Raw genomic sequence first — 144179 nt, 5'->3', positions numbered from 1 at the left:
CAGACACCATATTAATAAGTTCATAATTTATGTATTGGCATCACAAACATCATTCATTCATTTATTCAATTCAAAGCGTCACACACCAAAGCCATGGTGTCATTATAATCACTCTGCCTGTTTTACATTTATTGTCCACTTGATGGCACAGTAGAGCAAATGAAGCGCCATGAAGCTTCGGCCCATGAGTGAACCCATTGGATGGAAAGCTTCAATGCTTCATGAAGCTTCATCTCACCATCACTAGTGTTTACATCAAGCCAGTGTTACGAATTCACTAGGAGCTGGACCTTACTGCAACACACCAGAACACAGGAGCAGGTTTTTAGGGTCTTTTTGCCAAAAAGGCAGTTAAGGTCGTGAGGGAGGTGGAAGGTTCAGAGGAGAGATGAGCAGAGAGAACAGGCAGGTTTAAATACAATGCACAAGAAAGGCAAGGTATTAACATTTCAACAAAACCCACCAGAGCAAACTGTAAACTTGAATCCAGAATTCAAGTGGCCGACTCCAACTACCACAGTGATCCACAAAGGTTGTGCAGCGAGTGGATGAAAAGGTCTGTGTTTATATTCACTGCAGGGTTGATTGTAGATGGGAAGCAGGTGAGCGGTGAGGAGGAGGAGGAGGAGAGGCCTGGTAACGAGGAGGCAGGACTGGAGAATGACGAGCCACGCCTGCCACACACACACATACACAACACAAAGAGACACACAAGAGGTGTGTCTCAAATCGGGGGCCACATCCCCCGGAGGCTGCATTTGAAGACCGACGTCACAGCGGCAAGACTAGACTGTCCCAATTTGAAGGCCCCCCCCCCTAATGCGGCCAACAACCTTTCACCCCCGAGCAATGGAGGCTCTACCAGGTGGATCCTTCCTGGCCCATAATGTCCCATGATTCATTGCACCTCTGTGACAAACTGTTTTACAAAGAGGTAATGGCGGCAAAAGGCGAAGCGATAACGTCAGAGGAATGATTTTTTTTTAATGCAAGTACTCAACCGAACAGATAACAGCACACATGTTAAAACAATATCGTTTCAACTTTTTAAATCAACCAACGAACTTTTTTGTCCGTAGCTCGGTTGCTAGGTGACGGCTGAAAGGGCGGGGCAAGCTGGTGATGCAATAAGAAGACCAGACTGTCTCATTTCAGTTACGGTCAAGCTGCTGGTGCAACACACTGTGGCCTCAACCATCTGAATTCAGACTGTGAAACTAAATATTTCTGTATGAAATCATAACCAGTAAAATGTTAAAAGTCCCACATTGAGCTTTTTTATCAGTATGTGCAATATATAAAAACAAACAAATAATTAAGAAATAAGGAAATAGAACAGAATAAAATAAAATAAAATAATATATGTAATGATATTTCCGAGCATAATATTGAACACTTAAATTTCCAGGGTTCTACAGCAGCACCACAACACCATGGCCTGATTGACTTGACACAGCTACAGTATAAAGAAAACTTAATAATGCTCACAGACACAGAGATTATCCTGCAGGGATGGATTGAACACTTAGATTGGTTTGAGTGTATGTGTGTATCTAATAAATGTGTATAACTGAAGCTTTTTGTTATAAAAACACATGTTCATCAATAGAAGTGTTGACAAAACTTTTTTGCTGCTCCTGCTCCTAACTGTAGCTCAATAAGCAAGAGGACGCTATTAACTAATAACTTACCTTTGCCCAGCTGACTGATGTGTGGGCTCTTTGCAGATCTGCACATTTTGCACCCAGCGTGCCATAACATCTGATTATCTATTCCAAATCAGGCCCAGGGAAACAGTATCAGCAGTCGTATCGGTATCCGGGTGTTTCAAGAGAGCTAACGTTGGCAAACTATAGCTGAGAGGAGGAGGTCTAATACCATCCGCAGATCCCTAAGGAGGTCACTGATTATTAGTGAGAGCAGTGTTGTTTAAGTATATCTATCCTTCATCTATTAAAATGAACAGCGAGTGTTACAAACTGCCAAAGCACAGCCATAAGGCTAAAACACCCCAGAGACAACCGAGCTGTTAAAATCAGCCTCTCCTTGCTCTGGTCATTGGTCTGATTACCTACAAGACGCCGTACAGCAAACTACCTGATCTCAACAGAAACACAATGTACTGGAACTCTTAAATGCTGCTTTGAGACATATTATTTTAGCAGCACACTGGCCACAGTATTATTTATTATGCTGCTGCAGAAATCCACTCTTGTTTCACACAAGCCCCATATGTGCCTATACCTTCAAATGATGTCCACAGATTGAATCCCGAACATCTGCAGCTTCCTCCTGATTGAGTTAGGTTGTTTTATTGCCTCTTATGAGTTTTCCCCCTGGTCTCCACAGCCTCTGACAGTGTCCAGCAGGTGTAGTGCTGCCACTGTGTGTATGGAGGGGACAGTTACTGGTGTGTGGGTGTGTGTGTCTGTGTGTGTGTGATGTGGGCTCTGTGTTCAAAACCTTACGCCCTCTGTGTGGTGGTGATAATAGTGTTAATTGTGCCAATGGCTCCAAACTGTTATCGTTCACTGGTTGTCAAATACTGACACTTTGTCAAACTTGCATTTCATCGATTTGTGCAAGATTCTCAGTGACACGCAGTTTTCATTTGACTCCAGGGTTAACCCATTCATGTCAACACGTTTGTTCCTTCACTTCTTGTCTCCATGCTGTGTTGAGTGTAAAATGGCAGCGTGATTTAGTCAATAGCTGCCGACGGGAATCTTTATGTGATAACATACTTGATGCTCGATTGCATGGCAACCATGACATATTGTAGTGTTAGCCTTCTACGATTCAAAAATAAAGAGAAAAGACAGAAACTTAGTTGAAATGATTAAAACTGACATTTTAAAAACTATCTGCATCATGTCTCCAATGTGTCTATATCCTGCTGCCTAGATTGATTATGTGATGACAAAGGGATGTAATTTCACATTGGAGTCAATAGACAGCCAGAGATGAGTATCTTCTCACAAGTTGGTAAACATCAGAGTCAACTGAAGTTAATGTGCGTTATTGCACAGATACCAATTCGTAGCTTACAAGTATAGTTCAGTTCCTAACAAATTATACAGCACATTTTAACCAAAGTTTATAAAAATAGGTTCAATATTGATGTGCATGCCTATCCACTACTTTTATGCAACTATTAGGAGAAAGTTTATGGAGATAAGTAGTAAGTAGAACTTATTCTCCAGTCAAGTGCTATAATATACCATTGCTGTTGCAAGCTGCAGCAAGCCCTGCTAGAAAAACCATGATAGAACAGCATCATGCTGGTCATAGCAGCAATACCTATATATGTTGTGTTCTGGTGCTGGTATACTGGTCACCAGCATTTGATACTAGTGTTTGGGTGATGGTGACTAGCATGGTCTTGCTGGGGAAACCTCCTCACCAGTAAGACCAGCACAGCTATGCTGATCCACCTGCCATACCAGCACCAAACCAGTAAGAATCCACATAGACCAGTATTGTCTCCATGTAGGTCGGTGGTGTTTTTTTCCAGCAGGGAGCTAATGATGTCATATAACACCTACTGTAACACATATTGTTAAATGAGCTGGTTTCTCCTGCTGTGTATATGCTGCATGCTTCATCCTTGAAACAAGGATTCTCTTGTTTATGTGCATTAGCAGGGAGGTTAATCATGTTTATACGGAACAAATTAAGACAACATGCACAAATGCAAGGGTTACCATATCAACAGAGGGAAGGAGTGGTGGTGTTTAGACATTTGAAAGTCATATCTGTTACTATATTGCTTCTTACAAACTGTAAGAGTGACTGTGGTTGTGTAGCATATCATGCACTGAATATATGAGCACAGTCTGTGGTATAGGAGCATGAAAAGCAGGCGTATCAGAAAATAAAGTGGAATGACTTTGTAGAAGGACAAGGAAACTGCATCTGTTCAGTAATAATCGAACTACCTTTAAGCTTATCCAAGAGTCCTGCAGGACAAGCAGCGCTTAGTACTTACGAGTACTAATTGCTTTAAAATGTGCATTATATTTCCACCTCTTCTCTCTTTTCTTTGTAACATGGAATTGTTTTAAGTTAAACTAGCTAGCATTGGCTAAGGATGGCAATGTCGGTTGGTCACCTGCTTAGAAATGTACATAATATTATAGGTTTGGCCGGTATAATGGTATTAAGGTACAGTGGTGCTTTAAATCCTAAATGGTATTGACAAGTGGTCAGCCATGGTTCAAGCTGCTGGAGCAGTCACAGAAAGAGAGAGAGGGCGGATTTGGTGAAGGTAAGTAACCATTATTGTCCAAGTTTGGCCCACAGTCCCTCAGAGTTTGTACTTTAAGTGCAGCATCTGAACAAATTGCATTGCAGGGATCTTAGTCCCCAGAGGATACACCCACAGCCGCATTAAAATAAATCTGTAGTTTTCTCTGCAAGAATCTAGACGATTACATCTGCAGGAGCTGTATGAACTAAAGCAAAGAGGATTAATCACCTATGGCTGCTTTAAAGCTGTAGGCTAAGGATTTAAATAGGCCAAATTATCACATTGGCCAAACTACAAGACCAACATTAGATGGTGTTTTTGAAAATGTACCGGTATAACACAGTCTTCAGAACAAAGAGTTAGAATGATGCTAGACTAGTATAGTGTGTCTTTTATTCTGCCCTTTCATTAGTCCCGTTTAACCTGCCACAGATTCTGAAGGCTGCTGCAACATGTTATACCGTGAGAGAGGAAATAAATGAATGACGACTACTCACAAGCTCATGGTGTCTCCTAACGTATTAACTGCAGAAATGAGCAACGGAGGAAATCTGTCAAACAGCCAAGAATTACAGCTGTCATGGATGATGTGCTCAAAAACGCTCTGAAAAACACAAACTGTCAGAGGAAATGATTTTGACTGCTTCAAGAGTCTGACAGTAGAGAGTGTGAGTCTGTCACTGATAGACACACAAATGTGGGTTTTACACATTACCATATTTCCTGTGTTTCATGTGGGCTTCAGTGACGTGGACTCTCGTCTCCTTAGATCAAATTTGGAAATATCACAACAGCAGATAATTCATCTTAAAAGACGCTGTTCCTTTATATTCGATGAGTTATGTGTAGATCATTTTAGTTGAACACTTCCACTTAAAAACTAGAGTATGTTAGGGGTGGGAAATAGAAAAAGCCATAGATGCAAAATGTTTGATGTTAATTAACAGGAAATACCAGATCTCAGTTCCTGGTATATTGTGTAGGTGTTAATCAGATCAGATTATTGTTAAAGGAGACATATGCTCATATTCACGTGCATGATTCTTACTTGGGTTACATGCTCTGGTGTTCAGGAAACATCCCTTTCCACGTAAGGTCCATTGCTGCAGCTTCTCTTCAGCCTGTCTGGACACTTCTAAGGCCAGTCTGCTATATATGCTTTATAAAGTATGCTTAAAACCATCTTTGTATTCTCTTGTTCAGAGCCATTTTCTGCTTTGATGTTGTTTTACAGTATACATAAAACTTTTTAAATGTTCAGTGTCCTAAGATAATGTCAATATTTGACTGTGCACAGTTCACTCGGTCAAAGCTGCACAAATCTGTTGTTTTTGAAGCAGAAGTTTGTGCCTGCAACAGCGATGTGTTTCCCTCATGGCTCAGCCCAAAGGCATGTAACCTGTGAGCGGAATGCAAACACAGACTACAGTGATGGACTGTGGCCGGGCCACAGCAGCAGGACTGTGCTAAACCACACAGCGCTGGAATCCCTGACCAGACGTCCGTCTCTTCACTCTGACATGTGGCTCAGTGTGATACATCTCACATGTCAGTACTCAGTTTGTCTGCAGTAAAAAAGGTTGAGTACTGTTGTAATGGCCAGCCCATGAAAATAGCACACACAAAATGTGTTTGAATATGTCTGTGATAGTTTGATGAAATATGGTGCTTTCACGCTCACAGTTCTGACCTGTTTAGGTACAACAGACAGTCAGAGGACAGTCCATCCTCTGCATCATCGCTACATGACCCATTTTCTAAATGGGTCCTCATGCACCACAGCTCAAGCGGCCATTTAGCAAAGTCCCAGTGAGGCTGCTCAGGTTAAATAAATACAGATGATAATGAGGCCAACAATGGAAGTCTAAAACCACGGCTAGGGAACATCCCCAGACGGCCGGCACTGGATGAATAAATGCTTTAAAAACTGACTCGAGAAAATATCAAAATGTCCAGTTTTATGCCAAACATGAAAAGGATCCTGGTGAGCTGCTTATTTCCAGGTCAAGATGAAGGAGCTTTGGCCCCAAACATCCCACTGGCTTTCCCAGTACCACTGTTCAACTGGGGAGATGTTTTGTGGACAGACATAAACACAAACACACAAAATGTGGGATGAATACATTTAAGTATGGTGTGTGTTACATCTGCACTCTGCCGTATTCTCTCAATAGTTTTCTCAGCAATTTTTGTATCATGATAATAGGTAATAATAATAATGTGCATAACACTGCATCTCCTCTAACCTTACAAAGCCTCTTTTGTAGACATAAACGTGTACGAGAGAGAAATCGTTAATTGTATCCCTGTTGGTTTGCTGTTTTCTCTCCTCTGTGCAGTGCATTTACAAGTCTCACCAAGTCCAAACTGTGTCAGGCCTTCCAGTGAACAACTCCACCGCTTCATCAATGGAACAGCTTGATGTGAGGGGATGAAGGAGGAAGAGTTTCCCTTTGACCAAATAAATGAATCCTCATTTAATTATTTGTTACGTATTAGAAAGGGAGGAGAAACACTTGTCCACCTTGTGGTTTGTTTTATTGGAACAAATGATTCATTGCTAGCAAGACATTCTCAGAGAAAGAGCGATTATACTGCTGTTTGGGGGAATCTAAATGTTACGCAAGCCACACTTTAACATCCTACATGAAGTGCTCACTGTAGGCAGAGCATGCAATGATTGAGATCCCTCATTGTTTGATGGTTTTTCATATACGGGTTTCCATACGGGTGGCTGTGGCTGAGAGAGCAGAGTGGCGGTTCGATCCTCAGTCTTCCCAAAATGCATGCCGAAGTGTCCTTGGGCAAGATACTGAACCCCCAAATGGCCCCTCATAGATGTTGAATGCACTAAATGTAAGTCGACTTGATTTTACTTTGGTCACTTTGAAACCATCAGAACAAGCTGTTAACGCAACTATGAAATCAAACCTTGTGAAATGGATGGGGCTAGAACGACTCAACACTAGAATTATGTTTACCTTGATTCATTCTGCTTTCAAAATATTCACTTTGTTTTCCATCAAAAAGAAGAATATCTGGCCCTTTAGCTGCTAAATGTTCAACAACCATGGGAAGTGTGTGAAGAATTTAAAATGAATAAAACGTCTTGTATTATTGACTCGTTTTTCTAACTCCCTGTACCAATCGAGTTCATTTAAACTTTATTATCCCACACAGAGACATTTATGTGGTTATAGCAGCTTCATTGTTGTTTCCAGTCTGTACTGTGAATATTTGAATGGTATTTTCAAAACAGACAAGAAATATGAAGGGATTTTAGTGTCGTTAGTAAAAGTAGATAGTTTGTGTTCACAGAAACTTAGGTGAAGACATGTGTACAAACATGCAGGTCATTTCTCACCACAGTAGTAAATCTTACCTCAATTAAGTAAATCTAGCAACAAAGGCTCTAAGTTAGAACAACTGCCAGCAAACTCCACCCCGATGATGTTGTGGAAACTCAGACGGCCGACCAATCAAATGACTCTGCAGTACACAGGTTAAAGGTTCTGGCTCTTATCGGGAATGATGGAAACATGACACCTGAGTGAACGTGCCAATTTTGCAAGACAGAGACGGGAGAGAGTGCATCATTTTTGTGTGCATTTGCGATGTTGAACAGGTTGCATCTGGGGGGGGGAAAAAGCAGAAAGAAAAACTCCCCTTCTGGAATTGGGAAGGAGTCCATCACCTTTTTTTGCAGCCGTTTAAAAAACCTGTGCATACCAGCTTATTTTGGTGTAAAAGAGGATGCATTTGGCCAGCCAGTGTTGACTTGATCACTGAGCCATTAAACGACTTTCACAATTATAGGGTTGGCACAGTCCAGCCAAAAATGTAGTACTACAGCTTTAACCAAAAGGATGCCCCACTATTGGATGGTCAATGAGCTTGTGAGATATGTTGATTTGTCAAGAGATGAAGACACATACCACATGCTACCTGTTTTTTTTGACCGTGCAGGACCAGAAAGGGAACATGTAACTGAATTCAGCGTTCGTCTCACATCACTTGAAGTTTCCCTCAAGAGGAGACCCACAATTCTCAGGGCTAAGTGCTCAGCAGCAGCAGCAGCGGCAGCGGCAGTCGCCTGTCTACACTGAAAATATGTTTTAAAATAGGGCTGCATGGAATGCCTCTAATGATGTAATGTGGGTTTCCAAACAGTAACTACATCTGGCAGTGCAACACATTCACGATTCTCAAGGGACAACAGACCATAGTGGAAGAATTGCAGAGCAAACACATCGAACTTAAACACGAGACATAAAACAGCCAACATGCAGCCTTTATCTACCAGGCGTGTTTCATCGCCTGTAGCTTTCATGAAAACCTAACAAAACACATCAGCCTAAATTATTCAAATAAACAGACTGCATGCTTAGTATGAGATAGGAAACTGTACACAGGCACACAGTCATGATTCTGTATTTTATGCATGATGAATCTCAAAGAACCAGGCCTCAGAAACATGTAGAACCACTTAATCTTGTGTAAAGAAACACACAACCACTCGCATGCAACACACGACGCATTTGTCCACATAACACACTCGGTGGCTGTTATTCTCTGCTGTAATTTCACACTCATCTAAAATCAAATCATCATGAATTATGATAAGCATGACATATTTCCATTCTGTGAAGTGTTGCGATGTGAATGTGTGGTGTCGATGATCAAACTCAACCCTCTGTAAAGATTATAGGTTTAGCAGCAGCTTATTAAAATAAACAGGCCAAAAAAGAAACATTGGGGAGGAGAGGAAAAAAAAGATATCCATTTGACATTCCTTTATAATATGCTGGATCCTCCGGTGGAGGCGAGAAAAGCTGCGGCTTGGTACAAAGCCTAGCTATTATATTGTTCTTAGGCGCTCTCCTATAATAGCAGGTTTAATGCAAGTGGAAATTATGCCGATTATGTTACCCGTTAGAATGGGAGACACTGGCGCTCGCTGTCAAAGTCATTGTGCGAGGAGGTCACCTTGTCAATTACATAAGGTTTTGAGCAGTGCATCATGCTCTGCCACCTCCCGTCATCCCTTCACACCATACACTCATCCTCCTATTCTCTCCATCTCTAGCTCGCCCATCTCTCCTTCCATCCACAAAGTGATCAAGCTCTCACCGCCTCTGCCTGCTCCGTCTCTTTCCCCCCTGTGGATGTGCAATGATGAGTGAGTGTCTGACAGAGGCAGGTTTAGGGGAGGTTGCGGTACAGTAATTGCATATCATAGTGTGCTGCAGGTGCAGGTGCACTGACAGTGAGAAGATGTGCAGTAGCAGCAGACACTGCAGGAGAGGTGGCTTTTCTTTGTATATGCTTTCTTTTAGAAAAGGGGGAGTTCAACATGTTGGCAAGTAGGGAACAAAGCTGGGAGCTCATCGAGGTCTAAGTTAGTGATTCCATCTACTTTGCAACAGTTCTCAGTGGAGCTGCTTCCTTGACGGAAAAATCCCAACCAACACCTCTGATAGGGAGATTTTACTGGGAGCCATCAATCAGTCATCAGTTATGGCCCCTTACTAATGGAGCTTGGAGCATGCCTTTGCAGCTAGTAAACAAAACCTAGTGTACAACCTGAAACCAGATGATTGGAGGTTGATATAGATTCAAATCACTGCCCACAGTTTTGGAACGAGACACGTCCACATACTTTTGGCCATTTGGTATATTGCTGCTTAGCTACTTTGCAGTATCAGCCTGGATCCGAGGCTCACTACACTTTAATTTAGAGATTACATTTTCAACGAAATTGTATTATCCAACACTGTCCTAATTCTTAGATTTTAGCTGAGCTTCTTCCTGGCAGTAATTAATATAATCCCACTGTAATCCCTCACTTTCCAATCCTGTACAGTTATTGCACGACAAGCAATATGAGATTATGATATTAAAGGTTAACTATGAGAGATGTTATACAATAATATAGCAGCCAACCAAAAAAATTCTATTTACAGATAAAGTGGAGAAAAGAGCAGAAAAAGAAGTGGTCATATTGTGTGTGTGTGTGTGTTCGTAATGTAGTAACTCTGCTGCAGAGATCACGTGTTCTTGTTTACAGCACATCAACAGCAGCATTGGCTCTTATCACCAATATCTCTCTTGAAATCTTCGTCTGTGTCTGACACATGTACGGCACCACTTTTTCATCCTGAAATATTTGTTTTGCTGTTCACTCACCTCCCTGTGAAATGGTTTGCCCTCCCTTGTGTTTATAAAGCGAGATGGCTACAGCTCCAATTGAGATGTGACCATGACACCCAGGTGGACATGCGAATCTCCACAGTGCCGCTAAACCAGAAACACTGCAGCTGCAAGTTCATTTCATACAGCTTTTAAAAACACACGTACCAACCAAAGCAGCTCACATGGAGGCTCAGACACCGACAGCAGCACAACACATTGATGAGAAGCCAAGGGTCATTTCCCCAGTCTGCACTGCAGCAAGTCAATTCGAAAAATGTCTAATAATGCCTAAAACGGTGTAATTTCTGAGTGTGGTATTTGCTTTTCTTCTCGGCTCTTATGTACACAGAACTTGCTGAGACCATACAGAGAGCGGGGGGTGTGGCCAACACAGCATTTGTTCTGATCTGTGATGTGATGTGTGACATCCAGTGGGAATGAATATTCTTAATATGACCTTTAATGGTTTGAATTTGCAGATAAAGAACAGCACTTGTACTTTGCTTGAGGAAAACATGTGATGATGTCTGTCTGTCACTTACAATATTTACTGTTTGAGTGCTGGACGTTGTGTGCAGAGCCTTTTATATACAGTCTATGCTGCATAGTTAAACTTTGTGTTCATCCTCCCTGGGTTATCGTCAATGAAGCTGTTGTGCTTTCACGATGAACCCGATTCTCTTTTTTGTACAAATATTACTTAACCGTGTTTGGTCAGTGTTGCTGACTCTAGTGTGACATTGAGTGGCAATGAATATTATGTCAGTCTTGAATTTGCAGATAAAGAGCAGCGCCTTTAGTTCGCTTGTGGAAAATACTTTGATGATACGCAGCTTTTCTGCTCATTAAAAACATCGTTACAGGTTTTTCTTCTTTTTTTGTACTTTTACTGCAGTTTAAGAGTTTCATGGTCCAGCATGGGTTGAAATCACATCAATATCTTTTGGCTTTAAACTTGAAATACATGGAGGTAAAGCCAAAGTTTCAGGAAAGGCTAATATTTCATGCAAGATTTCTAGCTTAAAACGTCGATATGTTGCTCATAAAGAAGAACAGTATATTTCAGTGAAATCTATTGATTACATTGCAGCTTTAAGAAATCAGACAAGAAACAAGTTCACTCTAAAAAATGTTGTTGAATAAAAGTTTGTTATCTGAATCTCTTAAGGTCAGAGCCCAGGCCGTGGTCTTCTTCATGGTTTTCTGGCGCTAGGCACGGCAGAGCAGCTGGTCGTCCTTGAGGCTGGCGAGGCTCTTGTTTTGGAGCTCTGGAGGGCTCAAGCATTTCAGGGCAGTCCGAGGAGACAGGGTGGCCTTGGTCTGTCCCATCCACTGCACCAAGGAGCTGAGGTTACAGTCACACCGCCACGGATTGTCATGGACGTGCAGCTTCTTCAGGTCTGAAGAGTCGGACAAGAAAGATTGTTACTACAATGAATGAATTATGCTGCATCAGTAAATGATGCAGTCATTAATCATCTGTTCCTGTGAAAATGGGACAGTGAGAAGACCCCCTGCTGGCATTAGTCTTACTGGGCATATGGGTGAACATGTTTCCATCCACTGTCTTCAGGCGGTTTCCACTGAGAGCCAGCTGAGAAAGCTTGGGCATGCTCCTGAACACATCAGGTGGCAGGTGCTCCAGATTGTTCTTCCTCAGGTAGAGCTCCTGGTTCAATAGTCAGCACATTTACTTATGTTTAGAGGACGAATGTACACTGAGAAAGTTTTGTGCAATGCAATGTTAATGAGAACATAACTAGCTATAAAGGTAGCTGAATCCAGTGATTGTCCGCATAATTACTAGGAAGGTCGCCTAATTGTTCTGTTCTATAAAAAGTGGATTGTTTTACATTGCATATCATTAAGCTTGAAATGAGAATTAATCTATCTGACTTCCTCATCTGTTTGTGTGTAAAAAAGAACCTGTTTCAACCATAAGAAGACAGTATATTACCTGTAGGTTGTCCAGGCCATCCAAAGATGACGGCCTCAGTGAGAACAGAAGGTTGTTGTCCAGGACCAACATCTCCAGAGATTGCAGCGGTTTGAAGGCTCCAGGAGGAACGGTCTTCAGACTGGATATGGAGAGACATTCAGAGTATCCTTATCAACCAATATGGTGAGACATGGTCCTGTAAGTGCTCCCTCAATTCAAAATCAAGTTTTTAACCCTGTTAACATGTCCCAGACTTTTTCTTTTAATCATATCTCATGACCTATGAGCATTTCCATTTTGAAACTGAAGTGTACCTGTGACCTTGCAAAAAAAGATTCAGGCAGCCAGGGTTTCTTTCGTCACATGTAATGAACCAATCCTGTAATCTTACAAGATAGGGCTGCTCCCCCGATGCTCGTTTCTCTGTAGCGTTACGAGCAGTATAAAGAGATTTTACAAGCTATGGTACTTATCTAACTTTAGCAACACATTACTGTTTAATGGGGTAAGCAATTTAAAGGCTTATGTTATCTCTTACTTTTACATTTCTAATTTAAGGAGCTATACATACAGTACATTAATATTCTGACACATTGACATATGGAAGATTCAGTATAATCAGCACTTATTCTTCATCATCGTTTTCTGGTTCAAACATGCCTGAATGACTTTCAAATTTGCCATTGTGACAAATCTGCTAATTCCTATATTTCAGTATAAGTCATTCATTAAACTACTCATTAATCACAAATAGGCAAACTTAGAGTAAAGAGTTTTTTCCCTAATATATTTTATAACTGCTGTAAATAAATAAAAAAGGATGTAGATTCAAAAGTAGTAAATCAATTGTCTAGGACTGGCTACCACAACAATAATGAAGTGCACATTTCCAGATTCAAACCTTTACAGACTAACTGTGCAGTTTAATAGTCCCTGTTTGGGTGAGGGGATTCAAAATGGTCAGTTGGTGAAGTGACCCATCAAGTGATATGTAAATGACTGAGATCTTTTTTTTCTTTTTCTTCTTAGTTCTTGGTTTTAAAATGAAGAGAAGCACTGTTACACTTTCTGACTTTCTTGTTCTCAATCAGGTAACACATCATTGATTCTGAACTAACAATGCACGGTGGAGAAATTGAATTCTTATTCAAAATACCTGCAAAGTCAGTGTGCTTTTGTAATCGCTAGATATGCATGTACATCAATGTGTTGTGACCTGTTATTATCCAAGTTGAGGAACATGAGCTGCCTGAGGCCATTGAAGGCCTTGGGAGACATCCTCTGAATGAGGTTCATAGAAAGGTCCAGAACTTTGAGGGCGGTGAGAGGCTTGAAGGCATTTGATGGGAGAGAGGTGAGCGCATTGAGAGGAAGATCAAGATCTGACAGGTTCTTTAAACCAGCAAACATCTCAGCTTTGAGGACGCCTATCTGGTTCTGTCCCAACATGAGGAAGCGGAGGTTCAGGAGGTCCTACAGATAGGGAGAAAGAATAGTTTCTGTGGTCAGATGATTGTGTCCGCGTATTGAAACCCATCCCCCTCCACACCCTTTACCTGGAATCCCCTCGGTGGAAGGCTGGTGATGTGGTTGCTGTAAAGATTGAGCAGCATAAGTTGTTTTGCACCGGAGAAGGCCTGAGGGTGGATGGAATCGATGACGTTTCGGTCCAGGTTGACACTCTCAATCTTTGGAGTTGATCTCAGAACGTCAGCCTTCAGGTCCGTGATACCATTCTCACCTGTACACACCCGTGGGAAAGTTGGTTACTCATGGAATCATGTCCTACAACTATCATATCTGAAACATCACAAAAATCTTGGGGTTCATTTTTATTACAGCGATGTACCCACCAAGTTTGAGGATCCAAGCGTCAGCAGGCAGATCGGAGGGGAAATCCAGAAGACCCGTCCTGTAACAGTTGACCTCTGACTTTTCTGGACCAGACTTCCTGGAGCATTTACAGAGGTCAGGACAGCTCTCCACAGTCGGTGCCACCCATAGGATCACCAGCATCCAGCACACGGAGAACTGCATCGCCCCTGCAGAATGGAGAGGGTGGAGAGAAGGGGGAAGAGATCATCTCGGGATCGCTTTAACATTGAGAAAACAATTGTATTTATTTTGAGTTGAGCAGTTGAGTTTTATATTTTCTTTCATTTCAATATGTTTTATATACAGTATATTACAGTTGTGATCCTTGTGTCTCACAGAAACAAATGTACTCCCTTTCCTGAGAGAAATCTGTGCAGGAATAGCAATATTTATTTAGTAGCTGGAATTTTTAGATATGAGAAATTTGGTTTCAAAACTCAAAAAGAATTTGAAACCAAGAAACTGACTTCAGAAGCAAAAGTTACAACATAATTAAAATTGATTTAAAATACTCCACTAATCACTCCCTCACTCATCTATTTTTACTTCCCCCTTCCTTAGCAGCTTTTCAGCTATCGATGCTGAAGTTGTCTCACGTCTGCCATGTTGACAGTCACAGGGTTCCATCCCATTGGTTTGCAGCTTTTCAAGTGCTAGTCACCAGTGAACTCACTCCACTAGTCTGCCATCTGAGGCATCGGACACTAATATCAGGAATGGCTTAAATAATTTATGTGACTCTAAACATACAGATGGACAGTGAGTATACAGAGTGAATGTGTTTAGAAGTTGTGGTACTTTTACACAACCATATGTTGGCAGGAGTGACTTCCTTTGGTTTCACTATAATGGGAACAGAAGTCATCACTGTATCACACTAATGATACCTTCATGTTGTATATAGAGGCAATGGTAATAACTCGTCTGCCAGGAGGCACCCATTGACAAATGACGTTTCATTTTTCATTTTAACTTGTTATCTAAAGTAACTTGGACCAACATGATTATTTCATATATTAATCACTGTCCATATCTGAAAAATTTACATTTTACAAGCACAGTAGCAGGAAAAACATTTACACTTATTAGACCTGATAAATGCAATATGTGACAGTTATTAATTGGGGCAGGACATGTTTTTCCATTGCAAAGCTTTTCTATTGGCGACATTTCAAGAGACAACACGTAAAATAAAGGACTGCCACATACTCACATGATCCTTCATTAAATGAGTGTCAAGCATTAATAAAAAATCTCCGTCATATTTTTGTACAGCATGAGGGTGATGAAATTAGCATTATTCCTCTCGGTTCCAAGATATATAGTTAGTGAGTAGTCCGTCATAACAGATGCCATTTTGTTGCAGGTGAGTGATGATGGTAGGATTTAAAAGTCTAACGAAACAAAGAACAATAATCTCCAAACCCCACACAGCAGTGTCGAGGGAAAATGCTGCTCATTTAGCTCAGCTTATGAAAGAACAGAGTATAATGCATGTGTCTGCAGGATGCTCTGTCACCATTACCAAGGAGGACCCAACTGCAGAAGCAAGGCAAAGTTTAATTTAATAGAATAAGAGGCTGACAGTCTCAAACAACTCTGAGTAAGGTTATTCAACACTGAAACAGTCAAGCAGCAAATCATAGGTTAAACTGGGAAACAGGGCAGGAATAAACAGGACTGAAACGAATCAAACTGACCACATGACCTTACAAAGACAAAATGAAACACAGACGATAAGGGAGGCAGGGATAACTGACCACAGGTGAAACACATCGGAACAGGTGCAGAAGATCATGAGGGTGGGACACAGGACAAGGACTGGAGGCAAAGGGAAAACACACAAGGAATGAAGTTTCAAAATAAAACATATATATAATGTAAAAACTAGAGGGCAAACAATGTCAAATCCAAAAATCCAAGAGGCCAGACACAACAGTACATATCATAAATCAAAAGTCCCAATATGAAGTCTCTCATTGGTTCAAAGCCAGTGCAGAATCATAACATCGTCAACTATTTCTTCATTATTCCTCTTTAAAGTTGTCTTGGTGCTGAATTAACTGTAAAAACTCATGCAGCTCATGAAAGCTTTTTTTCTCTAATGATAATATTTGCAGGTGTTCAATCCAGTTTCAGGCTTTACCAGGCAAAGTAGTAAATACAAACCAACACATCCAATATGGTTACTTGATTAGAAAGATCTGATTCATGAAAAACTCCACTTTCACTTTTTTTAATATCAAAAACACTTTTTAATTTGATCAGAGCACTAAGACCTTATTTGAATGTGAATTAAGCTTTTTCAGGTTTTCTCTTTCCTCTTGTGTGCTGTTTAGGTTTTTTATGAATGTAAAAGATCTCAAAAGTTTAAAAGTCCACAGTAAAAGGAGCTCCTCTCCCACACAGAAAACATGGCATCTGAAGCATCACCTCAGTAGTAGTCTAGCAGATACTTCCGCGTCATGCTGTTAGTTTGAGTTATAGATTAAGAGGAATACACCAGTAATTGCAGCTTGTCTGTTCCTAGGATTTACTTGTAAAATAGTTACATATACAACTCATGAAAGCTACGTCAGTTTACTGTGCTTTCTCTGTAGCAGCCAGGTGGACCGCAGAGACGACAGAGCTGCAGCAGATCAGTGACAGGCTGAGGAAAGAAATCTCTCAGAGTTTATTCCCATGAGCAAAAAGACTGAATTCTGGGAACTCCAAGAGCTCAATGGTCGAAGTGGAAAGAGGTGATGATGGACAATTATATATTATATTTACAGTTTTGGGTTATCTAGTTGGATGCTAGTCAACAGGTACCTCAGTTAAATTAGCATTTTCAAATCTAACCACGTGTCTGTTCACATGAGTGGCAGAGTTCTTAATTACAGGCCAATCAGCATCAGATCAGACACAGAGAATTTAATGAGCGACAGGATGAAACTGTGACGACCTTGGGGAAATTAGATCACTTCAGTGGCCGGAGTTATCAGCCTGGTAAAATACACAGCGTGGTTTCACGATACTAGAAGAGAATAAGTAGAATATTTTAAAGTAAGCACAGTATGGTAAAAAGCGATGGAATCATTTGATAGAACATTTGATTTGGTTGTTATTTTCAACTTATCAAGCCAACTAGAATGAGTATTAATAAATTGTTGACTATTATGTGATTTTTGTCTCAGATTTACTATTGAATACTGCTAGTAAAAATTATTATGACTACTACATATATAAGACATATTAAGAATGCAATTCAAGAGACTGAATGCCTTCTCCGCTACTTAATCGAGTAAAGTGCTGAGTAAATGAATGGGAAAGGGAACGTATCTATTGGGAGCAAGTTAACAGAGTGTATGTTTGAGTCCTGTTTGACTGTTATTCTAATGATCTGACTGGTGAGCAGGCAGGCTGATAACTCATACATATCCCAGTATGGACAACAACCACAATATGACCTCTGGCCTTTGAAACACCTCAGGGTGACTTCCAATGTGGATTCACTTTAAAAGGACCAGCACCTGAGGAACAATTGCTCTTTCAAATCAACACCTCATCCATTGAGTCACATTTGGCTCCATTCCCCAAAACTGATTCGAGAAGCCCGCACAAAGACCCGACCAGTTCCTCCATAGAGACAAAGAAACCCACCTCCCCCTCCCTCATCCCAGAAGAGACACAACCAATCCTCCTGCAACCTCACAGCTATAAGTGCCAATACAAGGGCTTTACAGCAGCAAACAAATAAGTATCAATGAAAGAAAAGTGTTTAACATTGTTATTAACTGTAGCAACCTTGTATAGTTTTATTGTAAACTTTAAGGTTAGTTTGTTTGGTTTCAAATCATTTTTATTCCTAATGATTAAACGTTTGCCTTATTCCGATGGTTATAATAAAACCATATTAATCCCCTATTGTGATATTAAATAAAATGTAAAATAAATATAAATTATCATCATAAACTGAAAAAACAAAGGGTCAAATGTCTCTGTAAGGACGGCAGTGTACGAAAAAGGCGAAATGTTTTGACTCTTCAGTTATGGTGAGAAGTTTTTCCCACTGTTCTAAACAAAAAAGCGTTTAAAAAAAAGGAAATAAGTCATTCTAAAAATTAGGTAGGTAGGTTTGCAGCACAAAGTTATTAGGCATAATATCTAATAGCATTTTTAAGCCAAATTTGTGAAAGGAAGGCTGGCAAAGAAAAATAGGAGATGAGAAAGTTGACCTCAACAAATAACTAAAGCTACAAATGTAAAGCACTATTAAACATGTTTTATTTGCTGACATACTGAAATGTGGGAAGCCCACCCCCATGTCCACACTCTGCTGTGATGCACAAAGAGCAGCTTTTCATCAATAAAAACATGAACATGTCATTAATGTTGCATTCAAATTAGTTCAAGTGCGTTGATTTCTCCCAATCAACAGGGAAGTCCATCAGAGAAATGTAATAGTAAGACACGGGGCTTGTTTGAAAGCAGTCACATGTGTTTCTCCTTCTGTTGGTGCCACTTACCTGAACAGGCTCCTTCAAAACAACACTTCAGGTGTCCTCTCAATCAGATACAATTCAATTTTCCCCTTAGAAGTGTCCGTTACTGCTGCCTGTGGCCTCACCTTCACCAAGCATTTAAAAACTCTACTTTTAATTATTTTTCAATATGAGGAAGCGCTGCAGAAGTCTCAGTCCCTCCTGACGGGTAGATGAAACTATGCATCATATGAAGCTGCAGTCAGACTAGACACGAAGGCAGCTACACAACACTAGCCAGTGTGGTGGTGTGGGAACACGGCCTCAGCAGACGGTCAACGCAGCGTGTGAAACTCTCTGAGGCACAAGTTCTGCAATGTCACAGAACCCAGAGAAATGTGGCATCCACAGATTATGGCTCTGGTCCATGTTACACTGCCAAGTCTACTGTGTGTGTGTGTGTGTGTGTGTGTGTGTGTGTGTGTGTGTGTGTGTGTGTGTGTGTGTGTGTGTGTGTGTGTGTGTGTATGTGTGGTCCAGGTATTTCTTATTACATTACATTTTATTTAGCTGACACTTTTTGTTAAAGGAAGGCTGAGTGGTAGAGCGTTCGTCCTCCAACCAGGAGGTCAGCAGTTCGATCCCCATTCTTGCCCATCTGCATGCTGAAGTGCCCTTGGGCAAGATGCTGAATCCTGAATTGCCCCTCATAGAACAAAACAAGTGCTGCTAATAGATGCACTTTATGAATGGGTGTGTGAATGGGTGAATGGCAAACTGAACTGTAAAGCGCTTTGAGTGGTCATCAAGACTAGAAAAGCTCTACATGAATACAAAACCATTTACCATTTACTTTTATCCAAAGCGACTTACAATAAGTGCATTCAACCATGAGGGCACAGACCCAGAACAACAAGAATCAAGTAAGTACATTTTGCTTCAAAAAAGCCAAACTACAAAGTGCTACATGTAAGTGCAACAAAATTATTATTATTTATATTTTTTTTATGTTTTATTGTATTTTTATCTACGGTGTAGTCGGAAGAGATGTGTTCTCGTTCCACCATTTAGGATCCAGGACAGCAAACAGTCGGGATTTTGTTGAGTGGTTATCTCGCAGTGAGGGAGCAACAAGCCGATTGGCAGATGCAGAGATGCAAGGTTGAAAACTGTTTTATTCACAAATGCATTTAACTAAGCTATTTTATATTGTCATACCATCATTGTATTTCAGTTCATTCGAAAGTTCTAGCTATTTCATTTATATTCATTATAATAAATAAATAATAAATATAATATCAATTATTTTGAAATTTTGAGATTCAGATTCTTATTATTTTCTTGTATCTGTTTTTACTATTAAACTGTGCTTTCAGACTTGATATTGTTTTAATTTAATTTGCTGTCCCTGTGCAGCACCTTGAATCGACCTCAATGGTGCTTTATAAATAAAATTGCCTCTCCCATTAAAATATTATTTCCCGACTGTGAATAATTAGATTTTTATCTACTTCGCTTTTTAAAGACAAGTGGTCAATTGTTGACGAAGGGATCGGTAATTTCATTTTCTCAATCATTATCAGTGATTTATAATCTTTAAAGTCCTGATGTAGCTCCAGAAGATGGTGATTGTTTCTAAATCAGGGGGTCTGAAGGGGCCACGGTCTACACAGAGGGGCCATCTGTATCTCCAACGTCCATTCACAACTCCTGATTCACTAATCGATTCCTTTTTTAGCTCGCTAGCTTTGAGCAAAGCCACAAGTTAATGAATGTGTTTTTGAAATTGTTCAAACACATTGTGTAGTTCTAAAAATCGTAGGAAATAAAATATCTTAACAAATTGTCATTTGTATTGTCAGTGTTGTCCCTACGTTTGCTCTGGGGGACACCAATACTGCAGCATAGAGCTCGAGGACTTTGTTACTTCAATGTTTTGTCAAAGGTTTTTTATCATAGATGCACCACCAAGGTAAAAAAAGAATGGCTCCAACAAAAGTTTTACACGTCTGAACAAAGCAGTCACTTAATCAAATTCTAAATATTTTTCAGAAAGTGGGTGCAGGTAGTTAACATCTTTCTGTGGCCGTTTGTGACACACATTATTCCACAGGCTCGTCGATGTGGCAGCAGCTGCATGTGGAACTGGGTCAGGACCGTAATTCCTTATGAGAAGAGAGAGCAGAGCAACTGGCAAACATGTCACTGTCTGTTACACAGCAACGAGGGAAGGAGAACGGAGGGGAGAGGGAGAAGGAACTGGGAGAAAACAATGATGGAGCAGAAGGGTGGAGATTAAGAAGCGAGAGAGCAGGCGAGGAGGAGTGGGAGGAGAAGGAAAGGGATCAGAGTGAACGTGGAAACAGAGGGAGGATGAGAATGTGTAAGAGAACAGAGGGAGAGAAACAGTGGAAAAGACTGATAGATTAAGAAAGCAAGAATAAATGGAGCAGGGGAGGAGAGCATGGGCCAAAACTGTGCCGCACGACGCTGGGATTAATCGAGACGTGCTGGGGAAGAGAGGCAGCAGATAGACAGCTGTGCTGACTGGACCGATTCTATTGTCAGAGGAAGACCAAAGATCCTTTTCGAACAGAGGCAGCGATATACACACACACACACACACACACACACACACACACACACACACACACACACACACACACACACACACACACAGTAGGCAAACCATCTGGAAGTGTCATTATCCAACCTTCACAGAGATAGGGAGAGAGACACGGATCAGATAGGAAGAGAGACTGGAGAGTGTGTGTGTGTGTGTGTGTGTGTGTGTGTGTGTGTGTGTGTGTGTGTGTGTGTGTGTGTGTGTGTGTGTGTGTGCTTAAATAAGGCTCGTAGTACAGCACCAAACAGCACACTTTAGAACTGCGAAAGAAGTGAATTGGGTTTCTTTTTTTTCTAAGGCCAAATAAATGAAAATAAAAATTATAATAATAATAACAATAACAATCAACCTAATTGAAAAAAATGTTGGTCTGTATTTTGAAAGCGTATGTTGTGAACGCTTCACACTGTGGCATGTCTATAGTTAATTGCTGGAGAAAGTGCAGTGCCAGGTTTAGTGCGATTTGGACACTTGTTACATTCAATGTAAATACAAATGTAATAAACAGACGACCAGTGCTTTGCAGCAGTCAGTGGGGGCGGGGCAGTGGGCGGGGCAGTGGGCGGGGCAGTGGGCCTTCAGTCTGCGCACTGAGCTGAGCATGCCGCCTGACGTTCCTCAGTGAAACTACAGCAGTGAGGGTCAACTGGATCCAACTTCCAAGATCACTTTGAGAATTTGATTATCTTCTTTAACCGAATCTCCATCATGGCAACAACATTCATAAAATCACTTGTTGTTTGGCAATTTGTCCTCAAAGTTAAATCATAGTGTCCGTTATGTTGGTACACTGCTGAGTTACAGAGCCTTTATTTTGAAAGGTTGTGAGCGTGTGTCTGAGGATCGTGTCGATTGCTTGACAGACCTCTGAAAAACATGCAATGTCTGAAAGTAACATCAGTTCATTCAGACTTATGGATAAACCACAAGCATGAACAGTATTAACTGGGGGACGAGGCGGCCCCTGGTGTGGGGCGAGGCTTCAAAGAGCATATGATAGACCTTTTTCACAGGCGCCATTTTGACATTGATATTTTGACTTGAAATAGCAGGTATAAAAAAATATGTTACTAAAGAGTAATGACAATTCTGTGCTATTTAGGCAGAGCCTTAACGAAATGTGATGAGCAATGTGTGTTTACATATGTTTCATGTCAAAACGGCACCTGTGAAAAAGGTCTGTTACAACCGAGCTGGAGCTGTGTGAAACCCAAACAGTGAGCTAAAAGACCGGAGAGGAACCGCCAAATCAGGTAATATGTATTGGTTAGTTCATTTTTCACCTCTTCATATTATCTTTTGATTGATTATCAACATATAAAATGTTGCTTTTATTTCAGGAGGTCGTGAGTGAGTTTTAAACCAAAAACCTTTTTCGTTGCAAAGTGAGGACATGGAGATTTGGCTTCTCACCTAAAGCAGAGAGGAATATCAGGTCTTACAAGTGCTGCCACAACTTGAAGCCTTCGGAGTTTCAGAGCCTGCTGTTCAAAGTGTCTCTGTGATGAGAAGCTAACAACAGGCCTTGTGGGCAGGTTTCCCTCAGGCAGATGTTGACTGTAATGATGCCCCAGCTCAACCAGCCGAGCCAAATCAACCATTGCCTATTTAGAGGAAGGTCTTTGATTGCTCCCCGCAGGCTAATGGCTCGTCCCACGTTAGGGCCCCCACGCTCCGTCTCCTCCCAGGTTAACTGTGGGAGTCCTGAGATTGCAGGGACACTGCCAGACCATAATGAACACACATAATCACCATGGTAATGATGTGAGAGTGAGCGTGGTGGCACTCGGCTGCAGCAGAGAGAAACAGGTGTGAAGATGGCTCATAGGATTATTAGTATAGCTGTAGCTTCTTCATGTTTTCACATAGAAATTAAATAATACTTCCTGAATATGGATGAAAGATCTTCTTTACAAAATCTTGTAAGAATCTAAAATTGAATGGAGAGATGTCACCTATCTTCATTCACAGTGTAGGTTTCCCCATGAACAGCATTGTCCTTTCAAAAGTTGCAGCAGTGCAGTATCCTTCCAGGGCAGGAAAGTGATATAACTCCATGCTAATGTGCATGACACAGACTTCCTTACATCTCTGGCTGATCTCTGATCTCTGTGAAACTGGAGAAAATCCAAAAGAGAATGTTCTATTGTTATTGTCATCATTATCTCCTCGATCTCCGTCCTACGACACTAGAGAGTTTCCACGTGTCCGTTTCTTGCTTACTCAGCTGTTAGCTGAGATCCCGGCATCAAAATCAGGTCACAATGAAGGTGCCTCTACTTCTTATGTAAAAAACATGTCCATCAAACACCTCATTACAGCATGAATCACAGCGGGAAAATTATTCTGCGCAATCCACAGTGCTGACACCTCCGATATCGAGCCGTCAAAGACACTAGTGATGAGCAGGCTGGTTGTGCCGGGCTGAGTCTGCTGCGCAGGCACGTGTACAGTAAGGACGAAAGGGGAGCCTGTGTGTATACTGGTGTGTATGCGCGGTGTGTAGTTGTACACTTTGCACTATAGCTGCATGTGCGATTAAAAGCAGGGAAAGCCTTTTTGCATCCTGTCTTAGCTGTTTGCCTGCAGCACCTGCCACTGTGTCGTCTCTGGCAGCAGAACACACACGTCTCTGAGCCGGGTGCTGAGCTGGCCTCCTTCTGCCTCCTGACTCATCTCTCTGACAAACAAATGGAAGAGATCAGGTTTTTTATTATTATTTGGTGCACAGATTCTATTAAATGTGCTTCTACTAAAATTAGGAGAAAACACAAAAGCACTGTAAAAAAGCTAAAGTGTAACTACAGGATACTTTTGCTGATGGTATTTTGCATCACTTTTATTATTATTAAGTTTTTGCCTGAGTTAGTAAAGTGCAGAGAAAAAGAAGAGAGAGATGATGGCATGCAACAAAGGCTGCGAAGCCATATCTGCAAGGGACGTATCAGGAGGACATCACATGGCAATGAATGGTAAATGGTCTGTTTTTATACAGCAGCTTGATGACCTCTCAACGTGCTTCACAGTGCAGTTTTGATATTCACAATAATGCAATGCATCTATGTGCAGCCCGCTCTCTGAGCCATCTGAGGCAATGTGGGGTTCAGTATCATGACTGACGACGTAGGCATGCAGAATGGGGGAGTTAGTGGACAGATTATTATTATTAAATTTTTTTGCACAAGTGTGTAAAGTGCAGAGGGAAGGAAGCACGGCATGCGACAAAGGGTGCCATAGCAACCCCCTTTTTTCATTTCATTTTCGAGTGAAATTGGCTGGATTACAGGATTTGGTTGATGAGGACCCTGAGGTTAAATGAAAGTCTGGTTAAGTAAGAGAGAATCTTAGAATGCGGAAAAAATACAAAAATAGATGGATTTGATACAATAATGATATATAAACATTTTTTTTATATATATTTGGCATTAACCTCTTCAGTTGTAAGAGACTATAAATACCACAGTAGCACTGTCCTGGGACAGAGGCAACCACAAATCTTAGGTGGAGCTTTTTTATCATTTTAATTAAACCGAGGAAGATGTGGGCTTGTTTAATACACAGCAGCATATAACATCTTTAGCCCGTTTTAAATACGTTTGGAAATGCATGTGAGCATACGAATTATATGATATCATGGAGAAAAAGAAGAAAGATGTTTTGAGCAGCGGTTTATGTGTGTGAGGATAGAACGGGATTTATAACAGACTGGATTGACAGACTGAAATAAAGCACCAAAAGCCCAGTATGAGTACGAAAGTGTGTGTGAGAACAAAAAATTTAACCACCGGGCTATTTTATGCTTCACGCTCTCCTGACTTCAAAGAGATTTTAAAATCAATTAGTTTTGTCAAACCATCTCTCTCTCTCTCTCTCTCTCTCTCTCTCTCTCTCTCTCTCTCTCTCTCTCAGTGTAGCCACAGACCTTAACCTGAATGTTTTGATGAAGCACACACGCAGTCAGATGTAGACGCAGGAGCAGCGGTGGTAGCACAGCTTCTCTTTGATGTCTCACTTAAGTGACTATTGTGCTGCATAATGAGACTCACGCTGACCTTTGTGGAATAAACTGGCCTTATTATTCATTCAATAACAAAATTAACACAGCGTTTTCACTACAAGGACTAGTTTATCTCTCTTTTCTTCTCTCTCTCTCCCTCTCTCTCTCTGTTGCTGTGTGTGAGAGCAAGTACTTGTAGTTCTATCTTTCTGAGGACCCTACACTACATTAGACTCCACAATGAAAATGGAAAGTGTCAGTGAGATAGAGTGCAGGCTTATGGCTGCTTCCTGGAGGCTGGAACTACCAGTGTAAACTCAGTTTGTATCAAAAATCTGCAAAAATACCAGTAGAAAACATGTGGTTGTTCAGTTTTGTCCAGCGCTACGACTCAGTGCAACACTGACAGTGACTCTAGTTCCACAGCTGAGTCACATTAAGAGTCACACTGTTCCTCTTTAAGGTTTCTGTAGCTGAAAACTCATCTTGATGGAAATTTCCCCTCATTAACTAATATATCAACACCACCACAGCTGTGATGCTAAACATGATGAGGTATGAATATCACATTTCAAGTTTCATATCCCCGGGTCCTCAATTTCCCATTAAAATAAACAGAAAAATAAGCTTGCTCTGAATCTGCTGTGGTTGGATTGATCACATTGATCCAAAGAGTCCTCGGATCAAAACCAGGGGAATCACAACAACATGTTGGCTATAGCAAACAAGGATAGAAAGATAGTTGTACTTATTTTAGTTGTACTAATTTTTTTTATTCTGAGCCACGTTGCCAAGAAAAAGTGAACCTGCATTTATGTGTAAATTTGTCTTAAAAATTAGCAAATCTTCATATAGATCTATCTAGTTCTATCTTTCTGAGGACCCTACACCTTATTTATTAAGATATTTTAAAAATGCGTGGATTTTTTGGACCGTCCTCACTTTCCAATGCATCTTTAATTTGAGGGGACTTGGTTTTATGGTCATGGTTAGAATTAGGTTTCAGTTGGGATAATGAGATAAGGTTGTTTTAATGTTTTAGTTAAGCAGCCTTCACCTCATTCCCCCTCTGTGTCTTTTCTGTATCCACTCCCTGCAGTTTCTCTTTCTCCCTGTCCATAGCAGAAGGCCGCCACCTTCGTGGACCACGTAGACCACGAAGGCCGAACCAACATGGGTCTGTTCTACAGAGGATTTCCGTGATCAGCATCATTAGGTCGTCCCACCCTTGGTTGAGTTCAAACTTGATACTCAAACATTGGACGTCTCGTTGCTTGCCAGCGCCATTACCTCTTCTAAAAACTATTAATCACAGAAGCGCAATGAATCCTGTGATAGGTCGGGCCGGGAAGGATCCACCTGTTGAAGCATTCATTTAACGGGGATATAGGGACGCATTAGTTCACAGCATTTGAAGGAGCCTTGGAAATGGGACAGTCGAGTCCAGCCAGTGGGACACAATTGGTCTTCAAATGCAGCCCTTGAATTGAGACACAGGTTGTGTGTGTTTGTCCTATATGCCACGGTCACCTGGTTGCAAAGTCACCTGCACCCCTGTGTGTCATCACTTAGTAGCTGCATGTATTAAAAGCAGCTTCAGGTCAACAGTCCGGTCATCTCAGTCGTCTGCCACCTCCGGCTCTGTTCCTCTTATCGTTCCTGTTTGGATCGTTGTACGTCCAACCTGCCCAGTCGTCTCCAGTCTGCCTGACATGTGTCTTACCACCTTTTACAACCACCACACCAAACCAACCCGCTCACCTTGAACAACCTTTGTGTCACACCTCACGCTTTCAACTTGTTGCCTTTAGTAGTTTCATGTTTTCAAGTCCTTTCCTGCTTTATTTTGCAGTAATGCTGTACTCCTTTATTTCACTCTTTGTCTGACTCCGCCCAAATGTGATTCACCTGTGTCCAATTGTCTTTCCCTCTATTGTGTATTTAGTCCGTGTCCCTCACCTTGTCGCAGGTCGTCTCGTTCCTCTCTGTCGTCCGCTCCAGATCCTACAGTGCTTTTCTGTGTATTTATTATTGGACTTTGTTTTTTGATGCTTTTACCTCATGGTTTTGCGTTGACTGTGAGTCGAGCCTTTGAGTCCTGAATTTTCCCCTCAAGTTGTAATAAAAGAACTTTAACTGCTTATTGTGTCCTTGCCTGTGTTCTGCTCCTTGGGTCCAACATTGAAGTGGACTCTACATCTAGAGAATAAATGATGTCAATGTGTCCCCACAAAGACGGTGGTAAAAGTGTGTGTCTGTGTGCAGGCTGGCAGCGAATGGCACAGAAGATGTGCATTGCCATGGCAACAAATGGACAGTTCACCCCGGGCAGCTCCCCTGTCCTCAGAGGTTTATGTGATTGGATTCAACTCTATTGGCAGAGCCACCTCCAAACGTCCCATTTACTTGGCACATCCAGGACACGTGTGATGTACGACTGAGGTCAGCTCACACTGTTACAGTATGTTCCAAAAAATGGAGTGAGTGTTTCCTGTCTTGCAGTCTTTGATGAAGTGTGTGCATGTTGTCAAAGGTGAACTATTCAATATTTTCACAATAGATGTAATAACTTTGTATAATGTGAAAGGTGTCACAGGTGGCGGTAGAGAGACTTACGCTTATTGTTTTTGCTTTGTTTGCTCATGACCTCATTTCCTGCAACAAAAACAAAACTGTGATCGAAACCCCAAACTAAACTGAACTCTTCAGAACTGTTTGTCTATAAGTGTTTTCTGATCCGATGCTCTTCTGGAAGATTTTCTAAGAAAACATTTCCTGCAACTTTTAGTACAGAAAACAAAAACTAATGGTATGAATTGGTTTAATGAGTTTTAACAAAGTACCTGCCTAAAAGAATGGATCCATTTACACTTACAAAGCTATTTAATCTTTTGTTTGGTAATATTCATGCATTATTCATTTTTTGTAGGACATTTTGTGAAAACTAGTTTTCCTTTCTACTAATGATTGTGGTTGCTCTTTGATTTGAACCATGTAGTATGGAGGGGTGTTGTTTTGACAGATTTCATCATTGCATTATTATTAATTGCCTTATTGCTTATTAGTACATTAACTCATTTGATTGAATTACCTTCAATTCCCTTCAATTGCCTTTAGCTAGCCTGAGAAACTGTGGGAAATAGATAAAAGAATCTGTTCACTTCCTGTGAGACTTGAACAAAGCTGTCTTTGAACATCAGAACACCGATATCTGCAGGTTATTATAATGTATTCTCTTTGCACGCTCAGGGTCAGACCTCGTGATACACTCTAGGTGTGGGAGCTCTGTCCCTCTCCAGCTGGGAAAAGATTTTTCTCTGAAACTTTAATATATGAATTTCCGCCTCAGGTGGTTTTCTTCCAAAGAACATGAACCCTGCACCAAAGATCAGGATTTGCATCGTGCGTCATGCAAGTGGTTAAGCTTCGACAAAAAAAGGTTAAAGTAATTTAAGTGGCATTAGACATGAAAATGGAAAGTGTCAGTGAGATAGAGCAGCTTATGGCTGCTTCCTGGAGGCTGGAACTACCAGTGTAAACTCAGTTTGTATCTAAAACCTGCAAAAAATACCAGTAGAAAACATGTGGTTGTTCAGTTTTGTCCAGCGCTACGACTCAGTGCAACACTGACAGTGACTCTAGTTCCACAGCTGAGTCACATTAAGATTCACACTGTTCCTCTTTAAGGTTTCTGTATCTGAAAACTCATCTTGATGGAAATTTCACCTCATTAACTAATATTTTTCTGAATATGTCATCGACAGCACCACAGCTGTGATGCTAAACATGATGAGGTATGAATATCACATTTCAAGTTTCATATCCCCGGGTCCTCAATTAACCACAAAAATAAACAGAAAAATAAGCTTGCTCTGAATCTGCTGTGGTTGGATTGATCACATTGATCCAAAGAGTCCTCGGATCAAAACCAGGGGAATCACAACAACATGTCGGCTATAGCAAACAAGGATAGAAAGATAGTTGTACTTTGAGTATTTTTTTATTCTGAGCCATGCTGGCAAGAAAACGTAAGTGAACCTGCATTTATGTGTAAATTTGTCTTAAAAATAAGCAAATCTTTATATAAATTGAAATTATGACCAAACACACAAGTAATTGTATCGTTATTGTCAACCAACATTTTATCAAGCTATATTCAGTGTAGGTTTGAATAGTATATGTCTGGTTCAGCTTTGACAGTGACACACAGATTTACCAGCAATTTAAAGCACAATGACACGTTTGATGCATTGAATTTGCATTGCAGCAAATTAAATGAATTTAAAGTTAAAATGCTAACTCCTCATAAAACAGAAACATGTGGTCAATATATAAACTCAGTTCATTTAGTCATTTATCTATTTTACGATGAACCAAACACATCAGCTCTACAGTAGCTACAGTATGTGGGTGTGAACACTGGTAGATTTCTCTGCAGCAGACAGGCAGTGGGAGTTATATCGTGGAAAAGAGCTCCATCTTGTGGCAGCAGGACCTCATATCTAAAGGATGGGATGGAATCTTGGATCAAATGAGAGAATTTAACGTGGATCCAGTCACAGCTGCTCAGTCGTGGATTTGCAATAAGATTTAATTCAGCACCAGCATTAAGATTGAAAATAAAAAGAGAGATACTGAAATGTGACCACACATTGATCTCCACATCCAGTTTGAGTCTATATATAATATTGTGACGACCCAGTCCTGACTGAGCTCTCACTTCCTGTTTTATTTTGTTTTTCACTCTCTCTGTTCACAGACTCCAGCTTCACTTCCTCCCATTTTCCCCAAAAGGCCCACATTTGTTTTGGGGCCACATTTGCTATTTCACAACTGGGACACTTAAGGCTCACATCCATTTTACTCGGTCTACAAGAAGGCCAGAGGAGCTGCATCAATGTCTGAAGTGGCACACATCCGTATGCTATGTGGTTTTCTGCATTCATGTGTGCGTGAGGGAAGGGTGAGGTTAGGAAGGTGGTTGCGGGGAGGCCAGGTTTGTCTGCTTCAGGCGAAGGTGGAGTTTATAGTTGCTACCCAAACTAAGCTTTGCCATTATTTAGCCATGGTTGGTAACTATAGAGGCTTCTGTAAAACATTCTCAGCTGTGGCCTCACATCTAACTGACCTGCTATGTCTGAAAGTGACCGTTAAATGGGCTCAGGCTGTTCTTCCAGAGGAAGCTTCTGATGGAACAGATCATCCAATCTCTTATTTTCTAAAGAAACTTGATTGTCATCAGAGTGGAACCAGAGGTGACTTTGTTAACCTACAAATTAACTAAAGCCACAGACAGAAAGAGGGAAAAAAAGGAAATACTGTAAATCTTTATTTTATGCTGCAACATTTGTACAGATGGGCGTTTAGATTAATCTTCACTGAGCTTCACTTCTCATTCACTGGTGTCATATATTACAATACATCCTGGTCTCTACTCAGACCAAACCAGAGCGAGTAGCTTTACCTCCGTAACATGAAGAAGACAATCACCATAATGTGTCCTGGGCTCTGCAGGGTGGTGGCATCTGAAGTATTCAACTCCTTTTACTCAGGCCAGGAAGGTATTGACAATTATACAACTTTTTTTTTTTTGTAAATGCATTTTGAAGAAATGCCCAGAAACGTGGCAAATCTATGTGTAAACATAACTACAGTGGTCAAATTGATAATTAACTTTTAAAAAAGCAACATTAAATATCTACTGAGAAACATCACTACTTTCAATTCTTTGACTCAAAATAACAAGATTAAAAAATGTATATTTACAGGGTATTCAGTCAGCACAGCATTAAAAAATACTACCTAGGTATAGTTCATGAATTGCTACTTGTGTATCTACAGCTGCACGGGCGTAAAAATACTTGTTTTGGGTTTGCACATGCACAGGTTATAATGTTAACAGTTCACAGCACTGCATATGGTCACAGTCTAAATATGGCCTAGCTAGTTGGAGCCGAAACGGATAAAAACCAAATTCACATGGCAGTGGTTGGAAGTCAACCGGTTCATGAAGCTCCGGAAACTAGCAGGACAGAAATACAGATGTTTCATCAATGCTACACAAATGCAGGAAGTAATGGAGACAAAAATAAAAGCAGTTTGGAATTTCATAATAAAAGCGTGACACATCTGGGATGTGGATGTAGTTGCTGCTGTGTCACATCAGATGGCAACATTATTGGAGGATAAAAATCATCAAACTATTTTTCCTCTCTTCAGCAGATATGTCACACTCTTAATTACACACACTGCCCCCCAGAGGACAGATGAGGGAGAGCTGGACACTGAGGGAACCTGAGGTAGCAAAGCCCAAATCAAATATACTTTGGAAGCACTGATAAAAAAAACAAAAATGCCTTCAAGCATTAGTGCATTTTTTTCTTGAGACCTCACCATTAAAACATTTTACACTCTGGAGTCAAAGCTACTCGATAAAACTATACACAACAAAATGATCATAACAAAACTTTCCTAGTTCAACTTTCTTAAACAAGTTCCGGGTCCTGAGAAACATGATCATAGATCCAACCAGTGACTGTATACAAAGATGGCCGACATGACAGCTCCTCAAAAAGTGAAACCGTATACACCTGGGGCGCCCTCTGGTGGCTGGCTACATTACATGTCATAAACCTCCACATTGGCAAATGTAAAATGGACTAAACTAAAAAGAAAGAACACGTCAAATAAAGTTTTCTCAAAGATGTTTTTGTCACACTGGTGTTTCTGATCAGTTTTGTTGTGATTGGTCATTTGATGCTACCTGATCACTGCTCATGGTTGCTATAATATTTTGGCTTCATTTTTACAGTGTGGGAGGAAGTGGAGACAAGTCGTCCATCTTTATATAGTCACTGGATCCAATTTACAGATAATTAAAAGAGGTTGCATTTTCAATACCACCCATGACAATATACACAAGCTGTAAAATTATAGGAGGGTATACTTACAACATTATTCATAAAAACAAAGATGATGCTGTCATTTTGAATATCAGAACAAAGCGTAAAACGTACCGGTATAAGTATGCAGGTGGTGTGTTATTCTCCCAAGTATTAAAACAACAGTGTATATACAAATATATACATCCTAACAATACATTCCTAGCAGAGGCGTTTGTTTTTCCCACCATTTTTGCGAGATTTTAAAGTAATATATTTTTTTTTAGGTATTTTCTATTTAGAAAGGAAATTCTTCAAACAGTTCATAAAACCAATGAGTCTTTTTCTTCCACATAAAACTTCAATGTACTGTGGCCTTCTCAGTCCAGAAAGATTTAGAAAAATTCTTTGTTTTTTTTTTAAAAAAAAATCTAAAAAGTCAATTAGTTCATTCATATTTGGATATTTTTTTTGGCGAGCCTTCAGATATTGGTTTAAAGAAAGGCCTCGGCTCGAGTGTCCAGCTTCAGGCTCCTCAGTAGACGCGGGGAATGATCCGGTAGCGAACAGTCCGGCAGTACTCGTCCCACGCTGAGCCGTATTTCCTCCTGCAGTCGCTCATGTCACGGGAGTCTCGGTGCACGAGCAGTATGATGAAGTAGATCATGTAGTACCACGGCAGGAGGTGGCTGAAGCCTGAGACAGAGGACAGAAAAGACAAATTAACTGTGTGTTAATTTTTCTCTCATCTGTCCACGGCAATAAGTTCAAGTTCTCCAAAAGGAATCAATCTCTACACTAATCGTTCATGGGTTCTAGTCTGTTTAACTTTGTTTATACATTTTAGACCAGTGAACATCAGGAAGTGAAAGTGAAGAAGATCTGACTCTTGGATCCTGAACAGTTTTGTTATTAACATACCAGTTGTGGTTAAAAGCTGCCCTTTACAACGTTTCAGTTTCAGTATTTTGTCTCATAGCTTCGACTCACCACAGGGCAGGGACCAGGCCAGAGCCATCATCAGGTCTCCCAGGTAGTTCGGGTGACGCACCACACCCCACCATCCAGAGACCAGGAGACTCTTCCCTGTCGCTGTGGGGATCGTTTTCAGATCTGGAGACAGGAGAAAGACGAGAAGTTACAGTCGGAAAAAAGACGAAGACTCGGATTGTTATTCACAGTATTTGTTGTGGAATTTTATATGATATTTAGTGTTGATAATGTCTTTTCAGGATTTTGTAAAGAGTGTTTCATGCTGAATGTAATTATAATTACTTAATTTCACCTCAGCTATCTGACAGATTCTGAATTTAAATATTATTCAGGCTTAAAAGGTTCTTGTCCATTAAAAACACACTGTAGCTCGAATGACTGTTTCACCAGATTCATTTGGAAGGAAATAAAGAAAAATAGAGGAGAAAAAAAAACATCTCATCACAGGACCAAGACATAGCCCTACACCTGCAGGACAACTTACGGGACAGTTTGGGGTCTGATGGGTCTCTCCTGAAGGCGTTCTTCTCAGAGTTGGATTTCCTGAAGATGTAGAAGCCAAGGACTGAGAGAGTGAGAGACCAAGAGAAAAACGTTAGCAAAACCACACAACCGAGGGGAATCATATACGTCCTCTCTACTTCTGAAATGAGAAAAATGTAGGGCCTGACCACAGAATTATTCATATCTTAATTATCTTTAGCTTACATTTCTATGAGATCATTAAATGACAATATCTGTGCAAAATATAAAGATAAAGCAACAACAATGACAAGTAAACAGCGCTTTGTGACGCCAATAATGTAAATCCTGAAGTCAGACAAACAGTAAACTCAGTTCGATGCTCTGCTCCTACTCACGTTTGAGTGTGACGATGGCTCCAACGACTGGGAGGCTCAGTGAGTTGGGGTGGCTGACCAGGTAATAAGCCTGCAGGGTGTAAGTAAAGGGAACCCACACCAGATCCCCAAAAGCCAACATGAAGCCAAAGCCATCATGCATCAAGTCCATGGTGGTCAGGATGGCCTCCTGGGAAAGGCAGACACAATCAGCCATTATTCATTAGGTCTGAATACATGTGGTTTTATGCAGTAAGGTCCTTTATAGGATGTTTACCTGACTGCTCGTGTCATTTTTTATGTTTTACTAAATAAACATCACATTTTGTTGGGCTTACCTCATTCCAGAGGCCGTCCACCACATAGAGCAGCTGGAAGACATTGACGAGGATCATGCTGTATGATGGAGCATCCAGACGGTGCACCTTCATCTCAGCCAGAGCCAGCGCAAAGTTGATCAAACACTGGAAACAATCAGAGACACAAGAAATACATCATTGTCAACACTTCCTGATCATCCTGAGTGATCTGTGTCAATTTGTGGAGATACAGATGAACAGAAAAACAACCAGTGCATTAAACAGAACAGAAACTTCCTCAAATGTTTATGTTAAGGGTGATCAGTGCGGCCAATGCTACGTGTCTGGGGTTACAAAGTAATGTGTGTTGAATATGACCGGCCCTCTTAAAACGCACAAGGTCGCATTATCATCAACTCTACTATTAACATGTTACAGGTACATTTTGGCTGATTGTATTTTTTGAAAACAGTGTGTTATAGTGTTGGGGGATGTCATTTTGATTTGCTGTCTCATCTAGAATTCATTCAACTCTATATATAATTACCCTAGGAACTGGCACTTAAAAAGATCTCCCTTCTCTCTTCTTCTCTATCTCTCACTGACACACACACACATAGACTGAGTAAAAACAACATAATTTGGTCTTCATAAAAACAAATGTGTATATTTGCACACAGAGCGAGGGGAGTGAGATGCGATCACAAGTGGTCATAGCTTTTCCATTATAGCATTTGCTGATACTGGCGTTCAGCACACATATGCAAATATATCATAAATCTGCGGTTGTTGGGGTGACGGTGGCCAAACATTTTAGCATATCGCCCAACCCAAGTGTCCCATAAGAACTCACCCAGCCGATCAGTCCAGGACGCATCTCACAGAAGAATTTCAGATCAAAGTTTTTAATGCGAGGGTTGAGCTCATGTCCTTTGAAAAAGTCATAAACTACATTGCCTGGGGACAAACACATGGACAGGGGGAAAAAATCTGAGTGTGCAAATTTAAAGCAGACAACATTTCAAAAATAGTAATAAAACAACAGAATGATTCTGATTTATGAGTCGTTTACCCTGGATGCTTCTGCTTACCAGAGTTTCCCCCCTGTGCCAGCTGCTCGGGGGCAGCATAGCGTGAGCGGGCATACAGATAGACGCTGAGCAGGACGGAGATCAGGAATGAAGCCACGGCGAGCTGCAGGAAGTGGCTGTGGATGTAGGTGAGGTCAACACCCTGGTGCACAGCTACTGCCGCGGCTACGGCACTCACCATGATGGCGAAGAAACCTGTTAGCAAGCAGAGCAGGTTAGACACAAACATGGAGAACTGTAGGGAATAAAGTTTGGAAGTTAAACTCAAACAGCTTTAAATTAAATTAACACAACAAAGAGACAAAATATATACTCAGATGGCAGTTTATTAGGTAAACGTATCTTAAGCCAATGTGGTCTAATAGTGTCATAAATACTACCTACATGGAGGTTAAAATGTTCGGATTATATTGGCTGTGGTTGGAATACACTCATTGATATGAATGGGTAAGAGACACCTGTAAATACAGCTCCTTATATAAAACTGCAGCCTAAAAGAATAACCATATATTTCAATCAACACCTCTTTAAATCAGTTTTCAAAAAGCAGAGCATTATATGATTTTATGGTTCTAAGGTGTTATTACAGGACGGTTATATTTGACTGTAACTGAAACTGCCAACTAAGTGTATATTTAACATGTCAAAATGAATTTGAATCACCACAAATGTATGCTTCAGTCTGTAGTAATCATTTACAATAACACATGAGCCAGGGTTCCACCCTGAAACTTAAGTGTGAAAGATACAGACAGTGAGCATTGCTTCACACAGCCTCACCATTGGTTCTGTACTTCAGCCTCTCCCCAGACCTCAGTGGCATTCCCTCGCTCAGCTAGAGACAGACAGGAAGAAAATAATGACATTAACAGATGACAACATGTATTCTCATCATGTGAGGGTCACTCACTTACAGGAGAACACAAGCGCGATCACATCCACTGGATATGGACCCACTCCATTATGACATTTTAGCTCCCAGAAGGTGTAAATGCCAGAGCTCCACAGGATCCATTCACAGTGGGACGCAGTCATGCTGCTTTCATACATGAACTGCAACCCTGAACTTTTCTACACGTTACCAGGTGGAGCCGTATGTGTGAGCACAAATGTCTACATCAGTTCAACTGGATATTAAACTGTTTACTCTGCCAGCTTCATAGAAGTCTGTGAAATGTCTGACTGAGCCTGTGTGAACAGAGATGGTCATTTTCTGTAGAATTCAAAGCGAGCGAGTGGGCATGTAGATGATGTTACCCGTTCCTCAATTGAAACCATATCAGAGTATTTCTATGTCTGAACTCAAACAATATCTAGTTGTCTGCAGTGTGAAAGAGCAACTCAGGATTTCATCTGGACTTCATATGTAAGCAGTCAGTTCACAAGCTTCACTGAAACTCTTCAATTCATCTAAGTTTTTTTATGGAATGCATCCAACCATAGTCCTAACTCCAGCCCTACCACTTCAGCGACTAAAGGTGAAAGACACACATCAACTTTTGATCTAAGAAAGTAAAACTTTAACTGAAGCTCACAACAGAAAATGGGTGTATGGGATTTATAATTTAGATTAGCACAGAGTAATCTCATTTAGAGGAAGACATGACAGAACACAAAGACCTTGCTTTTTCCTGATCAATAATCAAATCGGGGCCTCATGCCAGAGTGACTTAATTGAAGAAGTCATGCGCCAGTTCATGTGTGTTTCCTGTATGGTCACACAAAGTGGTACATAGTGACTACATAGAGCTGCTCAGCTACCACCTTGCTTAAGACCAGTTCATAGTTTCTGCTTGACTATAACAAATGTGGACCACAAGCTTCTATTCATTCTACAAACAAGGTGATGCATATGTGAACACGTAGTGTGTGCAACTGCTTCATAAGAATAGGACCAACGGGAATTGAACACTGCAAACATACACATACTGGTAGGTCTGTCCCGACAGATGATAAAGAAAAGTTCATTTCTGACCTGTAAGGACCAGTTCAAATTTAAAATATACTGTCTAAAAGCACATCAGACCGTCTGAAGTAGTTTGTCTCATGATCCAGCAGAGGACGATCACTATCAGCTTGACCTATTGCATGTCCTCTGGAGCTATCACTAAAATAGGTCAGTGATGTTACGTTGTGTTGTTATGTAAAGGATCATGTCACCAGAGCATCTGGAAATGTTTTGGGTTTGACACCGTAGATTGCAAAGTAACAATCACAGGTGACGCTGTTGTCTTTGTACCATGCAAGCTGAAATAGAATATATATTCAAACAAATTGAGTGTCATGTCAAATTTAGTGTGTGCATTATAGAAATGTTGGGTTTAATGTGGAAACAGGCAAAGGGTCCATGCAGACCACCACTCCTTATGGACAAAAGGGAAATGGAAAATTTGAATGTGCAAAAAAAACCTGCACTGTTAATGTTACACACTTGTGTGTAGTGATGACAGCTCTTCTCACACACCTTTCCAACAGGTAGGACGTAGAGCAGGGCCTGGAACAGGATCCAGAGGATTACAAAGCCAAGGGCCTGGACATCCCAGAAGGCTTCAAGAGGTGGCAGAGGTGGGGGGAAGTTGAGCAGGCTGGGGTCCTCCAGGTTAACTTGGAACACCAGGAAGAGAACCCAGGACGGCAGAAAGAGCAGCCACAAATATGCTCCTGGAGGAATAAAAAAAACTCACTTTATCATTGGATTTCTGATTGTCCAGCTAAACCACCATCCTATGGACAAACACACATACAGAAATAATTCCCCAGTGATTATACACCGATAACTGTTATCACCAACATACATGGCAGTGTTTAATTGGTTTTATAAATCAAAAAGATGTGCATAGTTTATTACAAATTTAATACAGCTGTATAACATCTTATGTTTGTCCAATTCTCCCAGTGATAAGATAAAAAATTATTTAATTGGTGGTCTTTAACAGCACTACACTTGCACTTCCTGTGCATTCTATACCCTACCTATCTTCCCTCCAAAGTCCAGTGGGGTGGAGAGGGTGGCAGCAGGAGGTGCAGCCTCCTTGACGACCTCCTTCTCCTGCTGCTCTGCTACGACTGAGGCTGGTTTAGCTCCTCCGTCGTCTTTCCTGCGGCGCAGATTGTAACGGCCCTGGTTCTTCTCAGACTCAGCCTCCACCTCTGCCTCGGCCTTCTGAAGAAACATTTAGGTTTATTCAGGATTTTAGATTGTTGGAAACAATATTTGAAAGAAGGTTTTGCACAGCTTTCCCATGCCAGGGCTCGAGAGTGCGAGCAAAAATGTGTAAAGTGCGACTTCCTCTCCTCTGAGTCTGGGAGTGAGGGAAAGTTTACACTCGCACACACACAGGTCCAAGGCCAGCAGCGCCCACTCACTCAAACACAGACAGACAAACAGACAGTGAAGAAGAGATAAGAGAGGGGAGCTTGTCAATGTGAATGAGGCGGTATGTCGAATAAATATAAAAGGAGTGGCAGCAAAAAATGAATTTACGAGGGGTACAGGGTATTCCCAACGGACTGCCAAAGCAAAACCATTAGCACTACTGCTTCAGGTTCAGAACAGAAGCACCGGGTGGTTTGCACCGTGTCAGAGTCTCCTGTCTGGGTGTGCTCCCTCCACACTGCTGACCTGCGCTGACTTTAAATAAAAACAGCAACACTAATCAAAGTTATTATCTAAGTATATGACCTGAGCCGCAGAGAAGTTTGCGTCGTGTTGTTTGATTTGCTGGAGAGTTTGTGAGGCTCGCATTTAAACATACTGGAAAAAGAGTCCAAGAGTGCACTCAGTTCACCTGCTACACACACAAGAGTGTGTTTCAGTGACCGGAATGATCCGGATTCATGATCCAACAGCATTGAATAATAACTGAATAAATGTGACTGTCAGTTTGTGTGTGAAGAGCAACAGAGATGAGCAGACACACACGCACACACAATCCTTGAGGAAACACTGGAATACTAAGATAATACAATACAAACCTAAAAGCTCATCTAAATCATAACCATCCCATCCTGTTTACCAAGCTAGTTACATGTATTCTGTGCCAAATGTTAAATATTTATTCAGGAGCAAATTTTGTTGACAGAGCCAGAGAGTCCATTTATGTATTGTTTTGGTTGTGTGTGGTTTTATTTTATTCATGTTTTATTTATTTAGGATATTTTAATACTTTTAGTTCTAATTCAAATGTCGGATTGAATAGTCTTGAGAATTAAAAGTTCATTGCTCTTTGAAAGGATGTACTGTATATATTATTATGCCAATATATTATCATTATATCAGTGGTATAAAATGGTTTGAAAATGATGACAATAATATAATTTATCGCAACAATATATCATCCAACCAAATCGTTGTCGTGACAGGCCTACCTCGATATTTTTAATAATGCACCAAGTGGTCTCCTTGCAGTTTCCAGCTTTGGTCCTTTATTTCATATCCAAGCAAAATTTGTATTAGATACAATGAAATATCCTTAACTGAATCGATATTGAATTTAAATATTTTATCTAAATGAACTTAACCTGTTAAAGGTCTGAGGACCAAGTACAAGATTGGTGATGTAAAATGTAAAATAAACAGATTTTAGGTATGCTATTGTCAGGATGCACCGAGCGCAGGTACATGGTGAATTTACTGTGTTTAGTCCTCAATGATATGAAATATAGATTTAAGTTAAGCCAATTGTTCTTCGAAATCATACTGAAATTAGAAAATATATTTACTATATAATTATAAAGCAGAGTCTGTTTGTGTTGGCAGATCTTTGATATTTGAAACATATGTAGATGACCCTGGTCTTGAGCAATAGCGTGCACTGTTTCCCATTAATTGTCTAGACTGTGCTGGCCCTCCATATTCCAATTTGTCCCGCCACAGTTTTATAAAGAGGCAATTTTTTTGGGTTCTCATAATAATAAAATAGATCTCTAACTTGGTGTGTGCAGTGCTATATTTTTACTGTCCACGTAGACAGTCAGGCCTCATAGTATTGGCTGCGGTTGTGGCACGCAATGCAGTGCTTTCTCCCACAGGAGAAATTATCACTCTTGAGTCTGCATACCTCAGAATCTGTTGTGCATGAGAGTGACCTAAGTGCGCATGAGGTTGAATTAATTCTGTGGAAAACGCTGATAGTATGTCATTAAACAACATGTTTTTATATACTGAATAAAACACCTTTTAAAGGCTTTCCAGTAAAAGATGTGATCTTGTGTCAAATCATGAGCAATGATTAGAAATCAAATCCAACAGTAAAATTCCCTCCCTTACACATTCTCAGCTCTGTGGGATCTGAGTTAGTTAAACTTTTCCGTCAGTCGCCCCCTGCTCCCTAGTTGGCTAGAAAATTCCAAAAGCAGGGAGAGTAAAGAGGCTGCACATGTTTGAGCGGCATGTGACTGACCAACTAAAGCACGATCTTGGGAGGTGAACCTCTCAGTTGGAAACACACACACACACACACACACACACACGACATTCCAGCGTCTCTAACCTGCCTCAAAGCCCATTCAATACAGGAAGGCCTGCATTGCCTGGAATGCATGTTATTTTGTTATTTCTCTGTCAACTTATTTAGTAAAACGTATTTCAGCTCAAGAGAAGTGCAAACGAGAAAAAGCTTGAGAATTAAAAACTGGCATAAATAAATATGTCCAGGCATTTTCATACTTTCTACTTAATTTTTCTTTCACTTGAATGTATTTGTGTTCGAATGTGTATTGACACATTATCAATTAAAAATGTAACCATTCATCTGACAGTTAAGGAGTTGAAACTATCAGGAGCTCCAAATACATGAAGAGATTTCTAAATACAAAACAGAACTCACCTCATTTACTTTGTTAGCCATGTTATTCTCCTCATGTTTATTGTTGCTATTGTTCTCAGCGGCCATTGTCTGCTGCTGCCCATCAATGAGGGGAGAGTGATGGAGATGGAGACAAAGAGGGAAGGGGGGAAAAAAGCACAACGTGAGGACCAGATACAGGGAATGTGACTATGTTATGCTCAAAATCAGAAACAGAACTTGACACGTTTCCCCACAATGAAAATGCGCTGATGCGATAGGACAACTGACGATTCTCAGGATCATGCCAGACAATTCTAAGTAGGGCTGGACGATATGGCCAAAACTTATAATCAAGATAAAAGCTAAATGTCATTATTTCTTTTAAGTTTGAAGACCCAAAGCTGATGATTTAAAACTCTTTGTAGACAGGTAAGGACAAACACTTGCCAAACAGCAAAACAATTATCGTACATACTCACTTAAGCATTATATTATATGTTATATTGCTATCGACCAAAATTATATTGCAAAAATTTCAGATGTTGATTTATTGCCCAGCTCTCATTAGTGCACCTTCTTGAAATATATATATATATATATATATATATATATACTGCACTACACAACTTCAACTTTTAACATGGAATCATATGATATATCTCATCTACACTGACATTTCTATTTTTACTTTCAATCTGAAATGAAAATAATCTTTGCTGTCTTTGAGATCAAGAACCTATTTCTATATGTCATATAGTCCATGTTGCAGTGGACACTGCACAGGACCTTATATAGCCACAACAAACCAAGATCAAGCCATATTGTATAACACTATCACACTACCTGTACCTGTATGTCGTGTTTTTAAAGTGGGATTTATACTCTTTGACTTGTATGTCTGACGGTTGAAGAGTGTTAGTGTTTTCCCTAGGTCCCTAAAAATACACACTCTTTCTGATGACATGAGCTTCTCTATCAGTATCAGTGCTGTAATAAGAGAATGAGAAGTGGGAATTACCAGCGGGCTCAGCCTGACTTCCAACTTTGTATCCTTATTGGAGGACAGCGAACTCTCTGTTGCCGCTGCAGCAGCGACAGCTGCTGTGCGAGAGGACGAGCGCCGTGTTGTCCTTCCTGGGGAGCGGGACCGGCTGCGGCGACGGCCTGGCGATCGAGAGCGGGAGCGGGAGCGGGTCTGGAAGCCAGTAAAATTCTGAAAGAAAACAAGTGATTGAAATATGAGGAGATGTTAGTAAACATTGGTAAAGCTTAAATATATTATAAATATGTCTTACTAAATAGTGCATAGAAAACAAGTATACATAAAGAGACTATTACACAGTGGGGTCAAGAAAGTTCATCAATATTACTTGGAGACATCAATAATGTCTCCAAGTAATTTTATCCATATTTCTTAATGGTCAAGAACTGAATTTTGACTGTTGATTTATTTTAAAAGTAATATTTAATGGTTTTAGCATTGTTCATAAACAGTATCACTGCCATGTGGCCTTTGCGATGACAGGAAAACAATTTCCATTTTATTATTTTGAAAAGAGAGACTGAAAGAAACCCAATATACATAGCATATGCCATATAGTTCTATAGACTTAAAAGGTAATATCACATTCTGTGAGTCTCTACAGTCTGAACTACTGATCAAAAAACTGAGCAACTTCCACTAATATCACTTAAATCACTTACCTTCCATATTATCATCTTTAAGCTAACTTATTTAAAAGGATTAAAATTAATCTGGTTCAAGTCTACACTACATTTTAACCAATGAGAACCTAGAGAGTTAACCCCAACACACAAAAAAAGATTTAAACCAAGACACTGCACAACAAATTGTTTAAAGCAAGACTTTGAAAAGAGCAAGTGACGCCAATGTTGTAAACATGTCTGTGTCACTGATTCTACCTTGATGTCGTGCTCCTTGAGCTCCAGCTCTGTGCCGTCCTTGTAGATGACAGTGTAGAGCTGACTTGGGATGTCAAACCCTAGGACCTTCACCTCATAGTACAGGCTGCTGCCAGGCCAGCGGCCCATCACCTTGTCCCCTTTCTGATACTTCACACTAGGCATCCTCATTGACCTGGGAAGGATGAAACCCAAACAGATAATGAGTGAGAGAAAGTTTTAAGACGGTGATAGAGAGGGCAGGAAATACAGAAACACGAAGACACCAGAGTAGACAGACAGTAGACAGACAGGAGACATGAGGGACGAAAACAGGCAGGAAGAGAAACCCAGAATAAAAGGAGATAAAAGAAAATATATTTTGTTAAAAAGTCTTTCAAAAAGAAGTAGAGACCTCTGAAGATAATCCAGCTCCTGACACAAAGATGAACAATGAACAAGGAAGGAATTCTACCTGCTGAAAGTGAAACAGCAACGAAGACAAGCTCTGTCAGCGAGCACATACAGAACACAGTTTGAGCTGCAAAGATGCTCTTGAGCTAAAAAAGATATGATAACACCAAATTCCTATTTTGATTACAACAAGACCAGAAATGTGTGAACCATTCTGACCACAACATAACAAACAGCTACAACCAGTCAAGATCAAAACCCAGGAGGGGATTTCTGAACTACACAGAATAAATAAAAGTCGTGTGAACCTGCTTAGCTGATACTGCTACTGTTTATATCGGGCTTAAGGATACATGAGCTATATCGAATTTTGTAAGATTATATCTATTGTCATTGTTCTATGCACACAGGCTGTTGTGAAGCTTTTAATATGATGTGATTTGTTTTGCTCTTAAAGCGCTGAAGGCACATTAGTGCTTAAATGTCATCTTATTGAATATATTCTGTATTGCATCACCATCAAAGTGTTCCTGCTTCAGCACACGTGTTTACACTCCTTACAGTTGAGAGCATTAGCTATACAAAAGAGTCTTTACTTTCACTTCATCTGCTTTGGATTCATTCAAGTACAGGAATATGAATTAAACTAGAAATATAAACTCTAAATTGAAATCACTGCGTCATCACACACCTCCGTCTGTTCTGTTTATCGACAGGTTTAAAAACGGTGTCTGTGTTTATACACCTGATTAACGAGCGGCCTCTTGGTTTACTACTTCAATACCAGGCAAACATTTTGAGAGACCGGGCAACCTCACACTTTAGAATGACTAAATCCTCATACTATGCACCGCTGGAAACAATGAGGTGGGCCAGGCAAGGTCAGCATTGTGGAACATGAGGGACTAGGGAGGCTCAGTGTCTAGAAAACCAGCACACTACTGCAGAACTGCTGACAGGTCTGTCCCTGCTTGGTTTACCCAAAGCTGTCTGCCTGAAAGAGCCATTCAAGTCACAGCCGACAAGCAAGGGTTTTAGTGCAGCAGCTACTGTAAAAGTTTTGTTACACTTGACTGTGGCTGTTTGCCAACTCAGGCAGCCACTTTGAAGAGGGCTATGAAATTTAGCTGGGCAAACAGTGGTGGTATCAGAAGATCAGCTTTATGACTGAACAGCAGTTAAGTTCTGTGGATCAACATGATATACTTCAAAGCTGCAGAAAACAGTTTCTAAATGACTGGCAGCGGAAAAGTCATAGATTGTAAAGTTAACCAATGCAGATATACTTGTGTGTTAAATGCAGCTCATTCATAAAAACATATTCACTAAGATAAAAATTAGGCATGTGCATGTTTCTGTTAATGTAAATCACTCTTCAGTCTCATCTTGCCACTGACCACATGTGAATATAGAGAAAGTAAAACATAGTAGGATTAGTAGAGCATTAAACAACAAATTCAGTTACTAGATGGATTAAAACACAGACTTCAACATATTCAAGAAAACTAACTTTGGTTATAGCAAAACACATCTTAGCCACATACTAAATTTACAGCCTCTCATCAGCAGCTTTAATTAAAAGTCCAGTGGTTAAGACAGCCACATGCTTCAGTAAAGACCAGGTAGTGTGGGTTATAATTAGAGGTTGTTCGGGATGTGCTTTTAAACCCTTTATTTAACAAGAAATTAAGATTTAAAAAATGCCATTAAAGATAAACTTGAGGACCTGTGCTAAAATACAAAACAACTCCGGTGCACAATTAAATCTGACGTCTACATCACTCTCTTATAAACACTAAATAACAGCAGTGAATTGTAAATCGGCTCACCAGGTTCACTACAAACAGGCAGTAGGAATCACACACATGCAGTCAACCCTTAGTCCCCTGGTAACTGATCCTAATCCTGAAAAACACAAAAATCCAACACATCTGCGTGAAAACCACCTCAGTAAGACACACCCAACGTCAGTCCCTGCGCTGCTCTCCTGCCTCGTCTGCCCAGTTCCATATGGGATGTGGAAGTCAGGGCCGGGTCGTGACTGATGAGAGTTTCCCATCAGATCCCAGGCTGATGACAGGGTCCGGCTCTACCGTGGGTGGAGTTTTTAACTCAAGTCAGGCAGACGACCCCCACACCCCCTCTAAAACCAACGACTGAGTCCATCTGGTATGCAGCCACTTCAGAATGTCAACAACATGTGGATCTAATTTTTAACTCCCACCAAAGAGGAGCCAACCTGTTAAGTTCACATGGCATGTACAATATTATTGAACAATTGCAGGGGATGAATGGTGGCTGGCGTGGTTCACTTTGGTGAGCAAATAACACAAACTTTAAATCATATATTAATGCGGATTAAATGCCAGATCCATGTAGACTAGACCATATTCAAATATTCTGTCAGTGAGTGTACTGTGCATCAGTCCAGGTCTGTGGACCACACAGTGGATGAGACAATCTAGGTGTTGTTATGACTCCTGTTTCCCAGTCCACATGTGTTTCCCGACTGGAAGCATCCATAGAAACTCGCCGGGATGCGACGTTCTTGAGATGGGGAACTTAACCAAAACGTTCATTTACAAAACCAACCATTAAATTGTCATTGTGGAAGTCTTTTCTCTAGTAAAACCGAAAAACTGTGCTGGAAAATACTTGGGATAAAACCTAGATCTCACTTTAGTGTCGCTTGGCCATGTTAGTTTTTCTAACAGCCCGTCTTCTTTGCGTCAGAAAGGAGCTCTGGAGCCGTGCTGGGCTCAGTACTGCCCCCTGAGGCCGGAGGCCCGCAGCTACTGGACGGTTAGAGGGAGCGTCGCTTTACGTGGGCGTTTTTACCACAACTGCCACAAGGGGCAACACTGAGTCGGTTGGACGGAAACCAAACGCCGACAATGACAGCGATTAAAATGAAGCTTTATTTTGACAGTATTCTCGATTCGAGACAAACAAGGACGAGGACTAAATGTCTCCACTCTGCAGATGCACGTCTGCTTGATTTTCCTGCCCCCGGAAAAGAGCAGTGCACGGCCGCTTCACAGCGTTAACCTTTAACACCCATCAAGTATATATATATATATCTTACACCAGTGTATGTTTGGGTTGTGAGTAGCAGCTCACTCCCACTGACACAACTCCATTCTGGTGTGTAAGAGCTGGTTCTTTAACGAAATGCGGCTGAAGTTTGCGTTGTTGACGCCGAGGAGGGAAAACGTCATGCGTTCAAACAGCGCTGGTGAGGAAACCAAACACTCAACACAGTGGGCACGTCTCAGTGAGTTTGTCAGGAGCGAGTTCAGAGAGGATTCACTGGCCAACCTATTTAAGACATGAAGCGCAGACCGTGCTAATGTTAGCACCACGGTCTAATATAGACTTTAAGTAGGCGCCGTCCAATGTCTTCACTACGTACGGTTGCGTGTCGTTAATCTGGATGTTGAAGAATAGCACGACCAACAGCGTAGTTAACGTCGCGGCACTATCAAGAACTTCTACTAAAAACAAGATGTTGTTAGGAAACGTTGGCAGCACACAAGTTATGATTCCAGGAACTAGCCGGAGCCTGCAGCACCGTTACACAGGCAGCCTGAGTTAGCTTCGGCTGAACACCACCTTCCTAACAAAGAGGCGCATAAAGCGATTTACCGCTGCGCATTATTCACACAGGTGCCGCACGGCTGCACTCACCTTGGTGTTAGGCGGCTAATTCCAGTGCGAGGACGTGATGAGGTATTCCTTCAAACACGCGGGATTAATAAATCTTCTTTATTAATTTTAAAAACGGTCCCTGCTCACGTTGACGTAGGTCTCCTTCTCCCTCCCTTTCTGGGCTAAACCCACCAGTCAGCAGGAAGGCGCGAAGCCCCCCGATTGGCTGGCTCAGCGTTCATTTCAAACGGTGCTGCAATCTCATTGGCTGTCGGTGGATTTGAGCTCATCCGGGATTGGTTTTAGGGGGGGTCCCGATTACTTTGTCTACTGATGTTAAATTTCCGTCTGACAAAATGGAAGAGGTGAAGAAATATAAATATATAAATATATCACACCAAATAATCACTTTATTTATAAATATATTACACAAAAGACACTTTATTTATTAATATACAAAATACACTTTGTTTATAAATATATTTTTATATGTATGGATATATTATCTATAAATATATTACACAAAATAAACACTTTATTTATAAATATATTAAAAAATCATCAGAGACAACAACTGCTTCATAATTTCATAATATATCTCAAATAATAAAATAATACACATTGAGATGAACATTTGGCAAATATTAGTCCAAGGTTAAATTTAAAATAACATTTAATAATAATGTATAATTTCAACATTATTTCATTATTTAGTATGCTATAAAATTGGATTAAAAAACAAGAATTATGTTGAAATTGAATAAAAATGTGCACCATTTAGTTAATTTCCAGTCTCATAATTTATTGTCAATGCAAAAGGGTTTCATTTTTATAAAGTGTACAAAAAAAGAAATCAGCGAGCAGAAAGGGGGAAATTACATGTGTTGCATACGTTACTGTGAGCAAGCTGTCACAATGGTGACACTCCCCGACGCTGCGGACACAGACGATCCCCATTAAAATAACTTGGTGGCGTCAGTATTGTCGTGGGCTGAGCTTTTCATGCAAAGTGGTAATTGTGATGCAGCACATACAATAGTGAATCCATGAAATCCTTTAATGAATATTTAAAGACACTTGAAACTGTCTGCATAATAAACTGTGGTCTGTCCTCAGAGAGACCATGATAGAGTGGAACCTGAACTGTGAAAGTCATATGTGCACTGTTATGAGAGAGTGGAGCCAATACAACAGCACAGGTTGCATGGTTCAATGCTTCTATAAAATAAGTGCTAATAGTCGTAACCTTATTGCAAATACCACAAAAACTAAAACGTGTTTAGCAGACTGTACAGGGTTATTGTCAAGGGGGTACTGGATTTTTGTTGGATCTCCCTTTGTGACCTGCAGAAAAAGTCTTAAGTGGGTGCCGTCCAATTTCTCACTACATACGGTTGCGTGTCATTAATCTGGATGTTGAAGAATAGCACGGCCAACACCGTGGTTAACGTCGCTGTATTATCTTTAAATCATTCCGTTACACTGAAGTATCTTTATAGCATAAAATCCCTTCAGTGTTTGCATCACACTGCCTTCAGCATTTGAATCAAGTCACTCAGACATGAAGTCTGCAAAGAAGAGTCAATAACAGCTGCATGCACACATGCGTGAGAGACGGTTGTGACACACATAAATTCAAACTCTCCAATTACAGCATCAGTGCTTTCTCAGCTTCCTCGTCTCTCTCTCTCTGCAGCTCAGGGTTTTTTCTTGTCTTGGCGCAGTTTTGGCCGCAGCACAGGCCCTCTCTGGTTGCACGTCCTCAAATGAACTGCAGATGCACTGCATGGCCGCGGTACGCTCAGCTCACAGGAAGTGACAGTTTGTGTGTTGTAAAGTGAAGCTACACAGAAAGTTTTACAAGGTTCCTTTTATCTTAAAATGCAGTTTCTCTCCTCCCCTGCACACTAGAAGTATGGGAATGTTTCCTTGTCTCTGGAGTTTTTGCTGCTAAACTAATAAGTTGTATTCTAATGATTTTAAAATTACATATTATGTTGTGTTTATAGAATCTGCTTTTTTGCAATAACTTTAATGTCATCAAAAAGAATGATAATTTGACTTTTTATGTTTTACAAAATACCACATCCACAAATTTAAATTCACAAAGTTAAAGCCTTTATTCTTATTATTTACCAAAATTCATTGTAGTGATTTACTGTATTCAAATGGTAAAAAAGGAAATTATGAAAATGTGCATGGTCTATACTTAGCCTGGGCTTTCTACATTTCCTCCATTTTTTCCATTTGCACAACCCCTGTCTCTCTTATGTCATAAAAACCTAGTGAGTGACAGACAAAAGAAAAAGAAAAAAAAACTGGAAACCTCTTCAAGTGTTCCCCCCAGTAAATTAAAGTTCGAGGATGTGGAAGAAAAATGACAAAACTCTGATATTGCACGATTAAAAAAAGAATCCTCTGAGAATACTCCTTTAGTCAGGAATAAAGAAAAGTGCAAACCACAACTCGCAGGATTGTAGGTTTCAAATCTTGGACCTCAGTTCTGTCATCCTGTCCCCCTCCAGCGCAGCAGCAGCAGTTCAGCTCAGCTACACGACAGCAGAGAGGCACGCTCATCATGCAGCCTTGAAGAAAAAACAACTTTCATTCTCAGTTATTCTTCCACTTCCTGTTCTCCTCCACTGAGGGTGAGCATGAGGCGCTGTGTAGCAGTCAGACATGTTGGCACATCAGACTCCCACTGACCTGGTGTAACAACACACGTGGAAGCACCAGGGAAGGAATGAGGTCTGCTGGGAATCCAAAAGTCATAACTTTTAAAGGAAGAAATAACACAATCTTTCTCTTGCAAAAGAAAAGTTGAATTCATGCGCCTAATTCACCTTGTTCAAGTGATTTAAAGCCATCTACCTGCTACAGTAATTCCTAAAATGTCTATATATGGAAGTTAGGAAGTCCAGTGCCAAGTTAGGTACAATTTGGACTTGCAATACATTAAATATTAATAAAAACTGAAGAAAGAGGCGACCAGTGCTCTGTTGCAGTCAGTGGGGGTGGGGCAGTGTGCTAACAGTCTGTTGACCAAGTTAAACATGTCTTCTTCCAGGCCCTCACATAAACTGCAGCAATGCTCGGTAAATCATTGATAATTTGTTTCTTTTTATTTCACCATATGGGACTTAGACACAGACCATAGAAGGGTGTCGCTAATGCTGATCTCCTTTTACAGAATTACCTCCTCTTTACCAAGTTGTCTTCAAAGTAAAAGCAAAACATCATTTTTTTTGCTGTAATGCTTTAAATTGAGCTTTTATTTTGAAAAGTTGTTAATTTGGGACTGAGGATTGTGTCGGTTGCTTCACAGACCTTTGAAAAAGTGGACATGCAATGTAGAAACATAACAGCAGTTGAGTAAATCATTCAAACTTAAATTCAGTTCCATTTTAGTAAAATGAGGGACCACAAGATTGTCACTGCAGATAAACTTGATAGGATGAGCAAAAACTTCCCCCTGCAACATAGGCTGTTTATAAAAAGCTCTGCACAGCATGTCCAACCAACAAACGTATTAAGTGACATTACATAAAACAGTTTGAGCAGCATGACCACAGGCAAAGCAAACAGCTCATTTCAAACAAGCAGGTGCAGAACGCGCACTGCATTAGTTCAAAGAAAAAAAAAGAGAAACAACCTCTATATTCGTATATTGCAATTTTTATTTTATTTGCTCAAACAAAACAATATGTTAGCATGTAAGAAAGACTAATTAACGTGAGAACAGTATGGTACAATGCAGATGATTAAAGAATAAGTCTGGAAACCCATCCACCAAACTTGCCTCAGCCCAAATCCCTCTCTGCAAATATTCCCCCCTGCAAATTCACAATCCTTTCAGCTCCTTCAGCAGAAAACGGACAACGATACATGTTTCCATCAGCGACCTTAACATGGAGCAGACCTCGCTGCAGAGGGCTTAACAGATTTTCTCAGAGATTCCCAAGTAGGTAGAAAAGAAAAAAAGACATATAAGCTGCTGAACACAAACGGTCTCTGTGACATTTACATGGCATGAGGGAACACAGAACACTGCAGCCAGACTTATCGGGACTTGGTTTAGAAAAATCATCTCAGAGCAAAGATCATCTTTGAACTGTAACAAGCCACAAAAGGTTTGATTGAACTTCTGAGCTGTAAGAAAAAGCAACCTCACAACCGTATAGAAAGAAACCACATTGATGTTAAAAAAACAACAACAAAAAAAAACGAAGACGATCTCGGTGCAAAGATGTTTTCTTGGTGAGGAACAGTACCATGGTCACTGAACTCTCCCTTCGAATCAAATGATGAAAGAGAAACAAAAAAATAACCGTATGTGATCATAATTACAGTCCCTAGATATTATTACTACTCATCTTTATATCTTTAACATATAAATGCAACTTTAGAGCAAGGCACAGACCACATAGCTTCAAAACATTTCACCTGCCATCGCGTCCAAAGGACTGAATATAGAGATGGACATCTTTCTGCTTTCAGATCTCTTGACAAAATGATACAAAAATAAGAAAGGCGACTTTGTTGAGTGATCGTGTTTAGCAGGAGACTGCCGGTCTGAATCCTTTGGTGAGATAGCCACAACTGTTGGCGACAGAGGCTTTAAGCAACTGTTGTCAGAGTACGTTGGTTTGCTCTGCGGGTTTTTTCTTGTAAAGTGCAATCGATGCTGTGTAAACACTCAGGACAGGGAGCCTCTTGGCCGGGTGTGTCTCCATTTTTTTAATTTTTTTTTTTTTTTTTAAAAGGTGGATGAAAAGATGACACAGCTTCATCGACAGAGAGTTGGAGGATGACATAGACCAGTTCAAACAGATGCCAAAACCTCCCGTCAAACCAAAGAATGAAGGCATCTGTACGCATCAACTGGAATTGAAAGCATTTTTTTACCACAGTATTTTTTTTTTAACAAATTTGACCCAAACCCGAGCAAATGACAGAAACTGAGGGGAAATGCTTTTTCTCAGTTTTTTAACAAAGCTGTAACATCCAAGCCCTTGAACAGTTCAGCAGGCAGCCTCTGATTAACAAACCTTTTGGTCGGATACCAGGTTTAACAGCTATGCATTATGATAACTCGTAAGCCAATTCTCCAAAGAGTCATGTTACCCATCAAAAATCTGTCTACTGAAAAATAATGTAGTGTTGAAGGCTAGGTGACTTCAGAAACCAGAGCAAACTGGGGATGTGGAGTTTGACGTGGGTGTTCACCAGGCGTGAAAAGACACTATTAAGTTGCATTCTGGGAACTGTAGGACCAAGCAGTCTAGGGACTAATGGCGTTTTCATGATTGCTTCGTACCGTGCCTTCGACCCGCCCCACCACCCCAAAGGTATTAGGTATGACAAAGCAGTTGTACCTAATATGGAAACTAAATCACATCTACATAAACCCCTTAAAGCTACCTACACTTATTCTATGCCAAAATTAGCAGGTATACACAGGTTTTTTAAACGCGGTGAAGCTGCTACAAAAGGGTGACCGACTCCTTTCCCATTACAAGTAGGAGTTTTCCTTTCTGTCTTTTACGTTAGGTTCAACATCTCCAACGGCACAGACAACTGAGGCGCTCTCTCACCTCACTGTCTTGCCAAATAAGCGTGTTCACCCGGGTGCCATGCTTCCATCAGTGCCGATCAGAGCCGATTAAAACCTGCGTCTACTGCAGAGTCCTTTGACCAGCAAGTAAAAGCCAATTGCATCCATTCCCATTGCAGACAAAAGCCAGATGTTAGCTCATGTAGAAAAGGGGCTTAATACTTTTACTATTGTAAAGGGGCCAGACATGTTACACTAAGATTGAGCTACAGTGATGATACACACTCTGTATTGCGTTGTAACTCCTCAGTTTGATGTTGGTAACAATTAGAATATCACAAAATAAACTCTGTAGTTGCTAAATTTCTTAAAGCATAACTTTAAAACCTTTTCAGGATATCATATCACGTAGGAATCCTCTGGAAGGTCAAAAGGTTGTTATTACGCGTGTCCTGCAGACGCCACTGTAAAGTGGCTGTTAGCGAGTCATGAGGTTTGATTGTATTAGTGCGGCTGTCCCTGCTCAGGAGAGAACAGAATTGTGACTAACGTGGACTTTTTTCTGCTACTTTGACATACAAGCTTGGTGCAACAGCTACAGTTTATGAACACCAGTCTCAGCTCCCAACATTACCCACTCAGGTTGATTGTACTCAACAAACTCAGCTCAGAACCAAAAATGTTGAAACCAAAGTGTTTTTTAGAATACAGTGACACTTCCCTTATATATATATATATGTTATAAGTTGAGGGAAAAGACAGTTTCTTGTTTTAAGGATCTGACAGTGGCAGGAAACAAAAGGCAAAGACAAAACGATGAAACAAACATCAGTAAACACTGGTGAAAGGGTAAATGGCACATTCATGTCCTCATATGGACACCATCACTTACACATTTGGGTTGACCTGTGCACCTTTAAAAAGTATTTTCTTGTATAAATGTTGTAAAATAAAAACAGTTCAGCTCCAATGTGGCTAAAGGTACAATATCCTTGGATTTTATATAGCAAGAAAAATTTCCAAAATAAAAAGGAGAGTAGAAGATTGAGAAATTCCATGAAATCCTTTCTTACAGTGTCGCCTTCAGTTCCACAGAAAATCTGTAATACAAGCAGTGGCTTAGTGTCACACGGTAACATGTGGCCAGCAAAGGGCTCAGAAAGGACAAACACTGAAACATGTCTCGTGGAGTTGGGACTCGGGCTTTTACAATAGATGCTACACTTATTGCTTGTAATAAAACTTGTGACAGTTAATACGATTTCGTGGCAGACTTGTGACCCTCACCTCATAAAAAAAAAAAAACGAGCGTACGTGCACCAAACGGAGGGCCTAAGAGTGACGAACATGACGGAGACTGACAAAGAAAGGGGAAGAGAGAGAGTCTTCAAATCAAAACGTACAGGAAGGAAGTCCTTTCTACCTACACGTCTGTCCATGGTCAATGAGCGTGACGGTAAAATGTCTCCACACTAATGTCGCCCACTTCACGAGGGAAACAACACGTGTGACGATGACTTCACAGATGAAGAGACAGACGAGAGAGAGAGCATCCTGTTTTAAAGACTGGATTATTGAGCTACTCAAAATGGCCGTGGATCTACACTGAGACAGACATGGTCGATAGATACGTGGTTTTCTAAATAACTTTTTCTCTCTTTTGTACATGTTCAGGTTAAAATAGTATTTTAGGAAGACGAGCTTTACAGTGTCCTGCAGTGGTGGACCTCACCGGAGACTGTCAAGTCCCCCATACACACACACTCACTCACACACACCCAAACGCACACACGCACGCTACCCCTATGGCATTATGGGAAATAAAGTTTTTATTTTCCATCCCCACCTTCCTGCTATCGCTTAATATTAAAACGTGCCTTTTGATAGTAAATCACAAGAGTTCTGATTCTGAGCATCAACGTTGCCGTTCACTTACGCGCCAATAGTTGTTACAGCATCATCGAAGAGTTCGGTTTTATTTTGCTGTGTGTTTATTAGTTGTTTCTTTTTATAATAACTGAAAGAGCGAGAAAGCGCCGTTGCATAAAGGCTTTCGCTTCTCTGTCAGAACAGCCCAGGATGAGGTGGGGGGATCGGGGGCCGCGGGAACACAAGACTTTGCAGAATGGATTCCATGAGTCGCCGCTACGTCAGCGTTACGAGCCTTTTCCATCACTACCCTGTCCACTGTCATTCTGTCCAAAGCCGCTCCACCCCAGATAAAGTCCTCTGTCAGTATTAATATGATTATTGTCGTCATCTTCATCATCATCGCCGTCTCCACCGTTTGCCGCTGTTGTGCTCCGTCGTTTGTTTCGTCACGCCTTCGACCGACCATTTAGATGTCTGTGTTTGGGTCACGTTGGTGGAGATGTTCTGAACAGCAAATTTGGATCCTCTACGCCGTGCTGGACTTACCCAGCTCCTCCCTGATTGCTGAGGACACACAGTGAAAGACAGGCACAGTCAGACATTTTTTCACCTGAGCTGGCCCTCATCTCCAGTCTCAGCTGTCTAGAATATTATATATGAAGCAAAAAAAAACAGAAGTTGCAAAGATATAATGACCATTAAAATTCAACATATCATAAATGTAAGGCTCAGTAATATTGCAGAGTACTGCCCCTGCTGGTTCGGGGTTGCATTTCAACAATAATGATGTTGGAAGTAGTGAAGTAGAATCATTAATTCACAGATAATGTTGTTTAGCCATTTTATTTCTTCTTTAAGTATTTAGTTACTTTAGATGAACTATACATCAGCCATTTTTACTTCAGCATCTATTCAGGGTCATTATGCCTGACCCCTGGTGGTGTGTAGCAGTCGAAATGAATAGAATGTCATGTTTTGTAAAACTGACATTTGAAATTTGAATATCTCAGTGTCTTTTTCAGACAGTTCAATGTATTTGAGCTCTGGGGATACAGGGTCTTGTGTGGTGGCGTCGGCCCTGTGACATTGCAGAAGCCTGCAAAAGGGAACATCCTGCTAACAGCTGTAACAGTGCTGCTGCGTTGTGTAACTTAAAGTACACTCTCTATATGCACATGGAACATTCTGAGTTGCTGTTTCAGTTATGAGTCACTGCGACACCAGTATAAGAATTACGGTGTGTTTCTGAGAAGAGAGTATGTATGTTTTTTCACTTCCTGTCCTCAGCCAACTTTTCAAATTTAAATATTTAAGTTATCTAAACAAAGCTCAATGGACGGATGGAAGACACTAAAAAGAGAGTAACTGCTACATTACTGTTTTTGGTGTTTAATGTATATATTTACTGATAAATAGACTTTCTGAGAGCTTTCTCTGCAGGATGACTGATGTGCATGTGTGACCAGAGAGCACAGCTTTCTGTGTCAGTTACCATCAATGAGCTCTTCTTTTAGCTTCGACAACTCCTTCCTCATCTCATCCAGAATGTCCTAAAAAAGAAAGAATACCATGTCACATTTTCATCTGAATGTCATCACATCTCAGAGGAGAGACAAACCAGACTTACTGACTCCCCCCAGCTCCCTGGAGGAGAGGAGCTATTCACTGAAAGTCTCCTGTGGCTGTTGGATTTAGCGAGGTGGAGGTGGTGCCAACTGGCAAAGGGAGGTCCTCTGTTTACTTAATACAGAAGCTAATCCGCGTCCAGGGAATCCCAGTGAGATTAGGCTTAAAGACTTTACTTAATGACGCGAAGATGTAAACAAAGCAACAGAGAGAGTATATGGGCAAATTAGTATTAATTTGAGCTATGAGCTTTCATAACACAACGAGTTAGAAAAAATGATAATGAAGGTGAGTTCAGTGGTGGGTTTGTAGGGTGTCATCTGTGTCCCAGTGCTGCTGCGAGCAGTTGTAGTGACTGATAGGCAGGACTCGGACAGACTGTGTACTTATCAAGCAGGCTCATTCACAGAGGTCAGAAGGAGAAGTTACCTTATGACATGGACGGGTCACTGCACACACAAACAAGTGTGTCTGCCAATGGCAGAAAAAAGCCCTCTGTCCGTCTAAATTGTGCTTAAAATAATTACTGTACAAATACTAACCTCAGAGACCTCAAATAATTCAGCAACTTAGCTCCATATCAGTGTTTTGTGCAACAGATTATACAAATATATCAACATAAAATAAGATTATTGCAAAAAACGTTTTTGTAATTTAGAATTAATTTAGGGTAATAAAACCACCAGTCAGTGCACTTTAACTGATTTATTTTTTCCCCCTTGATAAATCCACTGGTTGAAGTGTATAGGTACAACTTCATACTGACACAAACAGGGACCAGCGTTACAATATATAACCCCCCTAAAGTGACACAATAGAAATTCATCAGGGTTCTTATTGTTATTGTACCTGTTTCAATCTGTCGTAGTCAACAGCTTCTGTTGGCACACCGTTGGCAGTTAAGGATGCAGTTGGTGTAGGAGTGGATTTAGGTCTGCAAAAAGAGGCAAAGAAATCAAACTGATAAAGAGCTGAAAGACTGAGAGAGGGGTTAAAGGTCAAAGCGCAAAACCAGCTACTGCATTATTTTCATGAACATCAAATCCATGCACAGTTGGATTCATCACCCAAAACTGTGCATGCCACTCATTCTATCATCATTAGGAGAGAATGCAATAAGACCTGTTAGAACAAATTGGGAATTTGACAAACACAACAAAACATCAGCGGCATGTGCTGATCTGTTTCCTGTTAAACCAAAGTACCTTCTTATGTGAAGGAATACGATTTAAATATTTTCAGCCGTAAAAGCTTTGACAGAAAAGCAGAAGTGATCATTACAGCACCCGGTGAAGCTTTTCCCTCAGTTTATGAGTTAGGTGCTGTTGCATCTGATGACACAATTTTCCAATTTCTTCACTTAATGTCTCAAAATCTCTGGTTGAATCATGCACACGTGTTTCAGGAAGTGCACTCACCAAGACATGCTTGTAAACACACAGAAATACACACACACGCTGGGGAGCAAACCCATGAAACTTGATAAAGACAGAAAACCTCCTGCCACGAGGAGGTTACATATCTGCAGCTTCACACATCCTCCTCCATAGGAACATATTCCTATAGTGCAATAAAGAGTCCATGTGTACTTTATTTCAAATGTTCCTTAAAGTTCCAACTAGTTTAGAAAGCAGCAGCTAAGCTTCGACATGACATCAGCCCAATTCTTGCTTCTCTCCGTTTGTTCCCTGTACGTTATAGAATAGATTTTAAGATTCTACTGATCACTTTCAAAGCAGACCGGGTCTGACCCCAGGCATAGAAGCGTTGACCCCTTGTGTGCCTGTTGGAAGCCTTAGATCCTCGGGTGGACCCCTGCTGGCTGTTCCAAAGTCGAGGCTGAAACCTAAGGGGGACTGTGCTTTTGCCATCAGGGCCCCTCGGCTTTTGAATGACCTTTTACATTACATTACATTTCATTTAGCTGACGCTTTTATCCAAGGCGACTGACAATAAGTGCATTCAACCACGAGGGTACAAACCCAGAACAACAAGAATAATGTAAGTACAATTAGTCTTCAAGAAAGCCAAAGTACAAGGGCTACATGTAAGTGCAATATATAAGTGCAACTAAACTTAATGTTTCATTTTTAATTTTTTTGTGGAAAAAAATCCTTCACTTCTTAAAACCTATTTTTATAGACTTTCATGTTATTTTTTTTATTGTCCTTTTACTGCTTTTAAGTGATCAAGTCTTGAAGTGACATGATCTTATAATTATTGAATTAACTGTACACTGCTTTGTTTTCAACCACCTCAATGTTGTTGTCTGCCTTTCCCGTCACAAGCACTTTGTAATCTCTGTTTTTAAATGTGCTATAAAAATAAAGGTTATTATTATTATTATTATTATCAAAAAGACATTTGACAAATGGAAACAAGCTAAACATTTCTTCCAGCTAACATCTTTCAATGAAAGGTGCAACCTATGAACGGCTCAGCTTCTTGGCACCTTCTGAGGTAAAGTGATAAGGCACGAGGACGCCAGCAATTACTGAAAAGACAACATGGAGAGAGCACTTTTACTCTATGTGGGGTGGGGTGGGTGTGGGGGTGGGGTTCACCATGCAGCCAATCACTTTCAAGAGAGGATGTGTGGCAGGAAGCAGAAGTGAAAGAGAGGGAAGCGAGCTCAGCAGCAGGTCATTCAGTAGCTGTGGGTCGGAAATACTGTACCTTGCCAGCGGGCGGAAATTATGTTATGCTTTAAAGCTTATGTGCACAGAACAGAACAAAAGACCCGGAAGGAGGGGAGCAATTGACTCAGGTGGAGACACAGCCGCCTTTTTCACTCTCAGTCCAATCAGCTTTTACTACAACGTCCATATCTGTGACAGTATTTATGGGAGGGAAACTTTTGGCACTATTTTTTTTGCCAAATTACGATTACGAATTTTCAGCTGAAAAGACATTCTAAAAGCCTAATTATGTAAAATATTTTCAGATGAACACAACCGCAGAGAGTCTGCTCAGCTCCCTCAAGGTAACATATTAATGTCAACTTTAATATGCTGGAAACAACGCCCATCTGGTCCCCTCACACACATGCACACACGCAGGCACGCACACACACACACACAGCAGGGCCTTATCTGTGCGACCCTGCTGGATCTGTTCCGGCTCTACAACGATAAAACTGTGCCAAGTCTACTCTGCACTGGGTGGACACTCATTTTTGTTGGTGTGTATGATAGGGTGGGTGTATAGCATGTGACGCACACATATGGATTTCCCTCTTTAGAAGGAGGGGAGAAGAAAAACGTTTTTTTGAGGGCAGCAGAAAGAGCAGCATGCAAAAAACAAGAACTTGATTCCATTAGAAATCCATCACCCAGACAAACAGAAGATGAGCAGAGCTGGCCCCTGCAGGCTGATCAATATGTTACACAAAGAACACACAGAAATCATTCCAAACGTCCAAGCACTTAACAATAACTCCTCTGCCAAAAAAACAACATGTCCATCACAGCAAACCTCAAGGAAAAACGGAGATTGTTTTAAAGAAGAAGGGATTCCTCAAACTCTCCACTGTCTTTTCTCTCTACCTGTTGGAAGAATCTGCTCCCAGAGGATATCTCCACGGAGACTCTCGTCTGTGTGAGCAGCAGAGACACTGACTTTACAAATTACAGCCTGGTATCTATCTATGCACTGTGTGTCTCCAGCCTAATGAGATAATGTTTTGGGTCAGGGCGGTATCTGTTCACGACACCCATTGGCAGACACTGTCAAACACTAATTCTAACACCTCCATGGGATGGATAGATTGCTGCAGAACCTATATATTGACTTTCTTTATTCTAGACATATTGTACACTTACTGACAGATGCCTTCATCTGTTTACTAGGGAAGAGTTTTAACGCTACAGAGGAAGCTATTTAAGATGTATTGAAAACCATATGTAAAAAAAAAAATCATCCTAGTTAGCCAGAAAGCAATCTCTATAACCAGATTCTTCATATGAATATGCACAACAGGAACAAGATTTGTCCTATCTCCATGTGGAGAGAAATAGAGGTGACGACTTCTACTTTTTAATTCATCTGCATTCATATGCAGATAGCTGTTGATAGAGATTTGCCAAAATGTTATCAGGACCTAAAATAACCTACATACCTAAAGTATCTAAGTACTTTTTGGTGGAGACTGATGTGATAAAAGAAACTAGTTGGATTGTGAATGGAAGAGTCTTGGCCCGTACATCCGTTATCTACACTGAACACCCCAAAATACTGTCGGTCAACCCCAGCTAATTCCTCTCTAGACAACAGCTGATGGGCTCTAAGATGTGAACATGTGAACTACAACTGAATGAATTCATGTGCGGGTTGAATAATTCCCAACGTTAGCACACTGAACATAATGTACGTGTGGTTGTGACGCAAAAGTAACCTTCATAACTGCCTAGCTAATTTGATACCCTTCTATTCTTCTTCTCTCCTGCTGATTAGCACACAGACACCTCAACAGTGAGTTGGATGTCCGACATCCAAGGTGCACAAGAAGGCGCCGTAAGCTTTAGTGATGTTAGCCAGCACTGAACGGCCCCAGCTGCGCACCATGCTAAAGCTATCTGATGCTAATGTTTCTTTTACGAGGGAGAAAGATGTTTAGTAGCGTTGCTGCGAGCCATTCAGGACACAAATAATGTGGCAGATTAAAGTTACTTTGAATCATTGGATATAACAATGTAATTTATAAAGAATATACAACATGACGCAATGTAAGAGAGAAAGAAGTAGTGTTGGCGAAATACTTTACCTTCCAATGACTGGAGATTTGCTACCGTTCATGGTGTTTGTTCTTTCCCATGGCTTCCTGGGCATGTCTGCGAAAAACAAAACAAAACCAAACAAAAGTTGATTTCCAGTAACTTGAAACAGCAGATTTGTGTGTGAGGTCCAGAAAGTGCAAGTTAGGTTCCATCCATACTACAAAGTTTTTGTTTGAAAATGGTGTTATCAAAACTTTTCAAAACACCCCCATTTTTTTTTCCGGAAGGGGGTGGTCATGAGATCGGAGACTGATGAATCGGTGAAGGCTACGTGGTGACCGAAAACACCCAATAAATAAGCGGTTGTGACTGTCCAAGTCATCGTTTCCAAAAATTCTACCCGTCCAGGCTAAAACACAGCCCCGAAGTTTTAAAAATTAAACAGAGCCAGGAGCGTTTCCAAAGTTCTTTGTATTAACGGCTCTAAAACACCCGGGTTGTGTCGACGCCAGCTGTATCCGTATCAGAGTGGATGCAATTTCAAATGAAAACGTAGTAGTGTGGATGTAGCCCTAAGGCTAACTTGGGTCCTCATCGTCTGCGTTAGGAAGATGCATATTAATTTCTGTTGCTTTGGTGTTGATGGCTCCGCTCAGTCCGCAGACTCTGACTGCCAGTTCCTTCTGACACTTACCTGGTGTGCTACAGGCTGACACTTTAGGGGTTGTGTTCATTTCACCCTCCTCCTATTGGACACACAGAAACAGGGTTCAAAGGTCACCAATGTGGTATCAGAGAGCGTTGCAGATACCAAACAGAGATGGCAACAGGGTGTTTGAAGGGGGGGCTGCTACACCGATCAGCCACAATATTCAAAACCAGTGACTGATTTTAATGTTGTGGCTAAATATCAGTGAAGGAAACTAGTTTTAACAAATGAGAAATGAGTTCTTAACAACATAAGTCTGTTTTAAATAAAGGCCTAGCTTGATACCATCTGAAAGTAGGGATTTACAGACTGGAATTTTGTGCACAAAATTCCCCCTGAGGTATGTGGACTATCACACAGATAAAGCGATGAGTGACTGAGGAGTCATTTCAGGCAGAAATTGAATGAATGCAGTGCACTCTACATTCTGGACACGCTGACGAAACCATGCGCTTCATCACACAGAGCAGCTTCTGTGTGTTTCAGCGGTAGGGGGAAAGTAATAATGATATTTTGGAGCCATATCAAACAAGCTGTCCATATGGCAGACATGGAGGGAGAACAGAGCAGCACTAATGATACTTACTGATCTCTGGTCAGGTTCAGGTGACGAGCCCTTCTCTGCAATTCTTCTCCTGTAAGACAAACGGCCCAGGTTTAATGTTGAAAGATACGTTGCCTTTTTGATGTTCATATCATAAACCACAGATCAAGTCCAGATTTTTAACACATAAATTCTGATTGCATTCATTTCTACAGTTTTTCTTCTTTGAAAACAATATGAATATATTCATATTAGGATTGTACTACAAATCTATGTATAATACTGAAGAATACTGGGAGAGGGGTGATTGTGATATTCATTAGAACAGCAAAATCCATTGAGACTGACATTGTGATTCGCTAAATAACAGGCACGGACATAGTGTAAGGCTACATCCATACTACTACCCCTTATTTTGAAAACGTGACCACTCACATAGACCTGGTATGAGCGTGCCGGTGTAAACAGGAATGTATGCATGTCCCACTGAACACGGGAATTGTTGCATTGTTGTTCGAATAACAGTTTGTCTCCTACACATGTAAACAGTTGTATCATGTTGTAAAGTGCTGAATTTAACAGCTGTTGGCAAAGACAACAGGATCAGCAATGCTTGTAATTGATAATCCATGTTGCGTTCTACACTAGTGGTTGAGGCTTCCAAAGATCTCTGTTTCTGCCCGTCCGGACGAAAACGCAGCCCAGCAGTTTGTAAACTAAAATGGGACAGCAGCGTTTCCGAACTTCTCCGTTTTAGCGGCTCTAAAGCTTCAGAGTAGTGAGGAGGCCAGGTGTTTGTGATGCATTTTCAAACTAAAACGTAGTAATGTGGATGTAGCCTAAGTGAGGTGGCAGTACCTCCTGGCCAACAGGGCACTCATCTCCTCCATAAGGCCTCCTCCTCCAGGCAGAGGGCCATTGCCTCGGGCCTCAGATTTGGCCCCTGCAGCCCCTCCAGCTCCCAAAATGGCTGCTGCCAGAGATGCCGCTGCATCGTCACTCTGAAGAGACACAAGCAAAATCTCCAATGAAATGCAAACACATCTAACAGGCTCTTTACAACCAGAAAGAAGCATTAATATAATTTTAAGAAGAGAGCACAAATTTATAATTTATTACTGGTCTTTATGTAAGAAAATGCAATAACTATTTTAAAAGACTGCATTATGTCAGATTTGTAGTTGATTTCTGTATTTTGTCATGAAGCAGACATTCATTGTTTGGCAGGGACGCTGTCAGCTTTGTATGTAAATCTCCTCTGAGTCTGAGATAAGACGTGACAGATGAAGACTGTGTGTGTGTGTGTGTGTGTGTGTGTGTGTGTGTGTGTGTGTGTGTGTGTGTGTGTGTGTGTGTGTGTGTGTGTGTGTGTGTTGTGTGTGTGTGTGTGTGTGTGTGTTCATGCATGTATTTTGCGTGTGTGCGTGACTGTTTCAGTGACAGTGATTCAGTGAGATTACTTTTGGATACCATGTGTGAGTGCGGTGTGTGTCTTTGTCAAATCCGTGCGATGAAAAATGGAAAAACTGAAGTGTGATTGTGTGTATGTAGTTTAAACATGACATGTCAAGCCTTCCACTGATCACATAACCAATCAAGCGCTCACCTTTGACACTTTGCGCAGCTTGGCTCCAGCGAGGGCGGAGGCCAGGCCTGAGAGGGGACGGTCCTCAGCGGGAGCAAACAGCCCGGCGGGGAGAGGAGGTGCTGGGGGAGGAGGTGGGACCCCGGGAGGAGGAGGAGGACCTGGTGGTGGGGGGGGTGTCCCACATGGGGTCAGCGTGGGAGGGAGAGGAGGAGGAGGAGGAGGAGGAGGAGGAGGGGCGGGGAGGAGGAGGGTGGGCGGCCGGGATGTTGGGGGTGGCGGTTGCCGAGGTCACAGTGGAGCTGGGTGGCAGTGGTGGTGGTGGGGGTGGAGTGGGGGTGGTCAAACCCGGGGTCTGCACCACGTCTGTTGGTGGGAAGGGGGGGGTAACACATTGGGGGATGGACAAAGACACAGGGATGGAAAACTGAGTTCAACTGTCATGTTTCAGAAAATCACAAAGCACAAGGCTGTTTGACAGAGTGGAGTCCGTCTGACTCAGGGTCTGTCTGTTCACTGTGAAACTGGCTCACTAAATTTGGAGTGTTTACTAGGGGGCTGGCAGGAGAAACTCTCATTATTAACTGGAGTTAAGTGCATGTCTGACAGCAGCTATCGATTCCACACTCGTTAGAAACTTTCCTTCGAGATTCTGCGGTTGAGAGGTTGACTGAATAGTTGCATGAATCAAAATGTGTGCGGGTGTTCCTAATGAAGTGACCTTTTAACAGTGTTTCAGCCTGAGTAACTCTTTGTCAGGTCACATCAACAGGTTACACCGCTGTCACATCTCTAGAGCAACAATGGCGATGTATTTGTTCAAATGAAACAGAACATGGAATACACAGATTAGCGATGACAGCATGCCACGTCATCATTACAGCAAATGTTACTGTCAACATGCAGCTTTAGTGAGTAGTAGTGAATGCTTTATGAAAAGAAGTAGAAGGCGTGGAGACATGGAAAAAAAAACTACATCAAAATGTGCTATTTGCAAACAGTAAAAATGAATAATTGTCCAACCATAAACGGAAGGTTTATATTCCAATAAACCAGACCAGACAATAGAGTGAGAATTAAAATCAACAAAACAAACATTTTGATGGAATGGCTCTCTCTCACATTTGAAACAAAGACACACACCGCACTCACACATGATATCCAAAAGTAATCTCACTGAATCACTGTCACTGAAACAGTCACGCACACACGCAAAATCCATGCATGAACACACACACACACACACACACACACACACACACACACACACACACACACACACACACACACACACACACACACACACACACACACACACACACACACACACACACACACACACACACACACACACGTCTAATAATTGGAGGGATAATAATTTGGTTCTCACCACGGACACAAATCAATGATACATGGGGGAATGTGAATAAATCAATATTAAAGCAGCAATTGAGTCCATTCAACCCAATCATGAACAATGATCTCAGAGGTCAAAGGTCATTAGAACCTCTCAGGCATCTAATAGAAGAAATGCCTAGGGCAAAAGGTCAATCGAGGAGTCCTTTAGCATAGAAATGCAAAACTATTGTTTTAACTAAAATGATTAGGCTTTTTCTATTCACAGAAAGATTTCACGTAAAAATATAGATAATATAGCCAATATTTCCATTGTGGCTGTTTTCACATATAATGACACAACTCATCACCAACAGATGAATGCGTGCACATCATATTGAAAAGGTTCGATTACCATGAGTAGAACAGATAAAATAAAGTTCTTTAAAGTCAAACTTACAGATTTCTGTTCAATTTGGAAGAAACTGTATTTAAGTGAGGTTCAATATTGTAGATTTAGAATAATGTAAATTTGACATGAAATATTAAAGTCAGTGGTCCACTGCTGTTGCCCAGAGGGCATCCTGCTGTGACCAAGCTAAGATGGACTGACTGCACAGTGAAGTGTCATGTGAGGGTCAATTGAATGGTGAACCCATGGCAAAAATAAAAATAAACACATAAAAAAATATATGCTGAACTATGAAATGGATTGAGGAACGCACAACAAATCTACCAGGAAATCAAAAAGGCGGTGGCTCCACACAGACTTCCATCAATGATCAATAACAGATTCCTATCGATGAGACAGAATGCCATGCTGCAGGACCAGACACATTTCATATCCAATGCACAGTCAGCCAGCAAGACCTTTAAACAGCAAGCACGTATTTACATAAAAAGAGTTCATGAGAAGACAGACAAAGACGTTAGAGAGGCCTGTGACTACTACGTCATGAGATCATCAACATGAGCTGCAAGAAGCTGCAGCCTGAACCATGGAAGAGGAAAAGACACTTGATAGATTTAATCTAGAGTCAGGTAATGGCAGCAAGGACTGAAGCATTTCCCAGAAGAAAGGCAACACTCCTCTGAAAACAGTGCAATGGAACTCCCTTTGTGATACACCTGCAATTTGTTTCTACTTCGAGTACTCAGCTCAACACTGAATTTGATGTAATTACTCAACCGAACTTTTGAAAAGATAATGGTTTCCACTAGTTTCTTTGACCAGATTGCACATCAATACACAGATAAATTATTAGCCAAGGCTACATACCCTTATCAAAACTGCAGCTCTTTGCCAGCTTCTAAGTCACTCAATTTGTTGGCCTTGATCAGGAATAACAGCCTTGTTTTCATGTTTGGTTATCAGCTATCTACAAAAACACTGCTATTTCCGTTGATATCGTGTAATTGAGCAAGATGAGGCTTGATTGACAAATTGTTTCAGAATTAACATTTTTTAATTTGAATGACATTACAAGTTAACATCAACATCTTAAATGAATGTCAGCCACAACAAAGTTTTTTTGCTTTTGAAATCTGGCTTGTTTTGATTTTTGGGGGAAGAATGTGATGATGTCGATGTGCTTTGTGTCCAAGCCTGATGGATACTGTTAAGAAGTAAGGGTTGCATTGGTCAAGCCTTCTTACAACCACTTTTACTTAGTGTGAGGTGTAATCTCTCTGAAATCTTTGGAAAAGTTGCTTCACTTCTCAAAAGAAGCTCTATAAGTAACTTTATCTAATCCGATTGTTTACTTTAGTTTTACTTTACCTTTTAACCTTTTAACATTCAGTGATTCCAGGTCCTGTAAACAATCACTCGCTGGCCAGTAAAATGACAGTGTTTCCAACAAAAGTGATATCCTTTTGTTTTCTAAACACTCCAGCACTCCTGCCTCCCGCCTCAGGAATATGTGGCCCAAAAGCTGGACTCGTCAAAAGCAGGTTTTACCTTGGAAGGCCGTGTTGTCAGGGGTGTACTTACAGGGCAATGTGCCCAGAGTATCAAAAGTGTATGAAGTATGTTTGAACTTTAGAGCCCAAAATTCAAAACTTATAAAATCACCATCAGAGTGAAGGACAAACCTGCTCTTGCATAAAGTATAAAAGTATTATTTCAAATGTCTTGTATGCAAAAGTCTACAACTACAATGTGTTTTATTGCTGTTATGTTATTTTAACTAAAGTTTTAATACATCTAATGTGTTTTGTTGTTATTAGTAAACTAAACACATGTTTAATTTTCTCAACTTAAATATTTTATGTACAAACAAAAAAAAAGTAATATCTTTATCATGAAATGCTTTCATTGTTTTAAGGCGAGCGGCTGCCTCATAGTTTTAAAAGACAAGACAACTTTACAGATCCAACAGAGTAGTGTCCCCCCTGTTAGTGAGTGAGTCAGAGGAAGTGAAAGACAGAGGGGACAGAGGCAGTGAGAGAGAGAGAGGAGAATCCAGACTGGAGGCCTTACCCTGGGGCTGACAGGAGAAGCCCCCCTGAGGCAGCTGGGACTCTGGGCCTGCAGCTGTGTCCAGCTCCCCCGGCCCCGACAGGCCCAGGCCCAGGGGGAGGGAGAGGTGCTCAACAGAGGCAGAGGTGGCGGCAGTGGCTGCAGCAGCAAGGGACGCTGTGGAGGGAGAGGGCACACCAGGAGCCTGGGATGAGGAGGGGGGAGACGAGGCGAAGGAGGAAGACGGATGGGAAGCTACAGGGAGGGGAGAGGGGGTGGGGTGGGTGGGGGTGGTGGTGTTGGACAGGCGATGCCGATAGGAGTATGACTGTGCGGGATGGTCAAAGGAGAGGGTGCGGGAAACATGGGTGGGCCGTTGGGGGATGGCGAGGGAGGCTTCTGGGTCAGAGGGGAAGGTGCTGCGATTGGGATGAGTGGCCGCGGACCAGCGGCCTTGCCTGGAGGACTGCTTATCATGACAGGGGGTGATGGAGGCAAGGGCGTAAAGTTGCACGCTGACCACACCACAGACTTGGGTGGAGCAGGGGGGGCAGGGGCCGGGGCCGGAGCAGGGGGCGGGGCCTGCGGGAGCGCCTGCTGTCGCCTCGGAACTGTGGCGTAGTGTGGCAGTACCGGGTGGAACGCAGAACCGAGCGAGGTGGCGAATCGGGACGCTGAGTGCCTGAGTGGCGGGGTTGGGGGTGTGGCGTTGGATAATGATAATGAAGTCCCAGGAGCTGGGTAGGTGGGTGTGGATGGAGATACGGGTGTTGAGGATGTTCTACCGTACTCCTGAGGTGTGGGAGTGTACAGGGTGCTTTCAAAAGCTAAAACACACGTCACGCCAATGGACAAACCAAGGTCAAAGACAAGACAGGACAGAAGGGAAGGGGGAGACAGAAGGAAGGAAAAAAGGCAGGAAGGAAGCAGCCATTGTGCACACAGGAGGGAAATACAGCAGGTGAGGAAAGAGAGAAGGAAGGAGGGAGGGAGGAAAAAAGAGAAGGGGGCAGATGAAGCAGGAATAACCAGCACAGAGCTATATACCTTTATTTCCTGGTTCTGTGCACTTTCTGAGTCTGAGCTGATGCTACTATGTTAGTGGAAAAGTGTTAGCACTGTGGACAGAGCCAGAGACACACAGCTATCATAGTCATAGTAGGCATGAGAAGAGGGAAAAACAAATGGATTGAGGAGGATAATTCAAACTTTGCCAAGTAGCACGCACCCATAGAATTGTAAGAAATAATATCTAGAACTTAAATATTATGCAAGTAAAAATCTGAGTAGACTTGTCCAAAGTGAACCCTGCTCCTTGACCAATGTCAGGATTGGCTCCAGCAGCCCCACGACTTTTAATACAAAGACTGTAAGTTGTGATGGTTGCCTTCTTGATCCATGGTTGCATTTAAGATAAGGTTATAATCTAAGCAGTGCTTAAACAAGCAGACATGCAAGACAGTGACCCTTCAAAAGACAAGCCGACAGATAGAAATAGAAGATAGAAATAAAAGCAGAACTAGAGTTAAAATTGGTGTTGCCTTCCACTGTTCTTACAAAAGAAGCTTGTGTTTAGTGCGATACCTTTTGTAGACTGTAAGCCAAACAATACAGGATTTTACATATTTTTATCAATTTATCAATGATAATGATTATTATGTTTTAGAGTAAATCCAAATATGAAACGGGGCAATAATATTTTTCCAAAAAGATTGTTATTTTTATGTCGGGAAATGTTTTTTTTAAGAATCCTGACCTAGATACAAATATTGTGAAATACTAACCTGGCTGATTTTTAAAACTTCTACCAGTTGTTCCAGTATCTCTTCATATGAACCGAGTCTCCTCTTTCCAGTTCAGTACTCAGTGCTGGGGATAGTTGCATGGTCAATTAAGCCTAGTGTAGCCCTCTCTAGCTCATTACCTTTATTGTGTTTATTGCAGCTCTTAATGCAGGCTGAACTACTGTGTATGGACATGCTGTATGTTTCCTTCTGTGTGTGTGTGTGTGTGTGTGTGGGGATGGTGTGAAGTTGTTAATCCACGGTTCACCTTCTGCTCCACTTCCCCTCACTATTGATGTCACTCTACACCTCATTTAAATCCTTATTCTCATGGCTGTATTTTAAATATTTTGCTCTGGGTTGAGTCTGAGTGTAGATATTGATAATTACCCGTCAACAAAACTACAGTGCTGCACATTAGTATCTGTAATAAAAGGCATGCTGCAGGATTTCCTTTATTGTAAGTGCAAACTATCCCAAATTATTTGTCGGATATATATATAGATGTTTTTCTTGCAAAGAGAAACTGACAAACATAAAATCACTGCATGGTTCAGATCTACACATGCACTCAAATTCACACACTATCACACATTTCACACAAACTCTCTTTCAAATACGCACACAACAGCTTTGACGGACACGACTTGAATTCACGTGAAGGACTGTAAGACTGCCTGGCTCATCCCTTCCTCTGTGTGACATCTTTTTGCTTCTCCCAGCTGAACGATCTGACAGCTTGTACCATTTATCCTCTCCAACTGGAGTCACTGCTCATTCCAACTTCCACTCCACTACACCCACAATTTCACTCTCATTTTCCCAGTTCACCACACACTCCATCTCTTTTTCATCGACCCAGAATTTCCCTTCATGCTTTACTTCTTCCTCCGCCTCTGCCAACTATTCTTTATCCTTCATTTCCTTTAATCCACTGCTCTGCTACCATCTCCTTCCTTGTTCGTTTGACCCTTTCCATCCTTCTCCATCCTTCTTTCCGTCATACCCCCCACTCTCTGTAGCTCTGGGCTGGTCATGTGACTGAGAGGCCCCAGCTTTGCTCTGCCATTCCACAATAAACCCACGTCCAGAACACGCTGATTATGCTGACTGCTGGACACGTGCACACAAGAATATTAAGCGCATGTGCACACATGAAGAAGAAGACAAAGCCATATTGCAGCTCAGCTCCTCTGTGCTGAACGAACTGGACTTTTAGCACAAATGATGGTCAAGAGGATCCACTGAACCCCTTAGGTTATAATTTTAACAGTTTAGTTAAGGTACATTTTTAGTCACACACATCTGAACAGCATGATGAGAAAGAGAGGTATTAGTTATAGACATTATGATGTAAGATCTCTGCAGTAAGTATGCAAGTATACACATTAAACATCTTAGAGGGACCTCCTTCAAATTTTTTATTTCACTTTGCCAGTTTGTCGCGAGGGTCCTTATCCACAATAGATGCTGATGATGCTAATTAGCAATTTTCAGCCAGCTAAAAGCACCGTAAGGGTCCTTCAACAGAATGGGCCTCATCAAGGGAAAATTACAGACATGATAGAAAATGTCTAGTCAAGTTTGCCTGACAAGAAACTGAGGGGTTTGATCAGAAAAGGCGATCCGATCTTATTAAACTGAACTGTTAACAGTCTGATTTGATAAAAAAAACAGTAAGAAAACACATAGCTCTAACAGTCAGATAGAGTTATCCTGTCAGAGAGAAACACAGAGGTGTTAAATGTTAAATCACAAGCTCACATCAAAGCCCCCAGACTCATAAAGTATGTTCAAACAAACCATGCATGCATGTGTATGTGCTGCTCCTGTATTTGTGTGTGCATGTCCCGTGTGTTTGTTATCTCTGATTTTTGTGTGACATGTGAAATTAAATAACTCCTCCCTCTTATCCTGGGGCTTTAGCACGTATGCACACAAACACACACACACACACGTGTACATTCATCCCTGGGGGTCTCACCATCATTCTCCCTGATGATGTATTTTTAGCCTGTGAGTAATTCTGAACTGTGTCTGCCTGCCTGTGTGTGTGTGTGTGTGTGTTTGTGTTTATGCATGCATATGCTAATAGGCTGACTGTGGCACTGAAGCATGCTACACAGCGAAGCCTTCCCTACTGACCCAGTCCTTAAATGTTGGAAATTCCCCTCTGACAGTTTCACACAACCAAAACCTGATCCATTACAGCTCCAGTTTAGATTGTTGTTAACAGTGTTTTCCCACCTGTGGCTCAACCTTGTCCCTGCTGCTAGATTAAAATATTCATTCATCTGGGCTGAACATATAGCTTGAATAGTTCAAAAATGGGAATATAGGGAAAGTGGAGTTTATTTTGGAAGGATTTGCTGGAAGTCACTGTTTCCTCCCATAGGGAATCTCTCGACATTAAGACATGTCTGTGCACCAGCATCACACCTCAATTATATTTGTGAATGTGTGTGTGAAGTGTCAGTAGTTTTGTGTGTGTGTGTGTGTGTGACTGGTGTAGGAGTTTGCAGCGCTCTTTCTAAAGTTCTGCAATCACCCCTCTACTCATGTGCAAAGACTCACACACTTATTACCCCCGTGCCCCTGGTCTTAGCAATCTGTTCATAGCTCCTGACACCACCCCATGGGTAAATGACCATACTGTCATGTTATGAAGGCTAGCTAACAATGTTAGCACTGACCAGAGGGGCAATAGAGCAACTCCTCCCATGCTTTAAGGCCTTTATGCTGTGGCCTCTTTATTGGAAGGCACTTTAAATTCACAGACTGGGTTTCTGAGTTTCTCATCTTCATTGAGCAGAATCTTTCTTTCACGCATTCAAAGTTAGAGTTTTACTTATTAAACCAAAACTAAGGCTTCTTATAAATTGACGGGGGAATCTTGTTGGATGAAAGCTGTGTCCCAATTCCACACTATATAGTAAATCTAAATAAGCATGTAGTGTGTGACTGGAAATCAGAAAGTATACTATAAAAGTCAGTATGAATATTGAATAACTTTTGAAGGTGTTGATAATAATGTCCGTTATTGTCCCAACGAAAAAAATATGATCAATGTGAAAGTGGTCACAGCAGCAGAAAATGTACTGCGTTTTTGTGAATAACAGAGAAAAGACAAAAAACTAATCTTATTGTTCAGTTTAATTGGCAGTTATTTTAATGGTTGGATTGACATGCATTGTATGAATCCATGTCAATGCATTATATATAGTATTGTGGGCCTATAATGTGTTATATTGGCATGTATTAAATGCACATGTAAGGTTTACTGTTGATGTGAGGATCTACTGTATGCAGTTGGTATGTAGTATGGATTGGGACTAATATTTTACTGTAGATCCAAATTTTTATTTAGTGAAACAAAATATTCAGTTGCAGTTTATCATGAAACAACTACTGTTCTAATAGGACCAAGCATGTCTGCCATTATTATTAACACCTCGGTAACTATTTGAAAAGAGAAGTGCTTTACTGACCATCACTCATAGTATCAATTAACTGAACATTTTCAAAAATCATAGATTCTTTATATCTTCAGTCCAACAGTCTTACACTCGCCTTCAAAAATTCAAACCCAAGTGTGTGTATATTAGGAAATGTAAGTGTATCACTCACCGGCATTCGAGACACGTCTCCCTCTCTCCCAGTCCTGCTGCTCTCTGTCCAACTGTTCCTGCTGCTCCCTCTCCAGCCGCTCTCTCTCCACCTTCTCCCTCTCCATCAGCTCACGCTCGGTTTGCTCTTGCTGCTCCTGGCGCTCACGCTCGAGTCGCTCCCTCTCCGCCTGCGCCTCCCTATCCTGATGCTCCCGCTCCTGACGCTCGCGCTCCTGCTCGCGCTCCAGCATCTCGCGCTCCAGGCGCTCGTGCTCGTGCTCCTGCCGCTCCCTCTCTTGAAGCTCTCGCTCCATCTCCTTCTGCCTCTGCAGCTCCTGAAGTTGCCTGGAGAGGAATGACAACAATACATATCAAGATAAGACTCGATAAATTCAACCAGCACCAATAAAAGGAGGAAATGAATAGTGGTTGAAGATAAAAAAAAAACCTGAACAAAAGTGACAGAAGGTGTCAAAATGAGTAAATTAGTAAGGGGCCTGTCTTGACCCCTGGACCCTGTTGTCATTATATAAGACATGTCATTATATAATATGACTCTTATGCTCTTATGCAACCACAGCCAGCTTTGCTAAAATTTGGACACATTAAAAAACATCCACATTAATACAGTGCCTGGGGCAAAAATCCTTTCTTAGTTGGACACAGCTGCAAGAAAACAGCTGTCTGTCTAACAGAGGAAATAGAAAACAGAATAAAATTGCAAATGTTTTTTTGGTTTTCTTTTGGTTTTCTTGGGACGGGGCTGCAAAATCATTAGTGATGTTGAAGTATGATGGGCTGAGGGAGGTTTTTCTAAGGGTGTTCAGCACAAACCGTGTCTGCAGACTCAGGTTTGGTCACTAGGTGTCAGCGGACGGCAACTGTAGAGACACTGGTAATGTGAGACCCCAGCAGCAGTGGAGGGGAAACAGGAGAAATGGACCATGTAAGCAGCCAATGTGTGTCTGTGCATGTGTGTATGAGTGCATGTGAGAACGAGAGTTACAGCATAACAGGGAAAGGCTGCCATTCCACTTTTTACTACATCTGAGATTCAATGTTAAAAAAAGCTTAACGACTCCTGTGGGGATACAGAAGTGTTGTCTCAGCAGTTTGTGCGAGAATATCAAATAAGAGCGAGAGGCAATTGAGAATAGGCGCAGTGAATAGCTAATATGTGCAAGTCAGTATTCCATGGTGATAAATGTCTTATATAGCGTTGACACAATGAGCTATGAATGAAAATGTGTTCACAGAGGAAGCTCCTTTGACATGTCATAAAAATCTAAACATACAGAATATATGACAATACACACTTTCAGCATTATAAAGGTCAACGTAACTCCACATTCACCTACTGGGCAAAATAACTGCAGCACAGGCAGGAGCATCACCCTGTATCCTAAAGTCCACAGGGTCCTTGTTTCATTTATTACCTTGACAGGACTTAAGACAGAGGATTTCTTATAGATTTTTCTATTAGCCATCTGTGATCTATAACATCTCCCCCAGGATGAAAGTTCAAATTCACTGTGTGGTGGATGAGAAGGGTCGTTAATAATTCTGTCAGCTTTACGCCCCAAAAGAGTTCACCATACATAAGACCCAGCAGCTTTTATGGCTTCCCAAAGTCTGTGGAGGCCATTCTGCAGCATGTCACTGTAACAGATTACTGCAGCACATAGATAGAACAAACGATGAAGTGTGTCCCACCATGCAGGGCTGGGTGACACGGTCAAAACGTACATATCAATAATTATTGCGAATAATGTCAAATTGTTTTTTATTTTTGTTTTAAGACCGATTTTTGATGGGCAGAGAATCACAAACACTTGATAAATAGTAAAACGTTTTGTGCGTTGTACCTCCTCACTGTGCTTACACAAAGCATAAGCAATATATCTATATATATTGGACGTTTGTTATACGGCTATTGATACAAATTTTAATGTGATAATTATTGATATTGTTTCATAACCTTACCACCGACCCTTGGCTCTGAAGCTCCGAAGAGTTACACAGTTTCCATAATATTTTGGCTCACTACAAAGTTGCTATTCTTAGTTAGTGTTTTCCTTGAAAGCAAAGACTGATGTGAACGTGTACATGAAGATATTTAAGATCCTCGACCATCTCAACTTTTTTCCCTATTAATTGGTTTTATATGTTTAGCAATTCGGCTCTTAGGATAAGTGGTATAGATGGATAGTTGAATGGGTAGGTGGGTCAGTCGATGGATGGATGGATCTGTGGTTCAGTGGATGGATGGATGGATGGATGGATGGATGGATGGATGGATGGATGGATGGATGGATGGTTGGATGGATGGATGGATGAATAATGGATGGATGGATGGATGGATGGATGGATGGATGGATGATGGATGGATGGATGGATGGATGGATGAACGGACGGACAGTTGGATGGAGGATTGGATGGATGGTTGGAAAGATGGATGATTGGATGGAGGGATGGATGGTTGGATGATTGGATGGATGGATGGACGGACAGTTGGATGGAGGATTGGATGGATGTAAGGAAGATGAGCTCTTTTGTCTTAATTATTGTCATGTTTATTTGGAGCTTTTTAAACACTAGCTCTCCAGGGTGAACACTGGGTAATGTCTGTATAATGACACTCACAGAAACTCATGAGCACACAGTATAAACTACATGATGTGAGCTTTTTCATACTCACATGTCTTGCGGATGTATAAATGGAAAGGTACACAAGTCATGCTTCATCATCACAATGATAGTGTGAAGATTTATTCTTACGAACAAACAAGTGGTACAGGGAGAGAGTGTGTGGTGTGCACTCACACACAAACACGAGGTTCCCAGGAAATCTGTCATTTAATTGGAAAGTGTTTTGTCACATTCTATGATTTACACGGCTGTAGATTTCACTGGCTGTAAATGAGCGAGTGTTACGTTCATAAATTACAAAAGCAGAGAGAGAGAGCTGGGTACCAGAGCTACATGCCAACTTGCACTATATTTTTCTCACACACACACACACACACACACACACACACACACACACACACACACACACACACACACACACACACACACACACACACACACACACACACACACACACACACACACACACACACACACACACACACACACACACACACACACATCCTGTTCTGCTAGAGCTGACTCAGCTGAAAGTCGTAGCGTTAACATTGCCTCATGCAAAACGCTCCCTCCCTCTCCTTCCATCTGCCCCACACACACAAACAAATGACCCTTACTCTGCCACTGACTCACAAACGCACAATATCTCAGGGCATATTGGTTCAGTTGTTTGGGAACAGTGGCTCTTGTGCATCAGGTTGCTGTGAGAAATGTCACATACACCTGTCCTTTATCAGAAACCAAGGAAAAGCTGGTTACTTAAAAAAGGAAAGAATGTCAGGTTTCTTTGCTGATTTCAAAACGTAACTTTGGCAAAATTATGATTTTTCTTTCGACTGTAGGAAGTTGGTAATAGTCTGTTGTATGTTTCAGCACATATCTCACCAGTTTCTAAGTACAAGTCACATCCATGCTACAAGTCACACATCTATGTGCAGCACTTTTGTCTAACGCACGCAATTGAAGTTCAGCCTCTTGCTTAAGGACACTTCGGCACACAAACTGGGGGAGACTAAGATTGAACTGCCGACACGTGGGTTAGCGGATGTCCCGCTCTACCTCCTGAGCCACAGCCACTCCTAAAGGTTGTATATTGTTCATTAAGAATATATTAAGATTCCTGCCTAACTGACACAAGAGTCAGCCTATCACAGTCAGCCATGGTAACAGCCACTTGCTCGATCCTCCTCAGCGCCCTCCAATCCATCTCCAGCTCACCAGTATTTCTGGCTCCAGTAACTGTCAAGATGGCAGCGGGGGCTCAAACCAAACTCCAGGCTGCCCTCAGACTCCGCTGGGGCGCCACAGATGCTATGAAGCTTCTCCCAGCACGAGATCAGTCGGTCATGAGCCGCTCTGATTAGGTGAAAAATGTTTTAATTTGAAGTACCAAAATATGAATAAAACTAACATAATTACATTACAAAGACTTTTTAGTAAAAATTCACTTTCAACGTGTTAATTAAAAGGAACCATTAATCGAATCACTACCTGGTAGATTTTTAACGGCCGTCTTTGCAACCTCACCCCCACCTCTTCACACACCTTCAAGAGGAACAGGATCTAATCAGAGAATTTAACTGAATTTACCATCTTTTGATAGCATTACGGCTGATTAGACAGAACATAAGCAGCACTGACGCTAATTCTCTCAAAACTGTGGAGTCTGGCTGTGACACAGCTGCACCCCACACAGCAGCCCCCACAGGACATGTCATACAGCTCGCCTGGATGTACAAAAAAGCCCCCTGGGACCATAGCTTTAAAACAGCAAGAATTAGGCCATTTTGGCGAGTTGAGGGGATTGTATTTTAACAAACTTCTTCAACAGAATTGATAAAATTCTCATTGTTTTTGAGACATTCACAAGGAACGATCTTTAAAATATTTAGTTTTTTGTTAAACAGCGTCCCCATAGCAATGCTGTCAAAGTTATGATGTTTCGCCATGACACAGGAAGTTCTTCTAACTTAACAATACATATATTCAGACCCCCCCAAACCTTCAGAGTCCCATCCTGAAGAATTTCTATACAGATATTTAGTAGGCATGGCTACTAGTATGCTTGCAGCTTAGATTTCACCCTCTTCTTCCCTTCCATAAAAAATGGGAAATTTGGCTTCCTATGCAAACACACATACATTTCTATTGCTCATTTTTTAATATGAAAATCATGGACTTAATACACACACATGAAATGTCCTAGTTCCCACGGTGCTTCAGTGGTCCACTGATGTAATTACACACACACAGAGGTAACCTGAATTCACAGCCACTGGAAGCTGGGCAGTGTCTCGTCCCCGAGGATTTTACAGTCTCTTCAGGGGGATTCCCTCGTCTAACATAATGAATTCTCTCTGATAGCAAATTAGCCCCAGTAGGCTCCTCAGCAGTGTAACATCTTCATGATGAAACTTATCTCATCATGTAATGGTGTGATGGTAGTAAACTCAGCCTAATGAGGCAGATCAGATTGCATTCTTCTGGGTAGGACGGCCAAAAACAACTAGCCAACCAAATGGTGTCAGCTGGTACAGTCTGTTTACTGGCAGTGTGGCAGGTTCTGCAGGTATTGGAGTGAGACCGTGGTGGAATTCAGTAATACTCTACCATAGTGGTGGGTGATTGAAAAATGAATGGCTTAAATGGCTGTGACAGCAGCACAAACACGTGCCTCCACAATACCAACATGCAGTATAAAAATATTACACATGGTTTTGCACTGCTATCCTTATTAGGACTTTGCATTGACTTACATTCAGTGTGCACAGCCAAACTAAAACCATATCCCTAATCCAAACCATGACCAATTCACATCTTTCCACTAATATTAACCAGGACCTCAGAAATGATATTTTTCCTCATTAGGACTGAGCTTCGTTCCTCATGTTGTCTACTGGTCCTGACAAGGTCAGTGTTTATGGCATAGTTCCTAAAGAGGTAACAAAAACGAGTACACACACATGCACAGACACATGCACGCACCATTTGTCTGAAACCCACTATATAAGTTTTAGTAGTCATTGCATCACATCACAGAATTAAATTAACATATGATTCATTTTCTTTTTTTCATAGTTGAAACCTTAAACAAGAATTACAGCCTCATTGTTTAATGTCTCTGCCTGTTTCTGTCCAGACTCATAATATACTGCCTGTAGTGAAGGCTGAAGGAATTTAATAAAAGGTATTAAGTTGATTTATGATAGAGGGATGTATGTATAGAACAGATTTTACTGGACTTTAAGCTTTCTTGTTCTGGTTCTGCTGTATATTTATTGTATTAGCATGTGTAAGTCATTGAGAGAAACACAAACAAGAGTCAAATTCCTTGTATATGTTCACATTTGGCCAATAAAGCTGATCCTGCCTCACACACGTCTTCAAGGCAGCAGCACAGAAGATCTAAAATGGCATAATTTTATTCTACTAGGCATTTACGTGAAATCTTGAGCGGAGTACTCATTTGATAGTAAAAGTACAACTTAACAGACAAAATATACAAAAAAATATACTAAAGCAAACGTAATGAAAAAACAGTAATATGAAAGAATATCTAGTTTCAACATCGAAGCTAACCTTTCATGTTTTTTCATGGGAACTTTAGCTGGAGGAGCAAATTCCAATAAAGCTCTGAAAGCTTTTTCAACTCATGACTGTTTGCTAACTTTGCACTGAAAGTTCGACAGCTGTGCATTCGTTGTTTATAGATCCTGTCCAGACCTGGTAATAACATCCGTCCTGAAGTGGTCATCCACAAGCACAGTCTAAATGGACCCAAATACGTCCTGAATGCGATCTGATTACTCAGACTTTTACTTTGGTAAAATCTTTGGTAAAGTCATTCTTTCATTCAATCAGTCTCTCTCTCTCTCTCTCTCTCGCAGACACACAAACACAACACAACATGATTTAGTCTTTGCGAACAGGGAAGTAAGATCTATGGTCACAGAAGACACAATAAGGATGAATTTTCACGTCAAGTGTGAACAGACAAATAATAACTAATCAAACGCACGCACGCACGCATGCACACACACACACACACAGGGACGGATGGACGGACAGACACACGCGCTCTAACTTCAAATTCCCTGGACAGGAGATCATGACATTCCTAAACAATGTTCACACAATCTCAAAATAACTTGTCTAGAGGTGTTGTGTGTGCGTGTGTGTGTGCGTGTGTGCGCGCGCGTGTATACATGCAGATACGCAGACTAACTGGGGACAGCGAGCCTGTCTTCCGTCAGAGGGACACCTCTGAGTTTACGACACAGCTTAGCCTTTGAGCTGATGTCATGAGGTTGCAACGCTTGTCTTCTCCTCACACGCATTCCTGCTGAGTGAGAGCAGCTTCTCTCACTGCCAACACTTTAGTTTTGATTAAGAATGGCAGGAGAAATGATCAACCTTTTTTCTCTGCTCACATGAGCGAGCTGTGTCTCAGAAGTACAAAATTAAAAAAACTTTAAGCCGTTAAAACCTTTGAGTTACTGCCATAACCTGTGCCAACAACTCACAGTTATGACAGGCCAGATAAGATGTGTTAATTTAAACTAAAGCTGATTTGAACTCTTTTTGTTGACTTTTACAATTGCTGGAACGTACACCATTGTTACTGTCGTAAGTTTCACATGTGCTTTTCCTTTTTGACAAGTCCAAAAGTTTGTCATGAATAAGGTTTGGGAATCTGATCTGATTTAGAAATGGTGATTTGTGCTTCGATTCTACCGAGGGTATCCAGATTCAGGTAAGTAAAAAAAGGTGATGCTTATCTAGCAAATGTTTTTTTTGTATTTAAAGGGGACAATGAATGCACGTTAATTAACGAGCATGCTTAAGATCAACGTGTAAATGTGCCATATTAAGCAATAGAGGCATGCAAAGGCAGGCACAATTCCAGGCAAATCTGTAGCAGAGATGATGGGTTTTCATATGAAACCATATTAGTATAGATTGAGTCAAACTAAGCCCCTCCTTGACAAATACCACGACTTGAACAGTTCTTGATGTTCAGGTCAGGGGGCTGTGAGGGCTGTTCCAAAAGCTCAAAATTGACATTTGCATCCAGAATTTGCTGATATTTAGTTGAATCCATTCTTCCCACTATATGTAATGTTTCCTGCTCCACTGGCTGCCACAAACCCAATATTTGGTAGTTTGTTCCTTTCACAAAATGCTACTTCTTTTCTGTCTAAACACATATTTGGTGTTTGTGGCCAAGGAGCTCAGTTGTTTTGCAGATTTCGGACAAAGACTTTTGTGAAAGGATTCAGTTTGATGTCTTCCATGTACAGACGCTGTTTGTGCAAGATGCTGCACAGTGGAACAGTTTACCTCCACTCTAACTGTGTCAGATTAACATTTCTGCCAAGCTGACCTGCAGGTTTATCTCAAAGTTTTTCTTCCAGATCTTATCTTCCTAAACTGTCATTTCTTAATGACATTTCGGACAGTGGAAAATTCAAGCTGGGTTAGAGTGCTGGTATCTTTTTATGCCCTTAGTATTATTCAGCATTACAGTTAGATTTGCAGTCAGAGGAGCCCACAGTTGTTGAGTGTTACCACAAAATTGTCCAATGATAATTCTTGACCTGCCTCAAGAGTCTTAATGAGTCACTGAAGGCAATAAATGAGTTAATGAGTGTTTGCACGTGCCAGAAAGAGGCTATTTGCTGCAGGGGTTGTTTTCTTTCGAAAACTCAAAGTTTCTGCATGATTGACCACATTTTGTAACTATGCATAAGTCAGAGTGAGAATATGAGGAAGTCAATTGTGACTAAACTGTGTGAACTATTGATAATTCAGCATTGTTTCTATAAATTTGATCTTTTCACCACTTCCAAGGGACCAGCACAAGGCTCCCACCTGAAATCTTCCCATCTCCACCATCTGCTGTCTACTTCTCTCCTCTGATGTGTTAATGTAAAGGAGGCTCCTCCTCGCGTCTCCCTCTGCTTTGCAGGGAAACGTCACAGGATTCAAAGCTGTGAAAAAGCCTCCTGCACCATTTAACTGGCATCTCACTCGCCTCTTGACAAAAGTTGCCAGGGAAACCGTTGCTAAGGGAGCGTGGGCAGTGCCACGGCCTGAATCCCCACATGCACATGCATGCTCTCGCACACATATTCCTTTACTCTCTGCAAAAACTTGGGATGACTGAGTTCAAGACTCTGTGAGGAAGAGTCAGGGAGGATGTGGGGTAATGTTGGAAGCATCATAACACTTGTTGAAAGTAAAGGCCAGGAAACATGACAGAGGACAGCTGCAGGGGGAAAATTCAAATAACGACACAACAGGATCTGTAGTTTAGCCAAAAGTCAAATAATGATGGTCCATTCTTTTTGATTAATAGTTAGGAATGTATTTATTAGTAAAATACAGAAGTAGAAGTATATATACTTGTGTTCAAAATGACTCAAGTATTAGTACTGATTCAGCCTCTCATGTAAAAGTACATGTTCTGAAATGTACTCACAGTATAAAACCAAAAGGTTATTTTTACTGCCAAATGACTAATCAGTTAAGTAAGTGATGGTTTTACCTCTAGAAAATTCTGATCTGATTTCATGGCAATCTACCCAATAGGTGGTGAGATAGTTTTTTGACAAGGTTCTTTCCAAACCTTTGAGTCATGTTGTTAATATTTAATAACAAATGGTGTTGTAAAGAATTTGAAGCTTGCTGATCTCAGTGGCCTTTTAGTGTCAATACTTCACTCCTTTGTACTGCAGTATTTCTATGACTTGTTTTTGGTTAAATCCACTTTATCTTAGGTGATTGGTAGAGTATGTCACATTCTACATTCGCCACTTTTCCACAAGTGACAACTGTGCTAAACCTCCAGAGACTCTGAAGTCTGGTGAATTCTGCAGGGCAACTACTCAGCGGGTCGTCTGATTGGCTCACAGAACCAGGAAATGTTGACTGAACTAACTGGAGCCCAGATGGACCACATGGTCAGGATCAAGTCCAAGTGTGCAACATATACACACACAAACATGCCCACACACACACACACCATGTGTCAGCTGTAGGGCTGTGTGATATGACCATCAAACGTTGTTCCATATTCACATAATATCATCACTAGTTACTTACACCTTTTCTTGTGTAAATTGGGGCCATGTCATTACTGATTAGTTATCTGCATTATCTGCTTCCATCTTAGTGAACTTGGAAAGATGCAGAGAGTTGAACGGTTTGGGTGATAATTGCCGATGCTAGTGCTGTAAACAACAGCACCGCATCAGAAATAATACTTTACGAGAAAGTCCTCCGAACCCAAACATTCTCTGGGGTTCATGTCTAAAAAATGCTTTGGTGACGAATATAACACATCTGAGATAATGACACTAGAATCTGAAGTACAAGTTAAAGTCTGACAATGTCACTATTTAACCTAATGTTATGTCGCGGGCAACTTTTTTGTGGGTCTCATCCGACTCATCTTCTTGCATAAATGCTAAAAGAGGTTAGAAGTGTCTGTGTCAGAATTCAGTCTGTAGCATAATTAGCAGAGTACGGTTTTCTCGTCTGTGTCAGAATTCATACACAAGTAGCAGAAGGCAGAACTAGCTCTTTTTTTTATCATGTTCTGTGTCACATTTACTCTCCGCCATGTTTGTTAGTGTTGCCTTGTTTGTCATCCAAATTTCCTGCCAACGTCTGTGTCATATGGAAGAACGGAAAGCGTCGTCCGAAAAAGCTGCCATTAACAGTGATTTTTGTCACAACAAAATAAATGATGAAGAATATTAACAGCTCTTGTGTCCCACTGCCACAACGTGTGTGTGTGTGTAGTCTTCATATTGAAAAAAAGTGACTGTCCTTTGTGAATATATGCAGATGTCAACATCTGTTCATGACAATGTGCTCAACATGTTGCTGTCAGTGGTGCCATCCTCTGAGTGCCATTAGCAGCAGCTAAATGCTAACAGAATTCTAACACTCACATCCTTCTTCTCTACCACTTCTTCGTTCTCACTTTCATTCAAGACGATGCAACACATTCCCTCTCTCTGCTGTCACACACATTTCCGCGCACCCACGCGACACACAGCTATTTATACCTCAGCCTATTATTTTGAAGCTCATGTCTTTTTAATCTGAGGGCAGCACCCTGCATTTCTGAGCAGGTGGTTCATTGGCAGTCTTTCCCCCCCAGCCGTCCATGGAGCCACTCACACATGCAGTGAATATTTCCATCAATCATCCTCGGAGCGCCACTGCCTGCTCTCCATCCGTCCGTGTGTCAGTGAAGAGGAGGATTGCAGGAGAGATGGAGGAGGAAGCCGATGAATAAAGAGGCGGAGGAAAGACAGTGTGAAAGGAATGGAGACGCGCGTCATTATGTTCTTGAACATGTGTGGTCACTGAGGAATGTGAAGCTCTATTCATTGGTAAGATGATCCTGTTAACTGATGCAGAGAGTGAGGAGAACTGGAGGAAAGGGACCCTCCCTCTCATTTGTAAACACTCATCCATATCTTCAATTCTTTCTATTCTCTCTCTCTTCCTCGGTCTCTATTTCAGGTTACATGGCTCAGTATGACACAATCTGATGACATTGAATGAAGTAGGCCAGCCAAAATATGAGCTGTTATTGTGATAGAATTTAAGGTTCTAGTCAAAACAGCAGGTTACACAGTAATTTGTCCATTATAGAATTAGGCTGTATGTGTATAAAGCAGTTCAAAGGGTTAAAATGTGAGTAATGTGTGTAAAATGTTAAGCAAAACTTGTTAATAGTAAAAGTGAAAATCAGACATTTTAAACAGTTAGAATCGTAATATCTATCTATCTATCTATCTATCTATCTATCTATCTATCTATCTATATCAAGGGATTCAGCAATTAATATGTTTATATACATAAACACATAGTCAGGGACATGCATACGCATTTTTGAGTGGCTGTTGCTCCTCACACAACCTCAACAATATTTGGATGCTACAGTGTCACATGGCACAAAGCATAGGGCATCGCTTTGTGTCAGGTTTGTATCTTAATTTATGTCTTAACTTTCCACTCTAGTCCACACCACTACTTGTATGGGCTACTTGTTAATGCAGCCACAAAAGAAAAAAGAAAACTATTATTAGTGTTGGTGATTTGCCCAAAGGGGCAGCTCAGCCAAGAAGGGTATATGGGTTGCTGCTCTGGCAACTTTAGTCCGGCTTGGTGCACATCGTTGAATATAATTATAGAAGTTTAATAAATATTAGAGAGGGAGAGAAGAAGAGTGAGGGGACAGAGAGAGTGAGATAGAGGGGATAGAGATTGATGGGAAAAGGGAAAGAGACTCAGCATTATAGGCCTAAATAAAAAGGAGGGGTATAATGGAAAGACTGCACATAAGTAAATTACAGGGCTGTAATTAGAGGATAGAGTTATATATATATTAAAAAGTTATATGCATTTAATCACTGCATAACATTGTGTTGAATATATGATACAAGATGTAGTGAGGCTACAAAGTAGTAGTCACATAAGTCAAAGTCTGACACCGATATATTCAGGAGGGGATACGGTTGTATACTATCATTCCTGTCTTGCATTATTTTATCTGTGGGGGTAGATGCAGTTAAACATTCTACATATTCATGGATCCAAGAATACCAAATGAGGCAAAGTTGTAAAGTTACATCCAAGCCATTTTAAGGCTACATAAAAAAAAAGTATAAAACAAGAATGAGACTCGGAAGAGCGTATACCTCTGCCAAGGCCCAGCAGTCGCCTTAAATTCAATGAAGCTGCCCTTATATGTACACACTCATAAATACCATTCCTCCAAACCAACCAACCCAACCTACAACAAAAACCAAACCAACTAACAAACCAAACCAACCAAAGAAACTAACCAACCCAACCTACAACAAAAACCAAACCAACTAACAAACCAAACCAACCAAAGAAACTAACCAACCAAACCTACAACAAAAACCAAACCAACTAACAAACCAAACCAACCAAAGAAACTAACCAACCAATCCAACCACCCAAATATTCAACCAAACCAACTAATCAACCAACCCAAACTAACTAACCAACTGAAACCAACCAACTAACCAACCAACCAACCAACCCACCAACAAACGGACAGGGATGAAAATAGAACCTCCTTTGTGGAGGTAAATATGTCATTTTGAGGATCAGGGTTGAGTGAAGTTTTTAGACTTTAGCCAAAGCTATAAAGTAATTTAAGCTTTGGATTTAAATCCATTGAAAGCTTTTATAAAGGCTGATAATAAAAAGCTTGGATTCAAGCTTGGGTATTTAAACCAGATGTTTGAGAACAGATGCTTCTCTCAGTCTTTACACTTCCAATAAACAATCACAACATCTGACTGGATTACTGAGAGTGGTGTAATGATAAGATGCGACACTGCCCCTCAAAAATAAGTTAAGAAGGAATATGGACAAAAAACCTTCAACCGATTCCAAACAAAATCTATCAGTATGTCAGATTTCCTTTTAAAGAATGGTTCTTTACTCCTCCTCCTCCTCCTCTCCTGCCATCCCTTCACTCACTTTCATCCCATTCTCACTCTGCTCTTTACACATCCTTTATTCGCTCTCCCACCGGGCTGATATTGGCCTCTGCATCAGCACATGACCTCAGTCACTGATCCACTCGCTGCCTGTCTGTCATCTGCTGCTAAATATGGAGCAAGTGAGGAGGGGGGAACAGGAAGGAGAGAGGGGAAAGAGAGGTGAGAAGAAAAAAGAAAGACAAATGAAGCTAGATGGAAACAAAAGGGTGAGAAAAGCGAGAATGCTCAGGGGGGCGCGGGAGGAGGAAATCGTAAAAAGAAAGAAATGGTGAAAAGGGGGGGAGAAACAGAATTAGAAGAATCACTGACTCACACCTGAAGAATGCCTCTCTACTGACCAAAAGAGCGAGAGGAGGAGGCAGAGTGGAGACGGCATGTCTGCGAGATGACAGCATGAAGCCGCTTTAATAAAAACCATACTCTTATGTAGGTGATCATAGATGAAATCTCACTTCCGAACTTCAGATTCATTCAGACCCCCATGAACAGGAAGGTCAGATCAGGAGAGAATAAACCAAATGGGAAAGTTTCCCTTTACGTGGTTTACTAAATATATTTGAAACCTCAGATGACCAACTCCATGAAAATCTGAAGTCGTCCAAAGACAAAAACAGTCCCAAAAAAAGCTCTGTTTATGGCTCATTACGAGTAGTCTAATTGAGTGATTTCAGATCATTTCAAAATATATGAAAGAATAATAGGTGACAGTTAGAATATTTATCATTATCACCAGTCTTATTGATTTCTTCTGAAGAATGACTGATATTGACTTAATGCGTCCTCGTTTTTTAGATGTAAAAATTGTAACAGATTTGAAAAAAATGTTTTATTAAATATTAATAAGGCGTTGGGTCACCATGCATTTGCAGAAGAGTTTAAAGTCTGTGAAAATCTCCTGAAAAAAGTAAAAGAACAAAATCCTTCTAAAACATAGCTTTTAACGATGGTGGGTGGAGTGTTTCCTCACACATCAGTTCAAAATGTTAAATATGCGTTTAGTTGGCCTGAGATCTGGACACAATTGTATGAATCAGTTTTTATTGAAACCTCATAGTGAGCCCTGCTGCCAGGTATAGAGCATCTGCATCCATTATGATCCTCCTGTAAGTGTTTGTATACGATGAACACAGATGTTAAATAATCCATCCAGATGTGTTTCATGACCTGTGCGTGTTGTGCAGCAGCCGCCCTCCGTCTGAAATGGTTTCCAAAGCAGTCGTCACTGTTTGGCTCATGGAACTGATACTAAAGATACATGTTTACATCTCTGAGTGGGGTCATGGATCCAATTCAAGGATGAATGAATATAAAATGATCACTTCTCTGCCATTCATTTTAAAATGTTTGTGTCGTTAAGTCGTCACTGTTCACCAACACCAAGCTAAAGAGATATGAAGATGTGTGTCACCTTGCTGATACATTTCAGTGTATGTCCAAGTGTTCATGTTTGTATGTGAGAGTGTGTGTAAGCCATACTTTCTGTTTAAAGCTACAATAGGAAAGTTCTTAAATTCAAGATAGCGCAAGAACGAAATTCTAAATCCAAACCACCGTGCCTCCCACCCCTCCCTCCCTCTCCTTCCGCGCAGCCTCTCACCTACATCCTCACTGTGTACGCTGTTGTTCGTGCTCATGTTAGCCATAGCATTTTCTTCAGGCAACCAATTCTACCAGGAAGCCTCGGTGCGACAGAGGAACTATAGACCAGAAGTGTATTTAGATATTGATTGACAGCTGTGAGCTCCCACCCCAAACATCCTGGCTTTATCTGATTGGTTAGAAGAACAAGGCTCACTCTTAAACAGTCTCTGTACGGCTCCAAGCTGCTTAATGAATCTCCACGCTGAGATGTTTTTATTTGGAGCATATTTCAACATCTCAACAGCTTTAATCCCTTCAACAAGGTTTTCTGGGGAATAGTATTCAAACGTTGGCCAACAGCTGGGCCCTATTTATACAGCTCTCTCTGTGTGTGTGTGTGATGTCTCCTGTGGTTATTCCACAGCTTCATTATTACCTGAGGAAAAGACTGCCCTTGTATGGGGAAGTAAAACAACTCTTCATGTGAGTGCACGTGAGGCTTTGTCAGACTCATACACACGTGCTCTCAAATAAGTGCATGAGTCTGTAAGAAAATTATATTTGAAAAGGTGGGTGGATAAAAACAATTATGTATGAATCAAAATCTTAGAGAAGGAAATGTAATGAGAGGGAGAGATGGGGATGGAAGAGATAATGGTGACTGACTAGGTGAACAGACTATTTGAGACAATGTTCAAGCTTTAAACTTTGTAAGTATGTGGTGCTTACCTTCTCTGCAGCTCCATCTCCTCTGGTGTGGGGCCATTCTGAACCTGGGGGCCTTGTCTGGGCAATGTGGGGCCTGTAGAGGGTAACACACACAGACAGCTGCTGTTAAACATTAAACTGGCATCATTATGTTTCAGCCTGACACTCCCTCTGCGGTATCATGATAAAGAAAAGACAGACAAAAAGAAAAAAATTATCAAATATATATGAATCCAAAATTGCTATAACACTGCGCTACAGGACTCTTACAGGCTCCTAATTAATAAACATCTATACAAGTTGTATGGAGCCATTAAGTCAGAGAGGAAACAGGTTAATACTTGTTATGGCACTAGTGTTTTTTTGTCTTTGTGTCATATGAAGTTACCTTTGATTTGTGTTTTTTGTTTATTCAGAGTGACTATGGCCTTGTGTACAGTACTGCTGATTTTGAACAGATATTTCCCCCTCCATGTAAAAAATATCACCATCCAGATGGGAACACAAAGACTACTACAACGCTCAAACAGGCATGACGGGCCAGTGGGTGGCGAAGCATTGTTAGCTAATCAAAACAATAGTAGATTAAAATTACCCTTACATCTATGATTATAAATTGGGCGAGGCAGATACCTGTGAAGGCGTTTGCAAAAATCGGTGTATTAGTGACTTTAAACGTATTTGCGTATGGACGAGAGGCACAAAGCAAAGGAAAAAGCGTACCGTTACAGATCTCTCATCATAAGTAACCACCTGACCAACATTGTACCTTGTAGGGTGCTGTAAAAACATATGTAGTGGAGGAGTATTCAAAAACCTTCCTTTAGTAAAAGTAGCAACACCATAACACATGTTAGCAGTAAAATGCACTGTGGTACTTCAGGCAGGCAGAGAAGTGGCTATGGACTTGTATAAGGTCCAAACATGACCATTAACATCAAGTGGGCCATACAAACAGATTTTGGGTTCATTCCCTCTTGCTACACTGTAAAGATCTCCACAGCCTCCAAATGCAGTAGTATTTATATTTATGTGAAAGAAGAACGTTTCTTTCTTTGTGTTCATGTTCTTTTATATGTTTAATATGTAAGATGCTGCTGTGAGTCTAGTGAGCTCAATGACAGTCTGACATTTGTTTCTGGAGTTCCAAAGGAGCAGAAACCAATGACTGTATTTCAAGAAGGAGGACATGACAGCTCCCAAAAGTGAAGCCAAATCATCTAGATCGCCCCCTGGTGGCTGGCTGCAGAGTTGGTTGTATACCTTGACTCCTCCATGTTAGCACCTGGGGCATAGACCCAACTAAAAATTGGTGAAATTTTCCTAAAGTTGTTTTCTGTCATTTTAGGTCATTCTTAGCACAGTTATGTACGTTCAAGCGCTCATTTTTCTGATGAGTTTGTTTTTAATAATTTTTTTGATGCTATAAAAAAAAGGGTTTAAAAACATCAAGATTGACAGCTGAGACTGACTTGTGATAGGTCAAGAAGAATGAGTTACCAACTGAACAGTCAGTTAATTGTACACATACATTTCATTGTTAAAGCTAAAATGCCAAAAATACACATTTCATCCTGTCAAGTATGAATATTAGCTGTTTCCCTTGGTCTTGTTTGATACAGATGGCGTGTCTGCAGTAATGAACGTAACAACTGTCACAGCTGTCAACTGCTGAAAGATTCACATTCTTTCATCTCGATTACTTGATCCAATATTTCCTAAATGAATTCAGCATTCTTTAATTCCCCACCATACACTATTCAGGCCTCATAACGTGGTTTGTGTTAAAAATAATGATGTCTTTAGGAGTTTTCATTTAACTTTTAAATTAATGGTGAGCTATTTTTATGTGTTACTCTTGTGGAAAAATAGGGTTCAGAGAACTCTTCTAAACCACTCTATAAAAGCTCAGACTCATTTCCTCATTAGCTTAAAGTGATGTTTTGTGGTAAACACAAGATTATTACTGAAAATGACACAGCAGGTGTGTTAATGTTCTGCACGTAGACAGACCAACAGAGACCAAATGAAGCAATAAAATGAGAAATCAGCACAAATACACAGACAGCTGTCTGTGTGTATGTGTATTGGTTTTCATAGCAGGCCAGCGGATGATCACACAACAGAGTTTGTACTGACTTATTAGACAATAGCTAAGTAGCTTGGTTTGAACAGAGGAAATAACAATGAAGAGAGTTTGGCCCAAATTGGTAATAACTATTACAGCCTAATAACTTACAGTCCTGGTATAAACTCTGAAACACACAACACACAGTGAACACATCTGAGCTCCAAAGACAAGAATGCAGAAAGATACAAACATGACCACATGAAGTCATGTTAGATGGAAACAGAGTCACAAACAGTAAAGAATCCCTCTGTCATCTTTTAGTGTGACCTTGGACAATAATGACTAAAACCTGAGCATGAGGAGATTTACTGGAAGCCTGATGAGTCAGCACAACCATAATGAATGTGTTAGTCAGCTTAGTGGGATCAAGGCAGTAAATGCATGTTATTGATGTATGTGACAAGAGCATGGAAATATTTGAACAGTTTATTCACTTTGGGTTTTAAGCTTGTATTTCTTTGCTTTTGTCTCTATTACTCACTGAGCGTATTTCACCTCTGAGGAGCAAACATCCTCAGGGGCAGCTGTGGATCAATGGATTGTTTAGAGGTGTGTGTGTGTGTGTGTGTGCATGTGCGGTTGTGTGTGCGCTGACTGGAAACTACTCAGTGACATCACTTAACAGGTGTCTGTCACACGACACACACACCTACACACACACATACTCTCTTAACTAAAGCAAAGCAAATTTTTTTTAACTTCTACGTTTTGTAGGAGTTAGGAGCATCTGGGTGGAATTGTAGATTACAAATAAATTGATTACCCTTTGCCTCATCCTCCCATTCCAAGTGTGAAGGAAAAACTATAATGGCCTTCAGGTGATATAAATTCATGAAGACCCTCTCTAGAACCAGTTTTTGGTTTGTTCTTTCTGTGCTACTGTACAAAAACATGGTGGTGACAAATGGTGGACTACGAGGAAGAGTACCTGCTTTAGATAAAAAAAGCCTTGATCTAAGGTAACGATTGTATGAGACTGCAACAAATGAAAAGCAACAGAATAGCCAATAATATCCATCTGCAGCCCATGAGACGGCAAGTCACACCATTGGTCAGTTTTAATGCCAATTTTGACTGTAGCCCTATGATAATTTAGTGTTATCTGATTAGGAATTGATTTAGAATAGTACCAGACACTCCCCTCGTCTTGCAGTCTACAGACGGACCCTTCTCAAGTCAACAACTGCAGAAGAAGCTGTTGTTGAGTCTGCAGCATCATGTGGCCACTGGAGGGCAGAGCTATGAGGTCAGGGGGGAGCCACTCTCAGCTAATGGTCTACATGCATTTTTACATCCACTTACTGAGGGACTGGGGATGCACAAGGTGTGTTTGCACCTTAGCTGGGTCCAACTATGCAAGAGAATTAAGGTTAAGTGTCCCAAATCAATCGAGTATCTCCAGCTGCAGCCGTGGAGTTAGTTGAACTTCCTAATATAGTCAGGGTAAGGGTTGAGTGTGGTTTGGACAAATTGGATGAGCAAAATGAGAGCGAGGCTGAGAGGACTGGTAATATTTTATACACGGATTATGGATGACAACAATAATCTCAAATAGTCCATTAAATAAGAAATCGTAATGGGACATTTATTATGCATTAATATTAATGATTATCAGATTCTTAGATTCAATTATTCATATGCACTTTGTTTTTCAGTGTCTCATGTGACCTCACCTCACATATAATCTGTCCACAGATTTTATTCACACACTCTTTTCCCCCACAAAAAAATATTTTCTATACATGCAAAAACTTTTTTCAAATTTTATAATGAACCCTGGAATTGCATGTGATCATCATTCAACAAGCTCAAAATCTTATTGACCCCAATTTAGGACCGTTGTGTTCCTTCCTGTTTGAGTTTAATTGAAACACTGAATGTCATTGCAGACATGGTCGTGTCCATCTTCCGCTGCCTTTGGGGAGTAATCGTGTTACTGTCTGCTATCATAGAGCTCATGTGCTAATGATGGAACACAGACAGCAGCTCTGAAAGCAGCTCCGGAGGGAGGTGTTATGTTCAGATCAGTGGCTCGTTTTCTGATTGGGCCAAAATGTATGTATGATTTCAACTTAGTATTTAACTATATTACTGCAAGGAACTGTCCTCCTGTAGCATCTTTCATGTGCAAATTTAACAGTCGCTCTTAATCCACCAACTCTGAAGTTGACATGTAATCATTTTTCATTCTTTTCAAATGGAAGCTCTCAAGTAAATTGATTCAGGGACCTAAAACCACTGACAACATTCAGTGAAAGAGAGGAAAGAAGAAAAGACAGAGGTAGTGAAAAGACACAAAGAGAAGCTGAACAGAGCTTGTCTGGCATTTACAGACCAAGGTGGATGGCGGATAGAGAAAGTATTAACTGGTCATGACATCGGTACTTGATAAACAAGACTGATATTGGTTCATATGAGGAGAGGAAGAGGTGACGTAAATACCTTTTAAGAGTATCTATCTATCTGCTATGCTATACAGATAAAGCTATAAGTATTAATTCCACAAACATCTGTCTGTCCGTATCTGTCTGTACATCTATGTGGAATGCATATAGTGAACTGTTCATCGAATCGTCTTCAATCAGAATGTCTATCAAAATAGTATGATTAAAGAGTATTAATTAAGCATAATCCCTTTAATTTCATGAAAAACAATAACTATAAAATCTACATCGTAAATAAACCAGGTAGGATGAACACACTTAGTTTTCTAACTTCACTCTGCACGATAGACCTTAAACCACTACCTGGCACCAGACTGTGAATGATAGAAAAGAAGATAAGACAGAGGCAGCACAAAGACACAAAGTAAAGCTGAACAGAGCTTGTCTGGCATTTATAGACAAAAGCAGAGGTAGAAAATAGAAGCTGGTCATGACATCACCACCTGGTATGCGTGACTGATGTACGATCATGTGACTGAGGAGAGAACAGGCTAACAGAGAGGGATGACGTAGAGACATTTAAAGAGGAAGAGTAATACTTGTAAATACAATTCTTGACAACATAACAAAATGAAGTTTCTCGCCGACTTTACAGCATCATTCATAACGACATACAGACAAACAGTAAAACAGCCACTGCTTCCATCTCTGCATGTGTACCTACATGAAGGCAGCGTCAGCGTGGGCCTCCTCTGGCAGCAAACGTAACACCACAGTCCCTGTTGGGCCACGTCTGACCCATTACCAGCCCTCAGAGCAACCGCCACCCCGCTGGCAGCTCCCTTCACAAACCCTGCTCCCCCACTACAATCCTGGGATGTCGCATACAAAACCATAGCTCAGGCTCTGGAACTTCTTCTTTCAGTTGCCCGTGCCTTAGTTCTTCATTATCCAGAAGCTCACAGAGATGGATGGATGAACTCCAAGATAGAAAAAAACAGAATATTGAGCCTCCTTCTGTTGCAGTAGCCAGTTAAGTTCTTTATCCTGTGTAATGTGATGCCTTTAACAGTCTGACGGTACACCTCGAAAGATGAGGATGAAATGCCGGGTGTGGTTCCTCTCTGTGCCGCTTCTCCAGTAGATTATAATTGATGGAAACAAAGAGAGAGGAGAGGGAGGGATGAACATAAGAGGGAGAGACAGCACCCACGAAAGGGAGAGAGAGAGAGAGCACGAGATTGAGAAAGAGAAAGAAAAGCCAGAGAGAGACAAAGAATGAGGAGAAAGCAAACAGATGAAACACAAATGGCAGAGAAAGAGATGGGAAGAGAGGATGACGAAAAGATGGAGGGAGGGGGAGGGAGAGAGAGAGAGAGAGCTGTGGATGTGGTAGGACTCGCTACCTGATGGGCTGGACAGCCAGTTTGTACTTCCTGGATCCAATCTATTATTCATACACTGGATACAGATAAAGAAACAAGGCTGCTCTCAATATCATTAGCTGTGTGTGTGTGTGTTGTTGTGTGCGTGTGTGTGCGTGGGTACGAGGCAGATGGGAAACCAGCTCGGAATCCAGTTTGATATATATGACTTTTACCTAAATTATTCATTTAGATCCCAGGAAGCAGCATCAGATGCAGAGTCAGTTCATCCAATTTTAAAGAAGAAATATCATCTAGCCATGACGGAGCACTTTATTAGGAACACCTGCTTATTCATGCAGTTTTCCAGTCAGCCAATCATGTGGCAGCACTGCAACGCATACAGTGAATGGGTCAGGAGCTTCAGTCAACGTTCACCTCAAACCTCAGAGTTGGGAGGAAATGGAATCTTATAGGGACTTGATTTGGGACACTTAACCTTAATTTTTTGTTGAGCCCAATGAAGCCCATTAGATTTGTGAATAAAATTTGATTGATTCAATCTGCAAATGTCTGCTCCATGCAGGCACTACGGGAGGATGACAACAAACCTGCACAGTGGAGAAAAAAGCCTTCATGACGGTAGAGCAAGTCAAGAATTCTCTCCAGGATGCAAGATGTTCTCTTGTCAACAATCAAGAGAAGACGTCTTCACTAGAACCTCAGGGGATTCACTACAAGATCCCTCAGACAAGGAAAGTCCAGGCTGCGGTTCACAACAACACACAACACAAACGGGTAGAGGTCTAGGGCTGATGAAACTAAAATCAGCCACTGTGTCAAGATGATTTTGATAAAGTTATACACCCATAACATTTTAACATTACATAGACAATAATTTTAAACATGGGGCCAAAGCAACTAAAGAGTTTCTCAGGAAGAAGAGGAGGAACGTCCTTCAGTGAGTCAGTCATCTGATCTATGACTGACTCTTTAGATATCTGATCTATATATATAGTATATAGCTGAACGACGCTGCTGTCAAACAATTTCTCCACAAAATATTTAATATAATGATTTCGTTTGACTTCACGTGTCTCTGTCCTATTACGCTAAAACACCACGACTTTATGTGCCGTATGGGTTGAAAGGGCTACTGTATATTTCCCACTGACGCCAGTGGAAAAAATGTAAAGGACATTCCAACTGTCTTCACTCTGTCAAAATCGACCTGACTGTAAAGACAAATGTCCGTGTGTAGGTTTATTTAGACAACGTGGTGAAAAAGGTCAGATGACAGAGTGGACGCATTTTTAGAAAGATGGAATCCACGTATAGTTTCACATTGAGGTCATGATGTCATCCTCTGAGATCTGTTGTCAGGTAAGAATGACAGCATCTATAGATACAGCTAGTCACTGTCGCCATCCTTGGCTTGACCGCAAAAGAAACTGACACATGATCTACAGAAATACATTTGTCTGTTAAATATGGCATTTTGGATACAGGCCATGGATGAGATCATGGCCTGTGTTAGAATTCCACATGCTTAGAGTTAAACACTAGGACTTAACATTCTCTTACTGCACCTCAGAGGACATCAAGGTTATTTATAAAGCTTCCTATAGTGACTTCTAACTATGAAACAGTGTGACGTTGATAATTTACTGTATAATATTCAGACCTAGAGGGTAGAAATTATGACTTGTTACAGTTTGAAGCTTTAGAAAAGGGCTAAACTGAAATGCTGAATCCATCACTGTAGATTTTATATGTATACCCAAATTAAACTATGTAATTTAACTCTGCTGTGTAAAATTATTGTAGAAGCCCTGTCCAGCCATGTTACTTCACCCGCTGCCTATAGAGCCTCCATCACCTCATCACTTTCATTTCCTTTTTAGCTACATTATGTGTCAACTTTAACCCAAAGATGAGAAATTCTATTTTGCAGTATCACCCAGGTTTTGGAAACAAGATAAGATATTACAGCTATCAGCTGCTTTCATTTGAAATAAATACAAAGTAAAATACTGAATTAGATTTTACAGTAAGGAGGTCATAGTTTTATTTAAATAAGTTTTAGTCCACTAGCTGAGTAACCTTGTTGATTGCACAGTTTTTAAATATTGTATATTTATAAAAAAATATTTTTGAAGGTATCATAATTTTTACACAGCTGTATTTTCCCTGCTGCAAAAAATGTGTTTGTTCATGCAGTTTGTTTATGAACTGAGTCTCATTAAAGTTTCCCATCACTTATTGAACGTCTCCTGGCAGCTCCAAACCAATTAGATCTCCTCTGCACCTCTCCTAAAAGTATTGCCTGAGATGAGAGAAATCTAAATGGATAAAAAAACTTCTAAAGGACCAGAAATCAGTCTTTGGCAGATGTTTGTTACAGAGTTGGGAATGTGCCTAATGGTTTTGTTGTTGCTCCGTCTCCCTTTCCTGGTTCTCCTGACGATAGTGTTTCCAGTACAAAAAGGTGAAATGGTTCTTTGAGGTCTCATGGTGACGCTGCATCAATAACCATTACATTAGATAGGCCGATGAAAATGGGCAACTTGGCATCAATAGACCTACTTCAAATACTTTCTCTGGCATCCAACTCCTCATCAGTTGCTATCTCTCCAGCTCAATGACCTCACTACTTTCAAACAACCTTTGCATTGACTTTATTCCATGGCTCATATTACACTGTGGAGGAGCTTTAATGTTCTCTGCCATGAAATAATTCTGTGACTTCTTTCTGACTTTCTGGGTCTTTTTTTAATCAATGTTTCAAGGTCTCAAAAGTTTAAGAACAGGTTATGTCCTTAGGCGTCATCCTGTGAAGAAACCAGAGGGAAATAATTCCTTTTAAATCTGCTGCTCTGACAAAGCAAACCTCCAATGTCCTGAAGCACACTGATGAATCTCGAAGCTGTGCTTTGATTAAAATGAAAAAATGGTCTCACTTTCAAGGACACCCACACACGCTCAGAAAATATCATCTAAAATGTTTTCCTCAAATACACAAATTCTTAAGATCCAAGGCCTGTGGAACTGCTGTTAAATAATTCATGAGTTCATGAACCGATGAATGAATTTGTAACAATATAATGGAATTATCTCCGTTTCATTTTTTTAGCCTGAATGCAAGTTTTTCAAGATATTTTTAAGTTTTTAGTTCCTGATTTAGAAACACAACATTAAAAAGACAAATTATAGCCAAGAGTTAGGTTCACTCAGGATTAGTAGGATTGTAGGGCCCTAATTATGACGTTAAATAGTCTGGAACCCACGTTCAGACAGATTTGTAGGGGTTTAAATTTGCTGTAGGTCCAGAGTGAACCGAGCTGTTTCCACCTGTTTTAATGTCCACCTCTGACTCCTTCACTGTGTCCTACATGCTGGGGGATTATTTTGGGGCTCATGGGAGTCAGGATGTCTAGAAGGCCAGTGGGAGGACGACATCTAAACCTCTGCCGTCCTCACCCAGCGCCACATCTCCCTCACCCACTAAGTCTGGCTGCTGGACATCTGATTCCAACCCACAACTCTGTCAGAATATCTGAGTGACATGACAGGGATGATCCTGAAACCAGTGTCAGACGAGGAAGATCATATGTCAGAGTGACACAACCAGCAAACATATACTTATTATAGTTTCAGATCTGCCCGGCAACAAGTGGGCGGCCCTGGCAACGGCCTTGAATGGTTAAGGTAAACACTAGGGTATTCAGTGGGGTAGTAGCGGAAAGGAGGGGGCAGGGTTAGCAGTTGCCAGATGATGTCTTCTCCATCTTGAACCTGGGACAAACAGAAACTGGGTCAAAAGTACCTCAACTCCAGAAAGATCAACTGAGCTCTTCTAGATTCTCTGAAGCAAAAAACTCTTAAGAAGTAGTGTACAACCAATGGTCAATAACCAAGCAATATATACCATCACGCATTGCGCTCCCATTAAGTGTAAAATAAACAATTAAAATGTAATAATATTATGGGATTTTCCAGTGGCCGACCTTGCTGTACATGATAATCCTCTGACAATGACACGATTTCCAGCACAGAGAAAATAAACCAATTATTGTCCGAAAGTGTTTTTCTTTCCTTTTGCCGAAGAGCTCAGAATATAGTCCTCCAGTGAGTCCCTATACAGTGAGTAGGGGTTTATGATTTCGGGCGCAGCCACAGTCTGGAGTGTGCATCCATATAAGTACTGATAATATACTTCTATTTTTACTGCTCATGGCTGAATTACATTTGGCTATGTGAGATAAAGGCAGTCAATGGCTCGCTGAGATGTTCCTGTATAGCTGCTACCTCCACTTTACACATAAGCATCTTTTAGACACACAAAACCAATACTGCAATGATATATATTACTACACGACTCATCATCAGCTCACCAGGATAAAGGCAACGAAGAAACGACCAAATCCTCAGAACCAGAGTGTGTGAGATACAGATACACTCTTCATTGTGAAAACAGAGAACAGTCCATGATGAATTGAGGAGGAAATGAGGGGGGGGTGAATTGAGGAAAACAGCACAGGAGGAGGCAAATGTACACAAATCTGTGTCTGGCAGAGCTGGCAGTTAATGTTCAACAAGAGACAACAGCAGATCATTTCAGATGGAGAGGAGGAGTGTATTTAATTCATCCTCAGAGCCAAACAAGTGTTTCATAAGCATATTTTATCCGTCAAACATTCAGGATGTCTGCCTCCACAAATACACAATTATGGTCAGCAGCATCACTTCCATTAATGTAGGCATGTTGGCTTTAGTAAAACCTTAACTGAGCTTTTTTTCAGTGTTGTTGCTTACACACAACTCTGGTTGTTTACATCTGTCCTCTGCCCAAAAGATGACATAGCTCATAACAGCTCATTAATCATTCTCCTCCCAGGCTTTGACTGAGCACTGAACAAATGATCAGAGGAGCTCAGGTACAATAGATGGCAGTATATTTATAAAAAACAGTATGAGACTCTGGGAAACAGTACACTGCAAAATCATAACTTAAATACACTTCACTGAAGCGTGCAATCTGTCTGAGAAAACAAACATCACATGATAACTCAACTTTGGTCAGTGACATTTATGATGGTCAGTTATAGGACAACAATTAGGTCAGAGCAATAAATGAGTGACTTCCACACTAAAAGATAAAAGAACAACTCATTCCTCGGAAAGCAAGAATTTGGTTTCAGTGAAATGTTATTAGCCAGAGGCCAAAGCATGGACACATATAAGCATGACTCCAGTCTTGTGGTGTCAGAGGATGTTTTGTTTGTCTTGGTCAAAAGATGATGATTCGTCTTGGTTGTTTAAATGATCTGTTTTGTAAACGTTCTATTGGAAACACAGTGGAGGTTTTAGTTCTGCTGAATATTTCTGTCGAAATAATGATCCGACAACCAATTACTCTTTGGCCCTGAACACAGAAAACACAGCAACATTCTGACATGTTTTTCAACAGAATGTATTTTTCCTGCAGTCTTGACATAACAAGGAACCACAAACATAACTTAGTGGCTGATGAGCTAATTTCGGATATATTGAGATATAGCGAGCCAAACTAAGCTATGGGTAATTTAAAAACAGTGTCTGTATTAAATAGTTTACCAGAGAGTGCAAGGACTGTTTTAGTTTTACAGTGTAATACTTTCAACCTTATATGTATCTGTAGGTCAAAATAAAAAAAAGGGTATCTTTTCAAGTCCACCATCAACCAATTTTGATGGTGGACTTGATTTTTTAAAATCTTAACAAGCAACAAACTGTGACTCGAAGGCTCGGTGAAGTGACTACGGTGGTCTTCAGGTGACATCAAAACACGAAAGGTCCTCTTTAGAGCCAGTGTTTTTTGTTTCCTAGTTTCAGGTGATAATAAACCAAATAAAAACACATTCTAAATATTATATTATATTTCTGCCTTTAGATCCCCTAAATCCTACACACTGAATATTAAAATATTGTTTTTTTTCCATCATTATATTTCTGGCTTTGGCTTAAGAATACGACGTCCCCATTCTTAATGGCGTCTACAGATATCTGATTGGTTTGGTTGTGTTTTCTGCCAGGCAACAGCTGTCAATGAGCACAGCAGCAGACGTATTTGAACCACAATAAAACAAAAAATGGAGACACTATTCTGAGCTCTGGACCCAGGATAGTGCTCAGCCATTGCATGCTACGTTACACAAGCACACTTCTCAATGTGTTTTCAACTGCTCACGTTCCCTCGTGATTTGTTCACGAGTGAGTTTGTTTTCTGTTCGCAGCTTTGCTTTGGTTTTCGCTCATGCTTATTCATCAGAATTTTAAAAAGCCCACAAACAAGTCAAGTCATGGTTTATATTTTTCTTCTTTGTTTTAATCCCTTGTGCATTTTCCTCACACTCATAACTGCAGCACTTTAATGGTTTGCCAACCTAATGTACAAAAACACATTCCTGCTGTGTCTCACATAAAACGTTAAACTTGTTCTTCTATGGCAAAGATCAGGAGACCGTGGCAACTGTGTCACTCCTCCCTGCAGCCCTCCTGCACTGTTGTTATGTGACAACTAGAGCACAGCTTAACCAATGAGATTGCAGAACAGCTCCATGGCCAATCGGAAAGACTCAATGGAGACCTCGCTTGCAGCTAAAATATGTCTGAGGCTTGTGGGACAGAAACGTTTAAACACACACTGACACACTCTCGTGGACTTTTTTTTCACTTATAAATACTTGTACATGTAAGCAGCGGTGGAGGGCATTCATTTGCAAATAACTGACTCAACTTTTTCCTCTCCTCGCCAATTTTCCAACTTGGATTCAAGAGTACTGATCTGATACCTGATAAGCTCTTATGGGATAAATATCACGCCAAATTCAACAACTAAAAAAAAGCTTTGAAAGGTGTTTTTAACAGCTTGAAATCTAATAAAACAATGTGGTGCATGATTGAAACTGAGCCTTGCAAAATGTTGTAAAAACAACTTCATGAAACATTATTTTTCCTTCTTCAAAACTGCAGCACATTTTTCACAGTGTTTCTCCAACACATTTTCAAATGTCTCACTGTTGTCCCGGTGCATGGAGTTTGTCTCCAGGTTTGAAACCTTTTAAGTGGCGATCTGAAAATGTACATTTGGAAAGTTTTTAAAAGTTGAAACAAATCTTTGTTGAGACTTTGTGGACCCGCACTCCTATTGCAGAGTTGAGATTTTACGATTTTACATTTACGATCATGCAAATCATGTGATTGCATGTGGTCTGACAAAAAGTTGGCAACCTGGGTGCAGGGGCATTTGCACGTTTGCAGAAATTAAATATTTTTCATTTTCATTGTGCAAAGCTTCCAAACTTAGTTTCAATCATGCAAACCCCAAAACAGCCACACACAAGGCCTGCCTTTATGAAATGGACACACTCCAAAGCGGAAATGTCCCATCAGATTGACTATACTCACTCCTGAGGATGATTTGAGCTCGGCTGATCTTCTGCGTGTCCTGAGAGAATCGATGAAATCTTGCTGCAACAGGCATGTCTGCAAATACGGCTGTGACGAGGCCTGAGGGGGGGTCCTCGGTTAAGCAAAGTCTCCGGCAGCAGCAGTCAGAATATAAACAAGACAGCTGGTGGACCCCTGCCCTCTCTCTCTTTAAATTGTGCTTCCTTTTCTGTGTTTTTTTTTACTTTTCTCTGTAAATACTTTCTTTTTTAACACGTCTTTGCCTCTTTCTTTCTGTGCTTCTTTCTCTCAACATCCCTTCCTACTGCTCTCTGTGTGTGTGTTGTCCAGCCGTGTTGTGGTGTGTAGTCTAAATTTTCATGCTCTACAGCATGAGCTCATCGAGAAAAAGCAAAGCGGTCCAGGTGGGCAGATGGGGGGGTTTAAGGAGGTGGGGCGTTGGGGTGGAGGGGGTTGCTGGGTTAGGGATGGGGGGCCGTCACAATCTGATACAAATAAACACATACCAGACTGATGTGGCACGGGGTTGCAGGAGGTGTTACACCCGCGTGACCTGCAATAACAAACTCATTCTGGTCAGCGGGGACGTCGAAAAGTCACTCAGCGAGTCTCTCTACCTTCCTGCAACCCCCCAGCTCTCTCGGATTTCAATCCCTCCCCTCCACTAAGGTTTCACATGATGGAGAACCACATGGTGCACTGTTGGCAAGGACCATAAAGACAAAAAAAATAAGTGACAATCCCCAGTTAGCAAGTTTTCATATGTCTCTGCGGAGACTAGTTGCTGCCAAATCTGAGTCTGGCTGTGAATACAAATAGAGCAGAGACTCAGATCCTGCTCATCTGGCGAGACCATGAAGAATAAATTGTTTGCTCTATTTAAGCAGGAATGCGAGTGCATATACTCAAGCGCTACACTAATTTCCAACATGTAACAATATGCTTCTTTATACTTTTACTACACAACATTTTAGATATTGTACTTTTATCCAACTGCTTTTATTTCAAAAGTTAGCTTCTAAGGGAGAAAGTAACAGAAGCACATTTCAAGAGCAAAATGTCACAAAGGGATTCTCAGAAATGACAGATTTGTACCTCCGCCAAGGAGGTTATGTTTTCATCTAGTTTTCATCAAGGATGTGGTATGGTTCAGGGAAGAACCCATTACATTTCTGTAAGTATCTGGATCAGGGGGCAGATCCAAACCTTTTTTTTTTTTTTCACTGGCTCAAACATAACGGGGCGTTTTTCAACATTTTTACAGATTTTTCCCAACACAAAAATTGGACTTTGAGAAGTTTATGTTTTTTAGGTTTAAGTTTTCTATGAAACAAAGGTAAACAGCTGAAGTCTGTAGATTCTGGCCTCACAGTAGAGATGGGCGATATGGAAATAAAATATTATCAAGATTAACATTTTCATATCGGTCAGTATCAATGATTATCACAATAAATGTCAAATTATTGAAGGATGTGGCATTAAACACATCTTAGGGGGATCAATTATATGTTATTTATCCCCAATTGTGCTTAAACAATATATAAGAATTATATCAATATTTATTGAACCTTCGCTGAATTGATATTGATGACAATTATATTGCGATAATTGCCCTACCTCACAGCTTGGCTTTTCAGATATTATAGAAATGATCCACAACAGCTCAGACTAAACCTGCATACGCTCTAAAAGAGTGTGTGTGTGTGTGTGTGTGTGTATCAGCTAAAGAAATTAAAGGCACAGAGCCAGAACAACAGCTATAGAGACGGATATAAATATTTAGCCGCAGGGCTGCTGCGCTCCGTCCGTTTCCACAAAGATATGACAGTCATGCTGCAGGTCACATTCTTCCTTTTCAACACAAAGTGGTTTTATAAGCAGTGAGCTGTTGACACGTCCAGCAGAGTGACACAGGTTAGGCCAGGACAGCGTTGTTTTTCTGTGATGTGGACAGGGTTAGAGTAACGACACAAATCTATCAACCCTCCAAACCATTTCTATGTTTTCCACATCCTGTCCATCATCTACAGGTCATCCCACCCTTATACCTGAGACCTTCTGTATTTCACCTTGTTCCTTTCATCCTCTCTACTTTCTACGTCCTTGCCATGCCCTGAGAGGAGCGGCTTACAGGCCAGACCACAACACAGACAGACGCCTGGCCAGTTGTGACCCATCCGTCCCTCGCCTAATCCCGTCCTTTCATCCAGCTCTACTTTGGCCTTTTTAGGAGAAAGGAGAAACACTGATGAACAAAGTGTGTGTGTGTGTGTGTGTGTGGCAGGTTCTCCAAGTGTCCCTGTTTGAGCTCACAGTACAGAAACTACGTCACTTTGTTCCAAATCAAGAGGAAGTCAACGACTACAATGCTCATCATTGAAAGTTACATGCCAAGGTTGGCCCTCTGTCTCTATAACGCACACTGGTTTTTAGTTATCTATGAGACCCTAACTGTTTTTTTACCCCCTGACATCACCTCACTGCTGTTTTTTATTGTGGGCTCTCATTGAAAAAAACACTCAAATGACTGGATCACACTATAGGTGCCAACTGTTTTTGCTGAGCTCTGCAAATCCAGTTGTTCTCATCATGTACCTGCAACATGGAATAACATACAGAACAATCTAAAGCTCAACTCATTTTTATCCTTCGGGCCATTTAGGTTTTTAATCTCACCTTGAACTCCAACTGTTCTTGTTTAAATTCATTTATTTGTTTTAATTGATTAATTATGCTTTAAATCAAATGCTATGTACTGTTTATTCCAAAGGCTTTTCTTTTTTTTCTTTCTGTTAATTGTGTTTTGTTTGTGTCTTGGAATGTTTAATCTATTTTCTGTACTCACCTGTATGAGGTCTCTACCTCATTGTTTTCTTCAGTTAAAATAAAGGACGAATGAATGAATGAAGCAATAGCTTGGCTCAGTGATGCAAAGCAAGGTGATGAAAAGGGTGTCTGTGGTGCCAAAAGTCATAAATACACACACATGTTGCAGAACTGTCCATGATTGTAATCATCCACACACACACACACACACACACACATACACACACTCTCTCTCTCCACATGTCAGCAGTCACTACAGTCACATTTGCCTTGCAAAGATGGAAACTATTCTGTGATTCGTTCACTAGCTGACTCACACACATGTGTGTGTGCAAGTAATAGCTCCAGGAAACACCAAGCTGGTTTTCTGTGTCAAAACATTAACAATGAAGACTCACACACTTGAAGCCTCTGAGCTGAGATACTCAGGAAGTGCTTCTGTGGCTATCTAGGTCAAAGTGAACTTTAAAGAGAAATATTCAACTCCACATTAGAGAGGCCTTTAGGAGAGCAAAGAGTCTGATGTCTGTACGAGATGACCTACAACGTGTTAGTTGTTTATTTGTGTTTATTTGTGTTTTTGTGAAGCGCGTCTTCATTAGGAGTAACTCAGCAGAGCGAAGATCAGAGAAAGGGAAACAGGTCACTGAGGGCAAAGATCATGAATTGGTTTCCACATGGTGCTGAGATGCTATGATTCACTGGTACGTCACATGAATACATCAGATCAGTGTCAGGCTTATTTCTCAGAGTTGTGATACAATAATTCTCACTGTGGTCCAGATACAGACCAGTGCTCATATCAACATATCATTTTGTCAATACGCCTGTCTTCCTGTTAGAATGTTTATTCTGCCACGCACTGCTTTCTAAAGTCAGCAAACGTGGCTGTGGCTCAGGTGGTGGAACGGGCTGTCCACCAACCAGTCTGTGATTCGAAACCCGGCTCCTCCAGTATGCTGTATATATGTAAATGGTAAATGGTCTGTATTTATATAGAGGTTTTGCTAGTCTTTATGACCACTCAAAGCACTTTCCAGTACAATTTGCCATTCACCCATTCACACACACAGTGCATCTATGGGCAGCACTTTTTTTCTATAAGGGGCAATTTGGGGTTCAGTATCTTGCCCAAGGACATTTTGGCATGCGATAGAACCGCCTACCTTCTGGTTAGAGGACAACTGCTCTACCACCTCAGCCACAGCCGCCCATGTGTGTGTGTGTGGACTACATACATACAAGTCTCACTCCCCGGTGTTCACATACAGACACTTGGTCAGGACCCAAATAGGAAATCCTCCGCAGACCAGACCGTCTCATTTAGGTCAGGTCTTTGTGGTCTACTGATATGAATGATGAATGATTTTTAGCTGTAAAGTGCATGCGTGCACATGCGGGTGGGCATAACTGGGTGGGTGCCATGAAAAAATACACTATAAAGACAATGGTTCAAAAAGGTTTGGTGGCATGCCAGTGGGATTTGAATTGGTTACGGGTACGAATATTAACTCTTCTTGAAGCGGAGGAGAAGAGAAGTTGCCCCTTATTAAATACCAGTTCACCATCATCCTCTTGCTCTCACATAATCTTCTGTTTTGATCACAGCATAAATGTTTTTGTAGCTGCAAATCTTCTGTGCCTTTATAATCAAAAGCTGGAGTCATTGAAAACCGGACAAAGACAAAAGCTGAAAGGGGATTATTCAAGTACAGTGAAAAACTGGTTCAAGAAAAAAAAGAATTAAGCAAACGCAATACTTCCAAGAAAGAGATTAAAATTATTCATATGTCCACACTCTACAGTGGAGTATTAGAGCAACTTAAAGGAAAAAAACGAGATTTTGAGAATAAAGTCGTGATATTCGTGTCACTTGGGTTGAAATGTTTAGGTATCACAAATAACACAAATACTTTTGCCTCATCAGCTCCACATTATCACAAGTATCAGGACTATATGGAAGAAAACCACACAGATTTGGAGTTTCTTTCATGGAGGAGTAATTGTTTGTTAGTGGTCGCCTGGCCATCGTCAGTTATATCTGAAAGATAAGAACTCGAGTGAGCTCAGGTTCTCCCTTCTGCATATTTCGGGAAATCTTTTTACTTTATTTTATCTATTCTCGTAATATAATGACTTCTTTTTAATTAATCATGACTTTATTTGCAAAATCTCCGATTTTTTACTTCTTCAGTATGGCCCTATACTGCATCGTACCTTTCAACTCTCCCTAACAGCAAACATATTTCTAGTCTGATAATTGATAATAAAAGTGCTCTCAGGCTGAGGAGAAGAGCAGGGACTCGCCAAGAGTAAAGAACAGGATCCAAATCGGGTCAATAAAGTGAAGACGACTGTAAATATAAAATAAGAAGCTATCTAAGAGAGGCCATTACTATGCTCATCCAGCTGTTTGTCTTGTTCCATTTAAACTGTCCTCTCTGGCTCGGACTGACCGAGGTGTGATTTACTGTACGTCTCCAATGATTATCGAGCTGTTCCTGTAAACCATGAACAGGAAAGCTTAGGTGGCTAAAGCACTCACTGCACTTTCTGTCTATGTGACTCGAGAGATTCACAAAAACAAGTCAAACCAACAGCAGCTTCCATGTGAAGTCCAAACAGAGCTGCTGGCACATACAAGCATCACAGGGAAGACATCACAAGGATTATTAAAAGCTTCCACTTTATCATTCACACAGCACATATCACCACGTACAACAAATGCACGTCTAAAATAAGTGACCTGACCCTCGCTCGTGTGGCAGGGCTTTAACACCCACTGAGTGAGTGATGGAGGGTGAACCTCTGTGTGCCGGGGAGGATTGTCAAGTCCACAGATGACTCGGACCGGAATAGACGCCACACCGGGAGCAGCTGTCAGGACACAAATATATTAGCAAAACAGTGGGGTGAAAGGGGAATCCCTGTCACCTTCCTGTGGCTTCTGTAGGCAGCTGACTGAACCGCTGAGACAGGGGGTGAGGCCAAAGGGAGAGAGAAAGGAGTGAGGCAAGGAAGGCGGTGTGTGAGATGAATGAGAAAGTGGCAGATAGAGATATATATTTTTTAAAAAAGGTAAAAATGGTCTGCAGCGGGCCGTTCAGGATCATTTATGATCTTTGCTGCGTTTCTTTCACCGCTTTCTCTACACCCCTTAAACGCTTAAATTATATCCAATCAATAAAGGGTTTAGTGCCCAAAATCTATCTTTAAAAAATCGAAATCGAGAAGCGAGGAGAAGGAGAGATGAGGAAACAAAGAAAGAGAAAATTATTTTGAAAGGTTTTAGGTTGTGCTGTTGATGAGTAAGACTATTTATCCAAGGCTAGTCCCTTTAAAGTCCATTTTCCACTGGTCAAACAAAACCTGCAAACACCAACAAACATCTGGCTTTTGTCTGAGATGGGAATAGATACAATTGGCATTCACTCCTGGGTCAAATGACTCTACATCGACACAGGTTTTTAATAGCTCTAACCGGCAGTGATGAAAACCTGGTTTATGGAGGAACGTGCTAATTTCTACATCTAGCAGTCTAGATGCTGACGCTGCACTTTTTCCGCTCAACGGCATGAATCGTGAACACTTGTGTATGTTTTTTACATCTTGAGAACAATTTGCAACGTTGATTATCGAACGCAAAATAACAAACCAGGGGAAATTCAATATTAACTCCTCCACAAGTCTTTTTAGTGGGTTTTCCAGCTTTAAAAAACCTGCATTTACCTGCTAATTTCGGTGTAAAAGAGGTATAACAAACACAAGAGTATGCGTCTGTGTCCTTTATCTCTGATATAAAGACTTAAATCAGATTCAAAATTATTTTTCTTCTATTGGTTTTATGCAACTAAATAGAAAAAAGCATCAATTTCTACTCAATTCTTATTTCAAGTACTGAAACACAAATATGCTTTTGCTAAACACGGTTCAACATGTGTAAAGCTGGCCACTTGAGTGCAGAAGAACAAGCTGAGAACAAAGCATTTAAAGCTTTTACCAGATGTTGTTCCTGCACCACCTCAAATACCCTCAGATTCAAGGAGCCAATTTGAAACATGAATCAAAGTCATTACTGTTACAACAATAAGAATTTTATACAGAGAGAAAAAAGCACTTCTTAGCTGTGTCTCCTGCCTGTATAACACAGCACAGGAAAACAATACGATGTGTAAGCTGAGTGATGATACAAAGATTTAGTTCCAAGTCAAACAACTGAGAGACAATGGATGCTACTGAAGGCTACCACAGGTTCTCTTTCATGTTTGAAAGGGGAATGTGAGGTGAGGGGTATTCAGCTGCAACATGCAACTTCACCACTAGATGTCACTAAATTCTACACACTGATCCTTTAAAGACTTGTTCTTTTTCCTCTAAAACTGACAAGCGGTAAAAACGTTCTGGTCACCTTGTATAACTTATTGTCCAACATCGACTCTCTGCGTTTGTTCTCTCTCAGTCTACACCCGCTGCTGAGGATCAGGCTCTTTGACTAAAAGCTTCACTCTGTGTTCTTCAGCTTGTTGCTTACTTTGTCTCTGTCTGTCGTGCGGAGGAGTGTATATTGGGAATATATGGGAGTGTTGCAGGTGGAAAAAAATGTGTCAACAGGTAGAGTCCTGCACCAGGTCGGTTACCTGCAGGATGGGTAGCCTTCCAAAAAAGTAGTGTAACAAAAAATATATTCATATAAATACACAAGTACGGTCATGGGTAAAAATGTAATATAAACATTGGTGGGCAGCACGGCAAACATCTAGATCAGCTTTTATTAAACTTACTCAGCCGGAAGGATTTGTTTTATTGTGAAAACCTATGACAACGCCTATGACAAAACTAGCTGGAGCATCAAAATAGATCACATAAAGACAGAAATATCCAGTGGTGAATTTGTTCTCAGTGGCTTTGCTGCTTGTAAAATGTGCCACAATGTATTAGCCTTTATGGCCACAATAAGCTAGGCTCGTTGTCACTGAGAAAACACATTGACAGCTGCAGAAGTACAGGTCCCTCGACTATTCAGATACTTTTCCAAGAACACAACTCAACCACAGAAACAGGAGGACAAGGAGGACATAACCCATTTGATGTGAGTGACCGTGTATGTAGCGTGTGTGTTTAATAACAGGTCACGGGTCATATGTACTGATGGGTCCAGATTTGATTTGGAGATGATTGCAGTTAAGGGGGACTGAGCAGGTTTGCAAAAGTGGACCGGTGCAGGACGCTGATAGGTTAAAGGTTATAAAATGCTCTATCCCAGAGGTCTTCAACAGGGGGTCTGCAGGGGGGTCACGGAATTTTTGGTTGATTAGACAATTTTTAATTTTTTTTTTATTTAAAAAACTTTTTTCCAACCAATTTTTTTCCCACAAATTGAAATGTCTTTAAATACACATTAACATGAATCCAACATATTGTAGTGAACAGATAAATGGAGGCAGAAGACGTTATCTTTCTGTGTATTATTTGAATAGCTTAGTATTGAATGCACAATAACATGGTAGCTATGTTTATACATGGCACTAGGCCCAGTTTAATATAAAACACAATTTTATACAATATATATAGTAGGGGGTCCCTGCTCCATCTCTCCATCAGTTTGGGGGTCCTTGGCCTGAATAACGTTGAAGACCCCTGCTCTAGCCTATAAAACCGAGGTGAACTTCAGAATCTTTCACTTTGTCTTTCCAAATGAAATTATACAAATCATTTAACCCCCGTTCAAAAAGATTGATTAGTGTAGCTTGAATCTATGTACTGTTGTCACAGAGGCATATTACATTATTTCTATATATTTTCTATTTGTCAACCTCAACTGTTGGAATGTTGTCGGTTGGGATCGACTCCAGCTCCGACTGCGACGCTCAAAAGATAAGAGATATAGAAAATGGATGAATGACTAGATGGATGGATGGATATTGGAATATTTAAAACAAGTGCAATGACCCAATTTTCTAAAGACAAGTTCCTTTTACCCTCTGTCTCTCATCCACACACACACACACACACACACACACACACACACACACACACACACACACACACACACACACACACACACACACACACACACACACACACACACACACACACACACACACACACACACACACACACACACACAGCAAAGTTAGCACCTTTAGCATAATGAGGTGCATGACTATCATCTTAATTATTGGATGGGATTAGAGTGTGGGCAGAGGAGAGAAGAGGAACAGAGAGGACAGGAAAGGATGTGGGGCATTGTGGGTCATGTGTGTCAGCATCTGGAGTCACAAACATACAAACTGGCTGCAATTAAAACCTCTGCTGCGTCTCTGTTGGATTAAAAACAGCAAAGTAAAAAGAAAGCAGGAGGGGGGCTGATGAGAGGAGAGTAATCAGCATCAAGCAGGGCACTGTTCACTGTTGGAACACACACGGACAACACACAATCATCTGCGTAACAATCCTCAGCCCTCCTCCTCCTCCTCTCATCCCTTCTGGCAGGTATGAAATGTAGACACAGCCGGAGGATGTAGCTTCGTAATGAGAGCATGTTTCAGAGAGCCAAGGTCATGGAAGCACAGTGTGTGTGTGTGTGTGTGTGTTTGTGTGTGAGGCCATGAATTCTAACTCCTTCCTAAGATTCTCTTAGTACACTGGCAGCCTCTTGCCAGAACGTCGTCCCCTTTACGTTTAGATCGATGCTCAATTTAAAAGGTTACAGATTCAGAATTGCCACATGTAAGTACCAATCATGCTCAATGATGCTAAGAATGCATCATCCCATTAAGTCATGCTGTTACCAGGAGCCGTCTATCATTAGCTGCCTGCTGTGCTCTCAGACAGGCAGCTCCAAATGGAAGTTTTGATTAAAGGAACTCACGGCTGTAGTAACTGCAGCTCTCTCTCTCTCTCTTTGTGGGGAATTGACTCGAATCATTGTTTCCGCTAAACCCATTAGTAACTCTAGTTCACTTAAAAGACATGTTTTCACTGTTGACAGATGTCTTTCTTTATCCTGAATGTTTCAAATGATGTTCCATCTCGTGTGGTCCACTCTGTTCCTCCAGCACACGCAGCAACAATGAAACCAGCTACTTATCAGCGGTAGTAAGGGTTCAAGCTGCAGCAACAACTTCAATTTAATGCTCAGTTATCCAGTTCATGTAAATCCAACCAGCCTCAATCTTTTTTTGTCACATTACAAATCTGCTGCTTTGGAGGCCAAGGTTGGGACGGTAGGGAGAGAAAAATATGTTCTATGTATGTATATATACATAGAACATGTACACATATCTGGTGGCTCGACATTGTTTGGTTGATGATCCACAATTTAAAATGCACGTCCACTGGTGATAAAGCAACAAGGCTTGACTCTAGCTATTTATTTTTTTGCAAGCGACCATGTATAATATTAAAAGCTAATTTTCCTATGCAAGTCATTAGCAGGTCACAACTGAAAACATAAAGACTGAACAGCACTATACAAACAAAACAAGATGCATATGACCCATATATACCAAGTGTCCCACAGTTGTGAATCACACACACACACACACAAAAACAACTTTTCCCCTGTAGGCCATGTATTGTAAAAGTCAGTCTTACCAGAGTCCTGGGAGTTGAGCACCTCCAAGGCGTGCATCATGGCGCTGGCAAATACGTTGGCGTCCTCCTTGCTGCCAAAGTTGAGGCCATAGACCTGTCTGGAGTCACGCCACTGGTGGAAGGTCTGAGTGGCCTGGTTGTACTTCAGACCCTTGGGGATTGCACAGTTTATCACCACCTGGAGACACGAGGGAAGAAAAAGGGAAACATTCTTTAGATTGGCTTGGGCTGGCTTTGATACCCAACTTTTTACTTTTAACGGTATTGACTGAATTGATTCAATTCAATTTTATTTGTACATTATCACTTTACTTTACTTTCATAAGGTCGACACCTTAAAAACTGTAGAGACACCCAACCGTTCCCACAATGAGCAAGCACTACATCTTCACCTAGCTTGTTTGGGCTACATCCAGCTACTACGTTTTTGTTTGAAAAATCCATTTATATCTAAATAGATCCCAGTACACACAAGTGTTTTGGCTCTGTATCAGTGTTAATCACCGTCCATACTAACCCTAACCCTAAAACGTATATATCCCTTGACAAGTCATGTACAGTGGATATGCACGTGCCCCGTGTGAACAGGAATTTCTTTAATAACAGCTTGTCTCCTACACATGTAAACAGTTGTATCATTGTAAAATGCAGAATTAACTGCACAACAGCTGTTAGCAAAGACAACAGGGTCAGTAACGCTTGCAATTGAATATCCATGTTGCGTTCTACACTGGCAGCCGAACCTAATGTTGGTTGTTCTCTTCCGGAAGGGGTTAATGTGATAGGAGCCTGACAGATCAGCAAAAGCTACATCGTGACTGAAAAGACCCAATCAGCAAAAGGTTGTGAGTGTCTACATCATAGTTGTCAAACATCTCTGTTTCTACCCGTCAAGATTAGAATACATCCCCGGAGTTTTCAATCTAAATCTGGTTGCGTATTCAAAGGAAAACATAGTAGTGTGGATGTAGCCAAGGTGAATATATCGGGGTAATGATGAGCCAAAAGTGGGTACCACTTTCCAAGAGTCATGCTGACAACTATCACTGTACAATTTGTGATGCACAATCCTAAAGCTGGCCAGGGCAACATTTAACCTGAGGAATCTCATGGGCAGACAAAGTGTGTCTAAAAGGTGATGAGTGAATCGTGTTTGATGGACTGAAAAAGTCCCTTCAACTGTCACAGTCAGCAGAAAAGAAGCTGAACTCTCCGTGGACAATGATAAATGAAAAAATGTGTCATCAACGACTTCATTGACATCTAATTGACATCCAGGTGACTAATTATCCCAGTAAATTGAGTTGTTGTGTGAGATAACGGAGTTTGACTTGGTTGATGTTAACTTAGCCTTTTTACTTAAATTTGCCAATTGATGTGTCTTAAACGCCTTCGCAACATGCTATTTATTTTGCTAAAAGAATATTTGTCATTATAACATTAGTATGAAAAGTCAAATGCATAGTATTTAAGGGGAGATATTACACCACGATATTACCAAATGACAACAACATTACAGAAAATGCACATATTAAACCAAGGGAGTGAAGTATTAAAACAGGTAGGCCTACTGTTGGGTACTGGTGTGAATTCCACAGAGCAATTCAAATGTGAATACTTCACAACCATACTGGCTAGTAAATAATGCATTTTTAGCATCACCATGACAGAATGCATCTTCGTCCTGTTTAGCTGTGCTGACGTGCTGAGAGCATTAACTGACATTAAATACTAGTTTGGAAAAGGTTTGGGGAAGTGTATGTGACAGCCAAGCTAACCTGAGATTTGTGGCCCAGGAGCTCAAATAGAGATAAAATCAAGGAGTAAAGATCTTCAGCTCTCACTAGCTCTGTCCGCCTGCTCCAAAAACTCTTAGACGATTCAAAACAAATTCACACACTCTGATCTTGTTGCGCCAAAAGCCCAGAGTCTAATGAAACATAAACACTGGAGCTGATAATGTGGTAAATTATCATTTTTACCTGCTTGTAAAGGGGCTTTATGATCCACTCTGTCTTGTGTTTAGGGTGCTTCAGTGCTAACATCGGGAGTTTTTAGTGTCCTGGGCAGACAGCCAAGGAGAGAGACCTCAAACTACTCTTCTGTGACTCTTGGAGACAGAGTGGGAACACCCGAAACTGCAGGACTGTGACAACAGCAGTCTTCTGCTCTGCACTTCTGCACCCTGCATACTCGTTTTTAACTTTGTCTGTTATTTTTAATTTAGTCTTAGTCCTGAGATAAAATGGAAGCCCATGTTATTTTACTTTTTTGCTTTTGCAGAGACAGCGTGTGTCATCTCACAGGAGGAATTCATTACACACTCACACAAAAACACACAGGTAAGCCGTGTGTCTCTAATTCTCCTCTTCATTCAACAGCTACTTGCTGTATTTTTTGGTGAAGCCTCGGTGCACAAGATATAACATACATGCAGAGCACACAGTCATACCCACAGTGCATCACACCTGCTTATGGCTGCTGTCAAGCTGTGAGCTCATCTAAGCTTCCTCCACCTTCCAGGAATCTGTAGTTTGTGACTATAGGGGAATGTGTTCATATTGAAGCTTTTCTGTGAGTGTGAGTGTGTGCTTAGGAAGAAGCTTAACAGTCACTGGGATGTGCTGACATCCACTAGATATAGGGTCAAGATTCATGATTCAAAAGTGGCTCAGTCGAAGGTCAGCTTTTTTGTTTGTGTGTGTGTCGATCTTGCAGCCATTATATTTAATTTCCATGTCAGTTCCCCTTTCAAAAGGCCATTTTTCTCCCCGACAGTGGCACAGCTCCAGTCTCAGTGTACTTTAACAAGCAAAAGGCATCAATGCAAACACCTTTTTTTAATCTTTTGGAATATTTTATTAACTCACTAAACTGAACTGTCCACTGTAAATAAAAAACCTCCAGCTGACTTCATGCATTAGGCAAACAGGGTTCAATGTGCGTGCAGGTTCTTTGTTTGATGCACTGACCTGATGATCTTGGATCTTGCGTCCCACCACGCGGAAGGCATTGTTGCCTGTGTGGTGGTAGATGTGGACTCTGCTGAAGCCAGTGGAACCCCCAGCTGGGACCCACTTCTTATTGGCATCGTCGTACACCATGACAGCGGCTCGCGCCTGGCAGATACTCTGTTCACTGTATGGACAGGAGACAGAGACAAAAAATCATTATATACTATTCACCCATAGAAAACACATTAATAACTTACATATATATTCTACTCTGTCCCATCAATGTGTGCGGTGTGTGTTACTACATCCATGATGTGAGCACTGGGCTGCTGTGCAAGAGGATGTGACAGACTGCAGGGAGGGAAACAGTCAATTATTCATTGCATGACTTCTGCTAAAACTGCTGATACCAGAGCAAAACCGAGGGGAAAACAGGTGAGAAGAAAGCAGCTCGGAGATATGAATCTCTGTACATCACTGCAATACTGACAACTTGAATAGTACATAAAGAGAGAGGGGAAAAGAAAGAAACAGGAGGAGAGATTCAGAAAAATCAGTGAAGAGGGGCCAGGGGGAAACGACAGGTGGATAAATCTACTTCTATTCAGACGCATACTAATACTATGAGTCTCCAGTGTGTAATATGTGAATATGTCATTACTCTGTCAGGCTCATGTCACATCTTCTTCTCATTTTTCAAGGTCCAAAACGGAACAAAGCACAAGAAGATTATATTAGCCAGCCGTGACACTGCGTTATTGTGTTTGCTTGCTTTTCGATTGATCTCATCTTCACCGCGAGTTTCTTGAAAAAGGTCTATAGTTGAGGACTGAGGAGAGGACTGTTTCATGTGTTTACTTGTTGATGCATGGGCCACACTGGGTGCATGTGCAGCACGTGATGGCTGCGTCACTGATCTGCTGCATCACGTGCACGTCTGTTGTTAGCAGAGGTCTGCTGCACAGCTGCTACATGATGTCTGTGGTATGACATCTATATTTCCTCTATAAAATTAAGCCTATTTACTCAACTAAATGCCAGGACTCTACGTAATGAAGCCGTACTAATAATAACCTTTATCAAACAAATGAATGGAGAGTGCACTAAAGTGCTTTTACTTTGAAACAGGAAGTGCTGCAAATATTTAGGCTTGTGACACATTTGACAGACAAACATTGACACTCCAGTGAAAGGTCATTTTCACTGTTTTGCCTTGAGCTGCTCGTGGCACGTGGAGAAAGTAGGCGAGACCCGTGCTCAGGCGTGTCTCACGCAGGCAGTGTAACCACTCTAGCCCGAAATGAAAAACATCATCATCATCATTTTCGCCCACGTAGTTGTTATATGGGGACTGACAACACAATTGCATTTACACTTGTGTTCAGTGTGGTCACAAAGTGTCCCTGACGACCTCTGCCAAACCACCCAAGGTCTTTAATGCATCTTGAGTGCATCACACGTGCACTCTCATGTGGTCAAGCCTTATCAGAGTGTAAATGGGCTATAAGACTCCCACCTTATGTTCCTATAAATACATCCGTATTGAGGTTGGACAAAAAATGGAGGGTCGACACTGAAAAGTGAAACTAAATGTCAGTATGAACACATTCACATCCAGACACTCCAGTGCAAACAGTCTCCAAAGCTACTTAATATGCGTCTCTATCCGGGTGGAAAAAAACACAGGATCTTCTTGAAACAGCTCTGAAACATTTATCTCCTGTGTGCATTCCGTTCTTGTACCAGACTCAAGGAGACACCCGCATGTACTGTACAGTGTGTATCCATATCCACACCGTCATCACCAGCATCCAGCTTTCACACTCACGTTCACACCTCTGCTAATGTGCTTCATTATGATTAGAGAAGCTGAAACTGGGTTAACACTCTGCAGCAGCTGACAAACTTACATTACGCCTCAATGTCTAGGCTTTTCCCACAAAGGTGTGTGGACGCTGAGTTTACATCTTGGTCCATAACTTGTCTGTGACTAGAAACAGACAGGAGCTGGTGCTAGCTGGTATAGTGGAGAAAAGAAATGAAGGCAGGATCATTAATTCATGACTCACTGCTCAGCCAGAGGATTTCTACATATTCCACAGGCACATTATTAAGCCTCATGTCTCTAAAGGATTTTCCATTTATTTTTATTTCTCGCAAAAGGCTCAGAGCAGCAATCAGGTCTCTACACTGTACTTTAAAAGGTGTAGGTCGTAATCAGGAAGGTCAAACTGATGTATAATTTGTTTCTGACGACAGTGAAGTGAAGAGAGCTCCACCTCCAACTCCACAACCATGATTTTCTTTTCTGTTTCTCTGTAGATTCAGACACAGGGATGCTTGGGCAAGCAAGTAAAACCATCCAGAATAGAAGAAACAAGTCAGATTTTATATAAGCTGAGATGATGATGAGGATGATGAGGATGACATGTCTGGGGTAATATAAGTAACTGGACTGTATTTATATAGAGCTTTTCCAGTCTTATCGCCCCCTCAATGCACTCTACAGTACAAGTCACATTCACCCATTGACACACACTCATACAGCAATTCTTCACCCAGAGCTTTTTCTATCACACATCACTCACACCGTCTGCACAGCCGGGGTAAGTTGGGCTTCAGTGTCTTGCACAGGAACACTTGGACAGGAATGCAGATTGGAGGAGCTGGGGATCAAACCACCGACCTTCTGTTTAGTGGACGACACTCTCAAGCTCCTGAAACACTCCTGTTGAACAGCCATACTATGCTGCAATGATAAGCTAAACAGACTTTCTAAAAATAGCTGACAAAATCAGCACTAGCGGGCACACTTGTAAACTGTACATTTTTGTGCGGTGAATGCACTGCGGTCTGCGCTCGTGTGGAGGGTGATTATAAGTGTGTGTGATTCAGCTGAATGCTCCGGGGTTTTTCCTCTTCTTTACAACTGCTGTGAGCTACAAGCCGGAAATATTCCTCCCAAAGAGTGATGAGAAGCAGAAAATGTGGCGGCTGCAAGAGCAACACATGCAACACGCCACATACACGGAGAGAAAATCCTCTTAAAACGTATCAGTGGAGCACAGAGAGCAGAAGACATGACATATCTTATCTTTCACTTTCATTACCATGCCTCATCGAGATCATTACATTCCTCATCAAGCTTTTGCGTGCTTATGCATCGGTCCTTTGTGTCTGCAGCCCCCACGGGGGTATGATGTCAGTCAATCACACGGAAATGTGGATTTCCCCTTGTTGAGTACTTGAGTGGTGTAATCTAGACTCGTTGACCCCCCTCGTCTCCCTGTTAACCCTTCCTCTGAGCACATCAGCTGCCCCCCTACTTCACTCTCTCTCTCCACTGAGCCAACGCTGCTGCCAAGCTCCATGTCAGCGTGTCTACAGGAAGTGGCGTTCCTCTGCCAAGAACAGTGAATCTTTTTGTCTGGCATAACCAAACAGACCAATCGGATGAGCTTGAGTAGCCCTTTATTACCAACATCTGTACCGTCTCAACTGTGTTAATGAAGTGAATATTTTACAGTTACACATGTGGACATGACTTGCCTGTTAAAAGGTGGATGTACCTGTTGACCATTCATTCAAGAACACACACACACACATTCAACACACACACACACACATTCAAGACACACACACACACACACACACACACACACACACACACACACACACACACACACACACACACACACACACACACACACACACACACACACACACACACACAGTAACTATCTTCAGATGTGACAAGAACAGGAATGGATAACAGGATATGAGATGAGTCTATTTTCATCTCCTTCATTAATGTTAATGAGGATCTGAGTTTAGAACGGTTCTGACTTCAAAGAGGAACAAAGCGGTTCCTGGGTCTTCGCTGCCATGATGTCACACCCTGCAAAGATCAGGTGGGGTGTGGCACAGGGTGAGGGAGCAGAGTGTGGGTGGACAGAGGGTAGAGAGATGTATTTTTATCTGTGATGCTCCCGGAAAAAGGGCGAAGCAGATTAATCGGTCTAACGACTGGAGGAAGAGGATGAATTTATTGTTATATATTGTTATATTATATGTAAAGTTAGGTGTTCTTGACCCCAGTAAAGAACACAAACACAAAAGGCCAGGCGGGACATCCGTGACACATTGTCTGATTGTACCAACTCGCTGCATCACTACTATGGATGGAAATTATGACTAATTTCATTGCTGATGGGCCAAAGTTACGTAACCAGGCAACCGGCTTGTCTAAAAATAGAAACAAAACCAAAAAAGGGTGAGTCTAATATCTCACACATTGTTTCTGCCAAAAACAATTTGACAAATCCAAGCAATGAAGGATGATTTCATTTTTGTCGTGCCAGCTACACTGCTCCTTCTGAACGTGGTGAATCACTGACTGTGACCTCAGAGTTCCTCTAGTAGACTGATAAGAGTTTCCGACCAGGCAGATTCATCAAACATCTGTATTCATGAGGAAGAAACTAATTTTCATTTAACACTGGGAAAACTTTTGGTTCCAGACTCCAATCATCGTGTTTTGTTCGCTTTATCTATTTATCATCTGAATAAAAGACCTCTTTAATATTACTGATCATCCATAACAGGACACCGGGCATTTGTTTTTGCAGCTATTCCGATACTTGCGAACCTTTGATACATCCTGTACAGGACGTAATGAAGGCTGAATGTCCAGTACAGCTGAAGGACACAAACACTCCTTTAAAACCTTGACCTGGTGGGACTGAGGTTTCTGGACTGCAACAATTAGACCTTTTCTCTCCTGATACAGACTCTGATACCTTAACTTCAGTGTCTACACTAATACCAAGGGGGTTATGTTGTCATTGTTGCTTGTCTGTCTAATTGTCTGTTTACAGGATTAGGCAAAAACTACAGAACAAATTTTATAAAGCGTTTGGCTGAAGATTAACTACTTAAAAAAGATGGATTATTAAGCAGAAATTATGATAATTGCACCAAAGAGCAAAATGTCCCAATATCCACTTGTTTCAGCTTCTAAAGTCACAAATGCCGCTTTGCTGGTTCTTTTTGTCAAAATAGTAAACGGACTATTTGGGGGTTTTTGATTATTGGTCGCACAACACAAGCTAGTGAGGACGACACCTCGGGCTCAGGGAAACTATGATGAATTTTAATTACAGTCTGAAATGTCATTGATCTGCCAATGTAGTAAATTAATGAAATGAGAAAAATGCCTGATAAATCAATTGGTCATTCACAGTCTCAATAAAGCTACTGTTGTTATAGCAGAGTCTATGAATGCGTCCGTTTGTTGTCGTTATATAAAGTATTCTGTCCATAACACACTGAAGACCACATGCAGAGATTTGCCCTGTAATCCAGAGTCTTTGTGTCAGAGCTGTGGGATCTTTCTTTACCGGCTACAATCTGCTGAAAGCGTCGAAAACAAGCTACAGTACTTACACAGTTCATTCAACTCTCAGTTTTTCTTTTGAATGGGGGTGTGCCTGAACAGAACAGAATGTTTCCTCTCATGGTTTCCTATGTGATCACTGACACTGTCAGCTTTTCAGCTGCTCCATCAGCTCAATCAGCTGGTTGCTATTATAGTGCCATTCTCTCGTTCACCTCTTCCGTTTCCTCTGTTTCACTCGATACAGACAAGATTAACAAAACGACCCCGTTTCCTACATAAAGATGTTTCAGTGCAACTAAACTGCAGCAGTGAATATGTTTTGTGGAAAACATAATTGCAACCAGATTGGGTTTTCATAATGAGGACGACATGGTGGTGCAGTGACTGCTTTACGTGTATTTTGTATCTTTTCCCTGACTGTGTGGGTTTCCTCTGGTTTCCTTCCACAGCCCAAAGACTACATTAAAAATAAATTACATTCTAGGTTCCATTTTTACCTTCTGAATCATATTTACTCTTTCGTAACTGTGTTTGGAAAATATTAAGAGTCATTAGGAGATGAAATATCAAACCAAAAATATCTAAAGGCATCATTTCACTATACTCGATTAGCATAATTGTAAAGTTTCATGAAAAAAATGTCGCAATAGTTTTCGAGTTCTGCCCCGTAAACGAAATGATTACAAAAGCACAGATCAATGGAAATACTGATCTCTATATCTTAAAAAAAACAGCTTGACACACACACACACACACACACACACACACACACACACACACACACACACACACACACACACACACACACACACACACACACACACACACACACACACACAACACACACACACACACACACACTCATTTGTGGACTACTCACAACAGAGGTATTTCTTTTCTGTTTTTTCGCAGTGTCCATGTCTCTTTTGAAACTGACTTGGCTTTTTGCAGTTTGGCCTTTTTGGCTGTAACCCATCCAACAATAAACTGCTCCACTCTGGAAGACCAGAGCCAGTTCTTTCCAAGCTTGGGGAGGATGATAAACCCTGGGAAGCTGAAGCAATACGAGCGGAGCCATGTAAATGTTAGTGAGGGCTCTTCCAAGCCTGGGTGGGGGAATCCAGGGGAAGTCCCTACTATGAAAGAGGACGAGAGACGAAGAAAGAAAGACAGAGAGAGAGGTAAGATAGGGCTGAGGGATGACCCGAGGGTTTGTTCAGGGAGAAGAGCAGCTGGCTTCGGACGGACGGACGGAAGGAGCATGGGGATGGAGGAGCTCTGGGGAGCATTCCAGCCACATCTGCATCCTTTTCATCGCTCTACACCGGGTTTGTGATTTTCAACTCACACCATCTTGTTTTTTTTTTTACCTACCCACTCAATTTATAACTTTGTGTAGCACTGTCTCACCCTCCCACTGCCTTCATAAAACCATTTTTTCCCCTAATTTGTCTCCTACTGCCTCCCCTCTCCCTCTCATTCCCTTTCTCTCGCCCTCATTAATCAGCCATCACTTATGGTGCGGTGCAGGAGATGCAGACTGCTTCCAGCCCATATGGAAGTGATCAGGAGGGGGCAGGGAGGAAAAGCAGAGGCCCCACAGACAAGAGCATGTCCCTGTTCTACCACTGAGTGTGTTGTACCAGTGTTTGGCATTACAATCAATTTACTGACATTTTCAAGGAGAAATGATTTGATTACAAGCTTTACAATCCACACCACGCCATCTATCTATCTATATGTAGGACAGACCAGATACTGTGTCACACGTCAAGCTGTGATGTAATGGATGCGACTGATGATGCTTTTTATTATCAGCTAATCTGTTATTTTCTTTATTCAATGACATTTAAGTTTTCACAGCCTTAAGTGACACCTTAAAATTGCATGTTTTGTCCTCCAATCCAATCCCCTTACAAAACACATTTAATTTACAGCTGCCTGCTCCCTAATCTCCTCTCCTGAGGGAGCTGCGATGGCCCACTCGAAGCTTATCGTCCGCCACTAAGCTTTGGCTTTTTGGTATCTGAAGCTGAGTCCGTGGGGCTGCAGCAGATAGAGTGTGTGTGTGTGTGTGTGTGTGTTTTTTAACCTTTCTGTAAACAAAAACCACAAGAGCAAATATGTAAGGAATTAAGTGTCTCTCTGCTCTGATGTCAACTGCAACCATTAGCATCTGCCTAACCTTGTGAGACTGCTGGATTTCTCACAAGCGGCTGTGTTCACAACTGTTGCCCTGAATTCATCCCTCCGTTTATCATACTTTCTTCATCTTCCTTTAAAATTAGGATTCTGGTTTACCTTTCTTTTTCCAACATATACAATAGGAAAAATGTAATATATCAAAGTGACGAGTGGCCACAACATCTCAGGAAAAACCACCTGTTTAATTCTAAACCACTAATCCAAATATCAGTGTGTGGTTTGTATAGAATTGAGCCACACCACAAAACCAAGCTGTAACTACTCAAGAGACTGAGCAGGCAAAAGCTAGTCACTGGACAGTGAGAGGTGGTAATCAACAGTCCAGCAACACAACACAGGACTCCCCATCACCTCCCCTTTCCAACCCTGCAGCCTTTTTATAGGAAATGCAAACTGATTTGTCACCCAGGCAACGCAGCTTTGCGTGGGCGAAGGTCTGCTTGCTGCTAAAGAGAGCGAGGGGTGGGGGGTTTCCGGTGGAAAGCACATGTATGATGTGCAGATGTGCATACGTGTACCTGTTCACCATTCATTCACGAATAGATGTTTGACTGCATGGAGGTAACCCACTTTCAGCTTTGCTGATAAACAAACAAACACACACAAGATATGGAGGAGCCATGAGAAAATACCCTCCACTCACAAACATGACTCATCCACTCTACCAGATGGTGGGAGAGACAGGGACGGAGCAGGAGAAGACCAGCGTGTGGCATTATAGCAGTAAAGACACCTGAAGTGTGACAAAGGATCCACCATCACTATCAACTAAATATAACTCAGCACAGCCCAAGTGAGACTGAGACTGTGTCTGTGTGTATGTCTATCTATAGTTATGAGGGCCAATTTTGGTTTAATACCATCATTGTGAGGAAATTGTGACTTTGTGAGGACATTTTGACGTTGTGGGGATATTTTGGCTGGTCCTGACAAATTCAATGGGCTGTTGGTTTTATAGTTAGGGTTAGGATTAGGTTAGGGTTAGGCATTTAGTTGTGATGGTTAAGGTTAGGGTAAGGGGCTAGGTAATGCATTATTTCAATGAGTGTCCTCACAACTATAGAGAGACGTGTGTGTGTGTGTGTGTGTGTGTGTGTGTGTGTGTGTGTGTGTGTGTGTGTGTGTGTGTGTGTGTGTGTGTGTGTGTGTGTGTGTGTGTGTGTGTGTGTGTCAGGTGGACAAGCAGGCCCTCCAATCCGAGCAGCGACTGCAACCTTGAGAAATGGAATGATCATTCTCTGCTTTACTTCTGAAGGCAAAGGCCAACATCTGGTCAATAAGAGTGAAACAAGGTGTTCACATATAGCACCTCAGCAACTGTGTTAATTAAGCGTCTTGTCTGCATTTTCACTTGGGTTTATATGTGGTTGAAAACATGCTGATGCCAGATTAACAGTCTATATACAGTCATGCCTTGTCTATACTACTGCAGATATTATTTTAATTGAATATTTTCCCCTCGGTTTTCAAACAAAAATTTCCATCCTCACAACCTTGGTTTTACAACATATCTTAGTCCAGACGAGAACACGTGGTGATGCTAAATTTAACTGCAAACTGGTAATTAGACCTAACAGTCCTACCCAAAGGAGAGAAACTGGTATATAGCCACCATTGTTGTTGTTGTTGTTTGTGGTGCATGCTCATTACACAAAACAACAGTAAACAGTAGTAGATGCTTAAAATAAATTGTAATGTCATTATTTCTCCAAAGCTCAATTTGACATGTACACACGGACACACAGAAAACAGATTTTTTGAAAATCTACATTTTGGAACACGTTGGCTAAGATTCTGAGTTCTAGTGACTTAAAACGCACGTTTGCATTCAGTGTAAGAGAGAAAATATTACTGTCATTGTTAGCAATCCTGCTCACAAAATGTGTTTGTTCTCAGTTTAGTTCTCAGTTATCCAAATTAACCTTTGGCCTTCTCGGCTTGGAGTAGCTAGCAGTTATAATCTGCTTAATTTGAACTGCTGGGGAAGAGTCAAGCAAAAGCTGAGAACAAGGTAACACATCAAATCTGTCGATCAAGGGAAAAAGTGGCTCATTCAGAGACTGTTCTCCAATTTAAATGTTATCAGATCCAGATGTCTGCAAGGACACTTCGTGTGCGCAAGCAACTGAACACATTTCCTGTTCAGTGAGGAGGCGTGATGAAGATGGTGGAGATTCAACTTAGGCACACGCTGCTTTGAGGAGACTACTGCCGTGCTGCTGATTGCTTGGCATGCCTTAATCCAGCTTGCAGCTATACAGCGAGAGCATCATCCAAACAACTTCTCACAAATTACTCATTACACAAATGTACCATGGTCAGGGTGGGGCCAGTTCAACAGAATAATTCTGTGTGTGCGTGTTTTATAAGCCCTGCTGTTGCAAAGTCCATGCCCTCAGATTTGTAAACTGTGCCCTCGGATCCATGTGCTCAATAAACTTGGTTTGCGGGTGAAAACCTCAGTAGATACAGTGTTACACAATGGAAAGAAACCCTGGCATCTGCACGCTGTAAATTGTCCGAGCTGCACCGCCCTCGTAATGTGGTACGGTGTTTGACCTTCCAAGTGTGACGTTGATCTGATGAACGGTTTTCAAAAACAGACAAATATTAACATTCAGTAGAAAGAGGACAGAGACTGAGCCAGAGACTGATTGATGGTAAAGCTCATTCTTGGGCAGAAAAACGTAAATGTACAATATGTTAACCTCGGCCACTAGGGGTCTCTCAATCAACAACTAAAGACCTATTTTGGTGTTGTCGTGAAGCAGGGTGGGATCATGGGAACTGTCACTTGTGAAGACCATCATCATTTACCCACGGACCCCTACATTGAACGGAGCATACAACACCTCAGCTATATGTGTGATTACAAAGTAGCAGAAGAAGCAGTTTGAGTGCCAGTTCTAGTTCTACACCCTTGTACAGCGTGGCTGTGGCTGACAACAGTCAACAATAAATCATTTTCTTATTAGGCATAAACCCTCCTCTTGTGTGTATCAGCTACAGGTTAGGCCTACGCTACTGTATTTTAATGTTGGACATAACAGTGGTACTTTGAGAGCCTAATAATACTGTAATATATACAGTACAACAGTTCTTCTTCGTTGTTCCCTAATTATTTCCTCGTCACCCAATGCAGGTCATCATGGAATTAAACATTTATTGCCCAGTAATTACCCGGACCATCGACTGTCCTAGTCAAGCACCAGGCTTCTTTAATGAGTAGTTGGGCCTGATTCGCTGAATCCTCCTGGATTTAATAAGGCTTTGAGAAAGTCACTCAGAAACCATTAGCGAACTGAAGACACAGATCCCAGAGGAGGGATCCACAGGTGCCCCCCCTCCCCTCTCTCCTTGCCATTAATGACTCTGCCCTTTTCAGCGGTGTGGTAATAAGAGCCGTTGTTATCTCCCCCTGGGGAGCAGGGTGGGAATCCCCTCAACAAGCCTGTCTGACCTTTCATTAAATAAAATGGCACAATCTGTCAAATGGGTTACAAACGGGTCACAGAGAATCTAAAGAAAAATTGCAGGACACATTTGGCTGCCTTCTAATGCTGACTTCTGAGAACACAGTAGGAGCAAATAGAAGTCATATCAAGTGGAAAAGTATCTACCATGATAACGCAACAACTCTCACACTTCTACGTTTTAGTTTTTAAAAGCATCACTGTTGCTATGTGCATGCCTGTTGTCCACACTACTCTGGAGTATATGAATAATCTATAGGCGAGGGACCATATTTTGGGCTTCGGGAGATAGCCGATGGGCTCCGAGATTGCTTCTTTATTGGTTATCATAACTCATGACTCTACTACCAGCAGTGAATGCAAAAACGTTGCTAACACTTTGTTTCAGTAACATTGCCATTAGTCCATGAAAAGAAATCCCTGATCTTAATTTTAAACATTGCTCATTTGTAGTATTTTCTGCAAGTAAGCAACCAAGTGCAGAGTAGAAAATCTGCCTCGTCTTTCCACCCTAATGCACATGACCAGTGTATGCAAATAGTCATGTGATATGCATTGTCAGGTGCGTTAGCCTGGGCGGACATTACTTCTGACATGGAGCTAAAACACTAATCTGGACAGAGTTTGTTTTAGTAATACTACGTAGACTGAGGTGGGAGACAGTTGGAGACATTTTAAAACAAACACTGAAAGCTACACCTGATACAAGAAACAGTTTTTCCCGCTCATTCTTGGCAAAAAGCCTGAAAACTAGCAGAGGCATTTACTTTAACACTTGATGCATAAAAGACCATGACACAGTCCAGACTCAGTTTTCTGTTGGGACAACGGTCTGTGTGACAGTGTGCATGTTAGCATGTGTTAGGTCAGGGGACATGTTAACCATGCATACACACTGCGCACACACACTGCATAGTGTATTGCAGGTTGCCCGGGGCTCCGGGTGCAGGCCGCGTGTTCATTGGGAACTTGCCACATTTTACAAGAGTCCAGTCACGTTTGCATTCACACAGGAGACAGGGGACACATTGACCGCAGAGCAGGTCTGGACTGGACCGAACAGCAATCAGCTTTCACTCCTCGTACAAATTCAGGGAGAACCAACAATCGAGGCCTTCAGATGAACAGTATTCACTTGTGTTTTTTTAACCACAGTCAGAACACAACGGTGCAACAGGGCACTGCTCTCAAAGCTCATAAAATACCTGTGAAATTCACCTGGTGAATGGGACATTTGTCCCTCTGAGGCAACCATAGATGGCTTGTAGGAACTTAAGTGTGGGAAATAAAAAACTGCTGTGTGTCACCCAAAGAAAGTCACAGAAAATCTATAATTAAATCTGAATGATATGATTTAATAAATTACACAATTAACATTAACATTAACAATTATGTTAACAAAATATGAATTTATATATTTGATAAACTCATGTCTAAAAAAAGACACTTAAGTTCATCGGTATTGGTCAAACTGCATTTTAATGGTGATATATCAATATATAGTATAATATTACCTTTCAGTTCAATGGGATGACAACAAATGTATAATTTCACTGCCCAAGTCACATTATCATACTGTACATAAAATGATTCTATGGTTCATTGTAATTGTAATCTTTATATAATAGATATCACGTGTTTTCTACATTCAACTGTTTATTTATCATCAGTTTTGAATACTTTTGTTTTTATATTAATGCTTTTCATGCATTTTCTTTCTTTTTCTTTTTTTTAAATCCTGACTGTTTACCTTCTGACACAAAGAACATCTCTTTTCCTTGCTATTCATTTCTGACGTTTCATCACAGTGGTTTTAATCACTAAAATCAACATCTCTAGCACCAGTGACTTTTACTTGAATGTAGCACAAGCGTTTTACATGAGAGGAGACGTCAGCGGACCTCACTGTGTGTTTGTGGGACTTTGCGGTGTTGTTTTTGATCTGTAAACACCCTCCTACATAATGTCGAGCATCAATCACCTCTCCCTCCAAAGCACGACACACACTGGCAATACAATACAACACACGGACTGAAACAGTAGACTGGTTTTCATTAGTCTAGACACAAGACTGACAGAATTCATGCAGAAAGACTGACGGACCAGAATAACAAGCCGAGCTCACCTTATCCATCACTGTGGCTTAATGAAAGGGGAGACAGGTGAGTGACTGGTGAAACATGGGATTTTTATCTGATTTCCAGTGTTTTGATGTAATGTTGAGTCTGTGCAGAAACACCACACCACTACAACATCTCTGTGGCTGTGGCTCAACATCATCATTCTTCCTGTTGGCCCTCTCTGATGTTTGAATCCCACTCAATGTAAATGCTACTTAGAGAAATTCAGCTAATTTAAACCAGATTTAAAATGTCTGCCCTTTACTTTGAAGAAAGAAAAGAAATCCTGGTTAATTGTCCCTTCTTTTCAGATCACCTTTGACAAAAAAAAAGGTACAAAAGCTACAGACCAATTAACAGAGATTGTTTGATTATTGGTCAAATAATAGGAAATAGATCTAACACTGCACCCTGTTTTCAATCAGTGTGTTTAGATTAGTATTTTAAAACCTGCATTCATGTCGGATTAAGAAGACTAGACGGCTGCTGCAAGGATATTGTGGCATGAAGGTTAAGAGTTCATCCCTGGAGCCTTGGACCTCCACAGGCCTGAACACAGCACATCTAGTTCAAGGACAATCAGTCTTGTTGGTCCATCAGGCCATTCAGAGTTCAGTTTGTTATATTCCCTCATTTGACAAAGAAAAATACAACCTGCCAGTTGGCTTCACTTAATGCCATGTTTTCAAAGGATTACTCCCTTCAAGTGAAGATAATACTCGGCCCACTGAGCATACGAGAGATGTATCAATAATTAAGCACCGTCTCCTTGTTTAACATTATGTTTTACGGCAGCTAAATGCAGAAGTCAGCGCTGTTTTGCTCACTGAGCCCCTCACCGTGCCCTCGGGGAGACAGGAACCTGGGCATGAGAAGGGGAATCATACAGAGCGCTTTCAGAGAGGAAAATCCTTCTCTCACAGCCAGAGCCCCTGAATTCTTACTTTCAAATGGGAGACAAAAAGAGAACTTCTGCAATGACCACGAATCATCAATCAACATCTGAAATTTGTCCTGGCATTTATTCAAAGTAAGAAAAGTCCAATTGTCTGCTTATTACTGATTGTGATAAATGTCATTTGTCATTAGATGTCCTCTTATGGGCATTTCACTGCTGTGCGATTTGTTAGATGTTACTTTAGATAAAGTTGGTAGACAAATGATAATAAATCACAGATTATATCAACAATGTCATTGTGTTTCTGTCTGAACCAACCATGTCCTCTTACATCCTCATACAACTACACTGCAACAGCAAATGCATTTTATTGAATAGTGACTTACTACGTCAAGTACAATGTAGAGGTGTAAGACACTAATATATATTAATAATATTGATACTCTTGAGCATCATGTTATTATATATTGTGATACTGTATCGATTCTTAAAAGGACTGCATGCACACTGCTCACAGGCAGTGGTTCATTTTGATGATGATTGATGATACTAGCAGTGTTGACATCAATCTTAGGTCGTTTAACTCTTCCACTTCAACAGATTCTATACATAATGTGTGTTCTGTGATAGTTTTGCCAAAATCAAAATTCTAAATGAATTTCCTTGCTTATACAGTATACAAATCCAAATTGAATCACGACGATTGTATCATGATACATTCCACAACGCCAGATTCTTGCCGAGCCCTAGCATGACGGTTTGCATCTGTGGTTATGGTTACTCGAAAAAGCTCTTTTGGGTAATATTTGTGATTTTGGTTACATTTAAAAAATAAACTATTATATAAGACAACAAGCTTTCTTTATTATTAGCCTTAATCTTTCTCTTAAACTTAGCATTAAGTTAAAAGAAAATCTACACAACCATTTGGATAAATAATTACATAATTAAATAGTTACCTGTAAAACGTCTTTGTTGATGCAATTTAATTGTATTCAATTCAATTCTGAGGAGACATTTTTCAGGACTCTGAATTCTTAACTTGCTTTCAAATATGCACCGAACACCAGATAATCTCCTGAAATAATGCGGAGAGGCTGTATTTGAGAACACAGTAGTCTGAGTCAGAGGTCCCTGTCCATGTGAGAAGCAGGGACTTATATCTTGGGAATTTTCAGCGAGCTGGAAGCAGTGTGCTTGGAAAGAGAACAGGATAGCAGGACTTTTGTTGATACAGGTCAGTGTGTCTGTGTACTGTAAACAAAAACACGTGATCCCTGCAGTGGAATTTAGCGGGAGGCAGCTCCACAGCAGGTGTGGTCAAGCTGATGCTTAAAATCTGATAGTGATGGGAAACACACATCAACTAGGAATACAACCTAGGCTCTACTCTATGTAAAAGGATTGGGATTTCCCTCTTCTTCTATTAACCTGCTACTAAAAACATCATCAGAAACACTCACTCTTGGGGCCTTGAACAGTCAATGATCAAAAATTAGCAGCATGATAAACAGACGCGGTCCTTATAGAATGAACACAACAAGAGCATGACACTGTGTCAGACGCTGGTGAAGAAACACAGTAGAAGAAGCCACTTCAATGACAGATGGTACATACCGGTGATTTTCCATTTTGGGGGCTAGTGCACATCTCTGATTGAGGATGAAGCTGGAGGCTTTGGACTGTGGACCAGAACACTGGATCTGTATGTCTCCACACAGCCTGCTAGCTGCTACCTCCCCCCCGCCTGCTGAGCTAACCCAGCCAGCCCCACTCGTTGCTTCTCCCCTACCAGCCTTTCCCTTCCGTGGCTCTCCTCTCCCAGGCTCTCGACACCCCTCGCTTCCTCTCTTTCACTCCGTGAGGTAATCTCTCTCGTTTCTCTTCCTGCCTACCAAACAGCTTTCTCCATCATCCAAAGCAGGGTGCCAGCCTCCGACCCCCTGCCTCCCACCTACTCTTCTCAAAGCCCCAGTGTCAGGGTGATTCCTCCCTTATTCATACGTGCGTGTAAGCGAGGGAGCCAGCGAGCAAGCGCGCGCGGGAGCCATTCAGACAGTCAGCCAGCTGTGATTTTCCCATGGCAGCGGCACCAGCCAGCAAACACATACACACACGCGGTTCCAGTCCTGGCTTTTTGCCGCCGTGGGAACAGTATAGGGGTATCCAGGCAACAGGATCCTGCTTCTGCACAACTGGCTCCTGCGTTCTCTGAGCTCCAGGGCGAAGGTTGTGAGGGTGCTGGTCGGGGGCAAAACACTGCGTTGGTATCACACAGCCTGGCACGGCTCAGCCCAGGAAGGTTCGAGCAGGGGTGTATGATGGGAGGCGAGGGGGGTGTCCTTCTCTTCTTTAGCTCTCCGTCAATTTTCTTTCTCTGGCTTGGCTCCTGCTGCTACATCTGTCTCATCTCTCACTTGATCTCTCTCTCTTTCATGTGCTTGTGGCTGCCTTCCTTCCTCCCTCCCAGCTCCTCGCTCCGCTTTTATCAGCGCGACGATCCACGCGCTCCTAATCTCTCTAACTCGCCACACACCCACCCAACTCATTCCCTCTCACTCTCTCCAGAACAATTACTGCTGAGGAGAGTCGGGAGGAAGGGAGCAGCGAGAATTACTGATGTTCGGTGGCATTGGAAAAAGGATTAGTCAAGCCTTGCTCCAGCGTTTGACGGAACCACAGACCTGACAGGAGGGATTCTCCTTTTCACAGCACACACAGACACACTCGCAGGAACACTGCAGCGTTTTATTTTAACTGTCTAAATATGGTGCAGCATACTGGAGTCTTCTGCGTGACCACACTACGTATTCATTTTCGTTCTCTCCGTTTCAGCTGTCATCAATTTGCATTGTTCTGATAAAAGCACGCAGCAAGATCGAAGTCAGAGTACAGCTGCATGGGGTTCAGTATTAAAACAATATGTGTACATCAGTCATCGGCACACTCACTGGTATCTCATGTGAATTCATTATTAAAGCACAGTTTTAATATCTGACTCTTGTGAGGCACTATCTATATTTAGAGGATGCCTTCAGTCAAACTTTTGGGCTTTCCCTCTGAGCTCATGCTTCCTGTACTGCAGTCCTTACTGGGTTTTACTGGTTGCTATGCCAACTCTTTCGGTAACTTGGGAGCTTGTTGGCCACTTTTTTCTCTCTCTTGTATGGTGCTTTAGTGTGGATTAGCATTGAAAAGCTTATGCTAAATGCTAACTTTCTGCAGTGAAAATGACATTAAGTGACCAGGTGAGATATATGAATTACAGATCCTGTTCATGACACTCTACTGTGCACAATAAAAGTTTGACTAAAAAGGTATAATATGTAACTTTTCCATCACTAAACCTCTGTTCTATGTGTTGTTGAGTTATGTTCTTACACTGTCCCAAAGGTTTCCAGGCAAACCTAGAGAAATAATTTTGTAATATTAATCAAGGTAGTGGTTAATTTCATTTGATAACTTGTCAATGGCCTTATCTTCTTTGCACATGTGTCAGCATCAGCAGCGTTTGTCTGCAAAAAACATCCAAACTTTTGTCCACTTTTAAGCCATTTTCCAAAACTGTTTTAGATTTTGGATTGTTTTAACTAAATATTTTAATCTTGTGAATAATGTGTTGTCTAATGACAGAATCTTATGTTATCAGTGAAAAAAGCTGAGCAAACCTTAGTGGTGGCTCAGAAACTGCTTTAATCAATGTTTTTTAAAGGATGTGCGGATAATTCGGCTCCTGGTACAAACCTCCTGAAACATTAAGACAGAATTCTAACCAGGAGACACTAATCGCTGTGATGATCCCTGAATTACCTGTAGACACATTCAAACAAAACAAAAAACATTTAAAATCAAACTCCATTACCAGGAACAGATCAATTGTTCCATACTCACACTTCTGAGACAAACAACAATCTAAAACCACAGTTTCTGCCTTACAAATGTAACATAGGCAGAGCACTGAAGCTCAGAACACACCCTTAAACAGGCTCATCGTCCGAGCAGTGAACATTAAAACACAAAAATGTATCATGTCGTAAGATAGAAGAGCTTTGTATTCCTTCCTCATCCAATTATGAGCAACGCTTCCCGCTTCACATCTTCGATTTGCATGTAGCTTCGTCAGCAGCGGTCACTGACAAAGGATCAACTTGTTGAACACATGATTACGGATTAAACTTGTTATTCACCCCGAAGGCGACAAATTGTAGAATGTAAATGTATGTAAAAGCAGCCTTTCTTGTTCTTTTCCCATTGGACAGCAGGCATGAAAAGAGCCATAATAATAGAGTACATGCCTATCAGCATGTGTGAGGGCTGTGTTGTTTTCATGGTAGATGCACAGCTCAGACCACGGGTATATGGACAGTCAGTCACATATTCTTTTTTTTATTTTACTACCACCTCGTCCGCCTCTTGCTTGTTCTCACTCTCTGTGCTTTTACTCTGGTCTCATGCGAGTTATGTGTGAGCGCCGCCGGTTAGGTGAGTCGAGGATAGTGGCCGTTTGCCTTCTCTTATTGGTTAGAGGGGCAATGCTCACTCAAAATGTCTAGAAGGGAATATCGCTGCCCTGCAGCCAGGCTGTTCAATCAGTCTGGGTCACACAGGCCCTTGACAGCACCTCTGCATTAAGAGTGTGGAAGGAAAAAGAGGTTCCATACTAAAGCACAAGAAAAACTGTCCGAAAAACTGTCTGGCCTGTACATATAGGACTGGGCACTGACACACAGTATAACAGACATAAAGTGACAGGGCCGCGAGGGAAGGCTGTTCCAAACTGTTGAAGGTCGGAACAAAAACGGCTGGAGGAGTTTTAAGCATTTCTGCCTTTGTTCAGCACATTAATGTACACGCTGACCCTCTGAGACAACAGTGTGCTTAACTGAGCCTTCAACGTAACACATAACTGACCGTCACGTGTACACTTATACACACACACATCATAAATCTAAGTAGTTAGATCAACTTATTAATATGTTCTTCTAATGTATCCATATTCCACCATTAGAAACAAATTAATGTACCACACTAATGCACACATCTTTTAAATAAGGCTTTTTAAAGGCAGGGAGAGGCAGCGTGTGCGACAGGAAACGGGCCGTGACGGATGAAAGGTCTACAACGAGAGCGGTTTGTCACACTTCACTTAAGCACACGCTCAAAGGCTGTCTAAACACCGCACACACATCAAGAGCCATTACAGTCATTTGGAGGGAGAGGACGACGGAGAGGGATGAAGAGGGAGAGGAAAAATGAGAGAGCGCGGTGTGAGGCACCTGTAATAAGCTCCCTGCCGCTTTTAGCAGCACAGATGATGTGAGGGAGGAGAGGGGGGAGGAGGAGGGGAGACGAGGGTAAAGACAGATGGAGGGAAAAAAGAGCGTTGAGTCATCGGATAATTCCATCATAGTGTCCATTATAAATGGATAAGTGGTCGATTGGACCTAAAGAATGGCCTGTGGTGACTTTGTCCAAACTTGTTCTTTTTCAAAGTGACACATTCTGATGTTTTTCATTTTATTCACTCAGTAAAATAACATTATTTACCTTATTTAACAAGATTAGCGAGCAGTAACAGCAGCTTCTGATATGTTAATCTGATTGATCATTTACATTTTATTTACATATTTTATTTAATATTATTATATACAGTAGGTTTTCAAGTGAATAGGAAAGTGGGAGCAGGCTATTGGGCCCCACTGTACTTAAAAACAGTCCCATCCTATTATGTGACTTAACTTAAGGTCCATGCCTATAATACATGTAGTGTAGGTAAGTAACAAGTAAGTGAAATGAAGTGAATTAAGCCATTTCCAGACATGAACTCCGGTGAACATCCGTACAATGCGGTAAGCTCTCAAACCTCTTTGTGTTTCCAAGTTGATATTTTTGTCAATGTCTTCTGAATGTATGGCACCTTTTTGTCATCCTGAGAAATTTACATTCTTTTAGTTTTTTTACAGTTTTGTTTTATGTTAGAACTTTTATGAGTGCACCCACAGTGAACCCTCCGGAGAATCTCCTGCTGTGTTCCCACATGGGCTCATGCATCCGGAGTTTTTAAAGAGAGGTCTGGTTAGATAATCTCCGGAAATTGTGCAGAGCCTCTGACTCAGACATTTTCGTTCTGACATACAGCCCCCTGTATGTGTTACGTGCATGTCTGAAAACAGATTTAGAGTCAGGTTGAGTTTAAAGGTGAGTGAGAGAATGAGTGTAAATATGCCAGTAAAGATGTTTTAGGGTGCTCTTACAACAACGTTAACAACAAACCGGTGTATTTGCCTGTTAAGTACGGTGTCAATTGAACTCTTGAACTCTCGTTCCTCCCTCAAGCAGGTAATTACAGGTCAAATCAACAGATTTCAAAACATTTGAGGATATAAAAGGGCCAAGAGTGCAGCAAGCCATTTGGAAAATATACAAATGTAAGTCAACCACTTTATAAAATAAGACATTTAATAGTGTACAACAATGCCTTAAAATTCCAAGCATAAAGCTTAAATTGATATAACTTCCAGAACGTGACGTTTTTTTTAACAACACCAAATGCAAGATGGTTAGTTAGACTCTGATGGGGGTTAGTTTTTATTCTGAAAGCAAATGGACCAACAATAAGATTTTTATGATCAACAGACACGTGATTTTAGCACAAATTTTAAAGCTAAACAACTATTATAGTATTAAGAGGGAATATAAATCCATCTGCTTATTGTGAACTGTCCAAAAAGCAATGCTATAGGAAGAGAGCCGCATAAATGTAGTATAAATGTATGCAAATCATTGGGTAACCATGGCAACACGTACAGTATGTGCATCGACACGGGAGTGTAGAGATTTTTTGTTTCCTTTTAGCCCTCAAGACACCAGATTTGGATTTGTGCACACTCCACTGGGAACATTTGCAGACTGATGATGCAACAGCTGACAAAACTGTTCAACCAAAGTCTTTATAACTTCATGTTTAAAGCTCCTGGGTTTGTTATAAAACCCAATGTGAACAAAAAAAACCTGAAAGAATGTGTGAAAGAGTAAAAACAATCCGACAGCAGTGTTATTGTGTTTTCTTTCTTTCTCCGGATTTTACTGCATATGCTCTATATACATTTTATAGAGGTTTCTGGCTGTTACAATAAGTTACAATATTTCATAGCTACAATATAAAAAGCTGCACACTTACTAACTATAGGAATCAAAACTATAAAATATTACAAACAACAGTATCAAGGTCAAACAATGTAGATTACATTGTTTCTATCATCTATCATTTAGCACAGTCACCACACATAGAGGTCAGCATACTTACAGCAATAAATGCCGGCTGAAAAGATCAATGATCCAATAATATTAATATCCCACTTCAGCAAAATGAGGAATATGTGAAGACCGGATGAGTGGAGGATGTGTGAAGAAGATGGACACACTGTGACAGCTCTGTTAATAGAAAGAAAGGCAGCGGGAGAAGAAAGTAATGGAGGCGAACAGCAAGACGTCTTCGCTTCCCTCAGGCCTGATGCCATTTCAGGTTGTCTCACCGCGGGAGGCTGCAGGGCACAGGTGGCGCAAATGCCACAGACTCAGACTCGTAAGAAAACTGCCTTTTCCCACACAACACCTTCCAAAGACCCTGGATACAGGACAACTATTGTGAAAATTAATCTTAATAATGAGATGTAAGAGAGTTCACACCTTAAAAGTCACTATTTTTAGTTTTTTGATGTATTTGTCTTTGAAAAAGTTTTGGGGGAAATGTACACGGATAATTGGATTACATTTTGCTGAAACACATTTTGTCAAAGAACAATGTGTGAGTCCACATAAATACAAACTATGGACCAATAAAGTAACACCAAAACGTGGCTTCTCACTGTTTTATAGAGATACTTACATAATTAAAACTGATTTGAATAAATCATGACTCCTAGATCTGTAGATTATGTGAACAGAATCACAACAGCCCTCTCTGTGTAGCAAAGTTTAAATTGTCTTGCTCACTTGACGACACCACTCACAGTTCTCAGGTGAAGTGACCCTGCTGGCTGCTACCTGGGCCTCATTAGTGTAAGAAGTGACCTTTTTAAACTTGGTACTACATCTGTTTGCGGCTCCATGGGGTGAAAGGTTTTAGATTCAATGAATCTTCACAAACACTCAAAACATTTTTTTACGAGAGCTGCAATGACAGTATTGTCATGTTAAGCTGGAAGATGCTCACTGCTAAAGAAAAAGGTTCTGTAATGTGTCTGCATTGGCACCCAAAGATATCTGGCTGTTGTCTTCACTGGACACGGTACACAAACACCCCTAATACCCCTTTTCAAGTGTTTCATCATCACACACAATGTTAGGTTTAAAAAATACCTGCATAAGTATATACTGTATATATGTCTGTATGTGCCTCCAGTATATACGGAGGCTTGAGTTCTCCGGCAGCAGCCGCAGGTTCAGTTCCGACCCGTGTCTTCAACTATTCTCTCCTCCTATGTCACGCTTAGTCTCATTAAAAGCAAAAAGGCCCAAAGAACGCAAACGTTGGTGTAAACAGGATACGTGACACTGGGTTTCAGTGCTGACTTCATAGACTATATGAACGACATGACTGCTCCACAAACGTGAAGCCAAATCGTCTTGATTCTCACAATTGGTTTATTTCATTTTGGGTAGTTCTAATCTTGCTGATGTATGTTAAATTAATATTTTTTCCAGTAAGTTTGTTTACTTGATGATATAAATATGGGGTGAAACGTGTGTAGGTCTGTGGATCCACCAATGGTCACTAAGGCGCAGAATCTGGCTTCATTTGTGGATAGTGGGAGAAAATTGGGAAAATGTCCCCAATCTTTAAATGAAGTCTATGGTGGACTGACTGAATAGTTATAGAGAGCGAATGCATGTGAGAGCTAAGGTCTGAATACTGCTACATCTTATACAACTGTTATATCAGAGATCACGGCCTTTACACACTTTGACCAGCCGATCCAGTGAAAAACACACACACACACACACACACACACACACACACACACACACACACACACACACACACACACACACACACACACACACACACACACACACACACACACACACACACACACACACACACACACACACACACACACACACACACACGAGTATCAACAGTGTCTTTGAAGGCCTGTTTGGCACAGTGTCGCTGATAGAACAATAATTCACCATCAGCTCTCCTCTTTAATTAAAGTCAAACAAACAGCCTCCTCTTCTTAATGTGTGTGTGGATTATGTGAGTGTGGGTGTGTGTTATGACATCATGAGGGAAGTCAGCAGTATTTTTTGCCACAGCAGGCATGAGCGGGAACAGAGGCGACTAAATAGAGAGAGGAAGCTTTTATTTTCTATGGGTTGTCAATCTCTTCGTCTTATTACCAAGTAACCCCTGATCTTTTCTGCTATTTGTCTACACTAGATTCTGATTCTACCTTCAGAGCATTAACCACAAGATGCAAACACCGGATATATCCTGGGATATTCAATTCCTTCTACATTCAGCGACAGCATTGTTTCCTTAACAATAATTGTGTAAAGTGCATATTATATTCTAAATTATAAAAACATTTCCAGATTTTTAAACCGTCGACCCAAACTTTATCTTCTTTGGCAAACGCAGAACAAGTGAAACATGATACATCCACATTTTTTGGGGACTACCTGTGCAAAACTGTTGAGCAAGAATGAAAGAAAAAACATGGGCGTCATCGTGATGCATGTTAAAAAATATAAAACCTACATATAGCTACACATGGACTGTCAGCTGCAGATGCTTCATGTAAGTACAGACATCAGCTTTAACGACCCCTTTGAGCACAGACAGGACGGAAACTGAAAATCTGCTCACTAATTCATCTTCACTGCTGCTGATGACAGCAGCCTCATGTCGGCAGACAACTGGCTAGTTGGAGTTAGCAGCCCAGCAACAGAAACCGACTGAATAGAGTTGAATCCACACACTGTCGAGCGGACTTCCAAGGCCTGACATGGCCCAAAGTGTTATTCACATACTACACTTTGTGTGGACATAAATGCAAAATCAGAAAAAGCGGCAAATGAAAGGATTGATCCTGTGATTTTAAGAACCGCTACTAAAACATTCAAACTGAATTTGTGAGCCACCAGTAATTTGATTTATTTCCAGCCGCACGGCCGAAACAACCACCTCTATCATAATGATGGAAAGAGGAATGTATCAAACAGTGGTTGTGTAACGGCTTCAGCATGTATGGCTGCCAATGGATCTGACACACTGATGATTTTACTGCTGATGGAGGCAACAGGGTGAATTCAGAGGTAAACATAACTCTGGGTGCTCACATTTAGACAAATGCATTGAAAATTGATTTCAATGACAGGAAAAACAATCTACTGTTGTGAGTTAAAATAAATATTGTACTCAGAAATATAGTTTCATCATTTTTAAAAGCTATTTTCAAACTATTATTCACTTAACACAAGACTTTCCCCTTTCCTAAATTATAAAGCTTTGATAATTTTACTATATGAGCACTATTTATGTATATTTTATTACTTTATAGCATTGGCACACTCTGTATTTTGTTAGGGCAGTGTTGTTTAAATTGATCAAAATGAAAAATCCCTCTCAAATGCTGCAATGGGCAATGTACCGGCTTTGTATAAGACCAATGCAATGATGCATAAAATTATCTTGAAGGACTTCACTGAATAAAAACTAGTGATGGGAAAAACAGCTTGTCGAGAAAGACAGGCTTACTTTTAGGCAAAGAGAGCAAATAGAAAGATGCATTGTTTTGGTGCCAGGCTGTTTCCCACGGTGACCGTAAAACAAGCAGGGACATCAGTGCAGGCAGACAAGTGAGGCACGGATACAGCACAACAAAACAGCAACACAACAAACACATGGAGGGAGGGAGAGCTGAGGAAAGGATGAGGGAGAGAAGTAAGAAGAGATAGAGAAGAATGACATAAGGACAATGGGGAGGAGGAGCGGAAAGAGGGTGCTGGACATTGTTGGAAAACTACACGCTGACCCTGATCGCAATAGACAGGGTAGCTGCATGCCAAAGGTTCATTCATCATTAATAAGGCTTTACCACTGTGTCTCCTGGTGACTGGAGGTCCCGTAAAGACAAAACATGACAGAGACGATCAGGTGACAGCGAGGTCACAAACCATCCGTCGCTGTCAAAGTATCCTTGAGCAGCCAGTGAAGCACTGTGTGCTTCAAGGTAACGATAAAAATACTGTCTAACCGGCAGAAACACACCCTCCTGCTGAAACACAGCCGTGCATGGGAGTCAGGGGACGTGAGCAGCTAATAGGCTCCATATCAAATGGCAGACAGGTGCACCAAGACTGCCTTGGTGGCGTTTCCCGTAAGACTACACTGGCACTGTGATAACAATGGAGCATTTAATTCTCAACAAAGGCATCCTGACAAGACTTGATATAGTTACTGTTCTCATGCGACAGACGGTGTGAGGACTAAATCCCAATAAACATAGAGCCAGTCACTGCCTGAAGGACCATGCTGACCAGAACACAGAAGAAAGAAGAAGCCTTTGTCCTAGAATAACAGGACAGGATGTTTTCAGGTACACGCTGAAAAGCTAATGGATCATTTTACATGAGAGTGCAGCAAAGAGAAAGACCTGAAACAGAAGCTGAGGTGCTGCTTTGGCATTTTCTTTATTATATAATTTTTCACTTCTATTTTTTCATTTCTCATTGCGACCCTGAAACAATGGTGTGAAGAAAACCTTGATGTTTTATAAACTATTTAAGTGGCTGAGATTACTCTTACTTTAGACTGAGAAATAATTGTGTGATTTACGAATTAATTTTGTTGTATTAGTTAAGTAATGAGCTTGGTTCTGACCACAAATGGCCACTACATAGGTCACTTTAATGTCTCAACCTCAATATGTTATGATTTGGCGCTTACAATTTAATTGAATAGATTTTATTTTTATTAATTCTTTCTTTTGCCATTTATTTTGTGAAGCACTTTGTAACCTTGTTTAGATAAGTGCTATACACATAAAGTTATTATTATTATTATTATTCACTTCCACTCAGATAATTGTCACTACCGACATTGAATTAGCTAGTACATCAAAACAGATCACATAAAGACAAAAACAGCCAGTGGTGAACACATCCTCATTGGCTTGCTGCTTGTAAAGAGTGGTGAGGCATGTTGTCATTGAGGAAACACGCTTACAGCTGTAGGAGCAATAGTGCTGTGACTATTCACAGAAACTTTGCCAAGAACACAAAGCAACCACCAAATCCTGAGGACAAGGAGGCTATAACCCAATTAATGTGAGTGACTGTGTAAGTAGCATGTTTTTAATCGCGGGTGATTGGTCGTGTTGCAGGTCATTTGTTAATGGGTGCAGAAGGGTCTGGATTTGACTCGGAGATAAAAGCGGGTAATAGATTGGAACCAGTACGGAGCTTAGTGGGTGCGGGTCGGCAAAAATGGACCCATGCGCTGGTGGCAGCAGCATTGTCCTGCATCGCGATACAAGATTGTGGACATTTCACAGTGTCGGCCTTGGCTTCAGAAACATTACACCCCTCCATGTAGGAAAAATGGAAGTTGTAAGGCGACTTCATATTTTCAAAGGTAAAATGTTTCATGATAAGAGAAACTTAATGTAACTTACACCTGTGAATGTATTGCTATGACATGTCAAACTGTCTACTTTGAAAAAGACAATACCTTCCATTCTGAAGATGAACTCAATCATCAACTAGAATGGGATTTAAGTAGACCACATACCTCCCCAACCCCAAACAATAATTTGTTCTTCCCTGAGTCTTACCCGACCCTTCCACCAAGATTCAATAAAATTGGTTCAATAATTCCAGCGTAATTTAGCCAATTGACAAAACAGCAATGAAAACATAACCTTCTTGGTGGGGTAATAAAACACATCGATATAAGGTACACAAAATCCAATATCCTGTTAAACAGTGATAGTGTCTATATAATCCAAAATTAGACAGAACAAAGACAGTTTAAATTAGACAGGTGACTAAATCCCTCACCCACAGTTCACACAGACAGCAGGACGCTTCTTTCTGTGTCACAGGAAAACAATTCGGACTTGCTGTCATTTGACCTGCACTGCTTTTATTGTCCAGGCTGGACAATGATGTCATTGTTGCTGGGTGAACTCGCCATGCCGGAGGCAAGAGCGACAAAAGGTGACATACAGATAGATGCTATGTCCACACAGCAACTTCATGAGTGAAAATCATAAAGCTGCAGAAGCAAAGAATGATACAACAAATGCTGAATTAGAGAAATTAACATTCTCTGGGTCACAAAACCCCAAGTCACAAAGGTTTTTTCAGTAGAAGTCTATCAGGCAATAAAAGAGCAGCACCAAGTTGTCCCATCAGCTCACATTGATATGAGCCGGATACTGTAAGTGAGCAAGAAACTTCCTTTGACTGGAATGCGAGGAGTTTAACAGCCACTGCAGTTCTATAAATATAAAAGCTTCTCATCTGCTGAGAGAGGCTTTTTTAGACAGAGCCTCCGAATAATGAATGAATAGGTGGACGGTGCTAAAAGCTAAATCTGGTTTGTCATTTTAGTGAGAAGAGAAGCCCTCAGATGAACAAGAGCATGGACTGACAGGTAGAAAGGCATGCGGACCTTCTCAAAGAACAGGGAAATCCTCAACAATAAGCTGGCTGCTAAGATCCCTAAGAGCTTGTATTGTACCACAAATGCTAAACCAGCTATTAAAAGGTGATAATCCTGAAGGTAAGGGAAGGAAAATCTGTAATACAGCTGATTAAGTCTCCTTCTATTTGATATGAGACTATACTGCAATGTCTTGACCTCTAAATTTTACAGTAGCTCCACTGCTTCTCAAACAGCCGCTGAGACTTACGAGTCACGAGTCATCTTGGCACCAGTAATGGGGGAGTCCGGCACCTCCACCTAAAAGGAAAATCTTGCTGTCGAAAGCTTTTGCTCTGATTCTTCAAGTGTCCACTTTCTTCACTGACTGGCAGACTGAGCAGCTGCTCGGCTGACTGCGGGACTGGCTGTCTCACTTCAGAGAGGGGGAAAGTCAACCGGCGTTCAGACGAACAGTGACATACATCCGCCCACACAGGCCAACCTCACTGGTGCCAGGGTTAAAAGTGGAGCAGCTCAGTGGGGGATGGCTGGGGTTGGGGGGGTCCAATGAGTCTTCAGTTGTGGGGGTCATTGGGGAAGGCAGTCCCCTCCCCAAAGAATGCCTCGCTGCCCTGTCCAAAAATAGATACCCTGAACCCGTCAACAGCCTGGATTATGTGGGGGATTGTTGAGGCCTTACCAATACAAGGTTTACTCATTCTCAAACAGATGTTACCATTTGTTACCAAAGAAGGAAACATGTCATTGGAAACAACTGATGCCACAGAGAAAAATCAGTGACGTCATCCCTCTGAATTTCAGCCAAACCTAAAAAATGTGTTTAGTTTGACATGTTAACAAAACATATTCCGATCAGTGTGGTCAGTCATTTTCCAACAGCAGAATAGAAGCATCCTAGTTTTAAACAACTCTGAAATGGTTGTATCATTTTGGGATGAAAATGTAATCATGATGAAACTTCCATTCCAACATTTCCGCTCCTGTGAACCCAGCCGCCTGTAGGAGACATGAAATGAATGATGGCTGAATTCCATTTGGCTGCTTCAGTTTCAGGGTCCATTTCAGGGTTCGATTTCATGCTGGCTCACTCTCAAACCGTCATGGCTCACTGGGAAACTTGAAGATGTCACAGCAGAGTTGACGGCATTCCAGTACAAGTCATTATATCAGCAGCAGTACCAGCTCTAGCCTGGTAAGTCACTGTTAGCAACAT

The 144179-nt window shown here is 41.1% G+C and overlaps 3 protein-coding genes across 10 annotated transcripts; all 3 read right to left on the bottom strand.

Moving 5' to 3' along the window:
- Nucleotides 1-11344: 11344 nt before the first annotated feature.
- Nucleotides 11345-14416, bottom strand: si:dkey-1j5.4 (leucine-rich repeat-containing protein 15). Its single transcript, XM_035144304.2, has 6 exons — nt 14234-14416; nt 13937-14121; nt 13597-13853; nt 12399-12519; nt 11975-12110; nt 11345-11841 (listed from the first exon to the last, which is right to left on the bottom strand). The coding sequence occupies exons 1-6, from the start codon at nt 14394-14396 to the stop codon at nt 11651-11653; spliced, it is 1053 nt and encodes a 350-aa protein (XP_035000195.2). The 5' UTR covers nt 14397-14416; the 3' UTR covers nt 11345-11650.
- A 16239-nt stretch (nt 14417-30655) lies between these two features.
- lbr (lamin B receptor) lies at nt 30656-47452 on the bottom strand. 8 transcript variants are annotated; one of them, XM_035143460.2, is made up of 15 exons: nt 47237-47452; nt 45379-45454; nt 43157-43331; nt 42252-42446; nt 41273-41347; nt 38418-38607; nt 37876-38105; nt 36225-36279; nt 35445-35639; nt 35207-35310; nt 34393-34518; nt 34076-34244; nt 33700-33780; nt 33213-33335; nt 30656-32918 (listed from the first exon to the last, which is right to left on the bottom strand). In XM_035143460.2, the coding sequence occupies exons 3-15, from the start codon at nt 43325-43327 to the stop codon at nt 32758-32760; spliced, it is 1875 nt and encodes a 624-aa protein (XP_034999351.1). In that variant the 5' UTR covers nt 43328-43331; nt 45379-45454; nt 47237-47452; the 3' UTR covers nt 30656-32757. The 8 variants fall into 8 exon arrangements, with proteins under 8 accessions (XP_034999351.1, XP_034999350.1, XP_034999346.1 ...); XM_035143459.2 differs by lacking the exon at nt 45379-45454 and having other exon boundaries at nt 47237-47448; XM_035143455.2 differs by lacking the exons at nt 45379-45454; nt 47237-47452 and adding an exon at nt 45496-45653 and having other exon boundaries at nt 38418-38604.
- Nucleotides 47453-50856: 3404 nt separating this feature from the next.
- Nucleotides 50857-143944, bottom strand: enah (ENAH actin regulator). The gene is given in 14 exon segments (XM_035143452.2): nt 50857-55187; nt 56116-56173; nt 57099-57183; nt 61012-61078; nt 61659-61710; nt 62260-62308; nt 63076-63218; nt 63824-64072; nt 64074-64168; nt 73010-73335; nt 88509-88581; nt 112241-112418; nt 115213-115378; nt 143214-143944. Coding segments are annotated over 14 exon segments (1593 nt in total). The 5' UTR covers nt 143228-143944; the 3' UTR covers nt 50857-55149.
- Between the last annotated feature and the right edge of the window lie 235 nt (nt 143945-144179).

Source organism: Hippoglossus stenolepis, chromosome 20 (genome assembly GCF_022539355.2).
Source record: "Hippoglossus stenolepis isolate QCI-W04-F060 chromosome 20, HSTE1.2, whole genome shotgun sequence".
Classification (NCBI taxonomy): Eukaryota; Metazoa; Chordata; class Actinopteri; order Pleuronectiformes; family Pleuronectidae; genus Hippoglossus; species Hippoglossus stenolepis.
Note: the sequence above shows the minus strand (reverse complement) of the source record. Positions and strands in the feature narration are given on the sequence as shown.

What these genes read in the sequence shown, in the direction of transcription:
- si:dkey-1j5.4 (XM_035144304.2), bottom strand. Translation starts at nt 14,396, where the DNA reads ATGCTGGTGATCCTATGGGTGGCACCGACTGTGGAGAGCTGTCCTGAC. An exon ending in TTCCACCGAGGGGATTCCAG is followed by an intron (nt 13,854 to 13,936) that starts GTAAAGGGTGTG and finishes CCCTATCTGTAG; the next exon opens with GACCTCCTGAACCTCCGCTT. An exon ending in CATGTTCACCCATATGCCCA is followed by an intron (nt 11,842 to 11,974) that starts GTAAGACTAATG and finishes CCGACTCTTCAG; the next exon opens with ACCTGAAGAAGCTGCACGTC.
- lbr (XM_035143453.2), bottom strand. Translation starts at nt 45,608, where the DNA reads ATGGGAAACTCTCATCAGTCACGACCCGGCCCTGACTTCCACATCCCA. An exon ending in TCAAGGAGCACGACATCAAG is followed by an intron (nt 42,447 to 43,156) that starts GTAGAATCAGTG and finishes GTTTTCTTTCAG; the next exon opens with AATTTTACTGGCTTCCAGAC. An exon ending in GTCCTGGACTGATCGGCTGG is followed by an intron (nt 34,519 to 35,206) that starts GTGAGTTCTTAT and finishes GATTGTTTCCAG; the next exon opens with TGTTTGATCAACTTTGCGCT.